Raw genomic sequence first — 107,158 nt, forward strand, 5'->3', positions numbered from 1 at the left:
TCTTGTCGTCTAACAGCAGGTTCTTTTTCTTTTCTCGTGGGGTAACATCAGAGAGGTAGGTTTTAAAAGAAAGACCAGCCTCTTGGGCAGGTCTGCTCTCTGAGCTGATGAGGTGAAGCTTTGGTGAGGCCTGTGGTTCCTTTGTTGCCTCTAGCCCGGGGCAGAACTTCCCTGAGTGTCTGGATCTTTCACTGAACAAGGCACCCCCTCTCCCTCGCCGCCCCACTCATAGCTGTAAGCCCCACAGAGGAGGAGGGTGGCTCTTGTGCACACCAGGTGTCAGGGATTAAGAAGCCAGACACAGGTTGTTAGGAAATCATTTTAATGCTACGAAAATGTTTTTGCCAACTGCCTGGAGAAGCTGGAGGGCCTGGCCCACATTCCACAAGACCTGGGGTCCCCTGAGCAGCCACAGCTCCCCCAACCCCCATTTCTGGTCAGCATGGGAATGTTTGGTTCTTAGATTTTATCTAATGGTACCCCACACTTCCCACTGTTCAGGAACCCACAGTGCCACTGCCAGAGGTGTATCCTCCATCTCTCAGTGTTCTGCTGCCTCCCATAGGGAAGGCTAGGGTGCGGGCCATCCCCCTTGTAGAACACGTGCCATGTGTCAGGTCTTACGGTGGTTTTCATACGCATAATCTCCTTCCACTTTAAACCAATAATCCTGTGATGTTCAGGTATTGTCTCCATTTCACTGATGTGAGAAATGGGGCTCAGAGAGGTGAACTGACTTGCCAAGATCACTTAACTATTAAATGACAAAGATGAGATTTGAACCCAGGCAGTCTGGCTCCAGAGCCCCTTTGTACTTAAAATAGGAACCCAGTCAAACGCAAGGACAGCTGCATGTTTTGTTGCTTAAGTGTCTCTGGAAAGAAGGAAATGTGCAGTACAAAGACACTTTCTGAGCAACTTCCCTGTTAGGTTTTGGTCTGGAAAGCAGTGGCTTTATGGGGTGGGGTGGAGAATAATGCAGGAAGTGTGGCTGCTGCAGCTAAGGTCATTTCCATGGATGATGGTCTTAACAAGTTACGAGAAATTTCATGGAATTCTGATGCTCCTTTTTCTCCATAGTGCTTTCCTGTAGAAAAGATCTGAGGGTGGGTGTGAGGGGAAGAGAGAGTGGTTTGGATTTGGCCAACGGTTTAGCCAAGAGCAAGGTCATGAGAATGACTTGGCCTGCCTCTCTCGGGCGTTCTGGTTGGTTCTAAACTAATGGCATCTCTCCTGGGAGGAAGCCCCGTAGGAGCACCGGCAGGCTCTCAGGCCTGGAAACACAGCATAGGCAGGTCTCAAGAAGGAATTTCCCCAGCCAGTATGCCAAAGAAAAGGCTCTGCTTTTGTGAGCGCCACTCAAGCCACACTGGCAGAAAAATGGCGGCCAGTGCTGCTTATACTTCAGAGCTCGACTGGGGGCTTGGGGCCCAGCTCACAGCCTTGTGGAGCGGCCAAGGGTGTTTAACTGGGCACCATGTATTCACACCCTTAGTTTGGAAACAGGGATCCTGATACTTAGAAATCATGTGACATGTTCCCCCCAGTCTTCCAGGGCACTTGGCAGAGAACCTAGCACTCTGACCCAGAGCAGTGTGGGACCTGCACCAATTCAGAGGGCAAGGTCAGGTTTGCATTCCTGTGGAAAAGTGACATAATCACTTTGTTTGAACATTGGTTTCAAATTCCAGCTGAGGGCAGTATGGGAACCTGGGTCCCTGCCTGGAATTGAAGCACCCTGACATCTGTCTTCACAAAGGTAGAAGAGAGTACAAACTTGATGTTTGTATGCAGGGACTCAGAACAGTCCACTACCCAGTCCTCATGCACAGTTTGTAGTCTGGCTGTTGGGAGACTTGTATCACAGCACCAAAAGGTTTTTATAAATCCGTGTAGAATAGAACCTGTGAGAAGTCCTTTGATTAAGAAGTACCCCAGAGGGCAGTTCCACACCCCTGCATTCTCCATTTCCATCCGTAGACGAAGAGAGCTTGCTAGCAATGCCCCAGCCCGGTAGGGCTCTTGGAGTCCTGAGGCGGCAAGGTGAGGAAGTTATTAAGTGGCAATGTCCAGGTGGATGAACAAGGGGGTTGCCAACCAGGGCTCTTGGCTGCCAGGCAGTTTCTAAAGTGGAAATCTCCCCCACTGCCAGTTTCCTTAGCTTGTCTCTCTTCCTTCCCGCCTAACCTCTCACCAGCCATAAACCAAGCAAAAGGGGAAGAGGGGGAGGAAGCCAAAGATAACCCTGCAAAGCTTGTTTGCACAGCTGGAGTCTACGGCCACATGTGCTAGCGTCTCCACTGGCTGAGTATCTACTTTCTCCTTTCAGGATATGTTTGGGATGATGAGACAGCTTCCTGGTCCCAGACCCTAGTCTTTCTCAAGCCTCTGTCCTGGGGCTAGTGGCAGAATCCTGAAAGGGCTGCCCTTTGAAAGGCAGGCAGTCCTGGCCCTGAGAGAGGTAGCGGGGGCTCCAAGACCTTGAGCTTCATGCTGAAGGCTGGAGGCCCCTTTCTAGACTTTGGCATAAAAGTCTTTTTCTTCCTTAAACTGGGGATAAGAAAACATTCCCACCATGGATATTTGGAACCACACTGAGGCCCTTGTATTCAAGTTGACTTCAACTGGCCAGTGCTTCAGTCAGCCATCCACCAAAGTCCAGTCCAACAGCTGACTTGGACTTGCTTTTTTTTTTTATAGAACTTGTAAGTCAGTTGACCTTGAGTTTTTCCCTTTGGATTTGGCCAGTGGTTTTGTGAGAGAAAAAGGGGGGGAAGCTGCATTGGGGTCTGGGTGGGGACTTGATAATATGCGTAAATCTAGTAACCACATTGTTTTTTCATGTGAAACCTTCATAAGAGTGTATATCAATCATACCTTAATAAAGAAAAAAAAAAGAAAAAGGGGGGAAGCCAAGAGCAAGGCCATGAGAATGACTTGGCCTGTGTCTCTCAAGAATGACTACCTACAGAGAGGTACTACCCCTGGTGAAAAAAACAGAGGACCTCTTTTTTACACAATACAGTGTCAACACTGGCAGGATGAAGAAACAGGCCCAAAGGGGAAAGGTGATCTACAGGCCTCCCAGGGAACTGGAACAGAGCCAGGGGTCCTCGCTTCTTCCTACCCAGAGTAGGAAAGTATTTGGTCCCCACGAAAATAAATACTAAAAATACTGCTAAGTTTCCACGGTCCGTAATGGGTAGCCTCATTCCCAGTGATTGTGCCCAGGAGGCTGTACGTTTTATAATTACAGTCTAAATAGCTTAAAAAATTGAAAAGCCAAATGTTCCGTTCAGAATGCAGTCCCGTTAGGTGACAGGCTCCACTGCATCGTCTTAACTTAATCAGCGTTTATCAGTTGCATAAAGGATGTTGTAGTGCGATGTTTTATAAAGCAGGTAAACGGAAGGGATGGCAGCCTCAGGGAACACGTGGTGGTTTAGGGCTGTATCCAGCTCGTCAACGTACTCCACCTGCAGGGCAATATTCAGTGCCTGAGACAAGGCTGTGATCTGGATGTGGTCACATTCCATGGCCATGGGCTCCACTTCCTGCAAAGACCACGACGAAAAAACAAAGCCAGTTTAGGAAGGAGGCCTGCAAGAAAACAGGTGAGAATTCCAACCCTAAGCCAAAGCCTCTGTGGTCCTGGGTCAAAGCCTCTGTGGGGGTAAATAATCTTCATAACAACCCATGAGGTAGGTACTGACATCCCCATTTTACAGAGGAAACAGGCTCAGGGAAGAAGTGACATTTAGGAATCAACCAGAATTGCAAAGCTTGCATCTAGGTCTTCCTGATTCCAGACCCTCTAGTTGATTAAGGAATTTTTCCATTTGGGCTTTCTAGTCACAGATTCCTTAGCTCCCTTTCAGGTAAATACCATTATCTCATAAACAACACATCTTGGGGCAAATGGGGCTCTAGAGCTCGTACTCTGCCACTCTGTGGACAGTACAGTACCACGCCCTCATTTTCACATGGGAACTCTGAGGTCCACTGCAGGAAAGTGACTCCCAGAGCCATACAGTTTGGGCAGCTCAGGCAAGCTCTGTTCCCAGCTTGCTAGTCCCATGCTTTTTGAATTACAAATGGAGACAGTAGTAAAGGCCCCTGGCTAGGAATGCTGCTGCAGGTCTCCCAAGGGGAGCAGGATGAGGGCAGAGCTGGGGGCTGGGGACTGGTCACCAAAGCCTGAGACCCCCCCAGGGCCTACATGAGTGCAGAAGTCCTTGATGTCCATCTCCTCATCGATGAAGTGTCGGAAGAAGTCTGCGTGGTTCTTGATGAAGGCGGAGGTGAGCAGGCGCAAGAACTGCACGATACAGTCCGAGGAACTCTGGTCATTGAACACTTTCAGCAGGCTGGACACGGAGCCATCCTCCTCCACCAGCTGGACCACACTGTAAAACTGCACCCCACGGGCTGTCAGCTGGGGAGGCGCAGGCAGAGTCCGCCACCCGCCTGCCCTCCACAGGACTACCTCCACATGCACATTCATGTTAATTCCTCAAGTGGAGGTCCCCAAATCAGATCTCCCCAGAGCTAAGTAATGCTTCAAATCCTTCACAGTGACCACCTTAGCCTGGCGTTCTGTCCAGGGAGCAGTAGTTAGCATCTCCCTCCACTGGAAACAGCCCTCCAACCCCAGCCCCTGTGCTAATGAGATCGGGGCAGTGGGGTGGAGAGGGAACCGGGTGAAGGAGGCCAGGGGCGGCTTGCAGCCTGAGGTACTGCCTCACAGGTGCTTCCTCCCAGAGGGAGGGTGGGGCCCTGGGCTCCCTGTCTGCCCAGAGGCAGGAAGCAGCCCTCAGTCCTTCCCCCACTGGGAGGAGCCAGAGGGGCACAGGCACAGAGCCCCTGGCTGTGAGGGGGCTCTGACCAGTGCCACTCCTGGTGCTCTGCCAGCCTGGAAGGACCTGTCCCTCAGACGTTGTGCCCACGTTAACTCACAGCATTAAAGAAGTTTCGGAACTTGTGCTCTTCAAAGCCGGCAGCCAGAAGGTCATTTGGGGTCTGCAGGACATGTTCTTTGAACCTAAAGGGGGGCAGACTGATGCTTATGGGAAATGCTGACAGGGAGCGCTGCTGTGCTGATCAGTGCCATCCCACTCTGAGCCGCTGCCCCCCATCCGAGAAGGCGGATGTCATCAACAAGTGAAGGACTCTTCTACCTTCAATTAGGACAGGAGTACTAACACCCCAGAAACAAACTGCCACCACCAATCAGGCCTCCTGCCCCCTGACCATTAAACCTTTGCCAGCACTGCCCGACCTTCAAGACCTGGTCAATGGCCCTTGCTTTGTCAGTGTTGGATCTTCCCTCTCCCACTGGAGGCCCCCTAATGGCACGGCCCCATTCTGGCACCCAACCTGATACTCTTGGGGGGCACGGTGGGGACCCCACCCAGCCCGTGGTCTCAGGACACAGTTTAGCAGCAAAGACAAGGTACAGACCAAGTGGTCCATGGAGGGCAAGAACGACCAAGTGGAGGGGCTCTAGGGGACCAGCTGGCTGAGATAGAACTGCAGCCTGTCCCCTGGGAAGGGAGACCAGACTCCATTGAGGACCCAGAAAGGCCTGAGGAGGCTTAGGTGCTTTGTAGCAGGAGAGGGGTTGGTGAGGAGAGGGGTGGTGTGTGAGTGGAAACAGGCCTCCTAAAGCAGCTTCTTTGAGGGGTACTGTGAGGACCCTCCATCCCTCTGTCCCTGCAAGGCTGTGATGTTCAGTCTGCTCCCGGCTCTCCTGCCCAGTCACCACTTCCCCTCCTGGTCTCCCACCCATGAACCTTCACCACAGTCCCACATTCATTATTCTCTAATGACTGCTGACCGCCCTGTGCCAGGCCCTGAGGACACAGAGATGAGTGACATACAGGCCCAGTCAAGTCAGGGGCAAACACCCAGGCCAGGACTCGGGCACGAGGCAGCATCGGTACTGCAGTGCAGACTCTCTGGGCTGCACTTCGGCTTCAGTGTAACCTCAGACAAGTCATTGATCCTTTCCAAGCATCACCTTACTCAACTGTAAATGGGGGTAACACCCAACTGGACAGCCCCGCTCAGATGGCTACAGACATTTTGGATTTAGCATTACTCAAACAGAGCTCCCCATCTTCCCTGGCTTCCCTTTGCAGCAAGTGGCTTCTCTGTCCTGGTAATGCTCCAGGGCCACATATCTGGCAGTCATTCTTGACTCCCCTCCACTTGCACCATACACCATGCCTGAGCCATGAGCAAATCCTCTCAGCACCACCTCCACGGGAATCTGACTTCTCTCTACCTGTTCATGTCACCATTCTCTCCCCCTGGGGCTGTCCCTGAGCATGTCCTGTGCTGATCCTGCCTGGTCTATCCTGCACACAGCAGCCAGCAGTTCAGACCCCATGCTCTGCTCAAACCCTCTGCAGCTCCATCTAATTCAGGCTGAATTTTAAGGTCCTTATAAAGGCCCATGAGGCCCTACTTGACCTGCCTGGCTTGCCTCTCATCTCTACTTAAACTGCAATCCCTCTAGCCCTGGTCAGTCCAGTCGCCTCCCCTGCCTGATTTCTTCTCACAACATTTAGCAGCATGTGGCACATTTAAATGCTGTTTGTATGTACTGTCCATCTCCTCCTGTCAGACTCAGTTCCACAGGTAGGGAGTGTTGTCTCTCTCATTCACTGCTGCATCCCCAGGGATGACAACAGGTTCTGCCTGTGATGCCCAGTTAGGTGATGACTACAGGAAGGAAGGTGCCCCAGAGGCAGGTAGGGGTGAGGAGGTCTGACATAGAGACACTGGGGCTGGGCTTTGCTAGCATCACCTTGCTGAGTCCTCATTGACAACCCCCTGACCTCTGCGAAATTATCCACCTCCCACAGATGTGGAAACAGGCTCAGAGAGGTTGAGTCACTTGCACAAGATCACATAGTAAGTAAGCAAGAGAATGAGGTCTGACCTCAGAGCCAGGACTGTGGGGAGGAGGAGGATGGGAGTGACTTGAGATAGTTGACTGTCAGTCAAAAGGGGCGCTCTGCCAGTTTGTCATTTAGGAAACGAGATAAATGGTTCATTCAGAATAAGAACAGGTGACTTATTTCTATCCCCCCATGAGGGAATCTGTATTTTGAATCGGAGATGATGGCTTAATCTAGTTCTCAACCAGGGTTGACTTTTTCCCCAGGAGGAAATATTTGGCAATGTCTGGAGACATTTTAATTGCCAGTGCTCCTGGCATCTAGTAGGTGGAGGTGAAGAGTGCTAGTAAACACCCCACCATGCACAGGACAGCCTACAAGAATGAGCTCGCCCCAAATGTCAGGAATGCCACTGTGAGGAAGCCCACCTTGGCAAAGGAGGCTCCATGGTCAGCCCCAAGTGCTCTGCGACTGCCCCTCAGCCTCTGCACTGTTCCCACAGTGTGGCTGGGTGGGCAGCTCTGACAGGCCCGTGGCCTTCATCAAGTCTCCTAAGGGCTCTGAGACCCCCAAGGTCAAGAAGCAGGGCTCTTAGCTCCTTGCTACTCAAAGTGTGGTCGGTCAGAGGCCCAAGCGGCAGTGATAGCATCTCCTGGGAACTTGTGAGAGACACGCTCAAAATTAAGGTCAGCTGAAATTGTTCAGAACATTTGTTTTCTTCTTGGAGTGAGTCTCCATAATGTCCTCAATGTGACCTTCCTGGCCAACTCAGACCAGAGGGCTGGAAGCAACTGTAAGGTCACGGGCTGCCGGCACCAGCCACAGCAGGCAGTGAGGCATCCCCCCAACATCAACACCACTACCAGGCAGCCCTCCAGCTCACTCCCTGGGCCAGGCAGTCTGCCCAGGAAAAGCCCTTGGGGAGATTGAGGGCCAAAGGACCAGATAACACAGCCTCAGAGTCTCTGGCTCTGGTCTCCAGCCCTACTTACTTGAGGATCTCTCTGTTCTTTCCCAGCAGAGATTCCAAATAAGAGTAGCCCAAGGCCCGGTAGAAACAGTTCCCGTCCCCCTTGGTCTTGCGGATGGCGGTGAACCTTTTGCTGAGCTCCTGGGGGGCAGAGAAGGAAAGCTGGACATCCGCGAGGACAACACCCCTCATGTTGTCCTGTGAGGGCTGTGGCCCCACCACTCCCAGATGACACCCGCCCACTCCTCACAGACTGTCTGCCCCTGCACAGCCTCCCAAACTCCCATTCGTCCCACAAATATAGGACCATGCTGACTGCATCCTTGTGGCGGGCACTGAACGGTGAGCCAAGTGCTAAGCAGGCGCCACTGTCAGGCAATCTGCAGTCTATGAGGCAAGATGGAGAGTCAGAGATGACAAGAGGAGGACAAGGGGAAGCACCAGGGGTGCCTGGGAGCAGTGGCCTCTACACCGGACTTCAGAGACCCAGGAAGGCTTTTGGAGGAAGGGTGCTGAGAGGAGCAGGCATGGTGTAGGTGGCAGGGTGGCAGGCGAGAGCAGAGGCCGTGGCGGGTGGGGTGGGACTAGGCACTGGGCCAGGAGTCTGCAGAGTCGGCAGGAAGGGCCTCCTTAGACATAACTGAGCAGTCCAGCCAGTCCTTCAAATGTTTCGCCAAAGGTGTGGCCCTCCCCATGCCACCTCACTCCAGTTCTGTCTGTTCGTTCTGAGATGGCCTGGGGTGGGGTCCCCTTGCTGCCTCATGGGCCCACAGGCAGCGTTTTGAGAGCAGAGCATGATTTCAAGGGGTCAGGGAGTTCCCTGCTCCCACCATGGCGATGAGAAGGCTCAGAGCTGGTGGGGTCCACCTGAGGCAGGCAGGCGGGGAAGGGCAAGCTCCCTGGAAAACCCGTCCTGTCTCCCTAGAGGGCCCCAGGGGACAGAGAGTCTGCTGCCCAGTGCTTGCTCCTGCCTGTTGCCCCGAGAGGTGGGGAGTGCCCCAGCTCCTCCCATTGCCCTGTTCTCAGATCTGTCCCCACACCCTTCTCTGTAGCCTGGCTGGAATGGGCTTCCCCACTGAGAGATGTCCTAGCAGAGAGGCTGCCAATACAGCCTATGAGATCAGGCTGCCTGGCCCATATCCCAGCTCAACTTCACACTAGCTATAGGATGTGGGCCTGCCATTTAATTACTGAGCCTCAGTGTCCTCAGTTGTAGAATGTGGATTACCTCGCAATGTTGTACTGAGGTCTCTGAGTAAATAAAACACTGAGGATGTGCTTAGCTTTTTAAAAAATTGCTATTTCTTGTGCAACTAAAGGATTTCTCACTAAGGCAAATGCCCAACATCAAAATATTCTGGGAGCCCTTTAATTTGCTTTGGAACCTGATCCAAATACTAAGTCTCATTGCCTTCAAAGTGCTCTTCTTTGCCTTCTCTGCTCCCAACTCCAGCCTACTTAATCTAGGATCCCCTCCTCCAACCTTCTACCTCACCTGGATTTTCCTCTGGTAAATCTTGTTTTCAGGATGGTCCCGAAGAATTGATAGAATGTCACATTTTTCTGATATTAGATTAAAAGATGTTTCACTCTGAAAGAGAAAAAGAAGGAAAGATGTAACAATTTCAAGCACAACTGACTCACCTCGCAGAAAGCCTCTGAACTGCTACAAGACATAGTCAATGTTACCTTCCCACCTAAGCATGTGTGAGGACATCTCCAGTGTGCTGGGCGCCATGTTCCCTGGACAGGTAGGTGGTCAGGGTCAGCCCGGTCCTGCAGGCGGGTCATCTTGTAACCTCCAAACTGATCATTTCATAGAATATAATACCTCAAACCTCATGAGTCTTAATCATGGCGTATATCATGTCCTTTTGTCTCCTTCCAGTCTCAGCCATTCTCATTCATTCCTTCATGTATTCACTCCACAGTTCTTGAATATCTAGCCTGCACCAAGCACGATGTTACATGCTAGAAATTCAGAGGTCAGAACACCTGGCCAGATGCACAGTCTACTGGTAAAAGTTCGTATTTCTGTCCATCTCTGAATCTAGGTCACTTCCAACCCAAAGAGGTAATAAGACTCCTGGACTAGAGTCAGGGCCTCTGGAGGACTGAGAGGAACTCATCTGGCAGAGGGCAGGTAATGGCAGAGGGACGCACCAGGGTCAGGGAAAGAGCAGAGGTGGCTCTGTTCTAGTAGCTGACTCCCCGGCCTCCCCTCTGCCTTACGCTTCTCCCGCCCAGACTCAGGGCTCAGACAAGAGGGAGAGGCACCCCTGCCTCCAACCTACCCCAGCAATGGCTCTGATTTCAGCATGAAAATAACCTAAGAGGCATTGGTGTTAAAGCCACTTGTAGTTTATGGTTTAAAATAAATGGCCCTGGCACCAGCACACAACCCAAGGAGGCACTTCTTACTCCATCGTACACAGCTGACAGGTTGACCTTAATTGAGATCTGTGTAAGTGGGAATCCAGTTTTCCAGTAGTTCATCGCCATCATGTTTTCAAAGTTGTCACTGGAGCTCATCACTTTCACTTTATGCCTCTGACAACGAGGGCCCTTCCCAGGTGGCCTCTCAGCCTCCTCACTGACTAGACAATGACCTCAACCCAGTACCACAGTGCTTACACGGGAGCCTCTGATGTTACAAACCCCTTTCCACCTGGAGAAAGGTATCTGGATTGCTGTTGATGAGATTACTCTAAAGCTCACCACCAAAAGCAAAAGAGCTGGGCCGCAGGATCATATAATGAAGTATAAGTGACTTCTATGCTTACCCCTGTCTTCACTGTCCAAACTTCTGTCTGGCAATGAGCTTCTTTAGCTCCAGTTCCTGTACCCAGCATCTAGGACTAAACAGCACTGGGACTGGGAAGGAGCATTTCTGGGGGACCTGGATGCCCCACCCATCAAAGTCTCCAAAGCCACACAGGCTTCCCTTGGCACAGAACAGCTTGTCTGACTATCTGAGACCTTCCATTTACCTGATTCCCCAGGTCCCATCACAGGGCCTGGAACAGAGCAGAGGATGAGCTGTTTGTTAAATGACTGAATAAAAGCCACTTCTACCACGAAGCCTTCCTGGTTGCCCTATCCCATCTGAGTCAGGCTTGGGCTATCCCTTAAACTCACGCTTTATTTTATCCCTTTCTGATGGCCGCAAGCATGCCCTCCCCTGGATTTAGGGAATCATGGCACCTTTCCAGAGGAAAGCCTAGGAGTGGAAAAGGTTGAATTGGTTGTCCCAAAAAAGAACAGGAGGAAAAGTGTTTCTAAAAGAGGGAAGAGAGCATGCAAATGCTTGTGCATGGAGGAAGGGACTCTAGGTTGTTTCTGGAAGCTTCCATTCTATGCCCACACTTCTTTGCAAAATTAAGTCAGCCTGAGGTTCCTTCCTTCCTCGCTTCTGCTCTGGCACCAGAGTGGCACACTGGCAGAGCAGTGGGGAAACCATCAGGAAGAACCAAACAGCTGTCTGGGACAGATGCTGTGGGCTGCTTTCCCACCAGCCATTACCCAGTTCTTCCTTACTGAAGGGATCCCTGTTTACTCTGTGCAATGCAATAGAAAATGCATGGGCTTAGTCATGGCAACCATAACGTCCTCCTCAAGGACTTTCCAAGCCTCCCTCGCGGCTATTGGCAGCTAAGTGACTGGGGTTAACTGGGCCCATGAAAAGTCTGCTGGGGGCTTTGGGGAAGGCTTTTGGTTTCAGATAAAAGGAACAGAGAGGGCATGTCCTTCCTATTCTTTCCTCCTCCTTCCTTCCTTTAATGCAGATGCAATGTCTACCTTATAGTAGCCATCCTGTGACCATGAAGTTGAAAGTCAACACATGGAAGATAGTTTAATTATCTGCTACTATCTTAAGCCCAAGATGTGTGAAATAACAACAGATGCCATTTTTGTGCACCTACTATGTGCCAAGCTCTGGGACCGAGGCTTGCATAACTCCATTATCTCATTTAATCCCCACTTACAATTATTACACCCAGTCAACTTGTGTTGGTCGCTTGTGCCTGGAAATGATTTAAGGCAGATCTGACTCTGAAGCTCACAGAAACTCTACCAAGTCAAACTGCGAGGCAGATAAAGCTCAGAGTCCAGGAGCTCTCAAGGGACCAATGCTGCAAGACCTCCAAGGAGCCCTGTGTGCAGGGCAGCCTGGGGCCTTCTCACCATCAGGCCAGGTTGCACCCTTCTGGCCCTGCAGCTCCTTCTCGGGCAGACAGCACAGCTCTCGTGCTCCCTAACAGCACCCACCAGTCTGACACTCATCACAGGTGAATGAGAGACAATTTATAGGTGATATCCAGACATGGTGTTAAAAGACATTGGCAACATCTGGAGGGAAACTTATTCTTTTCAATCTCCTTCAAAACTTCCAATTGCACCAAGGAAAAGGCTGGCTGCTAGGGACACTCTAATTCCTTCCTGCTTTGCTAGTCTCTTTTCTGCAGAGTGAGCAAACCTGTGACTCAGAACTTAAAAGTATTCCGTTTTCATTTGCATTTTTTTAACTTAAGTGGCTCTATTCATTGGCATATTTATAGAAAGTTTACATGTTTTAATCTTTTCAACACAGAAGATATACATTATTGAGATAATAAACAACAATTGCTGGTGTACAGTTAATTTTGTACTCAAAACTGGGTGCTAACAAAGCAAATACCCATGGGATCCGGTAAGTTTCAGAATTACAAATGGCAAGATGCCAAGCAATTAATAGTTAACAGAAAGTGCACCCGCTCCAGAACACCCTTCTCACTCACTCACATACGTATTTCATTCCAAAATCCCGTTATTTGCTTCAGTCACAGAACGTCTTATCGTTACAGATGGGCAACTAAAAACAGCAGCTTGGGGCTTTTAAACAATGGATAAAGAAGTAGTACAGTTGTGTTAACACCCCTTGTGTTTGAACTGCCCCAAACAAAACCAACAAAATGTGGGCAGGGGGAGAGGACAAGGGCCTAAATCGGTGATGCTAGTTAGCAGATTCTGAGACAATATGGATGGAGTGGAAAGGAGTTAAAGGAATTAATCTTAAATATGCAGAGGTAAGTACTTCAGATGTAGAAAACCGCCATCAACAGTCAAAATGAGAATATTAACAGTGGGTCAGGGAGGGAAAATGCACCTTATGCCAGGGAAGCATCTAAGTTTTCCACTTGCCATTGTAGTAAAACTTGGCATTTTTTATGAGTTGACTTAGGCTATTTAACACAGTCATTTCCCCTTCATCCCTGAGCCCCATTTACATCCCTCCATCTCCCTGACCCCATAGCTACTCTCTATGCTATGTCTTTTGACATAGCTGCCTGTTTATTTTTAATCATGGTGAAATATATGTATGAAATATGCCTCTGTAGCCAGTTTTAAGTGTGCGGTTCAGTGGCATTAGGTACATTGTTGTGTAGCCATTGCCACCATCCATGCCAGGGCTTTTTCATCATCCCCAACGGAAACTTTTCAGTAAACACTAACTCCCCGTTCCCCACCCCCCAGCCCCTGACAACCCCCTTCAACTTTTGTGTTTATGTATCTGCCTACCCTAGGGACCTCATATCAGTGGAATGTATTTGTCTTGTTAAAAATACAGAGCTGTTTTATGTATGCATGTGTTTTAAATGTGCATATGTATTATTCTGTAAATATCATGGGTTTTTTCCCTTCACTTATTACTATTTGAGATCTATCCCTCCTGACAAATGTCTCCTGGGTCAGGCTTCCTCCACGCCCAGGAGACAGAGCCTTGGTTAGCTCTAGTGCTTCCTAGTGGTCCCTGGTGCCTTTGCGGGAGTCCCTGGTGAGCAAGTGGGTTTCTCCCTTGGCGCCTTCAAGTCCCTGTCTGGCATGCCTCTACCCAAGTCAGCCCGAGGTGGTCCCCACCCCTCTGCCCACCAGCGTGTTCCTGGTCACACTCCTGGGCAAAACTAGTACCTCAAACTCCAGGGAGCCTGAGCACAGTCTCAATTTACTGGCCCACAAAGCAGGTACAATGCTCCGGGTTTGCCCTTGGCTGAATAATTAGTGGTTTGTATTATAAAACCACGGCTGAAAATTTCCAGGATGTTATGGAGAAAGAACAGATGGGCCACACCTAACAATGTCCTGCCAGACCTAATCAGGCCACCAGAAAGGATTTTTAGCCTTTAATTGCTAGTTTGCAAATAGATGCAACTAATTTAGTCAGGTAGATAACACCTCTGCTTAGAAACAGCTTAGAAACATATTTCAAAGAGAGAAAACGATATTTCTTCAATCACTGGCTCTCCCCCAGCAACCCTGGGAACCAGCCCCATGCACCCGAACGCGGGCCTGGTGTTCAGACTGGTTTGAGTCCTCGCGGGGGGCCTGGACTCCATGTGTCTTCCTTGGCTGTTTCCTCCTATAGCTTCGGATCGGCTCAGGAAGCACCTACTATGGTGCTGGTGAACCTGCACCTGATCACCACCCCTGATCCACATTCTCTTCTCCAAATGCAGGGATAGTCCAATTCCTCACTTTTGACTTGGCTCCAGAGACTTTCTACACATCTACAACCTGCCCGTGTCGCCCCCAGGAGTTCCTCCAGCCTGAGACCACCAAAAAGACAGGTTCCCCCAACCCCTCCACCGATATCCCAGTCCACGGATCCTGCCATATGAGTCCGAGGCCCTGGAAGCTGCTGGTGAAAACTCTCCAAGCAGAGCCAGCGAGAGGCCCCGCGCCAGGGTGACGCAGAGCTCCGCCCCCGTGCTGCCCCGCTCCGCACGGGAACCCCATGTGCCCTCCCTGTGTGAGGATTCCAGGCACTCCCAGGAGAGCTGGTGTGGTGGGGGAGACCCGGAGCTGCAGGATGGGGAGGGGCAAGCCGGGAGTGGGCTCTGGCAGCTCGGTCCCACAGGCTCTTCAGGCCTGTCCCCTGACCCGATATGTGACCCCAGCCAAGATAGCTACCCCTCCTAGAAGAGGTACAACTCCGGGTTTGAACTCAGCCTCCCTGGGCTCTCATGGAAGTGACAGGATAGGAGACTGAAGCTCCACAAGGACAGGGCCCTAGGTCACTTAGGCTCACGGGTGTACGCCATGTGCTGGAACAGCGTCTGGTGCCCAGCAGGGGCTCGGGAATCGTTCGTTGAGTGAAGGAAGCTGCTTTAGCTGGGCAGTCGCTGTACACCAGGTGCTGTGTGTATTATCTCACCTAAGCCTCTCGATATCTCTCTTCTATAAATGGAAACTGAGGCACACAGCAGCAGGCCATTTGCCTGAGTTCTCACCAAGAGGCAGCCTCAGGCAGGCACCTGGACCCTGGTCAGCCAGCACAGCAAAGGTGTTCCATGGACCGGCGCCTTTCTGCACCCTCTCAGCACCTGGCCCTCCCATGTGCCCTACTTCACTTCTTGTCCGCTCCTCAACAGCCAGGCCTCAGGCTCAGGACTCTGCCTACAAAGCCTCCACTGGCATAGCCTTTGATGCACCTGTTCACATCCCCCTCTGGGCCCCAGGGGACAGTGACAGGCTGCTGGACGCTGCTCCACTGGCAGGCTGACCCCGGGCTGAGTCACCTCGTTAACCAGGCCCAGCCCCCAGAAGCCACAACTCACCGCATGGCCTGACCTCATGCTACCGACTCCTTCACAGTAGAGGCCGAAGCCTCCAGGCTCACCTGCCAGCAGGGCAGGGCTCAGAACCTGGCCAACCCCGCCTCAGCAGGACCCTGTCACTTCCAGAGGCTCCCCGGGCTTCCCTGGGCCTGCCTGCCTGGGGCTGGGCTCTCCACAGTGGGATGTTGCAGGGGCTGGAAGGAAATGCCCTTTTAAATGTCTATGTTATGGTATAATGGATAATATGCAAAGATATGGAATGAGCAAAAATTTTTATTGATGAGTGAGCAAAACTGTTTGGAGGCCAAAGATTTAGGAGATACCTAGTGTCCTGAGCTGGTTCCCTATTGCACTATAACAAGTGCACACAAACTCAGTCACATGTAACACAATTTACTTACCTGGTGTTTCTGGAAGCTCCTGGGGGAGAACCATTTCCTTACCTTGCTCAGTTCTAGAAGCTTGCTGCACTCCTTGGCTCATGATCCCTTCCTGCCCTGATCACGTGCCTTCCTCACTCTGACCCTCCTGCCTCTCTCCCCTTCATAAGGACCCTGTGATGACATCCCTGGGCCCTCCTGGGTAATTCAGGGTACTCTCCCCATCTCAAGGCCTGAACTTCATCATACCCTCCAAGTCCCTGTTGGCACGTGAGGTACCCTATTCACAGGTTCTGAGAAATAGGATGTGGACGTCGGCAGGCTGTTACTCGGCCTGCCACCCACATGCTCCTCCTTTGCTGTTCAGCGCGGGCAATAGAGAAGACCCTGCATCTGGGCCACCACTCGCTTGGGTCACAGTTATCAGCTGGCCCTGCAGAGACCCTGAACTCAGGTCTGGCCCCCTCTAGTTTGATGCCTGGACTCAGACAACATCCTTCTTATGGACTCTCAGATCTTTGTCTCCCACTCATACCTCTCCCTGGAGCTCCAGCCTCAAACAGCCACCAGCCACCAGGATGCCTGCCCATCACCCCAAATGACTGTGCTTCTAGGTGCTCTCTTGTTCCACCCCTGCCTCCTCTCCAGGTGTGCCCAGCTCCCCAAAAGGCTCTCTATCCGGTCAGAGCTCACATCAGACCCAGGGGTCCTCTTCCATTCCTCTTTCCCCATCTGCTCTGCTCCTGGGTCTGGCCTGAGTGGCCACCCTCTGCCCCCAGGGGAGCTGCAACAGCACCTGCCCCACTGACCTCCTGGCTTCACTCCAGCCCCCCACCCCCACCACCCTTCCACAGCAGCCAGCGCAGGCTGCTTACCAGGTAAACCAGGAGAGGGCATTGGCAGAATAAACCCAAACTCCACAGTACAGCATGTGAAGCCTTTCACAGCACATTCTGACCCCACCTACCTTTGTAGACTCACCTCACATCCATACAGTTCCCTACATCCATCCACACGGGTTGCTCACTTTTCATGGAATATCCCTCTCTTCACTGTGTTTCCAGGCCTTTAAGCACACTGTCTCATCCTGCCTGTAATGCAGTCTTCCCAAATTCTTCTTGAACAATCCTATACATCCTTTAAAACCCATTCAAAAGACTCTCTCATGAAGCCTTCCCTGACACTCCCTGCACTCCCAGAATGGACCAGCTTCCTGCTGTGCTCTGAAAGCCCTTGGTCAAATCTTTCATGGAAAGACCAGTAGCTCAGGAATTGCTTGTGTCCAGCTCTCAGCTCTGTCTTGACCAGCAGGCAGTGGGCTTCTAAGAGAGGGCAGGCCCCTTGTCTTTCTTAGAGCCCAGCACAGGACTGACGAGGTTGCCTACACTTATTTGACAAAAGAACAGAGCACAGAAGGGCTCTGTGGTCTTCCTGTACACATTCATTCACCAAATGTTAAGTGCATTTCGAGTGAGCATGACAGCCTATAGGCCCTGTAGTCACTACCTACAGTTCCTGCCAGTGGCAGCCCCAGGCCTGGTCCTTGTCTTGGCCCCTGCCTTCGTAAAGGGCTCTTTGTCTTCTACCTGGGACCCTTCCATAAGCTTAGCCCAATGAAACGGGAAAGGAAAGAAGACATTGCATTTTTCAAGGACATTCTCCTCTGCACACAACACACACACCTCCTTCCACACCACACAGGCCAGGCTCAGTACAGTGCCTGACAAACAACAGATGCTCAATATAAATGCTGGGTGACTGGAAGAGAACAGACCCTGCACAGCCTCTCCCCAGCCCCGGCCCCATGATTCCCAGGCAGACATCCGATTTAGGAGGTGAACCACCTCCTTCTCCCTAAGACACCCAAGCTGCTCCTGACTCGGTGAGGATGTGGTGCCTTTGATCCATCTGCCCTCTAACTTCTGGTGTCGGGAGTCCAGAAGGTGCAGTCAGAGGCCTCACCATGCAGCACAAAAGCGAAAAGTTCAGGTCCCAGCCTCCACCGCCCCTGCCGTGCTCTCAGCTACCCAGAGGTGGCCAGAAGGCACAGCAGTCTCCAGCTTCCGAGTGACTACACCCATCATTACCCCAGCTTCTGCCACACCCTGGTGGGTGATGCACAAACACCTGGGCCGCCTTCCAGGAGCAGCTGAACCAGGCAAACCCTTGGGTGCTGGGTAGAAGCAGGAAGTTGATGCTTCTAGATGCCCCAGAGGCTCCCTGCCACAGCCCAGCAGCAGGCTGGTTTGTCCAGGGAAGCCTCAGCTTACATGACCTCGCTGCCCACGCCACACAAGAATGTGCCAGACCATGACCAGGTGTGACCCATGCCCCAGCCCAGCAGCATCCTGCAGGGCGACCCATTTCCCTGCCAGACATGTGAAGGAGGTGGCCAAGCACAAAGAACCCTGCGCCTGTGCACACCAACTTTCAGGAACTCTGTCATCACAGGAAAAGCCATGGCCAACTACCTGGACCAAGTGCCCCACACGTATCACCTCACAGGGTCCTCAAAGCAGCCTACTGTACAGATGTGCAAAACAGTGCTGGGGGAGGGGAAAGGGGCCAAAAAAAGCCTCTTGGCTTTCCAAGGGTGGTGAGATCTGAACTCAGGGCTGTGTGACCCCAAGCCACCCTAAGGCCACCAGCCCTTACACTGTACAGCCTCCACTGTACAGTGGAGCAGGGGACTCAGGGTTGAGGGGTTTTAGGCAGTCATCACACCTAGTCCCCTGTAGATTGCCTGCCCCACTTCCCCCACAACCTATAAGGTGGACCGATGTGACACAAAGAGCACTGGACTGGGAATCCAGAGGCTTGGGTTCAAGTCCCAGGCCCATCACATCAGTCCCAGCCCCTTCACAGTCTGACCTTCAGCTTCCCCACGTGCCCAAGACCCAGGTTTGGCTGCCCAGAGTGTCTCTAGAACCCTTCTGCTCAGACACAACTCTGTATCAGAGGTTCCCCTAGATTTTGCTTTGCCTGGACCCCTAATTCATGTGCCTCACAACTTGAGGCAGCCTGCCCATGTGGGTCCTAGCTCCAAACACCCTCTGTTGATGTGCTAGACAGAATATCCAGCGACCTGGCCACTTGTGCAGCCCCTGGGTCCACTCCTGGGGCTTGGGAGGGGGGTATCTGATGGCTGAGCCCTTGGGTGGGTGGGGCTATGAGCTGTCCTCTGGGGGACTACTTAATAAAGGGCTACCCTGAGCCCTGGAGTCTTCTTGTCCCCTCTCTTGTCAAGGGCGCCTACCTTGCGTGGGGAATGCACCCTCGGGGACACGTGAGAAAACGCGTCAGGGAGGATACCTGGGTGCCAGCTCTGTCTCCTGTGCTGGGCGTCCACGGAGGACGGTGGGTCTCATCTCAGGCGTTATAGGGCCTCCCCAGGAGGGAAGGGACCCACAGCATCCGTCCTGACCCAGTATTCCCAGGGGTCCGAATGCCGTGGGTCCCGCGCTTTGGAATGAGCCTCGCCCCTGACCCCCACTATCGCGAGTGCACATGCGCCCTGGCGGCGATCCTGCCTACCGCGCCCCACTTCCCGCTCCCCCTTCCCTGCTTCCCTCCAGGAACACTGACCATAGTGACCGGAGCCGTGGGGCCAGGTCCCGCCCCAGCAAGGAGCGATCTGGTGCGGGAGGGCGCCGCGGGAGCTTCTGGCTGGCTCCGCCGTTGGGTCGGGAGGCGGGGGCCTCGATGGCGTGGGGGCCGGCGGAGAATACACCCGACCGCTCCGCAGACCTGGGGTTAAACCTCTGCTGTGTCCCAGCAAGACACACGCCCCGCGATTGACGTCTGAGTTGGGCAATCAAAAGCCGGGTCACAGGACGTCACAGAAAGTGGGTGGGACTTCACGCACATTTAGCCAATGTTTTAGGGGCCATTTGACAGTGTGCCGCCCCCTTTTAAAGACACAGAAAGCTTTTAACTAGCAAAGGAGTTAGCCCAACCCAGGAAGACCTGTCTGTCTTCATTTGTAAAGGCTGAAGGGCTTTTGACCAAAACTGCAAATTGAAGTCTTCTGAAAGATTAGCTGCCTCTCATTAATACCTAAACAGGGTTACATAAATAGTTTGCTCAAGATCCAAGGAAAGGTGCTTAGGGAGCACATGTCCTGTAACATTGTTACCTGCCTGCCCTTGTGTAGCTTTTAAATACTATTTTACCTCCTTCCAACTCATGAATCAGTAGGTTGCCCAGCACCCAATTAATGTTTGTTGAATGAATGAATTTCCAGGTGGAGACTCTGTGCCTCTGGAATTGTGTGGCGCGCGCGCGCGCGCACACACACACACACACACACACACACACACATATATGTATAAAGAACCAGGTTTGGTGATTCACCCTGCATACAAGCTCATTACTACTGAACATCAAACAGAGGAATATGTATCATTCAAAGATTTATTCATCAGCCCTTGAACCCTCGGAGATGATTTGTTGGGGTGGGGGAGGGAGATTTTGTGGGGAAGAGAATCCAGCGCATTGTTTTTGCTCTTTTGACAAGTATCAACATTTTCGGAGAAGCATTATCAACCAATTCCCGGCCCCAAGCACCAGGCTATAGGTTCTTCAGCAGACACACATCTGTGGTCTTCCAAATTCGTATAATTTACTAGGTGAGGATTTGGGGGTCAATCAAGGGTCAAGGACCAACAACAGTAGAAGTTTTATTGAGCACTAACTGGGCATGGGGGACTGCTCTAAACCCTCAACTTATGTTATCTTAATTTTCTCACAACTCATTTATGGGGGTATATTATTATTTTCCCCATTATCCCTAGTTTACAGATGAGGAAACCAAGGCAGAGGAAAATTAAGGTACTTGCCCAAATTCACACAGCATACATTGGGACTCCAGGCAAACTGACACTAGTACTGGTTTTGAATTCCTTCTGCTGAAGAACCATTCACATGATTGTCAGGGCCTTGTGCTCGCTAATGCTTTTGGAAAGTTTCTCCTCCTTGTTTTTTACAGCCAAAGAAGCCAGAGAGGTGACAGGAGCATCCCAGTGGTGCTCAGCTAGGAAGTGACCCAGCTGGGCTGGATCCTGGACTTTGACTCCCCCTGTAGTGCCCATGCCAGGCTGTGTTAGGCTTCACTGGGTGGGGGAATGACTGAGCCAGTGATGGCTCCACGGGGTGCCTGAGGAATCTTTGCCAAGGAAAAGAGGAAAGGGCCTGTGGGGGCATTGCCTGCGGCCTGGTCTTTGGCTTAGCCCTAGTCAGGCCCGTATCTGAGGCGTTCGGGGCCTCAAGGAGGAGGGCCCTGAGTGAGCTGACTGACGCTACTAGGAGCCCTCATGTTGGCCCACCCTGAGCCATTGACCCCTCTCCTCCCCTTTCTAGACCACGACAGCCCCAAACTGAGCTGCCACTGGTGAGTGGCAGGAGCACTAGGCTGAAGTGTGCAAGGAACCTGGGCCCTAGTGATGACTCTCTCACTCACTGCTCTGTGGCCTCAGGTGATTTCCAGGCCCTTTCTGGGCCTCTCCTCACTCAGTGAGAGGGTTGGACAATCTGGGTGATTAAAAAAAAAAAAAAAAAAAAAAGATATGTAAAAAATATTTTTAATAGTGAAGTTTTTAAACAAAACAGTCTTACCCAGAATCTCAGTACATGTGTAATGAAATCTTTCCTTAACTTGCAGCTCGAATGAGCAGGGAAAATGAAATGCAGTATCTTTAGTCTATAAGTAGTCAGGCTTCTTCCGGACTTGCTAAAGCTGGTTAGAAGAGAAAAAGTGTTTACAGGAGTTCCACTGGGTCCAAATTGAAAATGTGAGCAGCCCTTTCAGGGGCCGCCCCGTGGCTGGGTGTAAACATGTTCTGTCTGGAATAAATTGGCTCTCCTCTTGCTGTGCTACTTCCACCTGGGGCCGGGGGATCCGGGAGGGGTCGGGGGAAGGCTGCTATGGCCTCACAGGTTCAGAGAGGAGGGTCTTGACCTCCAACACAGGAGTCGGCACCGGCCGGGGTGCTGGACACCCCAACATCCGGGGCTGGGCTCCGTGGCCCACGTGACTCGCGGTCACACCCAGAGAGGCCTCCCAGGGTTCCCTGCCTTACTCTACAGCACTGGTCCCAGCCCACCTTGCTCACTCCCTCTCCCTCACGTCCCCACTTCCCCAGGATGTGACTTCAGAGGATGGCTTCAACCTTCCCCATGCTCTTCTGCCTTTGATCCTCTGCTCCTCCTAGAAGGCCCATTTCACAGACTCCACTTGTCACATTCCACCTGTCCTTCAAATTCTAGCTGCTCCTCTTTGAAGCCTTCCCAGATTGCCAGGCTGGTCATGAATGCCTCTGAATTTCCACCACACCCAATCTCTCCTTCTATGGTGCTGATCCCTTGCAACTGTGACTTGGAGGGGGTGGTAGGACAAGAAATGGCAAGTGTGGCATTGTGTATACTTCTGTCAGGATTCCCATGGCATCATTCCTGGGGCAAGTCAGAACTTTCTGAGCCTCTGCTTCCCTGTAAGGTGGGGGCATTCATACCAAACTCAAAGGGTAGGCAGAGGACAAAGGGAGAGGTTCATGTGAAGTACATGGCACTGTACTTGGGATCTGGTAAGCGCTCAGAATATCTGGGCTGTGCATGATAGTTAATGGGGCCTGAGTCTTGCTCATCCTTGTGGGACTAAACCTAAAGGGGACAGGTAAGGATTAGCATGCGGCAGGGAGGAGCCCCAAGGAGATTTGTGCCTGCATGCTTGAAAGGAGGTTCATCTGCCATCTCCCCAGCTCAGTGACATGAAGTCATGGCAGGGGGACCTCAGGCAGCCACACCATGCCTGGCAGAAACTTTCGGTGCAGGCCCATTTCCCGGCACTCTTTACATTGTGATATTTTGTGCATTTAGCAACACTTCTACCCTTCGCAAGCTGCAGGCAGGGTGCTCTGCAGGAGGACCAGGACCCCAGGGTTGTAAAGTGCTTCACCTCCACACAGGATGGCCACATCGTCCAGACTGCTCCCACCCCCTCACATCAGAGCATGCAATCTTGAGCTGGAGAACGTGCTGAGATACAAACCTGTGTGTTGTTTCACAGCTGGGGAAGATCAGAAAGAATGAGAGCTAGAATAAGCCTCCTTCTTCATGACACCACTACCAGGGAGCAGTGCATGGGCCAGCCCCAGAGCCAGCGGGCTGCCCTGGCTCCCACCCCCAGGGACAAGGTTGAGAAGGATGCTTTTATTTTTGAGAAAAGGTCTTTCCAGGAAGAACAATGGAACTTGGGGGATGAGAGAACGGGAGGTAGGTCTCACTGAATAGGGAGAACATTTTGGAATCAGATAAGGAGTGGAAGTAGGTGTCCCAGAACAGGGGGCACCCCTAGGCCTCCTCCTCGCTCTCATGTCACCTGCTGGGCCCTGAGAGGAAAGACCTGTACTGTCCAAGGAAACACAGGTCATTGGCCGTGCTAGTGAGGATTCCTTCGGATCTTCCCTTTATGGCCGTGTATGTTTGGGTGAGGGCTGCAACAGGACCAAAGACAGTTCATTCATCATTCAACAAAGATGTACTGAACATCTACTGTGTAATGGCACGAACCCTGCATGTCGTGCACAGAATGACAAACATCAGCCTCCATTGTATCAGGGAAGTCACCTCCAGGGACTCGGCACTGAACCAGCAGCCCAGGACCACACAGCCCCAGTGGGATGGGGACAGAGCCCCCTAAATGGTTGAGATGCAACACAGTGAGAGTTCAATTTACTAGGGGAAACCAGAAGGAAGGCACTATTCCTTGTATCCTCAGAGAGAGCCCTGGAGAGTGTCACGTGACAGGCTGCTCTGGCTTTTCAAATGTGAGACAGGAAAATCTGGAGGAGAAATAATTTTACAAGGTCCAGTTATGTTATACCACATCAATGCTCACTTTTCAGTTTAAACATGACCCACAGCCCCTGAAGGGTAATAGCTGGGCCAATTTTCCCATCAACTACCCATCTGTGGGCTCCCCCAGGCCCAGGTTTTGACAGCAAGTGCTTGTACCCCACACAGTCTCGGGGGCTAGGCAGGAAGCACTCTCTGGCTGCCATGGAGGAGAAAGCTTTGGGTGTGTTTATAGAAAGTGGAGGCTGGTGGTGGTGGGCTGGGGGAGGGCCTGGGCTTGGCAGAGCCCCTGCCGCAGAGCCCTGTCCCGACCTCCCTGAGGTGGGCAGAGCACCAGGCTCTGAAGGCGGGTGGAAGGTGTCCTGAGTGCCCTCCACTGAGTGCCCCTGGCCCCCCACCTCCTGTGCTCCTGCCCTGTATGATTCCCTCTCCTCAAGCATGGGCTGCACCTACCAACTTGCCCATGATGACCAGAGTGCAAGAAAAGCAATAGACAGTTGCTTCTGAGGTTAGGTTCCCAAAGACTGTAGCTGCCCTCTTCTTTTCTCTCTGACTTGCCACCTTGCCAGCTGCCTTGTGGAGAGGTCTGTAGGGCAAGGCACTGAGGGGGACCATCAGCCAACAGCCAGCAAAGACCTGAGGCCTTGGGTCCGACAGCCTGGGAGGGACGTCCTCTGCCAACAGCCACATGAGGGAACTTGGAAGCTGATTCTCCTCCAGTTGAGCCTTCAGATGAAACCATGGCCCTGGCCAACAGCTGAATTGAGGCCTTGTGGAGAGACCCTGAGCCTGAGGGTCTGTGCCACCTAAGCCATGCCCAGATGCCTGGCCCCAGGAATAATGAGGTAATAAATGTTCATTTGTGTAAGTTAAGTTTTGGGGTGATTTGTTACTCAGCATTCAATGACTAATATGCCTCAGTCTGCTCCTTTGCAAAATGGGGATAATGATATTCACATGTCTGGGTAATGGTGTGGATGAACCCAGCTCTGAGGGTGACTTCCTCAAGCCCCCACTGGAGAGAGACTGGGTGTTCCACAGCACCGTTCCTCACCACTGCTTTAGGCACACAAGTCAATGTCTAATTGCAAATTATGGCAAGTGCTGGTAAGGAAGAGAGCAAGGTGCTGTGGGCGCAGGTAACCAAGGGCCCTGGCCTTTTCTGGGGGAGAGGGAAGGCTTCTCAGAGGAGGTGAATCTTGAGGAGGTTTCACCTGTCCTCCTCGCCCCTGTCCCCACCCTGTTGGTCTCTGTTTCAGTGCTGTTTGATTTCCTGCCTGTGCATTTATCACAGTTCATGACTATCTGTGTACCTGCCTTGGGTAAGCTCCAGGTGCACGGAGTACCTGGCATGTGCTTGGCACATGGTAGGTGCTCAAGAAAAATGCACTGATGAATGAATAGGTATAAGCAAAGACTCAGGGACAAAGTATAAGAGGTCTAGGGGACAGCATTGGTAAAGATCTTAGGAGAGAAGCTGGCTGTTGTGGCTGGAGCACGAGAGAGAAGGGAGATGGTTCAGATGGGGCTGAGGAGCTAGACCAGGTCAGGTCATGCAGGCTTTGTAGGCCCTGGGAAGGGGTTTGTCTTCAGGGCAATAGGGAGCTTTAGAAGGGGCAGAAGGGAGGGTGGACATGATCAGATGTGTCTGAGTGACTGCTGTGGCTGCTGTGAGAAGGATGGGTTTCAGAGGGCAAGAGTGGAAATCAGGCCCCACAGGAGGTGGCTGTAGTCATCCAGGCCGGAGAAGAGAGTACTGGGCACCAGGGTGGGCACAGAGATGGGGGAAGTGGACAGTGTTCAGGAGCAGAAGTTAATATGGACAGGACCTGGTGACCTCAATTAGACTGAGCAAGTTCAGTGAGTGAATGAATCCCCCACATACCATATCCCAGGACATGAAAAATGGGTAGTTCTGGGCTCTGTGATCTCTAGAAACTCTAGGCCCCTGGAGAGAAAAGCACAGAAAAGCTTGGTCTTGGAGGGGCTGATAAAAGCATCTTGAAGCTCGAGCCTGTGTTTACAGATAATGGACCCTGTGTGGGCTAAGTGCTGGCTCCTCGCACAGGTCCCTGGGGGACACCGGGCTCTGCCAGGCAGACATGAAGTGCAGCATATATGCTGGATTATATGTGGTCCTCAGACATTCTTACAGGGAGAAAATGATTTTTTTGTACAAGAACAAAGTATTATGAAATAAAATGTGAATTCACTCATATAAAATTTTCAGATGAGACACAAAAGTGCACAGATACTCAGTTTCCATCAAGCCCGAGCATCAGGGCCCTGGAAGTCTGAGTTCACTCTCCTCTGCCATCAGAACCATTGGCCAAAAATTCTAGAAGCTTTGATTAGGAAAAGTGCCTAGCTTTGAGGTCAGCTAGACTTGAACTTTGTCACCTCTTTGCTGTGTGACCTTGAGGGGGTTGCTGTACGTCTCTGAGGCAAACTATTACTTTCTGTGGCCTTTGAAAACCCTGCCTCTCCAAGGAGGACTTTGAGCGGTTGTTCCTCTCAGATTGGCTCTCCGACTCACAAGTCTCATCTTTTATCACTTGCTGAAGGAGAATTGAAATTTGTTTATATTTTAGGTAGCAGCATTTTGCCAAGAATAATTTCTTATGTGAAAGCACAGGAAATAGAAAAATAGAAATCAACCATTGCAGGAGTGATTAACCATGGGCAGTGTCCCACACGGTATCCTTTGCAGGATTTATAATTTACTATAATTTCAAATTGCATAAAGGTTATGGATCAACTTTTGAAATCTTTTTGACTGATAGGCTGACAAAAGGAAAAAACAGACCCCCACCCCCATCAACCAATGTTATAGGTGTGGTGAAATCCGATTTTTAGTCAGATCTTCCTCAATCCAGCCTCTGGAGTTGGTGATAATCTATCCAGCTGTTTGTGAGTAAAATAGTAACAGACAGAAATTTAAATACATAAATATGTATATATGTATGTACATATGAATGTGTGTGTGTGCACATACAAATAGACATGCACACATACACGCAGGGCCATCCTGTCTTTCTGTGCCCTTCCATCCCACCCATCCCACCTCTACTTGTTAAGGGCCCTGTGAGCCTGCGTGGGCCCTTAGCAAGTTCATGGGCCACTCCACCCAGAGCAAGGCTCTGTGGGCTCCCAAGAGGTGGGCGCCTGCCTCCCTCATTCCTTGGCAGCACCCTAGGGTGAGTGTCTACAGCATTCCCGTGACTGATGACACTGGGTAGAGGAGGAAAAAGAGCTCTTCTCCTAATAACACCCCTAGAGAACTCATAAACCCCTGCCTGGTTTTCTAGGGCTCACCCAGGAGGCTGCTGGGGAGACTGGGAGGTGGCATGGCCCTGGGCAACCATCAGCACCTGTGCACGGGACAAAGATGACCCTGAGGCCAAATGGGAGCCCAGATTCCTCTGCCCCCCAAATATCCCTCACTTTTCATTCCTACATGTCCCTTACAGTTTTCACTTAGAGATTTACTCCTTTGCTGAAAGCTTTTCATCCATCCATCCATTCACTCATTCATCATTTACTCTAAGGATATAAGGATGTACTGGCTGGTTGGCTGGCTGGAGGCATTGCAGAAGCCCTGGGTATTGGGAGCTGTGCCATCCTCAGGACTCCTATCTCCAGATGAGGGTGAAGCCAGCCTTCCTCAGAACAAATTAGACCAGTGTTTTACTGTGCCCACAGATGCCCCAGGGATCTTGCTAAAATGCAGGCTCTGCCTTCTCACATGCTCCCAGGTGATGTCAGGACGCAGGTCCTCAGACCACACTTCGAGTAGCAGGGATGTGAGTAGCATACTCTCCCGATTCCCCCTGGGGACTGTTACACAGATTTGAACTTGAGCCATTGACTTCCACCTCTAGTTGATGATTCACGCCTGTGCTCCCTTCAGCCTGTAGTCGCATCTCTGAAAGGACACAGTCAGTGGGCCTGTCCTCTGAGCTGTGCAACCCTGGGCAAGGCTTTCACTTCTGAGCCTGTTTCGTCATCTGTAAACGGGAAGTAGTCACTTTCCAAGGTTGGTGTGAGGCCTGCACACAGCAAGTGTCCAGGGCACATTACTACTTGTTCTGATAGTTATTTTTGCTACCAAAACGTTTCCAGTTCCAGTGATATTGTTCCATTTGGACCCAATGGACCTGAGTTCATGTCCCAGCTCAACCACTGAGGAGCTGTGCAACCTTGGAACAAGCCACATAACCACCCTGAGCTGCAACTTCCCCTCTGTATTACAGAGCTGGAAAACTGATGCTTACTGGCTCATGGGTGGTGGGGATGACTCAGTGGGTTACAGTGACCTGTAAGCAGCATTCTCCCACCCCACTGGGGAGTCCTCACCATGGGGAGCCATCAGGAGCCTCACTCTCTTGATTCACTCATACATGCCTGCTCATCCACACTGAACGCCTGCTCAGCGCCAGGTCGTCCTGGCTAAGCGTGGAGAGTCAGGAGCCAAGGAGATGTAGCTCTGGCCCTCACATCTTCCCCTCCACAGTGCTGGAGGGCAGCTGGGGGCCCAGGTCTCCCTTTCTCTGGACTCTGAATGCGGAGCTCACGTGATACCAAACCATGCCGACAGGCAGCCAGGGACCATTGAGCTTCAGCACCAAAATGCACAGAAACAGTGCAGTGTCTTCTGGAGATGCCTAGTAAGGGCCATGGGGAACAGGCCAGGGCCAGGTGGCTTGGGTCTGAAGGAGTTTGCCACGTTCCCATAGTCTGGCTGGCACTCGTGGCCTCATAGAACAAGCCCTGGAGTGGCCAGAGCAAGCGGGCAGGACATCGGCCCCCAGGCTGAGAGCTGGGAGTGAAGGCTGAAGTGCCCAGCGCCTTTTCGGCCAGAGCCACAGCAAGGATGTTTCCTTCCAGGTATTCCCTGTCATCCTCAGCTGACCAACTTCCTTACCTGGAGAATGGAGCGCATATGGACACCCACATTTTAATGCTAGAGGCCAGTGGGGATCCATCCAGAGAGCAGAGCCACATTCAAGAAGCCAGAGCTGTGAACTCAGAGAGAAGACCCCATGCAGCGGGGCAAGAACCCTGTGTTCAGAGACTTGAAGGCAGTCCTGTGGGTGAAGGACTTGACATTAACCTTCTTCCTGGGGACACTGAAGGTTAGGGTCAATGAGATGCCAAGAAGGATTGGTTTCCAGTTAATTTTTTCCAATTTTTGAATAAAGCCTTTTATTTTCTGTTCATAAAAGTGAACTGTGCTTATCACAGAAACTGAAAAACTACAGAAAAGTATAAAGGAGAAAATTAAAAATTAGAATCTTACCATTCAAAGCTAACCACTGCCAACATGGCAGAACAGTGTTCCTAACCGCTTCCTACATCACAGCGTCCCTCGGAGACACAATTCAAGCCCACCAGGTGGACTGGCTCCCACATGCTAGTGACTCTTGTTGGAGAGAGCATGGAATTTGAAGTGTACAGGTGTATCTGACAGCTATTGCTGTGATGCTGTGTAACAACCCACCTCAAACTTTACTGGCTTACAATTATGAGCATTTATGTCCCACTCAGGTGTCTATGAGTTGGCTGAGGATTGAGTGGTTTCAGTGGATCCAATCTTCAGGATGGGTCCATATCTGCTCCACATGGCTCCCATCCCCCGGGACCAGGGGGCTCCCAGAAGCACATTTTCTTCATGGCAGAGCTCGTGGGTGCTCAGTTCAACTGCACAATCATGTTTTAAGCCTCTGCTTGTGTCATAATCCACTAACATCCTACTGGCCAAAGCAAGTCACATGGCCAACCAAGAGGTGGAGGTGAATACTCGGCCCCCCAAGAGCCTCTAGCAAGTGTGGATGTAGATACCACCACAGGGGGGTGGAGACTTGGGACCCCTAATTCAATCTGCCATACTAGGGGGGCCTAATACCTCCCTCATCTCCCAGGGTCAGGATCCTCCCACTTAGAAACACTGCTTCATATAATTTTTACTGAATGAGGTTTATATTCTACTTTTTAAAAATCCATTTTTTCTGCCTAACTTTACATCCTAGAGATATTTTCTTTACATTAAATATTTTTTAAAACGTGTAATTTAACAGCTGCAAAATTATAAAATCATAAGATTTGGGCATTGAACTCTTCCTCTGAGATATTTATTTCCAATTTGGCCTCTGTAAATAACAATGTGGTGAACATCTTTGTTGTCATCTATAATGGACATCTCTGACTTTGCTCACTCAGCACCAGGTCCCACCTCACTGTGCTGACAGTAGCCTGATGTCCCTTTGAGGGAATACCTGTCCCCTTCTTTCAGTCCACGTAGTTCATGTGGCATCCACCATGGGCTCCAGGGTAATGACCTCTAGCCATGAAATTATTCCACCTCATTTACACTCAAAAATCTGAGCCAGACCCAGCTAATCAGAGTATGGAATTCGCTAGTTACAGAGATTCAGGATGGATGCACCAGGCCTGGTCAGTGAGGGACTTGTTTAAAGCCAGGCATGTGACCAAAGGTGATCCAATCAGAGTGAACCCTGGGACTGGTCCACGACTTCCTGGAAAAAGATATTCTCTCTTTGCCTCTGACTTCAACTTCTGAGGATGCAGGGCTGAGGTTGCTGTCAGTCATCTTGTTTACACTGAGCCTGAGAATGGGGCCGAGATGTAGAATAGCAAAGCCTAGAGACCAAGGACTGGATTCTGTTGACACTGAGCTCCTTAACAAGCTGTACCTAAGCTAAAATCCTTGGTCTTACACATTTATAAGCCTCTTCTTGGTTTAAGCCATGTTGAGTTGGGCTTTCTGTCAGTTTAAGCCAAATAGCTCTTGTTTTACTAACGCAAATGTATTGACCTAGAATTACCACACCAAAGGACGGAGCATTTTTCAGCCTCACGACCTCTTATAAAATTGACTTTCAGAGAGTTTACGTCAAACATTTTCACAGTGTTGGAGAGCCTGTCTTACAAGGATTAGTGTATTCATTTAAATTTTTTTGATGAGCAGAAAGTATGTGGTTTAGTTTTATTTTTAGTGAGATGAAATATTTTTCATGTTGATAGGCTATTTTTATTTATTTTGCAATTTGCTGAATACAAACAATTGATGTCAGTTTTTTTTACTTTGTAGGAGTTCTTTAAATATTTTTTAAAATGGTCCTTTTTTCAAATTTCTTGCTATTTTCCCACAGTTGATTGTCTTCTGATATTTTGATGTGTGCGGAGGTAGATGCATTTTTAAGTTTTATGCAAATTATTTTCAGGTGTCACTTCTATTGCTTTCATGCTTCTGAGTTTCTTCTCAACTAAAGACCAGGTAAATGTGGACCAGATTTTCTTCTTTTTGACATTAGGTACCCTGTATTTCTTACCCTGCCACTGGAGAGTCATCTACATTGGAGCTATTTGGGAACCTGTTCAAAATCCAGATTTCTGGGTCCCACCCCAGAATCAGAATCTGAGGATAATCTGTAGGTATCTCCATGCTTAGCAAATGGCATAGGTGGTTTTAGTGAACGTAACACTTGGAACACCACCCCCCAAAGGAATTGGAATATACTACAGCGTATGGTGTGAAAAAAGGATGTAATTTGATTTCCCCACCAAATAGCCAATTTTCTTAGCAGCAGCCATTTGCTAATTATCCAACTCTCCCAGTAGGGTTTGTAGGAAGAATTTTCTCACACTTGAAGTTGTTTAAGATGGAATTTTTTGGTAGGTAAGGAGCTCTTCGTCTCTGCTCCCCTTTGTTTAATACTATTCTGAAGATTTGACGCGCTAACTTAGCCTCCTTTATTATATTTAGCTTCCCTAATGAATTCAGCAGCCGAGGCCTACTGCACACTATCCCCCACCTTTCCTCCCTCTGTGCCTCTGATCCTCCTCTCCCAACAGCACCTGGAATATATAACAGATCTCCGTGTTTGTTGACTGAATAACAGCCTATTTCCTGAAACTCCCCTTGGAAAGTTAATTTGCGGACTCACCACCATTTGCAGCTCCTCAGTTGCTCTTAACTTTGACCTAAATCACCTAAACTTTCTTACCTTTTTTCTAAATCAGTTAACATCAGCTGATCTCCAGAGGTGAATTCTTTTCAGGGCTGCAGTAGTTGATTTTACACCAATGACACAATAAAACTAAACCAGTGCCTTCCATGCAGACAAAGCTTTTCCAACCTTGATGTAAGAACATCGGACTGGAGCACGGGTCTCTCTCTCAGACATTCTCTTTCCCAGTTTTACAGGCAGGAAAACCAGTCCGGAGAGATGCTTGGGTTTGCGAAGTTCTCCCTAAGAGTAATATTCATTCCAGGAAGCTTTGGGACCCTCAGGGTGAGCAGAACGCACTGACTTCTGGGGCACAGAAGGTATTCAGCTTCTGGAAACCAGTGGTGAGATGCCCCTTACATTCAGTACGTCCAGCTGGCTGTGGTCCCCAGTCTGCTATGGGCAAAGTGAGCCCCCACGCTCCTACGGCTCTGGGTGGTTCTCTGCAGGAGCTCCTGTCATTCCCAAGAGCTAGGCATCTATGCAAAGCTCCTTGGCCTCAGATGAACCCGCTGACGACAGGGAGAAATGCAGCCCTGGCTCCTGGGTGCAGGTCTCTAACCTGCGACTTCCCACTGGCTGCTACCACCAACTCAGGAAACTCCCCTTTTCTCCCCATCAGCCCCACTGGGGCATCCCCTGATATGGGGAACAGTAGCCCCTCAGGCTCAACTGGCTCCAGAACCTTGTCTGCCCTCTCACTGCCCCCAGGCTGGCTCCCACCCACGTGGGGTTGCTGGTGGTGGTAAAAGGAAGCCACACAGGTAAGGAAATGGTCGTGATGCTGGAAGGACCCGAGAGGCCATGGGCTGGATCAGTGCAGGCTGGAGCACTCTGAATTCTGGGCGCTGGGAAAGGGGGTCCTGGGGATCAAGTCTTGACTCTTTGAGCATTTCCTGAAGGGTCTGGGCTATCTTCTGAGGCCCTGGTCCTTGAGGCTGTCCCCTGACCATCACACTCTGGGTTCTGTGAGCATTGAGATAAATCTCATAGTCTCCATTTTGTCCAACATAAATTCCTGGGAGAGAAAAATAAATCTCTCTCACTTGACATCACTTCTCAGGGACCAAAGCACCATCAAAGGTTACCTACATCTCCTTCAGCTCTCACAAGAGCCCTACAAAGGATGTGGTATCAATGACAATTGGAAAATGAGCAAACTGAGGGTCAGAGAGGTTAAGTGACTTGCCTAAAGCCACACAGTCCAGTGGGGGCAGAGGTGGATGACTCAGAGTCAAGATCCTCCTGTGACTTCCTGAATGGGGTTGCCTCCCTCTTCACACTGCTTCCTTCAAGAAGCCCACCCTGACTGGCCCCAGTCACCCTCTCAGACAGTCATTTCTTAAGGACCAGGTGACCTTTTTTCTGCCCTGATCCCAGTTCTTTACCCAGCCCAGTACTGAGCACATCTGGGTGACTCAATAAGTCTTGACTGAGTGATTGTTGAGGGAGACCCTTGGGACCTCATGGCATCACCATGTAATTTCTTCCCCTTTCTTAGGAAAATGATGAAATTGATACATTGTGGCTCTTTAGACAAATGTGCCCTTATTGAAAATTATTCATATCAACATGAATGTGAATAACAGTTATGCCCCAGGGATGCCAAAAACGTGAATGGTGGCCCTGGAGCTGGGCCACAGAGCAGCCCTGACACAGAAATTCTTCTAAGAAGTCCTCAATTGGCACACAGGCATGTTCACTATTGACTGTTGCTATGGACAGTGCTGGAGAAGGGACCTGCCCTCAGTGTTCCGGAACACAAGAGTCCCAAGTTTGAACATCTCCACTGAGCCTGCCCGGATAGGAAAACAAGTTATGACCTAGGATGAAGCCAGCACTGAAGGTGGGAGACAGGAGAGGGCGGAAGGGACGAGTCCTTGATGGTCATACCATGCCTGAAACCCACCCACCCAGAACTTCCGCTCATGACGCAAGACGTGTCCTGCTGGAAGAGTCAGTCTCACAGAAGAACAAAGTTGGAGGACCCATACTTTCTAATTTCAAAATTTACTACAAAGCTACAGTAATCAAGACAGTGTGGTACTGGCATATAAGAATGAGCACATAGATCCGTAGAATAGAAATGATGGGCCAGAATTAAACCTTCACTTCATGGTCAATTGATTTGGGGCCATAAAGGGTGAGGAAACAATTCAATGAGGAAAGAATCGTTTTTTCAACAAACAGCATTGGGACAACTGAATATCCTTATATGAAAGAATGAAACTGGATCCCTATGTCATACCATATATAAAAATTAACTAAAAATGGATCATAAACCTTATTATTAGGGCAAAAACTATAAACTTCCTACAATAAAATTTAAGTGTAAATTTTCATGATCTTGGATTAAGCAATAGTTTTCTAAGATATGATGCCTACAGCACAAGTCACCAAAGGAAAAAAAAGCTAAATTGGATTTCATCATAATTAAAAGCTTATGTTCTTCTTCAAAGGAAACCATGAAGAAACTGAAAAGACAACACATAGAATTGAAGAAAATATTTGCCAATCATGTATTTGGTAAAGAACTTATATCCAGAATATATAAAGAAATCTTATAACTCAACAATAAAAAAGACAAATAATCCAATTAAAAAATGGGCACATGATCCAAATAGACTTCTCCAAAAAAGATTTACAGGTGGTCAATAAACACATGAAAAGGTGCTCAACATTATTAGTCACCGGGGGAACCACCATGAGATACCACTTCACACTCACAAGGATGACTATTTTTTTCAAAAGATAAACAATACCAAATGTTGACAAGGCTATGGAGAAATTGGAATCCTCATACCTTGATCATGGGACTGTACAGTTGTGTAACCACTTTGGAAGACAGTTTGGAAGTTCCTCAAAATGTTAAACCCAGTTACCATGTGATTTGGCAATTCCATTCCTAGATCTATAACCAAGATAACTGAAAACACATGTCCACACAAAGAAGTGTACATGAATGTTCATAGCAGCATTATTCATAACAGCCCCAAAATGCAAACAACTCAAACGTCCATCAACTGATGGATAAACAAAAGGCAGTATATCCACACAGTGGAATAGTACACAGCCCTAAAAAAGAATGAAATAGAGGTTGATTCTACAACATAAATGAATCTTGAAAACATTATGCTAAGTGAAAGAAACCAGATGCAAAATCTATCTTTCTAGGGTGATGAAAATATTCTGGAATTGTAGTAGTGACGGTTACACAGTTCTGACTATACTGAAACCAATGAAGTATAGGCTTTAAAAAGAATAAATATTATGGTATGTGAATTATAACTCAATAAAACTATTCAGACAGATGCCAGTCTGATCACATGCTCTCTGTTACTGTTGGACCAGCACTATGAATGATGGGCCTTTGGTCCTGGTGCGGGCAGTGTGAAAGGGAGGCTCAGCGGTCTTGACCAAGAGTCTGAAGTTCAAATTGAGGACCCTGCACGGAGGTTCCCTCGGTCACTGAAATGCCCGTACCCAGTGTGCACATACATTTGGACATGTGTGACTGCCTGTGTGTATCTTGGTGTGTGTGTTTGCAGGTGTGTCTGTGTATGTTTCACGTGTATTGTTAGGTGTGCAGAGAACACATGACTGTATGAGTGTGTACCCTGTGTGTGTGAGATACACCTTTATATATAAAGACCAGGTAGGGCAAGAGTTCCTTTACACTTGTCTCTTACCCTGTACCTAATGGATTCTCATTGCAGGTTTGTTGAGAGACTAATAGACCTACTGCACCAGGAGCCCATGCAGCCATGAAGGGAGAGGCAAGGGGGCAGGGGCAACACGACAGCACCAGGAGCTGAGGCCCAGGACAGGCCTAGGTTGGAGACTGGCCCGTGGCAGTGGGGAATCCTCACCTGAAGCAGGTCGAGCTTGCAGAAGAGGCCCAGGCTCTCAGGCACACTGTGGCCAGGGAAGCAGCACTGCTGGGCCATGTGGTTGATGGCGATCTGCATGTAGCTGAGCAGCTGATTCTACAAGAGAAGGAGGAGGCTCAGGCTATCTCCCAGTACTCCTACGACCCGTCCTCAGCTCCTTCAAGCCAGAAGAGTGTCCTGGAGCCAGGAGCCACCTGCTCATCCTGGGTGTGCCCCACTCCTCAGGGCTTAGGTGGGGTCACCCACCGCAGGGCCTGAGCATCCTTCCCTCAAAAGAGTGCCACTGGACTGACTAACTTCCTGGAGGGTCATCCCGGCTGGGACGTCTGTGGTGCGCACCGGGGCAGGGGCTGGGATGGGGTGTGGAGCACCCCAGGGCTCCTCACTCTGGGCAGCGCCGGAGTACTGGACTGGAGGCCTCCGGGTTTGTGGCCAGCGGCAGCAGCTTTGCTGCCCACCTTACAGAGAAAGACCCAGAGGGGCTCTATTAACAGTGGCAAATCCACTCCCACCCCAAGCCCCTTGGTTGGAGGTCAGTAACCTAACCTTCATGACCCCAACCCTCACGTCTTCCAAACTAGGGTCCCATGGGTCCCGCAAAGGCACTACAGCTGCTGAAAGCCTCTGCCCGGTGGAGTGTGTCCAGCACAGTCCTGTGCCCCAAGCCCTGCTCCCGGTGTCCTCCCCACAGCCCTGAGGCTGGAAGAACACAGGCTCTGGCTACAGTGAGGACTCAGGACCCGGGGGCCAGGAGGGTAGCTAGTCCATATTCCCAAGGCTAGAAAAGAACAGTTACGGAGCTTAAGCCTGGAAATGCTGGTCTCTGGCCATGGCTTTGGCCATGACTTACTCTTTCTGAACATCACTTCTCTCATCTGTGAAATAGGTGTGGGTAAGCATCAACCAATATTTAGGAGTACCTATTCCAGGTTAGGCCCTGGGCTAAACACTGCCTGGCAATGATCAGAGACATAAGAATCACTGAAGATGGTGTGTAATAACCACTCACTTACATGTCATTATTTTATAATTAACCCAAGCATTTCAGAAGGATTGAGTAAGCGCCCAGCTATGCCAGGCCCTGGGCCTGGGTTGGGGGATCTCTGCTCTAGTTCTTGGTAAAGCCCAGTCCTTACCTACTCCTGGCCTGTTTTCCCATCTGTAAAATAATGTCTGCGCCATCTCAGAGAAGCCCTTAGAAGGCTAACGGTCACCCAAGAGAGGTAAGTGACTGAGTGGTGTGTGTGTGTGTTTGAGGATGACGGTTATTGAGGAGACAGCAGGCCCCTGTCCTGCTCCAGCTCCCAGGGCCAGCAGAGTGGACTCACATCCTAGCTGCCCATGTCTTTCAGGTAAGTGACACCATGTTCCAACTGCCACCACTGCTCCCGCTTGCGGTGACGCCTCCTCTGCTGCTGACACAGCCGGATCTTGAGGCTCTGCAGTGAGAGGGGCCAGGTCACCTGGGTGCAGCAACCCCTCCTGGGGCATCTGCCCTGGGCCTTGTCACAGGAGCTCACTGCCCAGGGTGGTCTGAGTGGGGATGGGATGGGGGAGGGGAAAGTTCTGGGTGTTTGAGGCCATTCAAGGCTCCAGAAGATGCAGGAAAAGGCATGTCCAGGGTTTGAACACGACCAGCCCCTGGAGCTGCTTTTCCTCCCCATAACCAGAGCCAACAGTCTGTGCCCTTCAGGCCACAGGGGCTGCTGGGAACACCAGGGAGCAGGGCTGTGAAAGGCCTGCCATGGCCCAGGGCTGTGCTGGGCATGCTCCCCCAGCTCGGCCCTGGGGGCTGTGCTTGGAGGACCTAGGACATACACAAGGGTCCTCCCTTCTCTGAGTCCTAGTTTCTTTGCCTTGAAAATGGGAAGAACTGCATGACTTGGACCAAGGTGCAAATTTTAAGGGGACATCAGAAAATTCAGTAATTAAGTAATGTTTTAATGCAGTGTCCCTAAAATAATCAAAGTTAATGCAAAAAAATCCATACTGAGCAAAATATTAAGGATAGGTTCTGTCCCTGCACTTGCCCACTCACCTCCTAACCTACCCTAGTGTCAGCCCTAGTAATTAAAACACCAACCTCGAGGTGCTGGGGTGAGATTTAAATGAGATAAAGCATGTGTAAATGCTTCTCAGGGGTCCCATCCCATACAGGATCCCTTCTCTAGGTAAAAAAAGGTACAGAATGGTGTAGGTTTTCAGCACTGCCACTAGAGGGCAGAGACCCGCTACAAACGTCAAGCAATGTTGCTACGCAAGAGTCAACTGACAGGTCCGCCGCCCTCTACGTGTACCCTTCCCCTCCGTGTCCCCAGACCCCAGCTGCAGCAAGCAAATTCATCATTCCATGCCTTTTGCCGGGGCAGTTGCTTCTGTCTGGAATGCCCATCTGTCCTGGTGAAAGTTCTATTCATTACAAGATTAACCAAAAAGGAAAGAAAGGTGACTTTCTGGGGCAGTAACTTTGAAACAGTTTATGTTCCTTGTCTTACAACAGACGACCACTTAAGTTGCACTGCCCTCATTGGACAGCTGAGAAACTGAAGTTCAGAGCTGGTACAAACTTGCCCAGGGTCATGCAGCCAGTCAGAGGCTGAGCTGAAATTTGAACCCTGGTCTATCTGAATCCAGGGCTTTTCTAGCATAAAGAGCACTTTTTAAGCATAAGCTGAGCCTCAGGAAAAACCCCAAGTCAGCCAGCTGAAGGGGAGAGAAAGGGATATAGGACAAGGCTATGGAGTGACAGCCCCACCCACACTGCTCAGCAGCCCACCACGGCTCCAGGTCTTCCCCGGGGTGCAGAGGGAAGAGGCCTTCAATGCCTCCAGTTCTGCGGGTCAAGGGGAGAGGGCCAGGCTTCAGGCAGCTGTTTCCAGGGTAAGAGCCCTATGGCCCTCCGCTAGAGACTCCAGGCTCTGATGGACGGCCTTGTTCGTCTTGGAGGAGACCTCTAGATGCTTCTGGATGTCCCGGCTGCCTGTGAAGGGCTTCCCACAGTGTTCCGCCATGGCCTCCACCAGGGCCTCCTCTGACCCCTCCCCTTCGCTGGTGCCTGTGGAGACAGTGCCATGGCAGGATGGGTGGGCACAGCGGGCCCCCTGTAGTGGGTGGTGCCAATAAGGTGCATGGGGCTTCTGCTGTTGCGCCAACATTCAGGCTGGGGCCCCAAAGCTGAGAGGCACGGACGGTCCTTCAGAGCTTACTCCAAACAGCAGGACGGGCCAGCCCCATCCCCTGCCTCTTGTGTCTTCAAGAGAATCATCAACATTTGAAAGGCTGCCCAGCAGCTAAGGACAGGATTCTAGGTGCAGGCTGCCCAGTGAGGCCAGGAGACTGCCCCTAAGGACAAATTGCTGATTATGAGAGCCGACAAAAAGCAGCCAGGAACTGTTGCTGCCCTGAGTGACAGGGTCCCCGGCTTTGGTGCTCACTCATTCTGGATGGGTTGGACAGGGCTGAATTACTGAATTAGGATGGCCCCAAACTGGGAGGCTGCCGGAAGCAGTACTGGTTGCTGGGTCCTGGCACTCGAGCACACTGGACCTCACATCCCCAAACCAGGGCTGTGGCTCCAGCCCACGTTTATCCTCTTCCCTCCACCCACAGTGCTGTTTCCCTTTGCTGAATTCATTTGAGCTCCATGAGAGGCCACCTCCTCTGTGAAGCGTTCCCTGAACTCCAGGGCAGAGCTTGAGGCCCCCACGGCTCTATAGTACTTACTGCAGTGGCTATAAAGTCAGACCAGAGTCTGAGACTCAGACCCCCCACTTTCTGGCTGGGCAACCTTGGGCACGTTCCCTAACCTCTCTGAGCCTGGGCAACACAGTTCTCAGAGGCTTGTAAGAAGGGATAAAACAGCTTTACTGAAGTGCTTATCATGGAGTAAATATTTAATAAATGGCAATATTTATTTTTACTATCAAAGATGAGATCATAATGATAATGATAATAAAAATATGTGTGTGTCTCCTTCTCCTTCTCCTGAGACATTTCCAGCACTTATAACGGTGGACTCTGGTACAAATCATGATAAAACAAAACAAAACACAAAACCCATTTCAGATGTCTGTGTAACTTTAGTTGAAAATAGCAAAAAAAAAAAAAAAAAAAGCAAGGTCACGGCAAATGAAATAATTGTAATGATAGCCAACATTTACTATAAATGTTAGTTCCATGCAGGTGTGAGAGCACTAGCTCAACCGCAGGCACGGTGCTACATTCTTATAAAGGGTGAGTTTGTTCCATCCACACAACTGTTGTTGTTCCATTATACAGATAACTGTACATGATACGCTATTCAGATGGACGCCAGGACCATGCGAAACTGTCACGGGCCCCACTGGCAGAGCCGGGCTCACTGGCAGCCTGGCTCAGCACCTGTGACCCCCCTAACCCCTGTGGCATCGTCTCTGTGGATATCCATTCTGCAAATGGGCTCGAGCCTCCATGAGGTCACAGCCATGCCCGGGGACTGTGAGGGGACAGGCTTTCTGAGGAGGCTCCTTAAGTACCTTTGGGGATTTTCTCAAGGATCTTCATCAGATAGTCTTCAAAAAGCTGTGTTTCTGCACCTCTCTCTTCAGCTTCCTCTGCCTGTAGAGACAGTCAATGGTGGCAAGAGCCAGACACGAGAACATGGTCTGGAGGCCTCCAGGTCATGACCCCCTGAGGCTGCTCTCCGAAGATCTCCTGCCCAGACCCGCCCTGGGCCGGCCACTCACTGCCACCTGTGGGCCACTGAATTCAGCCTTTCCACCCCCATTTTCCTGATGAGCAAACTGAGTCTCAGACTGGTCAGAGGGGTGATGTCATCAGGCCACGAGAAAGGGGCTCAGGAGAGAGCTGGGTCTTTCCGGCATGGGGGTCTGTGAAGCCTCTGCTGGAGGCTGAGCAGGTGACGGCTGGCCTGAGCCCCTACCAGCTGGTGACCTGGCCAGGTGCTTCACCTCTCTGTGCCGGGGTAGCCTGGCTGCAAGGAGGGTAATGAGAAACCCTCCCCACAGGTTGGCTGGGACCATGCCTGGGGCGCCCAGCACACTGGGAGCACTCATTCTGAGGTTGGGGGCCTCAGGAGCCCCCAGAAGGGAGATGGCCATGTGCTGATGACCAGCCACGCTCAGCTCTCAGGGCAAACCCCCTAAGCAAGCTGGATCTCCAAGGGGTTGCCTGCTCTGGACACAGTCAAGATCCATAGTCAAGGGCAGAGGGCAGAGCAGGGACTGCCCTGGCCAGCTGGCTGAGCCGACAGAGGCTATGTGGGTCTCTCTGAGTGACCACCTAGTGACCCAGGACAAGCTACTCTGCCTCTTGGGCCCCAGTTCCCCATCCCTACAGTCCCGAAAAATACCTGGAAAAAATTGTCTTTCTCCACACATACCATGTGGCGCCCTGGGAGCCACAGCGCTAAAAGCCTTTCTGGGGCCAGGAATCCCTCATAGAATCTGGTGGACGGGTTGGACCTTTTCTCCATCAAATTGCTCGGACACACCCTTTCACACCTCGCTCAGGCTTTCGTGGGCAGCCTGAAACTGAAGGGCCATTCACAGGGCAGGACCCAGGCCTCCCCCAGAGCCAGGTGGCAACTGCAGAGGGGGTTTTAGAGGGGCTGAGCTGGCAGACACTTGGGGATAGCCACCCACGGCCCTGCCTTCATGGTGGGAGACGAAGCCCATGGAGGGCCTGAGACTAGCCCAAGGTCTCAGGTCAGAGGGTGGGAGCCAAGCCCCCTGCCTCCCCACCACTCTGTCCTCCTGATCACTCCTCTCCTCATCCTTTCCCTGGCCTCGCCTCCTCAGGCCTTTTTGCTCAGTCCCAGCTACTTAGCCCGGTAGGGGCGGCACTGGGGCAGGGGGAACCGCAAGGCCTGGGACAGCTCATACTTGGCCTGGAGCTGGCGGACGTCCTGGGACAGCACCTGCAGCCCCAGTCCTTGGTGCCAGGACTGCTCGGGCCAGGCCCCTGGCTCATGTCCTCAGCCCCCAGCATTGCCCCTCCCTACCGTGCTGGAGGCCGAGGGCCGAGGGGGCCGGGCAGGAAGAAGATGGGTGGCCACAGCCGTCTCCCCAGGTCCCTCCGACCGTCCGGAAGCCAGGTTACATTCCCACTTCATAGGAAAGGAAAGAGAGGCTCGGGGGGCCTGTGACCAACTCAGGGACTACAGCACGACTGGATGTGGGCCTGGGGGTCACTAAATCCACAGTCTGGGGTCTTGGAGCTGGGAGCCCAGCTGCGAAGGGGCCACATCTGCCTTTCTGTGGCCACTCTGCTGCCCTTGCCACCCCATAACTGGGATGGCCCCACCACCACCAGGTCCCGAGGGCACTGGGGCTTCCCAAGATGCCTGGGGGCTTCCAACAGGGGCAGCTCCCAGCAACATTCAGGAATGAGGCCTCAGGCCGGAGGGGCGGCTGGTTCAGAACGCGGCCCAGTTGAGGGGAGGCACCTTTGTCATCTGTGTCTTCCCACCCATCCCTCCACCATGCATTCATTTAATCAGCGTCACATGCTTTGGGTGTACACAGAGCTTATCGAGCTGGAGTGAGAGCGAGACAGACACTTGCAATAAGGCCGTGGTCAAGCTGGAAGGGTGGCCTAGTTAGCCGGGAGTTTCAACACAGCCCTGCAAAGAGTTCACCTCTGTCTGGTCCCCAGTTACGGCCAAAAAGAAAGTCTCCCTATGCATGCCATTTACTGGCCAGCTGCCAGGCCAGCCCCAGCATATGGGGGGAGCAGGAGAGAAGGGGAGCAGCTCGTGGTCAGCCTCTCTCCCTGCACGGAGATCAGACGTGGGCACATGAGCATTTGGAGGAGGACGGGGCCCAGCTGACTCACTCACACCTCCAGGAGCACAAAGCTACAGCCCAGCTGGGACATCACCACACCGGCTTCTGTCCTCATGAAGCCCATTGCAGGATCCACCTGTGCGTGGAGGGCCAGACCCCTGGGTCCTATGCCCTCCCCACCCCCACCTCCCTGGTTCAGTTCCCAAGAAGAAGGGCTGGAGAGGTGCTGGTGACCCCAGGGGACACTTGAGCTATTTTTGTCCTTTCTTTCAAGGCCGGTCGTCTGCAGGCAAGGTGTTGGGGGTGGGGGTGTCATTCTTGATGCCCCACTTTGTAGGCTGCCCAAATCCCACCGGCCTGTCCTAGGCTTCTCCCGTTTACCTCTTCTCCAGCCAGGGCACTCAGCAACCTGTGGAGGCTCAGCCCTGCCCAGGGCTCAGGAGAAGGCCTGGCCCAGGGCAGGGGTAGGGGTGAGCAAGCCGGAGAGCCTTGGGACCTGTGCCTGCCTTGTGGCTGGGCCTGTTACCTGTTATTGGAGCTGCCTGGCCTGTGCCCCTGTGGGGAGGGGGACCTGGTACACCCCACATGTTGTCCAACTAGCTGTCTGGACCTTCCCCAGTGAAAGCCCCTGGTCAATTGGAGCCAGGGCCTCTGCAGAGGACAGCTTGGGATGTCACATCCTCAGGATGGTTTCACTGGGAAGGATGCTGGGGTAGGAAGGGACCACAGTGAGGGCACAGGTGGGGACTGGGGCCTATGCAGGGACAGAAAGAGGGTTGGGACTGAGGGTGGGGTGTGAGGTCGTGCAGGGGCTGGGCTATGCCTGGGCAGGGCAGTTTCTGGAGCAAAGGCTGGAGCTGGGGCCATGGCTGGGTTGGGGGCTTGGCAGGGCAGGGTCTAGATCAAAGATGGGCTGGTGCAAGGCTGGGCCAGAGGGGCTGGGCTCACTGTGATTCGAGGATGAGTCCTGAATCTCCTAGTCCCTTATAGTCACCCACCAGCAGGCAATGGATTCAGTCCCTGCCGGCTCAAGAGTCCCTGAGCAGGTGCAAGACAGCTGTCTCTGTGTGCCACATCATCTTCTAGAGCCCATCAGACATTCATTGAGCACTGAACGAGAAGTGAAGGAGAGTGGGGACTGCTTCTGGCCTTGGGTTCAGACTAGGGAGGGAGGGCGGTGGTCCCTGCACAGGGGAGTCGTGTAGAGGGAAAGAGCCCCAGGGTTTAGGGTTGCCGGAAGTGGGGGTGGGGCAGGAAGGGGTGCTGGAGGAGGTCCCCCAGAGTCAACAATGTCTGAAGTGGTTTTGAGGATAAGAATAAGCAGAAGCGGTAGGGCAGTAGGGTGGGAAGAACATTCCTGGCCAAAGGAACAGCAGGGACAAAGGTTCAGAGGTGCAGAGCAGAATGCACGGCCTGTGAGAGCTGTGGGCAGATCCTTCAAAGCATGAAGCATACTTAGAACCTTGCTGACAGATGTTGGCCACCTGTGTGACAAATGTTAATGTGTTCAAAGGTGAAGGTCAGAATGGGAGGGGTTTGGGATGTGGGTGGCGAAGCTGTCAAGCAGGAGCCAGAGTGTTCTGGCCCAGCTTTCTGGGTGTCTGCAACAGAGGCTGATCAGGCTTTTCTGGGCAAAGAGGCCATCAATGGAAGACTTTAAGTGAGGGTGTAGAATGAGAGGAAGGTAAGCCAGGTCAAGTAGTTTGGGCTTTATCCGGCAGGTGGGCGCGGCTGAAGGTGTGACGGGCTCAGACCTGCATTCTGGGTGTGCTCACACGCTCAGTGGAGGTGAGGCCTGCACCTGCAGTGACTAACATTTGTCACACAGGTGGCCAACATCTGTCAGCAAGGTTCTAAGTATGCTCCATGCAGGCGTTCATGTAATGTGGCATGCCTATGAGGTCAAAGCTGTTTCACAGAGGGGGAAACTGAGGCCCAGAGAGTAACTTCCCAAGGTCTCACTGTTGGGAAATTCTGAACTGAGCTGTTAATCCAGGAAGCTGGGACCCTAGAAACATCTGGGAGGTTGAATTGCTGGGACTGGGAAACTGATGCATTGGGAGTCCCACAAGCCAGGGGAGGCTGCCCTTTGGGAGACTGTTAGAGCCCCTGGGTGTCTGGCCTTCATTCGTGAAGGGCAGATGCCTGAGCCTCCCGTGGCTGAAAGTAAATGCAGGAGATGCCTCGCCAGACCCTTCTCTCTTTCCAGGCTCAAAAACCCAAGCGCCTCATTGCCCAGTAGCCTAGGGCCCTAAACCACTTGACCCAGTACAACCACAGGCAGGGGGATTGCGGGCAGTGTGGGACTATTTGCTTCCCAGTGAGGATTTTATTTTTGGCCTGAAGCGTCCCACACTCAGACACAGCTGGGAGACCCATGGGCCGGGAACATTTCTCCCTGGCAGGTCCTAAAGAGCAGCTGCTGTAATTACCAGGGATTGACACCTGTTACGGATTTACTGGCACTGGCCCCTTGCCTGGCATCTCCCATTTAACTCAAAATCATCCTCCAAGGGCGTGGAAGCACTGCTGCATTTTCCAGATGAGAAAATTGAGGGTCCGTGAGGCATGGCAACTAGCCAGGGCACACGGCTAGTAACTGGTAGCAGGGCTGGCTACGTAATTTGTGAGGCCCAGTGAAATATGCAAGTGCTGGGCTTTTTCTTCAAAACATTAAGGATTTCAAGGCAGCAATGGCAGAACATAAAATCAAGTATGTGCTACTGCATAGGTCCTGGCAGGGATGTGGACCCACGTCGAAGGATTTGAAGGATTGCGGAACCTGTTACTTAACACCGCCCGCTCCCTTCCAAGCTCCACCCCCTCACCTGCCTCGGGGCCTCTTCGCTGCTGCTGCTCAGGTTCTTTCTCTTCTCCCTTCCACTAGCCGATCCCAGCCCTGCAAACTGCAGACTCCGCCCTTCTCTATTACAGCCTGGGAGGAACTTCAGCAGAGAGAACACCAAGGCCGAGAGAGGCAGGCCCTGCCGAGGTTTCCCAGCCGGTGAGGACCCAGGTCCCGGACCTCCCGGACCGCCTCGGTCTCGGGGGCTTTGGGAGAGAGAAACCCAAGGCTCTGTCCCAGACCGCTGGGGACCTCGGGAGCGCGGTCCCTGCTTCAGGGGCAGAGCCACAATTAAACCGCGGATAGAAGCCCTTTTTAAAATCCTTAACAAGGACCCCTGGGGCTAGAATTTGACCCCAGAGCTTGAGTCTCACAGCTCCGCTGAAGGGAGGACGAGCTCAGGCTTCCAGCCCAGAATTCTAACCCGCACTTCCCTGCGGCCCCGAATGCCCCCAGAAGGGACAAGGCCAATCCTTCCCCAACCACAGGTGACGCTCAGGATGTAGAGTGAGGCTGTGAAGCCCGACAGGGCTCTCAGCTGTGTGACCTTAGAAGAAGTACATAAGCTCTCTGAGCCTCAGTTTCCTGAAATGTAAAGTGGGGATAATAACAGACCTAGGATTTACATGAGATAACCCAAGTAGAACACTTAGCGTCATCTCATTTTTGACTCAGATCCTCTGTGTGCGTGTGTGTATGTGCGTGTATAGGAGAAAGTCTAGAAGAATATGAGCTTGTTAGGCCTCATGTTAGGGGCAGGAGCTCAGCCGAAATGTGTCTACAATCCTAACTGAGCACAGGCCGCATACATGCAGCATCCACTTGGCCTTAGTTTTGTTTCCTGCTCCCTCAGATCACAGTGGCAGGACCACCCTAGAATGGGACATTTTTCTGAGATGTTGTCGCTGGTTGGCCAGTTGGGCTGGTTGGCAGGGCGGCTTCAGTGCAGGGGTGGGGAGTGTGAAGCCTGGGCGTGGGCACGGGAGTGCCGGGTGGATGCAGGTGCCAGAGAGATAAGCACGGCCTAGTGATTCTGCCTGAATTTCTCTAAGACCTGGCACTGCCTAGCTCCCCACCTCCCACACACTGAAATAGACTCTCAGGCCCATCCCCACACCCTCCCACCCGCCCTGAGTGTGAGAGGAGGCAAAACCCGGAGCAGCTCAGGGCCCGGGATGCTGAGCTGTGGCTGCTCCTCTGAGGCCCAGCTGGGCTCCTGCCCTCATCCTTACCCTGCACCAGGGAAAGTTCCAGGTTCCCCAGGCAGGTCCTGGGACTCTCTGAGGCCATCTAGGGCAGCTCTCCTAAGGCAGAGGTATTGGTCATGGCCTCAGGGTCCCCGCAGTAGGGGCTGGGCCTTCCAACACCTATGGTGGTGACTGCTTGGCTCTCCCAAGCCCTGCCCACAGCATCCTGGAGGAGCCGCCCCCTGAGAAGAGGTGTGGGGAGGGGCTACGGGATCACAGAGACCTAGGGCTGAGCGCAGCCAGGAACATCACTCACTGTTTCCTCTCTGTCCGCAGGATGGAACTCCATGGCGATGTGGGGGAGCACTGAGGGCAGGGAACAGAATGGGTTCAGGGGCCCAGCAGGCCTGGGGTCATATCACGCCTCATCCGTGCTCCAGGGTGATATTGGCCATGTCACCTTCCTGCTCTAAGCTTCAGTCATGAGGTCATCCAGCAAAGACTAGTCTGTTGGAATGGTGGCCCAGAGCAGAGGAGGAGCTGGAGAAATAAATACCCTGACCTGTCTCTTGTCCCTTCCACCTGGACTTCCAATGGTGAGACCCAGTGAAAAGCCAAAGGGCAAGGACGCTTGGGCAATGCTCCGTCAGCCTGCTGGGCTCCGAGCTGGGCACAGAGGAGCAGGGAGCTGACAGCTAACGGTGCAGCCAGCAGAGTCTGGAAAAGGAAACTGGAATTTCTTAATCTCCCTGGGGCTCTTCCCCTTTGATGATACTTGCAGAGGATATTCTCTGCCAGGCTGAATGGGACTGGCCGGGGCAGAGTGGCAGGTGCCGCGCACAGGCCCGCAATCCTCCATTAAGAGGCTCTGTTAAGATTCCAACTGGAGGAGCAATGTGGAGGCCAAGCAGGTGGGGCGGGATGGCCCCAGGGGTCTCTCGCCACTCACGGCGTTGCTGCACTTGGCTCGGCAGGTTCCCCGGACCTTTGCATCCACAGCCTCTCCCAAGATTGCTGCCAGTTCCCAGAGCCCATGTTCTCCTGCCCCCACCAATTCCCCTGCTCTTCCCACTCAGACTGGCCCCTGCCCCAGGTAGACTCACTTCTACAACAGCCACCACCCAGAGGCCAGGCAGACCTTCCCGGGAACTGCGGCGGTGGGAGGCTCACCTGTGTGCGGGCCTGGTTGTCCAGAAGGCCCACCCCCCCTGCCTCCTTGCTAGGCCTGGATTCTTCACTCATGGTTGTGCAGAGCTGCTACCCGTCCTCTGAAGGCCCAGAATGACGTGGGAGTCATGTCCACCCCAAACTTTATCCAAGTATTTCCCAACAAGACAGCTGTCTCTTTCTTGGCCCCTCTCTCTCCCTTCTTTTTCTCTCTCCCCATGTCTCCTTCCCACTCCCTCCTTCCCTGGCCCCACCCCACGCCATATGCTTTGCACTAGGCCATAGAAATAAGCTCTTATTAATTCTGAACTGCTTACAAACCTCCCCTGCTGCTGTTTGCCATGTGAGGACATGAGAAGATAGCTGTCTGCAGTCCAGGAAGCGGGCCCTTAGTAGACACTGATCTGCTGGCCCCTCGATCTGGCTTCTCCCAGCCTCTGGAACACTGGGACCTGCGGCAACCCCCTCAAACAGGCAGATGATGGTGGCGCTTTAAGGAACGGCAGCGCATCCTAGGAACCGAGGTCGCTGACCAGGAAGCAGAGCTACCCACCAACCCGAATAATCATCTTGGATTGACATATAAGTACGAAATAAAGGTCAGGCTTTTGTAGGACAAAATCAAACACCTCCCCACTGCCTCCACACCCCCTTCCAGTCCAAGCCCTAGTGTGACTCACAAAGCTCTCCCCGAGCCAGAGCCTGCCAACTCCTCCAGCCTCTAGTTTGCCTTCCCCCGCACCCTGCGCTCTGGCCATGCCCATCTCCTATGTTGGCCCAGGGGCCACAGGCTTCAATGCCACAGGCCTTGGCTCGGGCTGTACCCTCTGCCTGGGATGCCCTGCACCCTCCTGCGCACCTAGACAGCCTCCATCTACCAAGACCCAGGGTGGCCTGAGCCTCCTTTCTTGGAAGACCTTCCTGACCCCCACCATGCCTCCCACCCTTCCTCCCTGACTCCAACCCACCTCCCAACTCCTTCCTGACCCACCCCGCCCTGCTCCTCCTCCCTTATCCCCATCGGCCTCCCTCTCGGTGAGGCTGTGCTCCCCATAGGTAAGGGCTGTCATCCCAGCAGCTGACCTGCTTCTGCCTCTCAGTAGGGCTCATGGCATTTAATCTGTACCTTGAACATAAAAATACAGCTGACCCTTGAAAAATGCAGTGGTTTGGGGTGTAGACCCCGGCACAGTAAAAAAATCTGTGTATAACTTTTGACTCCTCAGAAACTTTACTACTGGCCTACTGCTGACTGGAAGCCTTGCCAATAACATGAACCACTAAACACTTATTTTGTATGTTAGTTTTTATTACATCCTGCGTTCTTTAAGTAGGCTAGAGAAAAGAAAATGTTTTTTCAAATTGTTGCAAATCTCCAAAAGTTTCTTCAACATGTTTTTTGAAAAAAATCTGCTTGTAACTGGGCCTGTGACATTCAAACCCATGTCATTCGGGAGTTAGCTATAGCTACATTTACTGAGCAGTTACCTCAGGCAGCCACCGGCCTGGCCATTCTGGGAGTTACTCATGTGAGCCTTTTGCCTGCCCCACCAGGGAGGAGCTTTGAGGACTCCTGACTTACAAGCGAGAAGGGGCCAAGCCCCATGGAGAGGGGCTAAGTCGTCCAGCACCCGCCAGGAGAAAGGACAAGACCCACAGCGTGAGAGCAAGGGTGGTCCAGGGCCCCGAGGGTCCAGGGGCTGCCCTGCAGACAGGCGGAGTGGGGATGGGGTGCTGAGAGGGAAGGGAGGCTGCTTAAAGGGTGTGGGCTGACTGCAGGGGCCTCAGGGCCCCAACAGAGACACCCTGGCAGGTACCAGATACCTAGGTTGGAAGCCAGGCCACTGGGCATCACAGCCCAGAGATCACCTACGGGTCTCACCAGTCCCTCTCCCGAGATGTGGGGCACAGCAGACACTTGATCCTGTTGTAGCTAAATATAGGCCCAGAGGCCCTGAGAGAAGGGCAAGGCCTGAGGGGCCAGCTGGCAGGTCGGGAAGGGGCGCACAACAGGCCCCACATCGATAAGAAAATTCAGGTGGCCACCCAGGAGCCCGGGGCTGGCAGTGCCGTGTAGTGGCAGGCGTCCACCCCAGAGGATGGCCCTGGCTGTTGGCAGGCGTGGGCGTGTGCCCAGGTCACACACTCTGCAGGGTCCAGGCCAGGAGCTATGACAGTGCAGTTTGGAGTGGATGCTGGCTGGCTTCAGCGGCACCAGGAAAGGTACGTAGTAATAGCAGAAGGGAAAGAACAGAGACAGAAAGAAAATTTTAACATCTGAACCCTGTACTGAGTGACTTAGAAATAGATCTTAAGGTCTCGGCGTCTCTGTGTCTCTGTCCCTCAGGACTGTGTTAGACACCACATGTCCTGGCCTGCCACCCCGTGGTGTCATCACCTTAGGCCAGGGGTCCCTGAGGACTTCCTGAAGGGTCAGCCTCATGGGGGCACACACAAGCCCGAGGGTGTGCAGGGGTGTCAGAGAGCCGTCTTTGTCATGAAGACTAGCAGCCAACATGTACGTTAACTGAATCCTGGCCAACAGCCCGTTATTTTGAAATTAAGTGCGATGGGAGGCTGAATCCCAGGATTCAAAGATTATTCCAAAGTCATCTATCCCATTTTTTATATCTAGTTTTGAAAATATGTAGGTAGCTTGATTTGAACTCCAACTGATTTACCATTAGAATTTTGAATCCCAGAGAACAGAGATGCCTGCGTGCAGCAGCCGCTCCTTCCTTTTGGGGAACTCTCAGAGTCTGGAAGGGCCTAGATTCCTAACAGCTTCACAGTGCAGCCCCTTCCTCCATGTAGGGTTCCCAGGAGGGGAAAGATTTATGCACAGAGTCATACAGAACTTTCCAGAAAGGCCAAAACCAGCTCCTCCAGGGGGTAGGACCACACTTTTTTCAGTATGTCAAGTGCTTCTCACCCCACATATGTGCATCCAGAAAGACATGGAGAGCTGTATTTTTAGAAAACAAGAGACTTCAATAGTTACTTAATATTTTTATAAGACTAGTTCATTTGACAACTGTCCTGCCAACTGGAGAGTGAAATTTACCTGTTTTCTTCTCGTAAAGAGTGTAAGCTGTGGGTACCACGTGCATGTGAGCTCAGCCCCACGAGAGCATGTGTGTGTGTCTGAATGGCCTGCTGCCAGCAAGGAGCCTGGCCCCAGGGCTGAGACCCACCTAGGACCCCCTTCCCCGCTTCATGGAGAAACCCCAGCCTTTAGAATGGTAACCGAGGCTGTTCCTTCTGCTTTGTTGGAACCGCAGCCACACTTGCCTCTTCCTATGACCTTCAGGGCTGGTCTCTGAGCTCCATTCAGTGAGCCATCCCTGCAACATTCGCAGTGCACTGGAAATCCACACGCCTGGCCCTCCTGACAACAGCTGTTTCGGAAATCCAGAGCCACCCACAGCGCACCAGGGAGGGGTCCGCCCCCTCCCCACCGCTCAGCGCAGATCCTGTTCTTCTCCCACAGACCCTCTTCCCGCCCCCTGCCGCTCCGCCAGCCAGGCTTCCTCCACTGTGGCACCATGGACATCTGGACCCTCAATTTTACACTGGGAAGTCCTGTACTATGGGATGTTTAGAAGCCTCCCTGGGCTCTGCCTACTAGGCGCCAGGAGAAACCACCCGGCCACCCAGTTGTGACTGCCAAAACTGTCTCCAGGAATTGCCAAATGTCCCATGGGGGAAAATTGTCCCCAGTTAAGAACCACTATTCCCAACCAACGACCATTCCCTACGTCTTTATCAGGAAGTGTAAGCTAATAACCTCTAGCATCTGTAAGTCTTTTCTCTATATGTGTGTGTGTGTGTGTGTGTGTGTGTGTGTATACACAACTCAGTCCTTGCTATGTTCCTATGAGGTACAGGTACTATCATTTTCCCTCTGTTTTATAGATCAGAAAACCAAGACTCAGAGAGGCCCAGTAAGTTGTCTAAGGTCACACAGCTAGCAAATGGTGGCACTGGGCTCTTACCCACTGGGATCCACAGGGACATCTGGAGCAGGCAGCTTACAAGAAATTCTGTGCTGGGCTCTGCCCCAGCCCGACCTCCTGGAGTGGGAACAACAAGGCACAATGACTCAGACACCCACAGTGCCTTGCTTAAAGCCCCCGGCTGCTCAGTGGGGCTTGGGGTCTGTCGCAAGCCACATCCTCCCCTCTCCCAGGCACCTCTGGGAGTCTCCAGTGGGGACAGGTGTCTGACCCGTGCCCTGGAGGAAGTTCTGGCTCTGGGCCTGCCCCCTCCATGTGCTGGGCTCACTCGGGTTTCAGGGGCCAAGGCGTGATGTGATTACCAACCACTCTGATCACACTGTAGCTTGGGAGGGAAGTACAGAACAGCACGAAAGGGATTCTGGAAGCTGTGGGGTCTGCAGTCTCTCTGAGCCTCTCTCACCCTCCAGCTCAGGGTCCCTTCCCGCAGAGAAAGGGTGCTGGAGCACATGGGTTCTGAAGACCTTCCCACACTGACATTCTTCATTCTTCTGCTCTTTCAGTTCAGTGTGGGACAGAGCCTGTGTGAGCAGGGGCGTCACCGTGCCTGAGCTCAGGCAAGTCCCAGGGGGGCCTGGGTGCCTCCATCTGCTGCTCTCCTCATGGGAGGGCCATGCGAGTGACAGGCTGGTAAATCAGGGCACCTACCCATCCTCCCCAACCCGCAGGATGTCAGGAACCCTGAGCCACCCTGTCTCCTGTCCATTACACCCAGAACCCCAGCCCTCCTCATCAGAGCCAGGCCAGGGCCTTCCCCAGAGTGCCAGGGTTGGCGACACCCAGCCATGCCACATCCCTGGCTGCTTCGGATCCCTGGAGGGGCAAGGCTGAGGAGAGAGCTGAAGCCTGAGAGCGGGTAGCTGCCACCCCTGCGGAGTTGCCAAATGGGTGACAGCAGTGTATCTGGAGCAGCCATTTCAATCCCTGTGCGCTTTGCCTCAAGAGGGTGGGTCGGGGACTGCACTTGAGAGGCCTCTGCCTTCCCCTCTGCATCACAGACATGGAGAGAAGGGCCCCACGACCTGGCCCTGCTCTATCCAGACAGTGAGGGGCCAGCAGGAGCTGCTGCATCCAGCAAGACATGAAGCATACAACCTGGCCAGTGGGTAATCCCTGGGGAGGAGGGTGGGCCTGCCCTGTGCTGGTCTTGTTTGGAGAGGCCTTGCCCCCTGCCAAAGGGCAATAGGAAGCTCCCAGCTCTGCTCAGAACATGTTATGGAAAACCTGCTGCCAGCAGCTAATTTGGGTTTTGCTTTGTTGCTGAGTTCCTGAGGGTGACTCAAGCATGGTGAGGTCGTGCCCTGAAGGGGAACAAAGGACCTGGCCAGTGGACAGAGCCAGCAGCCTCCAGCCCAGAGGCTGAGTCCGCCTAAGCCCCTGGAGAAGCCTTCCCGTCCTGCACAGCCCCCAGCAGGGGCACGTGGGAACTTGCAGGGATGAGGGTCCCCTGAGTGCTGGGCCCTGGCTGGGCTGTTTGAGCCCCGGGATCTCATGGGATCCCCCACAGCTGTGAGAGGGAGGCGTTGTCACTCTCCTACTCTCAGAAGATGACACACACCCAGCAAGGTGTGGAACTATAGTCAGGGTCCCCTAGCAAGCGAGGAATGGGCTGGGATTACCAACACCAGTGCCCGTGCTGGAGACAGGACAGGGGACAAGAGCTGGGATTTCATGTTGGTAGCATCTCCCAACAAGGAGGATATCATCTGCCCAGGGCTGGCCAAGCATGCCCCAAGCTTGTCCCCACCAGGCCCAGCACCACCCGCTTTGGGACACCCAGCAGGGACAAGAGAAAGAGAGTAGAGCTTACACACCGCGGGCACTGGGGCTGCAGGCTTCCTGCTCCGGGTGGGTAGCTAGCCCAGGGCTGAAACCCGGGGCTGGACAAAGACCCGTTTACTCTGCCAGGTGAGGCTGGTTGGCAGTTTGTATGAGGGGCTGTGGGTGTAGAGCAGGGAGCTGTGAGGCCCTGTGATTTCTCTGTGTCCTGCTGGTCTGTCTGTCTGGTCTGTTGAGTCTGAAGGGTTAGTCGTGGCCCAGGAAGGCCCCATCTGGCTGCAAAGAGCCCAGTGTCCCACAATTGAGAGCACCTCAGATCAGCTCCTTTTGATGGGAACCCTTATGAGATCCTATTGTCCCCCTTTTACATGCATGTGGGGGCTGGGGGAGAACAGGGCCGGCATCAGCCAGCCTTTCTCCCATCCACAGAGGCCCTGCTGGGCTGTGAAGCCCCATCCCATGGTGTCACCCTCATATCTAGGTGTCAACAGGGCGTGAAGCTGACCTGCCCTTCTCTCCTGTCTGAGGGGTGAGGTTGAGCCCTCACATTGCTCTCTACAATGGAAAGACTATGCGTCTTCTCTTCCTGGAGTCTGCCTTGGCCCCCTGAGCTGGGAGGCTGAGAGGGTTCCAGATTGCTCCTGAAGAAGGGCACGGTCATTGGGCCACACCCCAGGAGGCATGGTGCCTGTTTAAAGAGGGGGATGGAGGTCGGACTTTCTGCCTTCTCCTGGCTCCTCTCCTTCCCTTTCCATCAATGCACCACCCTCCCTCCCAGGACCTGGGGCCTTTGCAGCCCTCCCCGTCCCCCAGCCTTCGGCCCTGTGCCCACGCCCCTCCACCACCGCAGTCAGGACGCTGTCCAGGGTGAGGGTCAGAGTCTTGTCTGTTCCCCCTTTTCTCCTGAATCCCTCCCACGGCCCCTTGGCTGGCCCTTCCTCCCCACACTTCTCTCTCCCCCTCGGAAGAGGTATTACTGTCCTAACAACAATGTGCTAGTATCCAGCATCCTCTCTGGGCCCTACTAGGTCGGGGCTCTCTGAACTGCTTCCCAGCACACGCAGAGCCCCCTTTATTCACAGGCATTTAGAGGAAAATAAACATGGAGGGAAGCCTGGAAGGGAGAGGCCTGTGTGTGTGTGTGTGTGTGTGTGTGTGTGTGTGTGTGTGTGTGTGTGTGTGGCCAAGAGCCAGGCTGAGTTGGCAGACCTCACTCCCCAGTTCAGACCCAGGAGCTGCATGGCTTGAGAGTGAGCACATACACTTAATGGTTATTTAATGAGTACCTACTATGTGCCAGGTACTGTTGTAGACACTGACATACAGCAATGAAAAGAAAGACTATATTAGATGGGAGAGATGAGCAATAAACAAACGACAAAACACATATATACTAGGTAAGGGGGTGTAAGTGCTACAGAGAAAAATAAAGCAGCATAAGGGAGGGGTGGTTCCAGAGAGTGAAGGAGTGGAGGTTCTATTCATGATGGGAGAGCATACCCTGCCTGGTGCCATGTGTGAGCCCTGGGGACTTTCTCCCGGAGGTCATATCCTTCTTCCTACCTTGCTGTGGGTTGGCCGGTTGTTCAGTTTCTGCCTCAGCATTTATCCCCCATTTACCTCTTTCTGTCCCCATAAAAACCTCCCTGGAAGACTGTTCCATAGAACCGCCTCTGGGACCTTCTGCAAAGCTGGGGACCCTGGGAAGGCTCTAGAGATCACTGAAGCAGGCTTCTCAGATGCTCAATGTAATTTGTCATCAGGAGTATGCAAGTTAAAACTGCAACGAGGCACCACGAATGCCCATCAGAATGGATGTGAGATAAGACGAAGCAGCTCAAGTGCTCATACACGGCTGATGGGAACTGGTACTTTGGTTGGACGGATATACATTAGTAAATTATTTGTAAACTGCTTGGCAGTTTTACTAAAGCCAGACATGGGGTTATCCTCTGAGCCAGAGATTCCCATCTCAAAGGTGCATGCCCAACAGAAATGGGTACATTTATTCACCAAAAGGTGTGTACTAGAATGTTCATAGCTACACTCTTCATAATTGCCCCAACCTGGGGACTCCCCAGATGTCCACCAACAGCAGAATGGATAAATTGAGATATAGTTGCAGTGTGAAACATTGCACAATAGTGAGAAGAAACAATCCATAACCACATGCAACAATATGGACAAATCTCACCGTATACGTCAAGTGAAAGTAGACACAGGAATGATTCCATTCATAGGAAGTTCAGAACAGCCTGTGTGGCCAGAGGTCGGGAGAGTGGCCACCCTTCCCAGGAGGTGGGGGCGGGGAGCAAAAGGGAGCATTGGGGGAGTTGCTAACTTTCTCTCTTTGATGTAAATGCTGCAATTTTTAGTTTGTGAAAATCGACTGAGCTGTACACTTACAGTAAGGGCACTTCTCTGTGGGAATATTATACTTTCATAAAAAGTTTAAAAAAAAATCAGTGCTAGTTGGGCCCCTCTGGGGTAGAGGCAGGCATAAGTGAGTCTTATAGGCTTCTAATGAAGAACGGTCAGAGTTGGCCCTTCCTGTTCGTTTTGGAGGCGAGCAACCTGTGTGATGTCTGCAGTGGGGCTGACCTGTCTCTGTCCTGGGCTCGGTGGACCTTCACTGCAGCATCAAGCATCTCAGCCAATTTGTATTACAGCCTCGTGGGGTTCTTCCTCTGTCCCAACATCTGGCTGCTCTGTTACCTGGGGGATAGAGCTGTGGCTGAGAGCATCAGCAGGCCTGGTGCAGATCTGAACCATCACTTATAAATTGTGGGATTGTGGGCAAACTCCCCAACCTCTCTGAGCCTCAGTTTCCTCATCTGTGAAATGGGAAGCAGTGGATCATGGCACTTACTGGGAAGATGGAGCGAGTGCAGCAGGATGATGTTGTCATTTATTAGTCAAAGTGTGCAGGGCCAGCCCCTCCCCTGTCTATTCCTAGTGCACTTTCTGTTCCCTGTGATTCTTCACCCACGATCTGGGCTCTTGATTTACAAACGCTGAATGCAGACATAGGCAACAAGATCTGGGGAGGGAGTTTCTCCAGCTCTCTCGACTACGAGAGGTCTGTGTGGATTGGGAGGGAGAGGCAGGCAGAAGGCCACTGAGAAGCGGCCCTGTGCCTGCCATGGCTGCCCCTCCCAGGCCAGATCTGGGGAGGGGGTCTGCATAGAGAGCAGAAGGGCCTGTGCTCCACCCACAGCTGGAGCCCATGGAAGAGGCAGGACCCTAGGGATGCACCCCCCAGATTCCCTGGAACATCTTACTGCAAAGGAAAGTCCCCAAATGGTAAAGGGAGTTGGACAGCCCCCCTCAGCCCTTTTCTTGCACCCCCACCATGGCACAGGAGTCTGGCGGTGGGTGGGTATGAGCTAGACTTGAGGGGCCACCAGCCACAGTAGCCAGGGGGAGACTGTCCCAGCTGGGGTGATGCATGATTCGGCAAGTGCCAGAATAGCTGGGGGACAGCCAAGACTGATCATGTCCTCCCATCCTCAGTACAGGGAAGACCTCCAGAACCTTGACCTGACCTCAGGGGACCCTGTCTTCACTGAAATTTATTTCCAGGTGGAATATCCCAAGTGAGTCTGAAGGCATCCTCAATGCTTTCTGAGTATGAGTTGATAAGAAATCATGCTATGGGGTCACAGATCCAAATCCTCCAAAGGGCATGGGCCTTTGAGATTGGAATTATTTCCATTTAGAGGACTAGACCAAGTAACGTTGCCAGCCCTTCAAACCCGCAGCCTGAGGGAGTGAAAGCATCCGGCAGCGTGCCAGGAGCATCCTGGATGCTCTACGCAGGTGGCAGTGTGTGTCGCCTTTGCCCCCGGAGGCTGGCATTTTGTGCCCTTCGCTCTCTTCCAGAACAGGGGCTATTCTCCCCTGGCCCTGATATACAGGTTCCTCCTTTCTCTCTCTTCTCTCTTCTACTTCCTTTTATCCCCCCTTTTCTCTCTTTGATTATTACAGTTTCTCTCTCCCTTTGTTGTCCCTGTTTTTCCCAGTTTTCTTTCCCTCTTTCCTCTCTTCCCTGCATTTCTGCTTTATCCTCTCTCTCTCTTCTTTCACTCTCTTCTTTTCCCTTCTTTCTCTCCACCATCTCTGTCCATTTCCCTCTTCTTACCTCCTTCTCCTTCCCCTGTTCTTCTGTCCCACACTTTATCCCTTGTTCTTGTCCCTGTGTCTCTCCATTCTCTTTCCCTGGCTCTCTGTCTGTTACACTCTGCGTCTTTTTCCTCTCTCACTGCCTCCTAGGGAGTTCCAGAAACATACCCATATATGGCCTCCATGTCAAGGATCACAAGTGATGACGTCACGTGAGGGCCAAGGCTCCGAGATGCTGTCTGGAGTGAAGTCCGCGATCAATGCCTCCTGGAAGAACTGAAGACGGGCTCACAGCTTCCTCAGTGCATTCTTCAAACAGGAAATCTGAGATTCATAACATCTTATAGTTTGGCTTGCCATCATTGGTCATGCGGTGGGCCTGAAATAAACTCCCTGCTTCAAAGGAGAGAGTTTCAGAACTGTCTGGCAGAGCAGCCAGAAGCTAAAGGCCAGGGCAGAAAGAAAACTCGGGGAGCATGTTCTGAATTAAGACACTCAAGAAAACCGTTTTCATTCCCCCTGGGTTGTACCCTTGTTTCACAGCCTAACAGGTAATGCATGCTTTCAACTTTCTTGCATGGGCCTTGAGAGATGGTTTGGCTGGTGGGGACTTGCCACCGCTGTCCTTATTGGTAACTTCTTACAGTCCAACTGCTTTCTTGGATCTCCAGCTCTCTCCTGTTCTCTCGACTTACAAAGCAAGCCAGTGATTTTCATTTTGGATTGGGGAACATAGAATCAGCTGTTTGCATGCACTTCTCCATTCTTCTGGAGGACTGTAGCTCAGAATATCACTCTGCTGTGCACTTCTAAAAATGGAAATGCAAAAGTTGTTATCAATGATGCTATTGTTGGTTCCATAGGCCTTAGGCAATATCTGTGTCAGACAAATGACTTTCAGAAATGCTTGTAGGTCGGGGGAATAGAGAGATATTTTCATGCATGGGGCCATCAATTTCATGTGACATTTCGGGAGTGCCTATGTGTACATGGTATTGTCGGGGGGGCCAAAGCCACCAAAGGACTATGGGCTGGGCCTGCAACTATATGGGGTTTAAAAGAGGAAGTAGAATCTATAAACAAAAGCAGTAATAATGTAAAGAATGAGAAATGTTAGGTGAGATTTAACAAAGGCTTATGGGAATGCAAGAGATTCAAGAATACTGTGTGTGTGTGTGTGTGTGTGTGTGTGTGGACATGAGGACATATTCTAGGTGGAGATGGCTTTTGAATGGATGGATGGGATGTCATCAGGCAGAGGCAGGGAGAGGGACCTCCAGGTGGAAGGGCAGCTTGGGGAAAGACAAGTCAGGTGGGTCTGGGTGTCAGTGGGAAGTACAGGGTGGCAAAGGGTCACGAAGGTGAGAAGTGAGGGTGGAGCTGGGCGGGGGTGGGGAGGAGCTGGAGGGCGATGCCACTCCCGCCGGGCCACGCAGAAAGACAGAACATTTTGGAGCAGAAGGTGGGCAGGCAGGATCTGCCTTCCGGCAGCCCCTTGGGAAGCCAGAGAAACGGACTGGAATGAGGAGGTAGGTAAATGGTGGAGACCGGAGGCAGGCAGAGACCAAGCCCAGCACACAGGACAGACGAGCTCTGCTCCCCAAAGGGGAAGCTCATGAGTGGGCAGGGGGTCGGGGGAGCGCACAGGGGTCCAGGCAGAGCCACCTGGGGCCAGCACACTAGGCACAGCCCCTGACCTCTGCCATCAGGGCCTGGGGCGGAGCACAGGGGGGCGGCTGGTGCAGATGCTCCACTCACTACCAAAACAGTTGGATGGGTCCCGACAGCTGGGCACAGACCTGTTTACAGCACGCCTCCCGGAGGAGCTGGCATCCACCTCCACCTGGCACTGTTCTAGTTTGCAGCATGCATTCTTGCACAAACAAGCCAGGCCAAGAGTGCCTTGTGGGGAGGCACCCTCTTCCTTCTCCCTCTGGCGGGGGCCCCGTATAATCCACTCCTGCTGGCCTTATAATTAACAATACAGCAATCAGCATCCAGAGCACTCCCTGAGTACACGTATAGGCCAGGCACTGGGCTCTGTGCTCGTGGCAATTTCTCTTGTTGACTATTCTCAAGGGCATCATGAGTTAGAGGTGATCATTATTCCCGTTTTCCAGTTGTGGAAACTAAGGTTCAAAGAGGTTAAGGGTCTTGCCAAAAGCCAGACAGCTAAGAGATATTGGAGTTGGGGATGAAATCTGGGCCTCTTGGCATATTGGCCTCCAGTGCCCACATTTAAAGCCACAGCCCTCCCAAGGCCAGTCAGGGGCCCAACGCAGCAGTAAACAGAGCTCTCCCTGGCACAGCCGAAGCATCATAAGGTGCCCGTATATTGTGGACAGGCTGGATCCAGGAATGTCTTCCCAAAGGAGGCACAAAAATATCTCTGGACCCGCCCAATGTCCTTCCATTTCTGCGCTGCAGCCGTCAGGCTGCCCGGAGGAGGCGGCAGTCACAGGGCTGGTTTGTATTGCTACTTCCCATCCTTAGCACCTTCTCTGGACTAATTCATGACCAGGAATATAAATGAAGCCATTATGAGCTTTGTGGTTGAGGGAAATGCAGCAGAGAGGGGACAGGGATGTAAAAGTAAATGGACTCCTAGCCTGCCTGGACTTTTTTGAAAAAGGGACAGAGAAGAGAGGGGTGGAAAGGAAGAGAAAAAGAGGAAAAGCAGAGAGAGGAAGAGAAGAAGATTTAAATAAAGGCAGGAGAGTGGGGAAAACCAGAGAGGAGAAAGATCCCAGCTGATTTTGGTGCGATCTCAACGAAAAGACATCCAGCCAGTGACTGGGCCCGGGCAAGAGAGGGCTCTGCGAGGGTGAGGTGAGCCCTCCCTGGTCCTTCCCACTCTGCAGCCTGAAGCGAGAGCTTCCAGGACACCCCCTGCCACCCAGGGCCCAAGTTCTCCTGGTGCCCGGAACAGGGCTGGGCCAGGATGCACTTGGGCTGCAGAGGGGCAGGGCAGCAGCTGCTAGAGGCTCAGACCTGGACTGGCAAGCCCTGCCCCTCCTCACCCCCACCCCAGGCTGTTGGCACAGATGGCAGAGCCTGGCATTTGCTGAGCCCTGGGCAGAAACTGGGTCAGAGGCCTGGAATCCTGCGTCCAAACCTGTATGTGGCTGGGCCCTGCTGAAGGGTCTGGCTGCAGCAGAAGGACAGGGAGAAGGGCCAGGAGGGTATGGGAGGGGCTGGAGGGGGCTAGTTGTGCTGCGGCCAGCCTGGGCCTGAGAGAAGGGCCAGCCCACTACAGGGCCAGAGGCCAGAGAAGTGCCCTCCGCTTGGGAGGCTGAGGTGAAGGTGACCCACCAGCCTGGAGACTCAATAGCTTGGGGCCCAAAGAAATAAAATGGAAACTTGCTCTTCTCTCATGCACGACACAGCCTCAGATTGAGGGCCTTCGGGCCTGTGTGGAGTTTATATTTCTTCTTAGAAAACAAAATATTTTTCACCAAAATACAGGAAAGAAATTTTTTCCCCTTGTTTTTCCTACTTACCTCTCTCCCTCTCAGCTTCTTTCTCTCTTCCTCCTTTGAGAGGCTTCCTCAATGTACACCAGTAAATAAATGAACTACCAAGACTTGCCATCAGGGTCTCAGACCACTTGGGAGCGATTCACCCAAGATTCAGGACAGCAAGGGGCACTGGCCCCCATTTCAAATGGAGCCTCAGTCTCCCCCCACCAATCCTCCATACAGTGGGCACAGAGTGTCTGGCAGTGTGGAGCAGAGCCAGCTTTGGACAGGCTCAGACCCAGTCATCACCTCCTACCAGGGTGAACTTGGGCCAGTCATGCCCGCTCTCTGAGCCCACGCTTCCCCTCCGTACGACAGAGAGAAGAGCCTGGACTGGGGGCCTGGCTGAGGCCTGTAGCCCTGAGCAGATCCCTTTGGCATCCTCCAGCAATCCTGGCCCAACCTTGGACGTTTAACATGGCAGTGCCTGAGGGAAGCTGGCAGCTCACAACCAGCATCATCAAGGGTATGGAATTAGGGGACTGGGAGGGGCCTTTTAGAATCTTTAGTCTGGACAAAAGTCTCCAACTCCCAGCAGGTGTGAGGCCCTGGGCCCCAGCAGCCAGAGGCTCCTCAGCACTGCCCCATTGCGAAGGCCCACCCGGGAGCTTTGACCTGGGCGCCTCCTGGGTGGCCAAGCAAGGTGGCCTGGATTCCACTCTTCCTCCCCATCAAGGCTGGCTCACCCCTTGGCCAGAGAAGAAACTTCCAGAGCAAGTAACCCCTGACCACTGTCCTTAATATTCATTGTTGGAGGGTCCACTGAAAAGAGGAGCAGGCAGGCCTGTCTCAACCCAGGCTGCCACTCACAGTGCAGGCCTCAGTCTCCCCATTTGCACAATGGGAAGAGTCTTGCCCCTCCAGGGATTGAGGAGGTCAAATAGCATAGGGCACGAAGTGGTCAGGAAACTGTACAGAGATGCACAAGCGTCAGCTGTTTTTATGGTTGAGACTTTAAAGCAATAGGACCCAGAAGGAGGAAAGAACGCTTTAATGGCTTAGAGCCCTCAAGTCTGGAAGCAATTCCTCAGACATCCTAGAATCCTTCTGGACCCTAGGGGAATGGCAGATTAGAAAGACAAGTTTCAATATAAATGTATTAGGCATTGCAAGGAGTGGGGTTGAGGGCTCTGGGGGTCAAGGAACAGCCCTGGTCATTTCCCCACCTCCTCATGTGGCCCGAGGTGGGCCCAACAGCCAGGTTTCAGGACTGCCTCCGGCTAAGTCTCAGGCAACCTTAGGGAAAACCGGAAACTTTTACTGTGTGTATATTATACGTATGCATATATGGTATATATGTACATATGCATACATACTATATGCATACCTAAGTAGTCTTTTTGAATACATACATACAGTTGACCCTTGAACAATGTGAGGGGTAGGATTGCCGACCCCCTGAGCAGTCAAATATCTGCATTTGGCTCCCCCAAAACTTACCTACTAATAGCCTACTGCTGACCAGAATCCTTACCAATAACATAAAAACTCAACACATATTTTGTATGTTATATGTATTAGATACTGTATTCTTGCAATAAAGTAAGCTAGAGGGAAAAAATGTTTTTCCAAATTGTCACAGATCTCCAAATAATTTTCCAATATCCATGTGTAAGTGGGGCTCCTGCAGTCCAAACCCGTGGTGTTCAAGGGTCAGCTGTATAATCTTCGTGTGACCTGGGCTGTTCCTCAAAGCTAACAGAACAACTGTAGGCTGCTGTTGGTTACATGGGATGAGTCAGAAGATGTAGCCTCTAGTCTCTTCCTTGTCGGTTTCTCCCTTGTGGCCTCAGTTTCCTCATTTGTAGAATGGGCACAACAATACCCTTATCACAGATTTATTGTGCAGCTCAAACTAACAACCTATTGGACAGCATAAATGAGCTGCATGGGAAGGAACTGTGCTTGTGGTTCTCCAACTATCTCTTGTGATGATCGGAGGTGACAGGTAGGTCTGAACTGCAGCACTTTGTGCAAGAGCTAAATTGGACGGACCACACTTGCCCTCATGCTGGAAAGATGCATGCGGACCCTAACAGAAATACGTATATGGCACTTACTGTGCACCTGGCCTTGTTAAATGAACTAAGTGCTCACTAAACAGCCACTATGGTCATAAATGCAAACCCAGGATTAAGAGGAGTGGGGTCGGGAAGGTTGTAGGTCCTTCCGAACCTCCTGGGACAGCAGGTCACGTGAGCAGGAAGGGAGGCGGGGGCAAAAGGGGCCTGGGGACCAGAGGGTTTGGAATTCGTGGGCAGAACCCATCCTGAGCCCTGGGTGGTTTCAGGAGGGGTGGAGATCTCCCCACCTCCCAAGCTCTGGCCCCACTACTGACCCATGAGCCTGCTGAGTGGGGCTCTGCAGGGTGCCAGGAGGGTGGTCCGGGACAGCCTGGGCATCTGACAGACCACAGCTGTCAAGAGAAGGCTGGCTCTCTGTTGCTAAGCTGTCACTCTGTTCTACAGAGGAGAGTGGAGGAGAATCTGAGTCCCTCAGACTGAGCCTCTTTGGAAACTGCCAACTAGATCAAGTCCCAAGTGACATCATCTCAGCAGGAAGGTGTCACAGCAGAGAATCACAGCATCTTGGGAGCCACAGATTAACATTAGCAGGTTTTCATGGGCCGCTGACTATGGGCCGAGTGCCATTCTCCACATTTGTACAGATGGACAGAGGAAGGCCCAAAGGGGAGTGACGTGCTCCCCCTCACACAGTCAGCAGGTGGCAGAGGCAGGGTTGAACCCAGGCAGTCAGACACCAGCAGCTATGCCATCCACCACGTGCAGTAAAATTCTTGATAATAGCTGTGTTTCCAAGGTCTGACCCTATCATTCATTCCCCTGTCCATCCAGCATTTATTAAACAGCAGGTACTGTATACCTGACCTTGGGTTATATTCTGGGATTACAACATGAATGTGGCACTGTCTGACTCTTTGGAAGCTTCCAGATTCTACAGGGAGACAGGCCCATAGCAGGTAGTTGGAGCAATGGAAGGTGAGGGGTGCCCTTGGAGGCAGCTCAGGAGACACCTCAGCCATCCAATCAGGGAGGCTGCCTGGTTGAGGAGTTGATTGAACTGCGTCTGGAAGGATGATAATAGGGTAGGGAAGGCAAGTGGGTGACTGGGGATATTGGCTCCATTCACAGCCTGAGGATGGGCAGTGGCTTGTCCTGGCTCACACTCCTGACCCAAGGCCCTGGCTGAGAGGGAGCTTGGTGTGCTGGAGGATGGCTGCCAGACCTCCTTACCCCCTGCCCTCCCAGCATGTGTTCCCACCCACCGCCAGCCACCACCACCAGTTATCCAATAAGACATTTGAGAAGCTTGTCCCCCAAATGGCCATGGAGACCCCACGCCATCTAGGGGAGCCAGCTGTCAGCAAGGCTGGATTTGTGGGGAAGGGAAGGAACTGGGGGAAAGAAGCCCCACTTCTCAAATGCTATTATCTCATCCTCACCACAACCCTGCAAGAGCCATGCCTCTATAGCCTTTTCAGGGGTGTAGATACTGGGGCCCCACCTGGGACACTGCCTAGGGGCGGGGCAGGCACCATTCCGAGGACTCTATGTGAGCTCACTCAAGAAACCCCAGCACAGTCCCCATTTAGCAGAAGCCACCTAGGAGAGGTGGAGACCCCTGTAGCCAGTGTTTGGGGTGCTGCAAAGAGGGAAAGAGAGGAGCTCCTAGAAGCCCCAGGAGTGGCCCTGAAGGGCCCTGTCCAAGCTGGCCTTGGACCGGCTGCCCTTGAGCACCATTCCCTCTGCAGGCCTCTGGCTTGCCTGGGCAAGGCCCCCTGGACTCCTGCTTTCCCTGGGAAAGGCCTATTTCCGATCCTAATCAGCCTCCCAGGGGCCCCTTGGGGCTGGTGGCCTCTCTCCAGGACTCAGGCCCAGCAGATGTCCCAGCCCCCAGGCAGAGGCCTCAGAAATCAAGCTGGGCAGCATGAAGATGAGGGGAAACCGAGGCTGACAGATGGACAGGGATGCCACCCAGGACCCCTGCCCCTCCCCTGCCGTGACTCTGGTACTCCTATTCTGACAGATTTGTAGATGAAGAAATTGAGACCCCAAGAAGTCGCACACCTACTACCTGGCAAAGCTTGACTTGAACCTGGTCACACGTCCCTGCAGGCTGCTTCCTAACTGTCCCCTCATGCTAAGGCTGAGCAGCCCCAGCCACCCCCCCCAGAGATCCCACCACCACCCCGGTGTCTCCGGCAGGTGTTCCCCGCATGGGCCCAGTGATGGGGAGCTCCCTCCTAAAGCAGCCCAGCTAAGTTCGGGGGTACCTCCCAAAGCACACACTGACTCTCACCGTCAGAGCTAAGGCCCAGCGCCAAACCTGGGCACTCTGAGCCCATTAAATTCCACCAGAATCCCTTGATAATAGCGCTCACCAGTGCCCCATTTGCACACAAGGAAACTGAAGATGGGTTACTTACCCAAGACCCTCAGAGACTGAGGATCTCAGTGGGAAAAGCATGAGTGACCCAGTGTGGTGGCCCCCTTCCCAAGGCAGAGGGCCTCCCCCTGCAGGCCCCTCCAAGGCCATCCCCCACCTTGCCCGTCTGTGTGCATCTTCTTCTGGGTGGGCCAAGAGCCTGATGTGGTGCCCACTTCACAATGTAGGCTGGGTGGCCAGAGCTGATGAGGATGGCAAAGCTCCCCCTGTCCGCTCAGGGCCTACGTGTGTGCTGGTTATATGGATTGGTGTTCCTGGAATTCCCAAAAAGGGCAGGAGATTTGAAATAAGAAAACTGGGCTCCGGATTCCAAATTTCCAGCTGTCTGTTCTTATACAAACCTTTCCCTTCCTCTGCCTGAACTTTAACTACGTCATCTGTAGAATGGGAGCAATCACATGGGGCACCAAGTTCTTTAGGAAGGAGCAGAAGTACAGAAGAATTAATAAGCTAATTCAATGAAAAATGTCGTTACCTCTAGGGCTGTGGTCAGGGCAATGCAGTGAGATAACTGACAAATGGAAAAGCCACTGGCCACTGTCTCACCCGTGGCAGAGGGCCTGGAGAATCTGGAATTGGGTGCTGGAGATTGGCGGTCCAGGTGACTATGACCTGGCTGCCTTGGCCTCCCATAGGCACAGCAGCTGGACACTGTCCTGATGCCTCTGGTCAGCCCATACCCGGCTGTGGGGCCAATAGCTGCCTGAGGTGAGGGGTAGGGGTCCCCATCAAATGCTGGCTTTACCCCTTACAAGTTGCCCGCTCACTGTCCCAGCACATGCATTGCTTCTATAACATGATGATGTGGATTGTCTCATTCTTATTTTTACTGATAAAGGAACAAAGTCTGGGAAAAGGAAGTGACTGAACCAAGGTCACATAGCTAGTAAGTTGCAAACTGAAACCAGACCTAGGGTTTCTGACATCTAGATCTGAGCTTCCACTCCCACTTGGTTCCCTATTCCCCTGTGACCAATGCTAAGCTCTTTATATGTGGTGGACCCATTGAGGTGGCCATAAGGGACCCCCAAGGACAGAGAGTTTGGGGTTCAACAGCACGAGGGTAAACCAAACATCTCATCAAGTTGTAGAAGCTTAGAACTAGAAAAGCCGTTGGAAAACTAGCCCAAACCATCCTTTTGCAATGGGGACACTGAGGCCCAGAGAGAAATAGGAATTTGGCTAAGGTCACACAGCTCTCTAGCATCAACATGAAGATGATAACCCAGGTCTCTGACTCAGCCCAGTGTTCCCCCCACCTTGCCCCCTGGCCTGGACCAGACATACCCAGAAGAGGGCACCATGATGCTAGGCCAGGCACTGGGCACCAGCACTTCTGGTCAGTGTGATGCCATGCACACTGGGCCCTGCCTTATGCCAGGCGGGGGACAAAGCCAGACCCCAGCCCTGGAGAAGCTGAGGGGGATCATCTCTCACTGGGCACAGCCCCCTCCTCCCTCATCCCCCTGAAGGCTGACCTGGGCTCCCCCTGCCCTCACCCCAAGCCTGGCAGGGACCTCAGACACAGGGAAGCAGGCAGTTGCTATGGTGTTGAGAATTGAAAAGGAGTTCTCAGACAGGAAAGCAGGGAGGAGGGTGGGAAGCCAGTCCTGGGCCAGCTGGGCTGGCACCCACTTGGCATGCAGTGCCCCTGCCAGGGCAGGAGAGACAGAGGACAGGCTCTAGGCCATCTTGCCATTTAACAGATGGGAAAACCAAGGGTTTGAGAGAGGAAGAGAGGCACTCATGGTGAGTTAGGACATGAACTTAAGTCTCTCAATTCTCAAATTGATGCTGATGCTAATACAAAAAACATAATACCCCAAAACATCAGGCGCAGAATGATTTTGAGGTCATGATGCCCCTTTTCCTCCCCTAGTGTGGAACACAGAGCAGCCACCTGACATAGTGATCTAGAACAGTGGCTCTCAGCCCTGGCTGCTCACTAGAATTGCCAGGGAAGCCTTGAACGTTACAGTGCCTGGGCCGCAGCCCTGGAGGCTTTGAGTCCATGGTTGGGGTGGACCAGAGCCTTGGTATGTTTTCGAGAATATTGAGAACTATGCATTAAGATCGTTTGACTGCATGTAACAGAAAATCCAGCTAACACTGACTTCAACCAGGAGGATCTTCAGTCCCTACCTAACAAGTAGGTCATGGTGGATGGACCCAGCAACAGTTCACAACTCAGCAATAGAATGAAGGAGCAAGATCTATCATTCACTCTCAAACTCAGTGTGTCCGTACTGCCCCCTCATGGTTACAACACGGCTCCAGACATCAAGTCCCCCAAGCACAAAGCTGGGGTGTGGGCGAGGAGTACTTTTCTTCATGGTCCTCTCTTTTATTAGGAAAAGGGAAGTCCTTCCCAGAAGAATTTCCTTTATATCTTCCTGGACAGAACTAGGCTGCATGTCTACCCCTAACCTTGTCGCTGGCCAAGAGAGTAAGATCATCCCAGTTGGCTTGAAACAATCAATGCTCATCCACAGGACAGAGCACACTGTTGCCTGAACAAAGCCAGGTTCTGCTGTCAGAGAAGACAGGGGAAATGGCTGTTGGGTGGGCAATCAAGAGGGTCTGCCATGCCCTACCATAGTGGAGACATTCAACCAAACCTTAACCAGGCATTCTCCTCTCATAAGGCACTGGCCTAGGGGAGAGGGCCCAGGGTCAAGTGCACATATAAACTACTGACCACAGGCCAGAGGGAAAAGTTTCAACAGCTGAACACTTCTCAGAAGAAACCAGAGAGGCTTCCCAGAAGAGGAGGCACTTGCTGTGGTGCTGAGAACTGAAAAGGAGTTCTTAGAATGTAGGAAGGAGGGAGCCTTGCCCAGCGCAGCCCAAGCAAAGGCACTGGGGTGGGAACCACAGACAGGTTGAGGCAAAGTGTGTTCTCACCTTACCTGGAGGGTCAGATGTGTTGAAGAAGCAGGTGGAAGAAATGGGGGTGAGGATTAGATTTCGAAGGGTTGCAAGGCTGCATGGCCAGCACTGGCTTTATTCTGTTAGGCAGAGGAGGGACTTGGTGAGATCCAGTGTGTGGTGCATCAGGGCTGGGAGACCACTAGGAAGGCCACGGTGAGGCCAGGCAGGAGGGTCAAGGCCTGAATCAGGCAGACTTGGTGGAGAGAAATAGGCAGAGGGGACCCAGGCCGACTGGCAACACACTGAACCATTGCTCCCCAGTGCCCTGCTGCTGCTGATCCTCTGCCTTCAGATCGGCAGCCTCCTAAAGCTGTGTTTGGAAAGCCCAATTTAATAATAACAACTCTCATTAGCTAGTTCTTCAGAGAGCAAGTGTTCTATAGGGCAGTTACAGGAATTAGACAAAAGATTATCTATCAAGAGTTCAGCCCGTGTCAGCTCCCACCCTTTCCCCCAGCCCTCTGCCCCTGATGAGTGTCCCACTTCTATGTGTGCATTATGGCTGGTCATTCTCCTAAGCGGTGGTTCCCAGACACCTGTGGAGCTCTTCAAAGAAGTGTGATACCTGGGCCCCACTCCCAGAGATTCTGCCTTATTGGCCTGAGGTGGGATCTGAACACCCTTGTTTTCTGGAACCAATTTTATATTGAAAGGGAGGTAAATATTTGCTGAACAAGGGATTTGACATACTGTTAAGCAGATGTGGTATTGCAGTATAATGTACTCACAGAGAAGTGTACAAATCAAACTCACACAGCTCCAGGGATTCTTGCAAAGAGAACTAATCAACCGTGTAACCACTTAGATCAAGAAATACAGGATGACCAGTTCCCCAGGAGTCTCCCTCAATGTCTCCTCCCAGTTAGTAACCCCCAAAGGTAACCACTCTGCTGAGTTCTATTACTGCAGTTAGTTGGCCTGTTCTTGAACTTTATATATAAGTTGAGTCATCTTTTATGTATATTCTTTATTATCTGACTTCTTTTGCTCACTGTGGTTTGTGAGATTCACCTTGTTCTGTGCAGTAACTGTCTATTTCATTGGTGCATCCCATCCATCATGTGAATATACCACAATGTCATAATCCATTCAAATGTTGAGTAGTCTCTAGTTGGTTTTATTATGAATAGCGCTGCTGTGAACATTTTTTTTTTTTTTAAATAATTATTTTTTATTGAAGGGTAGTTGACGCACAGTATTACATTACATTAGTTTCAAGTGTACAACACAGTGGTAGAACATTTATATACATAATTCTAGGTTCCAGCTATCACCCTACCAAGCTGTTACAATATCTTGACTATATTCCTTATGCTATACATTACATCCCGGTTACTTATTTATTTTACCATTGGAAGTCTGTCCTTTTTTTTTTTTTTTTTTTTTTTGTGAGGGCATCTCTCATATTTATTGATCAAATGGTTGTTAACGACAATAAAATTCTGTATAGGGGAGTTAATGCTCAATGCACAATCATTAATCCACCCCAAGCCTAATTTTCGTCAGTCTCCAATCTTCTGAGGCATAACAAACAAGTTCTTACATGTAGAACAAATTCTTACATAATGAATAAGTTACATAGTGAACAGTACAAGGGCAGTCATCACAGAAACTTTCGGTTTTGCTCATGCATTATGAACTATAAACAGTCAGTTCAAATATGAATATTCATTTGGTTTTTATACTTGATTTATATGTGGATACCACATTTCTCTCTTTATTATTATTATTTTTAATAAAATGCTGAAGTGGTAGGTAGATACAAGATAAAGGTAGAAAACATAGTTTAGTGTTGTAAGAGAGCAAATGTAGATGATCAGGTGTGTGCCTGTAGACTATGTGTTAATCCAAGCTAGACAAGGGCAATAAAACATCCACGGATGCAGAAGATTTCTCTCAGAACAGGGGGGGTGAGGTTCTAAGCCTCACCTCTGTTGATCCCCAATTTCTCACCTGATGGCCCCCCTGCGACTGTGCCTGTCTTAGGTTGTTCCTCCCTTGAGGAATCTTACCCGTCTCTGGCTAACCAGTCATCTTCCGGGGCCATACAGGGAAATGTGAAGTTGGTAAGTGAGAGGGAAGCCTTATTGTTTGAAAAGGTTAGCTTTTTACTTCTTTGCATATTTATGCCCTGTGGCTTCTATGCCCAGCATTTGTCTTGAGGTATCTTTACCACTTGGAGGAGTTATGATACTCGGTAAATTTGATATGAGGCACGAATTCTATTTAAGGGTTGTAATTAGGAAGGAAGAAGAAAAGCTATAGAAGTAGCAGACGGAAGAAAACATGGGAATATTGATTATTTCTTTGACATATCTTCTTGTAGAGTTACTTCAGCATATATAGGTTTTAAGCTACTACTTAATTTGCACACACACATTAACATAATAGGAGTATAGTTACATAACCAAAGCATATCTGTAATTACCAGCCATCTCCAGTGAAACCAAGAAAACCATTAAGGCACCTTAGGCATTTGTGAAAACTTATCTATGATATGGTGGATATTGTCCAACTGAACTTGAACAGTCTGAGAGAAATCAGACAAATTAAAACAACATATTCCTGGGGACTGTTCACATGCCATATGTTCTTTTAACAGTAAATAGTCTGTAGTTGTAAGACTTTGGAGTGCTACAATTTGCACTTCTCCAAATTCTTGGTTGAGTTCCAACAGTATAGATCCAGTCAAATTTGTTGTTTTACTGTATGCACAGGCCAGCTTAGATAGCTCCTTCCTCATTCCCATGGCAAGTCCAGGAACTGGTGGGATGAGTGCGTCTACAGCTGTAGCAGTGCGTGGATCTTTGTTGGGGTTTTTTGATGATCATCTTCTGGCATGAGTCTTCCAGAGAGTGCAGATGTTGGAAGTTCTTTTTCATATCGTATCTTAGTTCATTTTCGGGGTAGCCCAATTAGGCTTTGATCCTCTGTATAAACACAAACAGACCCTTTGCCTACACTTTTATATGCCCTTTATACCCTTGTGTAGAACTCGTTGGAGGTTACCACACAGGAACTGCCCTTTTTTTTTTTTTTTTTGCTTTCTTTTTGGTATCACTAATTTACACTTACATGATGAATATTATGTTTACTAGGCTCTCCCCTATACCAGGTCTCCCCTATAAACCCCTTTACATTCACTGTCCATCAGCATAGCAAAATGTTGTAGAATCACTACTTGCCTTCTCTGTGTTGTACAGCCCTCCCTTTTCTCCTACCCCCCCATGTATGTTAATCTTAATACCCCCCTACTTCTCCCCCCCTTATCCCTCCCTACCCACCCATCCTCCCCAGTCCCTTTCCCTTTGGTACCTGTTAGTCCATTCTTGAGTTCTGTGATTCTGCTGCTGTTTTGTTCCTTCAGTTTTTCCTTTGTTCTTATATTCCACAGATAAGTGAAATCATTTGGTATTTCTCTTTCTCCGCTTGGCTTGTTTCACTGAGCATAATACCCTCCAGCTCCATCCATGTTGCTGCAAATGATTGGATTTGCCCTTTTCTTATGGCTGAGTAGTATTCCATTGTGTATATGTACTACATCTTCTTTATCCATTCATCTATTGATGGACATTTAGGTTGCTTCCAATTCTTGGCTATTGTAAATAGTGCTGCAATAAACATAGGGGTGCATCTGTCTTTCTCAAACTTGATTGCTGCGTTCTTAGGGTAAATTCCTAGGAGTGCAATTCCTGGGTCAAATGGTAAGTCTGTTTTGAGCATTTTGATATACCTCCATACTGCTTTCCACAATGGTTGAACTAGTTTACATTCCCACCAGCAGTGTAGGAGGGTTCCCCTTTCTCCACAGCCTCGCCAACATTTGTTGTTGTTTGTCTTTTGGATGGCAGCCATCCTCACTGGTGTGAGGTGATACCTCATTGTAGTTTTAATTTGCATTTCTCTGATAATTAGCGATGTGGAGCATCTTTTCATGTGTCTGTTGGCCATCTGTATTTCTTTTTTGGAGAACTGTCTGTTCAGTTCCTCTGCCCATTTTTTAATTGGGTTATTTGTTTTTTGTTTGTTGAGGCGTGTGAGCTCCTTATATATTCTGGACGTCAAGCCTTTATCGGATGTGTCATTTTCAAATATATTCTCCCATACTGTAGGGATCCTTCTTGTTCTATTGATGGTGTCTTTTGCTGTACAGAAGCTTTTCAGCTTAATATAGTCCCACTTACTCATTTTTGCTGTTGTTTTCCTTGCCCGGGGAGATATGTTCAAGAAGAGGTCACTCATGTTTATGTCTAAGAGGTTTTCGCCTATGTTTTCTTCCAAGAGTTTAATGGTTTCATGGCTTACATTCAGGTCTTTGATCCATTTTGAGTTTACTTTTGTATATGGGGTTAGACAATGGTCCAGTTTCATTCTCCTACATGTAGCTGTCCAGTTTTGCCAGCACCACCTGTTGAAGAGACTGTCATTTCGCCATTGTATGTCCATGGCTCCTTTATCAAATATTAATTGACCATATATGTCTGGGTTAATGTCTGGATTCTCTAGTCTGTTCCATTGGTCTGTGGCTCTGCTCTTGTGCCAGTACCAAATTGTCCTGATTACTATGGCTTTATAGTAGAGCTTGAAGTTGGGGAGTGAGATCCCCCCTACTTTATTCTTCTTTCTCAGGATTGCTTTGGCTATTCGGGGTCTTTTGTGTTTCCATATGAATTTTTGAATTATTTGTTCCAGTTCATTGAAGAATGTTGCTGGTAGTTTCATAGGGATTGCATCAAATCTGTATATTGCTTTGGGCAGGATGGCCATTTTGACGATATTAATTCTTCCTAGCCACGAGCATGGGATGAGTTTCCATCTGTTAGTGTCCCCTTTAATTTCTCTTAAGAGTGACTTGTAGTTTTCAGAGTATAAGTCTTTCACTTCTTTGGTTAGGTTTATTCCTAGGTATTTTATTTTTTTTGATGCAATTGTGAATGGAGTTGTTTTCCTGATTTCTCTTTCTGTTGGTTCATTGTTAGTATATAGGAAAGCTACAGATTTCTGTGTGTTGATTTTGTATCCTGCAACTTTGCTGTATTCCGATATCAGTTCTAGTAGTTTTGGGGTGGAGTCTTTAGGGTTTTTTATGTACAGTATCATGTCATCTGCAAATAGTGACAGTTTAACTTCTTCTTTACCAATCTGGATTCCTTGTATTTCTTTATTTTGTCTGATTGCCGTGGCTAGGACCTCCAGTACTATGTTAAATAACAGTGGAGAGAGTGGGCATCCCTGTCTAGTTCCCAATCTCAGAGGAAATGCTTTCAGCTTCTCGCTGTTCAATATAATGTTGGCTGTGGGTTTATCATAGATGGCCTTTATTATGTTGAGGTACTTGCCCTCTATTCCCATTTTGCTGAGAGTTTTTAACATGAATGGATGTTGAACTTTGTCAAATGCTTTTTCAGCATCTATGGAGATGATCATGTGGTTTTTGTCTTTCTTTTTGTTGATGTGGTGGATGATGTTGATGGACTTTCGAAAGTTGTACCATCCTTGCATCCCTGGGATGAATCCCACTTGGTCATGGTGTATGATCCTTTTGATGTATTTTTGAATTCGGTTTGGTAATATTTTGTTGAGTATTTTTGCATCTACGTTCATCAGGGATATTGGTCTGTAGTTTTCTTTTTTGTAGGGGTCTTTGCCTGGTTTTGGTATTAGGGTGATGTCAGCTTCATAGAATGAGTTTGGGAGTATCCCCTCCTCCTCTATTTTTTGGAAAACTTTAAGGAGAATGGGTATTATGTCTTCCCTGTATGTCTGATAAAATTCCGAGGTAAATCCATCTGGCCCGGGGGTTTTGTTCTTTGGTAGTTTTTTGATTACTGCTTCAATTTCGTTGCTGGTAATTGGTCTGTTTAGATTTTCTGTTTCTTCCTGGGTCAATCTTGGAAGGTTATATTTTTCTAGGAAGTTGTCCATTTCTCCTAGGTTTCCCAGCTTGTTAGCATATAGGTTTTCATAGTATTCTCCAATAATTCTTTGCATTTCCGTGGGGTCCGTCGTGATTTTTCCTTTCTCGTTTCTGATACTGTTGATTTGTGTTGACTCTCTTTTCTTCTTAATAAGTCTGCCTAGAGGCTTATCTATTTTGTTTATTTTCTCGAAGAACCAGCTCTTGGTTTCATTGATTTTTGCTATTGTTTTATTCTTCTCAATTTTATTTATTTCTTCTCTGATCTTTATTATGTCCCTCCTTCTGCTGACCTTAGGCCTCATCTGTTCTTCTTTTTCCAATTTCGATAATTGTGACATTAGACCATTCATTTGGGATTGCTCTTCCTTTTTTAAATATGCTTGGATTGCTATATACTTTCCTCTTAAGACTGCTTTTGCTGTGTCCCACAGAAGTTGGGGCTTAGTGTTGTTGTTGTCATTTGTTTCCATATATTGCTGGATCTCCATTTTGATTTGGTCATTGATCCATTGATTATTTAGGAGCGTGTTGTTAAGCCTCCATGTGTTTGTGAGCCTCTTTGCTTTCTTTGTACAGTTTATTTCTAGTTTTATGCCTTTGTGGTCTGAAAAGTTGGTTGGTAGGATTTCAATCTTTTGGAATTTTCTGAGGCTCTTTTTGTGGCCTAGTATGTGGTCTATTCTGGAGAATGTTCCATGTGCACTTGAGAAGAATGTATATCCCGCTGCTTTTGGATGTAGAGTTCTATAGATGTCTATTAGGTCCATATGCTCTACTGTGTTGTTCAGTGCTTCCGTGTCCTTACTTATTTTCTGCCCAGTGGATCTATCCTTTGGGGTGAGTGGTGTGTTGAAGTCTCCTAGAATGAATGCATTGCAGTCTATATCCCCCTTTAGTTCTATTAGTATTTGTTTCACATATGCTGGTGCTCCTGTGTTGGGTGCATATATATTTAGAATGGTTATATCCTCTTGTTTGACTGAGCCCTTTATCATTATGTAGTGTCCTTCTTTATCTCTTGTTACTTTCTTTGTTTTGAAGTCTATTTTGTCTGATATTAGTACTGCAACCCCTGCTTTCTTCTCACTGTTGTTTGCTTGAAATATGTTTTTCCATCCCTTGACTTTTAGTCTGTACATGTCTTTGGGTTTGAGGTGAGTTTCTTGTAAGCAGCATATAGATGGGTCTTGCTTTTTTATCCATTCTGTTACTCTGTGTCTTTTGATTGGTGCATTCAACCCATTAACATTTAGGGTGACTATTGAAAGATATGTACTTATTGCCATTGCAGGCTTTAAATTCGTGGTTACCAAAGGTTCAAGGTTAGCCTCTTTAGTATCTTACTGCTTAACTTAGCTCGCTTATTGAGCTTTTATATACACTGTCTGGAGATTCTTTTCTTCTCTCCCTTTTTGTTCCTCCTCCTCGATTCTTCATATGTTGGGTGTTTTGTGCTGTGCTCTTTCTAGGAGTGCTCCCATCTAGAGCAGTCCCTGTAAGATGTTCTGTAGAGGTGGTTTGTGGAAAGCAAGTTCCCTCAGCTTTTGTTTGTCTGGGAATTGTTTAATCCCACCGTCATATTTGAATGATAGTCGTGCTGGATACAGTATCCTTGGTTCAAGGCCCTTCTGTTTCATTGTATTAAATATATCATGCCATTCTCTTCTGGCCTGTAGGGTTTCTGTTGAGAAATCTGACGTTAGCCTGATGGGTTTCCCTTTATAGGTGACCTTTTTCTCTCTAGCTGCCTTTAACACTCTTTCCTTGTCCTTGATCTTTGCCATTTTAATTATTATGTGTCTTGGTGTTGCCCTTCTTGGATCCTTTCTGTTGGGGGTTCTGTGTATTTCCGTGGTCTGTTCGATTACTTCCTCCCCCAGTGTGGGGAAGTTTTCAGCAATTATTTCTTCTAAGATACTTTCCATCTCTTTTCCTCTCTCTTCTTCTTCTGGGACCCCTATAATACGGATATTGTTCCTTTTGGATTGGTCACACAGTTCTCTTAATATTGTTTCATTCCTGGAGATCCTTTTGTCTCTCTCTATGTCAGCTTCTATGCGTTCCTGTTCTCTGATTTCAATTCCATCAATGGCCTCTTGCATTCTATCCATTCTGCTTATAAACCCTTCCAGAGTTTGTTTCATTTCTGCGATCTCCTTTCTGGCATCTGTGATCTCCTTCCGGACTTCATCCCATTTCTCTTGCGTATTTCTCTGCATCTCTGTCAGCATGTTTATGATTCTTATTTTGAATTCTTTTTCAGGAAGACTGGTTAGGTCTGTCTCCTTCTCTGGTGTTGTCTCTGCGATCTTTGTCCGCCTGTAGCTTTGCCTTTTCATGGTGATAGGAATAGTCTGCAGAACTGGGACGAGTGACGGCTGGAAGGACTTCCTTTCTTGTTGGTTTGTGGCCCTCCTCTCCTGGGAGAACAGCGACCTCTAGTGGCTTGTGCTGCGCAGCTGCGCGCAGACAGGGTTTCTGCTTCCTGCCCGGCTGCTATGGAGTTAATCTCCGCTGTTGCTGTGGGCGTGGCCTGGCTCGGGCAGCTGCTCCAAAATGGTGGAGTCGCGTTGGAGCAGGAGCGGCTGGGAGGCTATTTATCTCCGTAAGGGGCCTGCCTGCTCCCTGCCGCCCAGGGGTTAGGGTGCCCAGAGATCCCGGATTCCCTACCTCTGGATTAAGTGACCCGCCCTGCCCCTTTAAGACTTCCAAAAAGCACCCGCCAAAACAAAACAACGCCCACCAAAAAAAAAAGAAAAAAAAATTTTTTTAATTAAAAAAAAAAAAGTTTTTAATAAAAAAAAAAAAAAAAAAGGTGGTCGTTCGTTTTTCTTTATTCTGCGGTGCCAGCCTCAGGCCTCTGCTCACCGGTCTTTCTGCCCTGTTTCCCTAGTATTGGGGTCCCTATCCCTTTAAGACTTCCAAAAAGCGCTCGCCAAAACAAAACAGCAAAAAAGCAAAAAAAAAAAAAATGGTCGCGCGCTTTTCTTATGTCCTCTGTCGCCCAGCCTCCAGTGCCTGCTCACTGTTCTTGCTGCCCTGTTTTCCTAGTATCCAGGGCCCTGCACTCTGGCCCGGATGGCTGGGGCTGGGTGCTCGGCAGCCCTGGGCTCCGTCTCCCTCCCGCTCTGCCTGCTCTTCTCCCGCCGGGAGCTGGGGGGAGGGGCGCTCGGCTCCCGCGGGGCCGGGGCTTGTATCTTACCCCCTTCACGAGGCACTGGGTTCTCTCAGGTGCGGATGTGGTCTGGATATTGTCCTGTGTCCTCTGGTCTTTATTCTAGGAAGGGTTGTCTTTGTTATATTTTCATAGATATATGTTGTTTTGGGAGGAGATTTCCGCTGCTCTACTCACGCCGCCATCTTCTGCCCCTTGCTGTGAACATTTTTGAACTTGTCTTTTGGTGAACACGTGTACACAATTCTCTTGGGCATAAAGATAGGAGTGAAATTTTAGGATCACACGATATGTGTATGTTCAGCTTTAACAAATACCCACAGTTTTCCAAAATGGTGTTACCACTTGATCCTCCTACCAATACCCGTGAGCATTCCAGTTGCTCCACATCCTTCCCAACGCTTGCTATTTCCCATCTTTTTCACTTGAGTCATTCTTATGTGTGTACAGTGGGTCTTAATTTCAACTTTCCCTACTTAAGAAATTAAGCACCCTTACATTTGGTTATTGACCATTTGGATGTCTTCTTTTTTGAAGTGACTGGCCTCGCCTTTTGGGTATCAGTTCACTAGAGCCACAAGAATGCTGCATAATAAAGAACCCCAAATAAGGACTTAGGCTCATGCTCTGGGTCTGCAGGTTGACTGCAGACAGGCTGGTCGAGGCCACCCCAGGTTGGACTAGTCAGCCTCTGCAGAACCTACTGGGTAGGGCTTCTCTGTGCAGGATGGATTCCAGGTGGGCTCACTCTGGGGCCCAACTATAGAGCAGTGGCTCCTGGGGGGGCCTTTCTCCTGGCAAAGACGGAAGAGCAAACCCCACTGCACTAGCACGTGTGCAGCAGCTGCTTCATCACACCCACCAACGTTCATGGGCCAGGACAGGTCACACGGCTGAGCCCAATCTCAATGTGTAAGGTGGGGGACCCTGCCTGAGGGGAAAGGGGATAAATATTTGCTGAAAAAAACCAAATTGTAGCACTGGTATTTTGGGTATTTTTTAAAAAGACCTCATGTCATTCTAATGCTCAGCCAGGGCTAAGAACCACTAACCTACAGGCACATTGCATGTCAGCCAGTCAAAATGAAAATCAGGCTTAGTTGATGTTACTTCATTAACTAAAAGCAGTTAATTCAACAGAAGTCTATTTCTCCTTGAGGCTTTTTTTTTTTTTTTTGAGAGGAGAGTTCCTGGAATTAACATAGCAAATTATTCTGATGATTGATTTTTAACCAGATGATGCCCTCTAAACTAGTGGGTCTGTGCCTGATTCATCTCTAGCACAGTGCAGCGAAATGGAGAAATGCTGGGACAGGATGTTGTTGGATAATGGGAGGAAGGAATGGGTGCATTATTGTGTAAGCTCCATGAAGGCAGAGGTCTTTGTCTATTGGGATCATTGTTGTGTCAGCCTTGCGTAGAAGAGTATCTGACACACAGTATGTGCTCAATAAGTAAATCACTCAGTGACTGGTGCACGCATTCATGTATAGGTAGGCTGTCTGGAATGGAAAAATAATGGCAGATGAGTAGATGGTTGGATGCATGAATGGAGAGAGGTATGGGTGGATGGATGGGAGGATAGACAGACAAATGGAAGGATGTGTGGACAAATGATAAGAGGATAGATAATGGAGGAGTGGGTGATTTGATAGATGAGTGGGTGAGTAGGATCCCAGATGGTTAGATGGATGGATGGTTAGGTGGATGGATAAATGGACAGATAAGAGGGTGGAGGGACAAATGCATGCATGGGTAGACAAATGGATGCATGGGAGGATGAAGAAATGAGTGGGTGGATGGGTGGAAGGATGTTTAGGTATGTGGGTAGGTTGGTGAATAGATGAGTGGGTGGGTGGGCATGTAAATGAATGGGTGGTTGGGTGGATCATATGTCAAAGTGAATGCATTAAAATGATTGTATGATTGTCAGAAAGCACAATCTTCCTGTGGGTAAACATAGCTATCTTGCAAAACTATTAGTGATCAGCATGTTTTGCTCCTCCCAGGGTTTTCTGACTTGCTGCTTCCTCCTCCCCACAGAGTGTCTCTTTGGGAGGCCAGCGTGAGAAGTGGGAGAGGATGGCCACCGAGATCAGTGCTCGGGGCAGGCAGTGTGCCATCGGGCATGAGGAGTACAGCCTGTATAGCAGCCTGAGTGAGGAAGAGCTGGTCCAGATGGCCATCGAGCAGAGCCTGGCTGACAAGACTCGGGGCCCAACCTCTGCTGAGGCTGCTGTATCCACGTGTGCCACCCGCCAGCCTGCCCATTTCTACCCATGGACCAGGTGAGCAAGGAGAGGCCAATGGGGGCATCCCTAAGATGCAGATCCTAAACGCTGCTAATCCAGGACCAAATCATCCTGGTCTCGAGGATGCATTTTAACTCCTGAATGACTCACATCTGTTATCTAAACTTCCTGAGCTCTGAAGGTGCCAAATACTATGGTAGGTGCTTTACACAACTGGCCTCATTTAAGCCTCTTTTAAGGATGTTCCAGGAGGTTCTGTTATATCCCCATTTCACAGATGAGGGGACTGAAGCTCAGGGCTGAGTAAGGAGCGCAAGGTGACACAAGTAGATGGTATTGCAGAGATTGGAACTACCTGGTTCCAAACCCATGACTTGGCCTCGCTCTGGACTTTATGTTCGAATGCAGTGGAACTGATGTTCTGAGTCTGGCCAGAGCTTCCAACCCTGTCTATCTATGCAATCTTCCTGGAAAAACATGTCTGACAAGCAATGGCATCTGCCCAGCAAAGCCACCCTGTCATATTGTCCTGGGCCCCCAGCCTGAGAATGACCTCACCATCCCAGGCGCAGGACCCGCTAGAGCAGCACCATGTCACACCAGCAGAGATATGATGTGAGCCACAGCTGCGATTCCACACGTACTATATTGAATGGCCCAATAGCTGCAGTAAAAAGTAAAGAAAAACAGGCGGAAGTAATTCATGTCTAAAATATCATTTCCACATGTCATCAATATAAAAATTATGAATGAGATTTTTACATTCTTTCTTTTCATGCCAAGTCTTTGGAATCCAGCGTGCCTGTTGCCCTCACAGCACACCTCAATTCAGACTAGCCATGGGCTGGGAACTAGGGAGTCATCAAGCTTTGAATCTTAAAATGCCTTTAGAAAAGAAATATGTAAATTTTAAAAATAGTTTGCTTGCCACTGAGTCCAAACCAACTGTGCATTTGGGGGTGGCTGGCAGGGGTGTGGGAATTTCTGTAATAACTGTATTGGTGTTGCTGTGGGGCATGAGCCTCAAATCTCACTGTCTTTAGCAGCCAACTGATGCCCTGTGTGACCTTGGGCAAGTCACTTCACCTCTCTGAACCTCAGCTTCTTTCTCTAATAACAATAATAGGAACAACAGCAGTAACAATAAGCAGACTTTTTCCAGCGTCCAACCCCAGTGGATGGGGATGAAGGTGGGTGACGGTGCATCTCAGCCTGGTCCCCTGATGAGACCTACCAGTGACTTTGCCCTTTTGCTGAAGCCAGACACTGAGGAGCCCCTTCTAAAGGGGGAGGCAGACAGCCTCCTTGGGCAGCTGGAAGTGGTATGAAGGCTCAAGGTTGCTGAGCTGCCCTGAGGACGCCCCACTGTGGGACCCAATCTGAAAAACAGAAGCCCGGGCCTAAGTCAGACCACAGGTTCCTCTTTCTCAGAGGGGATTCGATACAGGGAAGAGAGTCCTCCCCAAGTGGGCCTGCAGCACAAGCCAGAGGTCCCCTGTCCTCTGTCTCCTGGGGGCATCTGTAGCCCTCTCCCCAGCCTGGGAGCTCCAGCTGGGAGTCCAGGGGACACTTAAAAACATTAGAACTGAGTGAGCCCTAGGGGTTGGGACCCTGACCTCCTCCTTCCTCTAGTGGGTAGCGAAGCACAGACACGAGGAAGTAGTGCACAAGAACTTCTCCACCTCCTGAGAAGAAAAGCCCTCATAGAGGAAGTGAAATGACTTTTCCAAGGTCATGTGACCCTCACCCAAGCTCCAGGTATAAGTAATGAAGGGAGGGGATTCCACCTGCATCTTCTCTCTCTTGATATGACTGGAGACCTCCTGGGTTGGGTCCTGCCCTTGTTTCTGAAAGGAGGCTGGGCTTGGGTTCTGCTCGGAAGCCAATCCCTTAATAACATTTTTAATGACTTTCTCCTCCTCCTCCTCCAATGTGCACTGAGCACCTCCCATGTGCCCAGGACACAGCCATTTACTTATCTTCACAAAAGCCCCTCGAGGCGGATGTTTCTGTGCCTGGTTTACACACACGTGCACAGCAGGGCCAGGAAACGGACCAAAGTCTGTCCCGCTCAGAAGTTCAGATGCTTAACCAGCTTTGCTGATTCTGCAAAGACTCTCTGTTTCCTGTCCCTCCTCCACTTGATGTGGGGTTTGGGTCTCATTACATCCGCCTCCCACCTCCTGAGGTTTAGGGTCCCCGAAGACAAGAGACAGTCTTGTGCCCACACACCCAGACACGGCTTCTGAGTAAGTAGGGGTCCTGATACTGTCCTTGCTCATTTGTATTCCCAACTATCATAGTTTCCACCCAAAGAGACCAAGAGCAGGTTTAGGAACAGAACATCACCCATGTCCCCAGGGGCTCTACATGGCCGGCTCCTCCTCCTTCTTCAGGTCTCAGATTAAATGTCACCTCCTCGGATCCTGTCCATCCGCTTCCGGGTCAAGTAGGGGGGCTCTCTTACTCCTCTCAGCGGGGATCCTTCACGCCCTGACTGCAGCTCACGGTTCCTCTGTATTTGTTTCTTCTATGAACCCGAAATCCTCAGGGCAGGGGCCTCTCCAGCCTTGCTGTGAAGTCTTGCCTCCAGCACACAGTATCTGACCCACAGCAAGCATCTCTATGAGCAAATGAGCGGGTGAATAAAGGAATGAATGAAGAGGCAGTGGAGTAGGGTAGGAAGGGAAGTGGGTTTGAAGGTCTGAATCCTTCCTCTGTCACTTACTGGCTGTGTGACCTTAGGCAAGTTACTTAACCTTTCTGAGCATCATTATCCCTAAAATGGCAATAACAGAAACTTGCCTAGCCCACCTTGCAGTGTTTATAAGAAAAAGAAATAAGGTCAGGTAGGTGTCAGCACCTTCCCCACATCCTGCAGCTTGAATCGACCTTCCCCTACTTCCTCTGTGAGTATCCCACATGCCCACCCCGACTGTCTCTGTTTCATGGATGAGATTTCATGTCACCCTAGGAAGGTATTATCTGGCCTCCTGGGAGGGTCTCCAACTGTACTGTGTGACCTCTCTGGGAATAGAGAACAGATATTGCTCACTTTTATTTCCTCAGTGCCTGGTTGTTGTAGATGCCTAACGAATCTTTTTTAGGCAAATAAATGCACTTTGAAACAAATAAGGTTCTCTAGGAATGTAATTTATTGTTATCATCTTGGGACCCAAATGGCAACTGTAAACATAAAGGTCAACTGAGTCTTTGGGATCCAAGAAATGAAAGCCAGATCAGCATCCCAGAAAAAATACAGTGTTTCCTCTTAAAACCATTTTCCAATTTGTTTCTCTCCCACCACAATGTAAGGGACAAAGTCTGCCACATACATAAAAAGTATCTGCCAAGCCTTGAGTCACTGAGAGCTCCCTGAAACGTGGCCCAACTTGCTGTCTCGTGGAGAAGTAGGGTTCAAACAGGGAGCCCAAGGTTACCTGGGGGACAGGCCAGAATGGGTCCAGGAAGCTGGGTCTTCACTGTCTTTAAACTTCTGCATTTTATTTAAGGTTACATTTCTAAGAAGACAAAGGAGGAAAACACGAAGCAGGAACTTGCTTGGGCTGATTAGGCACAGCGGCAAACAATTCAGATCAAGCTACGCATACTTACCACCACTTACAATGTGTTAGCTGCCTTCCCGGCACCCAGATAGGAATCAAGTCCAGTCCTGTCCTCCCCAAACTCAGTCTAATGAGGGTAAATGCCTAGAGGTACATAATGACCCAACAGGAAGGGTGCAGCAAAGAGGCTTACCTCAGTTTCCGAGGGACACAGAAAGGGTTAATTCACATAATCAAGGAGGTGGGCTTTGCAGGATGAATAGGAGTTCACCAAGCAGGCTAGAGGAAGCAAATGCCCTCTTTGGAAAAGGCTTGATTTCCTACTCGGCAAAATGGAGACAATTATGCCTCTTTTAAAAAGTAGACTAGAGGCTGAAATGAGATGTTTTGTGCCATGTGCCTGTCACAAGTCTTGGCACACAGCAAGCATTCAATGGATCTCAGCTGTGGATGGGAAGGCAGAAGTTGCTGCAGCTTGGAATTCATGTTCTCCTCTACATGTGATTCTGCTCTGGCAGACAGAAAGGATGGATTGGTCAGTGGGTAAGGAGACACAAAATTCTCCCGGCTGGAAGGCTAATACCGGAGACCCGCAGGAATGGGGGTGTAGGTGGCTGTGCTATGTAAGGTCTTTCTCTTTCCACCCAAGAGGAAAAGAGCCTGGTGCTCCAGGAATCCGAGGTCTTGGCAGGCAACCACACTAGACCAAGACTACCACAGGGGACGTTTCCCTTCAAAGGCATTTGTTTGCTTGTTTAGTTTCAGTCATTTACATTTGTCAAGTGCTCACTGGGTGCCAGGCACCGTGCTCATGAAAGCTGTGCTAGATGTAGGGTTAGTGTGAGGATCTAGGCCCTGGCATGGTGGCAGGCATGGAGCAGACTTGTTAGCCCTCTCCCCTGCTACAATGCCTGCTCCAGCCCAATCAACATCCTTCCTGGGGCTGTCCTGGGCATTTTCTTAACTCAGACTGAGCAGTTAGGGGGCACTGTCATCCCTGCCCTGCCCCGCACTCCCAGGGAGCCTGACACGTGTCTGAAGTTGAGACACGCTGGATGCCAAGACAGTGTTGCAGGCAGCTGGGTGGTGGTGGCACTTCCCCCACCCCTACCTGCCTGCCCACACGAAGGCCAGGGGCCCTGCCTGGGCCTCTTCCAGGGCATGACCTGCACCCACATCCGACAAGGTCCCTCACCTCTGATGACTCATCTGGGGTGGTTTTCTCTGCTGGGAACTCCCCTGCTCTGGGCCAGAGAGGAACTGGGGCCTGGAGCCTCGAACAGAAAGAGCATGGAGTAAGGCCTGGCTTCCTGTCCAGCTAAGACTCACAGCTCAGTGGCTCCGAGCACTCACCCTGCCTCCCCCTAAAACCAGTTCATGCACCCAGTCTCCAGGCTCCCAGTACAAGTCCTCCTGATGGAACGCTAAAAACATTCCAACAGCCGTAAATGCCGGGAGGCCGCACATGGAGCAGTGATGAAGGTGGCTGGACCCCAGGCTCACGTGGTGACGGAAGTCCAGGTCTTTGTTGAGGCCACTGGGCTGGGAGTGCTGAGTGGGCCTGGCCCCAGGTGCCTTCCCTCCTGCCCAGTGCTTTCCCATTTTCCTGGCCAGGAGCAAGTGCAGAAAACAACAGGGACCAGTGGCTTTGCGGGCTGGGCCATGGCAGCAGAGCACAGCCCCTTCCCAGGATGTGGTCACTGAGGTCTATGTGACACCACTGAGTTTCCACGCAAGCTCTCAGCAAAGCCTCCACGATCTTGGGTTTCTGCCTGGTCCCACCTCCTTACTCTGAGAATGAGGGCACTGAGGCACAAAGGAGGAACAGGGACTCCTTCAAAGGCATGGGGCCTGTCAGGGTGGAGGCCGTATAGCTGGACAGGATGAAGAGGCAGGAGAAGACCCAGGCTCTGGAGGAGGAGCAGGGTGCTGGAGCTCCACAGGCAGACACGGGCTTGACCCTGCATGCTCATTCCAGCCGCGCTGTGCAGCGGCCTGCACAGGAGCCCACCTCTCAGGGCCTCAGTTTCCTCATCTATAAGGCAGGGACATGGGCACCACTCCAGAGCTACTGAAAGAGGGCTGACAAGTGAACACACCGAGGGGCTTGTCCTGGGGTCACTCAGCCTGTGGGTGCCCAGAAGGCAGGTCATGGTGAGAAGAAGGGAGGCAGGCATGTGGAAGGTGATGTCAGTGATGAGGATGACGGAGGGGGCTGGCCCAGGCGGGAGTCTGGCGTCCTTGTCTTGCCTCTGCCCACTCACCCCTTCCGGCGTGCCCTGGCCTCACTGAGGGCATCCACAGTATCTCCAGCTTCTGACTCATCCTGGAAGAGCATGGATCCTTCTCAGGGTCACAGTTCCAGCACCTCCAGGCCCCATGGAGTGCTGGTCACCAGCAGCAGCATCCTCCCCATCCCACAGGGCACCCCCCAGAGGGCCACGAGAGACCAGCTAGGCTTGCTGGGGTGCCTGACCTGCTGACGTGGGGCCAGCAGGGGCCACATGCCCTGGGGTCAAGCGGCCCAACCTAGCCAACTCATGGAGTGATCCCTGCACCTCCTTTCACCCCTCCCCTGCTCACAACAGCCCAATGAGGTGGGGAAACTGAGGCTCAGAGAGACAGAATAATGATCAAATCCACAGTGGACACAGGTCTCACGGCCCCTGTGCCTGGCCCTCTGCTAAGCATTTTACACCATTCCCTCACTCAGGCCTCACCAGCCCTCCAAGGTGGGGCTGCTCAGGAAACTAATGGCCAGAGGAGTTCACCCTGACCAAGGTCACACAGCAAGGACATGCCGGAGCTGGATTTGGACGCTTGTCAGTCTGACTCCACACCCTGGCCCCAATGCCCTGCCACAAGCATCCTTTTGCAGCAACCTCTACCCTGTTTGTCCCTGACCCTGGGACAACAGGACGCTCTAATGAGGACCCGGTGGAGAGGGTGGGGGCACAGACCTGGCTTGGCTTCCTAGCTTTGCTCCCCTGTCCCCCCTACCCCATGCCTCTCTTGCTCATCCCTATCGGGACCCCTCCTGACCAGCCCAGAGGCTGAGCCCCTTTCATCCTGGACCTGCTGCCGACCACATCTCACATCCTCCAAGGCAAAGAATGTCACCTTGCCTCATATCTGCCTCCCCCGTGGTTGGCTGGGGAGGGGGACCTCGGGGAGGGGGTGAGGTTAACCTCATTGTTGTCTTATATGGTCATTTAAATCTCCCAGGGCTTCCTCCAAGGGCCAAAAATAATCCGGAGACACAGCAGCTGTGTCCAGCACACAGAGAGGACCCGGCCATCTGCTTTGGTTCAGAGCCCTGTGTCTGTCTGTCAGTCTCTCCCCCTCACTCTCTCTCCATCCTCGTTCCTGCCTCCGGCCATGACCCGCTTCTCATATGCAGAGTACTTTTCCCTCTTTCACTCCTGCCCTGCACCCTCCAGGTCGACTGTGCCTCCCCAGAGCTCGCCGGCCTCAGCCCCCATGGGCCCGTTTCAAGAGGTCATGCAGAAATACAACCACAGGAAGACCGCCCAGCTGGCGTAAGTGACCCCCAGCCCAGCCCCCCAGACCATCCAAGCTTACTCTCCCGACTGGTGTTGGTGTGGGGAGGCAGGTGGGAAGCAGGTGGGGGAGCCCTCTGGAGGGACCTCCCAGGCACACCCCTCCCAGATGTGTCCCCTGAAACCCAGCTGCTCCTGCTGAGCTGGGCTTGGTGGGCACCGACTCCAGTCCTCAAGGAACTGCCAGCCAGGCTGTGCTTGTGGTGAACCCCTTCATGCCCCCAGAATGGGCCCCGCGCGCTTGAGTAGCCCCACCGGAGAAGGCCCTAGAACCCGAGACCTGAGGGGTGCAGAGCTGAAGCCGATGAGTCAGCCACACGTCTGTTTGCCTCAGTTTCCCTTGTGCCATCACCGAGGCTATATCTGAGCACATCCACAATGTCCACACACACAGGTTTTGTTTTGCTTTGTTGCCTTTTTTGCTAAGTGCCAGGGGCTAAAATCCAGAACTAATCTGAGCCATGGGAGGGGCTCTGTTTGCCTGGCACCATGGTGCTGGGCTAGGTGCATGCTGGGAAAATTGCTCTGTGCTGTGCCCTCTCTGCTCCCCTCTATCCAGACCAAAACAGCTAAAAGCAAAAACATCGCTGGAACCCCTATTTCCCTGTTCGGTTTTGCTGCAGAGAGGGGAGGAGGCACCTGACCAATGTTTTGTTTCTCCTTTCCAGCTCTTTTCAAACCCAGCCACCCCCCACTTCCTTGGTGCTGAGGGTAGGACTTTAGAATCTGGAAAAGGGACACCCATGTTCTGGTCTCGGCACTGCTGCCACTTGCTGGAGAGCCACGGTCCCTCTCGGAGCCTCCTTTCTCTGAGAGAAGGCTGGAGAGCGCAGAGGCCTCCTGGGTCCCGTGGAGCTCCTTTGTCTCTGATGGCCTGACTACCCCAGCAGCCTCCCCACCCTTGGGGCAGGGACTTGGCTGAGCTCACAGAGGAGCTGTCAGCATGCTCCTGAGAGCCCCAGGGTCCCTGCACCACAGCCGGACGAGACCCAAGCTGGGCAGCAGGGCCTGGGAGTGTTCTCACGACACTGCACACGCCCCAAGGGCCACGAGAGCAGCCAGCCTCCTCCCTTCCACTCCAGCGGGGGTGCCACAGGCCACCTTCCAGGGGAGACAGGATATGTACCCCACTGGGGCTGTCCCTGACGCCAGCAGGGGCTGCTCTGGCCACTTGTAGGAGGAATGTACCGAGGTGGCAGTGAAAGAGTTGATGGAGACTCCAGAGTGTGTCTTGTCAGTTACCCACCGTGGGCGCTGGGTCTGTAACTTAACCAGCATCTGTGCTCTGAGGCTATTAATAACCAGAGAGGCTGAGAGTCAGGAGGAAGTGCCACTCAACGCTGGAGGAAGCAGTTGTGAGGTAGAGGGGCTGGCCCTGCAGACCCACAGGGCCTAACCTGGCCCTTGACATGTAGGGTGCTGAAGACAAGCGCGCCTCCAGTCTCACCCTCCCCACCTGGGAAATGGGACTGTTTGTGCAGAATGTTTCCCAGGAGTGGGTCTGAGAGTCACAGTAGTTGTCCTCACTGATAGGGGGAAGGGAGCTCATCAAATGAATGACTGAGTGAACGAATGAATGAGCGAACCAACAAATTGGCTTTAGTGGACCAAGCGAAGATGTTATCATTCATATCAGTCCTGAAATCTTTTCAACATTCGGAAATTTTAAATTGTGCAGCCTTCAAATGTATTAATCCATCAAGTATTTAAGACTTTCCACAGCTGAAAGTTCTGGGAGTGAAGATAAGGGTCAGGAGCAAGGAGGGGAGTCAGGAAGACCCCCAAGAGACACTCGCTGTAGAATTCCCCTCTGAGACGTCTGTGCCTTCATAATAGAGCTGCTCCAAGTGCAAACGGCCCTGAAGGTGGAGGTGCCCAGAGCTGGTACTCAGGGAAGGCACTTCATTCTTGTTCAGATTCCCATGGGGTTATTATCCATCCCTTCGTAGGCTGGCACCGTATGCCTGAACCCTCTAGGTACAAATGGTCTTGGTGTAACATTAAACAGAGCCACTGAAAGCTGCAGGGACAGAAGGGTCCCTAGTTGCCTGTCAGCCACCTAGGAGATCTGTGTAAAAGGAACCCTTTGTTTCCATCTGTGGAAATGAACGAGCTTTCCATGTTTCACCCAGTTTCTAGCAGTTTGCCTACGTGGTACCCAGCTTGGCTATAAGGACTTGGAAATGCTCCAGGTCCAGGGAAGCTCATAGGAGGATTGACCACTGGCAAGACTTGACCCAGAGTCCCCAGTCTGTCTTCACAGCCATGTGTGCTCCACACGCTCAAAGGAGGCTGTGGTAAAGAATGTTTGGGGCAAGATATAAAGACAGCAGCCAAAGAAACAAGCAAAACTGTAATAGGCGAAAAGCTGTCTATTTGGAAATAGAAGGGATGAAGGTGTGAAGTAACTGTTAGGATTTTTAGGTTCTGAATTCTCCCTCCCTCCCTCCCTCCCTCCCTCCCTCCCTTCCTCCCTCCCTCCCTCCCTCCCTCCTTCCCTCCTTCCCTCCTTCCCTCCTTCCCTCCTTCCTTCCTTCCTTCCTTCCTTCCTTCCTTCCTTCCTTCCTTCCTTCCTTCCTTCCTTCCTTCCTTCCTTCCTTCCTTCCTTCCTTCCTTCCCTCCTTCCTTTCTCTCTTTCTCTCTTTGTCTCTCTTTGTCTCTCTTTGTCTCTCTTTCTTTCATGCAGCAAATATTTGTTGAGCACCTGTTGTGGACCAGCCACTGAGCAGGGCCCTGGGAATCAGATTATCAGGGGAAAGGAAAGAAAAGACACTGGCCTGTTTTCTTGGAGCTCACAGTCCACTGGGGAAGACAGGAGTCAAATAATCATTCAAAGACAAGCAAAGGCCAGTGGTTCTGTGAGGGCTTATCCCTGGAGGCAGGGGGAGGCTGAGCTGGGCAGGCAGGCTGAGGTGGGTGGGGCCGGGGGAGCCGTGAGGGGAGCTGGAGAGGCCAAGGTTGGGGCTGGGTCGCAGTAGCGGTCCCAGAGCCCCAACACCCACGTGGCTTAGGAAGGATCATTCTCCTTGTGGAGGAGGACACTGGCTGAGGGGGCGGAGCACCTGTCCCAGACCAGCAGGTGACAGGCAGGACTAGGTGATCCCACAGCTGGCACCGCTCCGGGCCCACCAGCAGGCCCTGCTTTTCCTCTGGGAGGGAGGCTGCCTGGCCCTGCCTCAGCCCTGCCTCGGTGCTGAGGAGTGACCTGCCCCCTGCTTCCGCAGGCCCGTGGACCCCGTGGTGAAGGCCATCAAGGAAGGCGATGATGAGGCCTTGAATGCCATGATCAAGGCAGGGAAGAACCTCGCGGAGCCCAACAAGGAAGGCTGGCTGCCACTGCACGAGGCGGCCTACTACGGCCAGCTGAGCTGTCTGAAGGCCCTGCAGCGAGGTGAGGTGGGCTCCGTGCAGCCAGGGACGGGATGGCACTCGGGGGCAAGGGCTCCTTCCTCCTGGAGCTCTGTGCTCTCTGCCCTTGCTGCGGGGGCAAGACAAGGCTGTCGCCCCATTGCAGAGCTAAAGCCACCACACTGACAGAGAGGAAGTGACTTGTCCCCACTCACCCCCAGCGCCACCCGCCTCACCATGCCCAGCTCCCCCGCTGCCACCTGTCCAGGCCTCCCAGGACAGGAGAGCCTAATTCCTAGAAAAGGAATGGAGGAGGGCTGACTTTTGGAAGAGCAACTGCCATCTTGTTCCAGAATGTTCCAAGGGCTGATTTGGTGTAGAAAATACTGCAGCTGTGCCTATGTCCTGCCAAGGCCATCCCCCACAGCTGTGGGAACCTGGGCAAAGCACGCCTCCTCTCTGAGCCTCAGCTTCTCCCGAGCCAGATGTGGATGGGTAACATCTGCATACCAGAGTTCCTTGCCCTCAAGCAACACGGCCCCCAGACAGCCCACCACACTCCAGGGCAGAAACAGCTGCATGAGGCCGAGCTTCCAGCAGTGGCTGGTGGAAACGTAAGGGAGGACAGGGTCATTCAGAGAAGGAGGGACCTAAACCAGGGAAGGCTTCCCAGAGGAGGTGGTATCTGAGCTGGGTTAATATGACCAGGAAGCTGGCATAGCCCTGTGAAAGCAACTGAGTCCAGGGACAAGAGGATGAAGGCAGTCCAGATGGCAAACTTAGGTGGACGCCACACATGTCTGTCCTTGGAACTGGGAGGAAATCAGGACCACTTCTGTGCTGGACGGAAGGCAGGTATCTTCCTCCATGAATTTCCCCACCTGTCCTTCCCAGCATACCCAGCAGCCATCGACCAGCGCACCCTGCAAGAGGAAACAGCCCTTTACCTGGCGACATGCAGGGGTCACCTAGACTGCCTGCAGTCCCTGCTCCAGGCTGGAGCCGAGCCTGACATCTCCAACAAGTCCCGAGAGACACCACTCTACAAAGGTGAGCACCCTGGGGTAAGCCTCCCCGAGCAAGGGTCCAGAAAGCCAGCTGGGCAATCGGGAGCATTGCTCCTGGAGTGAAAATCACACCATCTCCCCCACGAAGGGTCTACTTTAAGAGAGCAGCGTCAGTCAAATGCATGACTCACATAATTGAATCATTCATTCGTTCGCATATTCAGTCAGCACTTCCCAGGTCTTCCCATGGGCACAGCAGGCTGAGAAGCACTGAGGGCCCAGAGATAAGAAGACACCATCTATGCCCATGTGCTTTCCCAGCTCAGTGGGCATCAAACACAGACATCTTAGTTAGCTTAAGAGCTGGGCACAGGGCACCTGGGAGCATGGGGAAGGCGCCCTGATGTTGGGGGAGGGCATCCTCAGGAGACGTGCCTGAGAGAAGCCTGAACGGGAGGGATTTACCAGCCGGACAAGCAGGAGGGACAGCATAGGCAAAGGCAAATAGGTATGAGAGAAAACATGTACCTCTGGGATGTTTAAGAAAACTGAAAACTCCCGGCTTATTCAATACACCTTCAAAAGACACTGGCTACCCTAGCAAACGCCCAGAGCCAAAATCTGAATAATCCTAACAACTGGCATTTTCTGAGGGCTCCCTATGTGCCAAGCACTGTTGTTTAGTTTAACCCTCCTATCCATCTACATAGGAAGTGGGTACTACCTCTGAGCTATCTCCATGTTGCAGATGAGGACCTAAGGTCCAAAGACTAGAAATGAGGTACCCAGGATCACACAAACAGCACAGGGCAGGTCTGGGATTTAAACTCAGGGAGCCGGATGTCAGTGCCGTGCTCTGAACCACCACATTATAAAGCATCTAGTTCATGCCCACTTGCTTAAGCAATCAGCCTTGGGTCTTGCAAAAATGACAGGGATTTCACACTTTGAAAAACCACAGAAATCACCAATTTCCCACATGTTTGGTATGCAGCAGCTGGACCATTCCATGGGAAGCAGAATTCAGGTAGGCAGTAACTGGGCCCACAGCAGACTGGAAGTGCTGAGTGTCTCCCAGAGCACATGTCTGCCTGGGCACCAGCATCATGATCTGGAGCCTCAGGCCGTCCCAGAGAGAGCTCCCAGGGCCCTGCATGGTTCACAGCCCTGGGCCTGTGCATGGTCCTCCAATGTGCCAAGTGCCAGAGCCTCCCACCGACTCCTTCCCTCGGTGCTCCCACAGCGTCCTCTCAGAAAGGCTTTATTTTCTCTTTTTACAATTGAGGAAACCAAGGCTCCGAGAGGGGGGAGCTTTGGCTCGGGTCCTGTTGGAAATACTGCCCTGGCAGTGCACTTACTCCTTCTCACCATCCCCAACTGACTCAGAGAAGCATCAGGGGTGGTTAATTTGGACACTGCCCTGCTGAGACCCATGGGCTAGAGCAGGGGTGCTTTGGGGGTCTGGAGAAAGACGGGCTTGAAAGGGATGTTTGAACTGGTTGAGAAAGACTTAACGAGCTGTGCTCAGAAGATAAACTTCACCCCAATTTAACTGAGTGGCCTTTGAGAAGGGGTTTAGAGCAGGAATATGACACAGCACTCCTCCAGTGTGGAGGACCAAAGCAGGTAACATAGGAAAGGGAGATGAGTTAGGGGCATTCTGGAATGTTCCAGGGACAGAGACTGTGGACCTTAGTACCCAGCTTTGAATCCCAGTTCTGCCTCTTACTATCTGTGTGATCTTGGGCAAGTCACTTAACTTCTCTGTGCTTCATTTTCCTTATCTGTGAAAGGAGATAATAACACTACATCCTTTAAAGGTGGTTGGGAGAATTAAATTAGTTAATCATGTAAAGTGCTTGGAACAGAGTTCCTGGCACATAGCCAGTGCTCAGTACACATCAGCAAATATTATGGCTAATATTACTATTACTATTACCTTTAGTTGTATATCCTAGGATTAATGCAGGTACTTGAACTTATTATAGACCCAGTGGATATTTGTTGAACGAGTGGGTCAATGGACAAACAAGTGAATGAAGTCTTGGCTGGCCAGGTCCTGCCAGGGGTCTTGCTGACCGTCTTGCTTCTCCCTGGGCACAGCCTGTGAGCGCAAGAACGTGGATGCAGTGCGGATTCTCGTGCAGTACAAAGCGGACACCAACCATCGCTGCAACCGAGGCTGGACAGCTCTGCATGAGTCTGTTTCTCGCAATGACCTGGAGGTCATGGAGATCCTCGTGAGCACAGGCGCCAAGGTGGAATCCAAGAATGCTTATGGCATCACCCCCTTGTTTGTGGCTGCCCAGAGTGGGCAGCTGGATGCCCTGCGGTTCCTGGTCAAGCACGGTGAGTGCTGAGGGTCCCTGGGCCATGGAGCTCCCAAGGGGCACAGCTTGAAGGACCTTAGACATCAGCTGTAAGGGAAATCAAGTTTAGGTATTATCCTGTGGACACTTTGTTGGAGTGACAGTATCTTCTTGGAGTACTGTGTTTAGAAGGAGTCTGAGGCTGTGCCTAAGCTCAACAGGAAGCATGCTGAGAGTCGCTAGTGATGCCTGCAATCAGGCACACACCTGGGGGGTGGGCATGACAAAAGTGCCATGTACTTACTATCTCAAATCTAGCCCAACATCCTCATTTTGCAAATAAGGAATATGAGGCCCAGAAAGGGGAATAGACTTATTTATAGTCACGTAGCAAATTAGTGGTATAACTAGCTAAACTCTTAGCCTTCTGACACCCCAACCACTTCTCTTTCTACTATGTCACACTTCAGGGCCTGAAGGAACCTCAGACAACATTTAGGTCACCCCCTCATTTCACAGGTGATGAAACCAACACCCAGGATGGGAAAGTGGTTTGTCTGAGGTCTCACAGCAAATAAAAAAAAAACAAGATCTCACAGTAGAGCTGGGATTTGAACCCAGGTCTTTGCACTCTTTGCCTGTGAAAATTTTGGTTACTTTATTGGAGGTAATAAAATAATATTGCCTGCATTATGGTATCCCAGCAGACATTCTTTTGGCTAAAGAGCATTATATTCTGTTCTCCTCCAAGCACGCCTTTGATTTATTTTCTTTCTCCATGGGAAGTGAGCCTCCCTCTCTAACAACAGCAAGGCCTGAGATAAGCCAGACCCTGGGGCTGAGTTGGAATAATTTGTCAAGAACCTGCTGTGTGTTAGACGCTGTGCTAAGCATGAACACAGAATTGGCCAATAGGATTTTCTCCATAGCACCATGAGGAAGGTAATGTCCTCATCCCATTTTGTAGATGGAATGACTAAGGCTCAGAGAGGTGAAATGACTGGCCATAGTCAGAGATGGAGCCTGGATCCTGACCGTGTGCATCTGGCTCTAAACTGCAGAGCCTCTGCCCTCTGCCATGCTGCCCCAGGCTTCGAGAATTACCATTGTGGGACTTTGCCTGGATAAGCATCCACTCAGCACGTGCCTGAGCAGTTGGGAAAACAGACCCAAGGCCTTGCAGCCAGGGACAAATCTGGACCAACCAGCGTGAGAACAAAGGGCCACAGGCAGGGTCCTGGGAGCCCAGGCAAGGAGGCTGGGCAAAGGGCACGGTGCTCAGCGGGCGAGGGGGACTGTCTAACCCTGGACATCTGCCCAGCTCTCCCGCCGGCAGTCTGAGTCAGGGTCTTTTCCCTTGGCGGGCTGAGTCCACTTTCCAACCCAATTATTTTTCTTATGTGAGCAGGCGGCTTTGCTGGCGGGGTCCAGGCTTCCAGGGAGCCTGGCTTTGAAAGCTCGGCAGGTGCAGCTGCCCACCGACTCTCTCTCGGGGGTAGAGGGCAGAACCAGCCTCCGAGCCTGGGTCCCTCCGTCCTGGAGAACTGGCATCTGCTGTGCCAGTAAACTGTCTTATTCTGCTTGGGCTGCTGTAACAGAGAACCACACACTGGGTGGCTTATAGACAGTCTGCAGCAGACTATTTACTTACAGTATCTTATTTACTCCTCGAAGCAGTCCTGATGGGTAGGCACTATTTTTCCTGGTCAACATATGAGAAAACAGAGACCCCCTAAAGGCTTGTAAGCCATGAACAGAAACTTTAGCTGGTTCCTGTCTGTCACCAAAGCCTGTGCTCTTTCCACTAAACCAAAAACAAGTCATCAAAATGAAATATTCACCAGGATGCCTAAGATAAGCAGAATGCCAGAGAGAGAGGAGTCTGGTTAACAGGCGCTTCTGACTTCAGCCCTGACTGACACTGCACTGCTGTCTCACTGCCACTTCCTTCCAGGATAAGGAGGGACCGGGGAACCCACTGCACCTATTCTGCAGAGAAACCCATGAGTTCTCTCCATTACCATCTGGAGACGGAGAAGATGTAGGAGACTGGGCTGGAGGAAAACTGGCACCAGGCTTGATTCCTCCTCCTGTCAGCATGGTGTAGTGTTTCCTTCAGAGGAGCCAGGAAGTAATTCCTCTATGACTCCTTGAAATGGATGACAGAGAAGAACAAATCCCAGTGGATAAAGTGATTGAGGTTTTTCTTTCCTGGGAGCTCTGTGCTCTTCTAGAAGCATGAGGGCCTTCTCAGGGCAAGGCCCCGATCCTTTCCCAGGGAGCAAGGGTTAAGAGCATGGCCTGTGCCGTCAGACCATCTGGGTTCAAGTTTTGGCTCTTATGCACTGGGTGGTCTCGGACAAGTCGCAAAGGTCCTCAGTGACTCAGTGTCCATATCTGTAACACAGAGATGAGGGTAGAACGCTGCATAGGTTATGTTGTGGATTCGAGGAGATAGCACATGCAAAGCCCTGACTGACACAGCACTGCTGTCTCACTGCCACTTCCTTCCAGGATAAGGAGGGACAGGTGAACCTGTTGCACCTATTCTGCAAAGCATGGTGCCTGCCACGTAGTGGGCACTCAGTACGTGCCAGGTTCATCGCTTTTGGCAGCTTTTCGCTTCCAAGAGGCCTCTGCTTAGGCCCTCAGGCCCCAGGGTCTGGATGTTGCAGAAAGAAGCTGGGGGGTCCTCCAGGAGGACTCCTCCTTTCTGAGGGCTACTGTTAAATGACCCAGGGTGTCACAGCGGTTAGCACAGCCCAAGGTGGGTGTTACATCAAGGACAGTGACTGCCCTGGTCACTCACGGACCTGCCTCTCTTTGCCAGGTGCCGACATCAACACGCAGGCCAGTGACAGCGCGTCTGCCCTCTATGAGGCCTGCAAGAACGACCACGAGGAGGTGGTGGAGTTTCTGCTGTCGCAGGGCGCTGATGCCAACAAGACCAACAAGGATGGCATGCTCCCGCTGCACATCGCCTCCAAGAAGGGCAACTACAGGTCAGCCCGGGCCCCGCTGCTGCTCTGTGTGGCTGCCCCACCCCCACATGTGGTAGGGGAGCCCCAAACACCCTGCCCACAGGACTAGGAAGACCCAAGAGAGGTCTGAGTAGGAGGCACCTTTCAGGGGGACAAGGAAAGTGTTTAGCACTTGGCAAGCTAGGGCGAATGCCTACAGTAAGGAGGGCAAGCTCTTAAGTAGCTCCTAGCAGCACTTTCCCTTATAAACTTATTTAATCCTTTAGCAACTCTACTAACAATCCTTTTAACAAATCTACTGAGATAGATACTATTATCTCCATACTTTCAAATGAGGAAGCTAAGACACAGAGCGGTTGAGTGACTTGCCCAAGGTCACACAGCTTGAAGATGTCCAATGTCACATCTACAGGAATTCCACACAGGGGACCAGATATGAGTCTGGACTAACGGATATTTCTGTTGGGATGCAAAGATAACTTTCCAAGCATGCAGGGGTTACCTACCATAATACATATAGAACCTATGATAATATCTAGCCTTTATTGAGCACTTACTACATGCTGAGTGCTTGAGCAAGATGAGAGGAGCTTTAGTTCTCAAGGAGCAATCTGGTGGAAGGGAAGATGCGCACGTACACACACACACACCCATGAAATCATGACCCAGTGGAAGAGCATGACTGAAAGCTCTACCGCAGTGGGAGACACTAGCATAGGCTGGAAGCAGAGGGGTGCTGGAGCTGGCTTGTACCAGCTCAAGGAGCCAGTTGCTCACACTGGTAGCCTGAAACTGGCCAAGGCGAGAACTATTTACACCGCGGAATTTGGTGAATGCTGTAAATCAGCCCCGCCTCTCCCCTCCCCCTTCTCCAGGTACCCTGAAGGATGGCAGGGCTTGGTTATCTCCACTCACGCAGTGTCTTCCAAACTTTGACCATTTACAGATTTTAGATTTCTTCCTGATCTTAAAACTCTATAGTCTCATTGCTTAGTATTTTCCTTTGAAGACATTTTACTTAAAATGTTTTTGTTTTCAAGAGGAAATGTTAATCACACCATTAAATTGTTCAAATTACCAATTTATAATTAATAGGCAAACTTTCACCTAAAAATCCCATCTCATGTATCCCAGATGACACACTTTGGGAAACACAGGCAGAGAGAAGAGGGAGAAGTAGATTGTGTGTGTTGGGGACCGTCAGTTGTCTTCATTAAGGCAGAGGGAGCTGGGGTGAGACAGTCATCACAGAGAATGAAGTGGGGATGCACAGAGACAGAGCTGACCCTCCGGGCCCCAGGCCCCGCTCTGCAAGCCATCCACACAAGTGACCAACCAAAGACAGCTTCCCAAGCATGCCCGATACATGCCCACAGGTGACCCTGCCTTCCATGCATGGCACAGTGGGGTGCAAGGCAGACAGACCTGGGTTTGAATTCCTGCTGAGGCCATTGGGCACATTGCTTAACCTTTCTGGGCCTCATTTTTCTCTTCTGTAAAATGGGAGATAGTTACACCTGCCTCATGAGGCTGTTGTGGGGACTGGTGAAACAAATATGAGTGGATATAGAGTGGAAATAAAGCACCCAGCAGACTGCCTGGCACATAGTAGGTACTCAGTAGGTCTGTACTCTTTCTCTTATGTAGTGAGAGTACATCCCCTCATTTTTCAGTTAAGCCAGTGGAGGGAAGAAAACAACAAGTCTGGCAGTGGTGGTGGGCAGGATGGCATCTTTCTTTTCAGTCCCAGAGAGATCCAGCATCAGTCAAATATGTTTATGCTGAGCCTGGCCCCAGAGAAAGCTCCAAAGAGTGGGAGAGAGAGAAGGCACTGGCCCTCAGGAACCTCCTGGCCCATTAGCCCTGCACTTGCCTGGACAACAGTCACCCTGGGCTGTTTTTCAAATGGCACATCCCAGAACCGCTGAACCAGAACCTCCAGGAGAGAAGCAGCCCAGGCCTCTGTCTTGGAAAAGCGCCTCTTCATTCCTGCAGGGGAGTCATCAGTCTAATCCAGTCTGTGATTTTGCAGAGCAGGGAACCGAGGCCAGAAAGTGGCACAGCTGGGACTGTCCCTTAGCTTCCTTCGGTCACAGCGGGGTGCCTTCAAGGGGACCCAGATGTGGCCAGTCTGGCCCCAGCTGGCAGGAGAAGCTCAAGGGGCACTGGTGTGCCTGAAACTGATGAGGGAGCACGGCTGGTCCTCTCTGCAACCATAGATCTTAATAAATTTGTCTTTGCTGTTGAGCTTTCATTTCATTAGGAGTCTTTGCTAAACTGGAAATGAAACATAAGAAAAAGTGTGCCCTGGAGGTGATTAAGACTTTGGGTCCTCAGGGCTCCTTTGTCAGCCGTGCCTGGACGTCACACCCTCCGGTTAACGGTGCTGAAGAGGTGGCTCCATCTGGCAAATGCGGAGACCGGCTGTGTGCAAATACTTCGTGTTCCCCCATATCTCATGTGCTGGTTATTCACCTTCCATTCCCAGGCCCCGTTTCACTCTCTCCCAAGACTGAGGGGGGCCAGAACACATTTTGAGGACTACCCAACAAAGGGTTAAAATTGGGCTCCTGGTAGCTTCTGCCACCTGGTAGGACTCACGGCCTGGCAAGCCCCTGGCACTTCAGTCCTTGGGTACATGGCATTAATGGCTCTTTGCACACTGACCGCCCATAGGCAGCTCGGGGATGTGATGTGACAGTCCATAGGCGCTCCGCACCCAGCCGCCTGCCTGAAGCATGGAAAGCGGCGCCCAGCGGCCGGTCTCCGCATTTGCCAGATGGAGGAAATGGGCTGGGGGAAAGAAGTGATGATATCAGTAGGGCCACCAACATAGCCACTCCCCGGAGCTAGGGGAGTTGGGTTTCACAGAAGGGCCTGGCTGTTGGTGTTCTGGACATTTACATCCTGCCCTGGTTTTGTCATCCAGCTCCAGTCCAATCTTCCCTCTTCCCCACCCCATGCCTGGCCTGTTTTTCCCTCTGTGGAGCAGAAGCGCTAGACCCTGTCCAGTCCTGCACATTTTCTTTCAGATTGATGAGGTCCTACAGAAGTATACAAAGTATTTTACTGTGTTATTAAGATGATGCTACAGAACTGTAAGCAGTGTCCATTCACATTCCCACATTTCTGCCACTTGCCTTTGGTACTGCAGGGCACCACTGGGGACCAGCTGCAGCCTGCCAGAGATACTAGCCCCATCTGGCCAGCAGCCCCAGGGCAGTCCCTCTCGCTGTTCTTTCCCGTGCTTGGGCATGTTACGGCTGTTAGGCAGCATTTGTTGGTGATGGCTACGGTCCAGCATGAGGCCCCAGCCCTGCCTTTGACCAGCACCTCTGCAGAGTGAGGTCAGGCCTCCTGTGCCTGCACAAATAGAAATTAGGAGGCAATTAGCCCCCCTGTGTGTGTGACTTTCCTTTTGAGGTTTTAGAGGCAGATTTTAGGCAAACATAGCGTCACTAACAATAATAATGCTTTCCACTGAGATCCTAGCAGGAGGTCACTGGCGTAAGATTTCCAGGAAGCTAGGAAGCCAGAGTGCCAGGAGGCAGAGAGGCACGGGAACCAGGCTGGTGGCACCTGCTTGCCCTGCATGGCCACGTCCTTGGAGCTCACATGAGGCTGTGAGGTCACCTGTCAGCGAGGATTGGATAGATTAGGGTCTGGAACCACGTCAGTGGCAGGAGCTTGTTCTTGCAGGTGGCAAGGATGTAGGAGAAGAGAACGAAGACAAGGGGTCAAGAATCCTGGGGTGGAACCCCCAGAACTGCTTTACAGCCTTTGATTAGTCACTTCATCTCTCTGAGCCACATCTGCTAAAAGGAAGTCAACAGACCTGCTCTGGCTACCCCCCAGGGCAGCAGCGAAGGTAAAATGGGGCAGGCGAGTTAATGAGGTGTGAAGAATGCAAAACCCCATGACACATCAGCTGTCACCCTGACAGCTACACAAGGAGAAGGGCAGTGGTTAAGAGTGCGGCCTGGAGAATCAGACTCCCTCGGTTCAAATCCTGCCTCTGTCACTTACTGCCTATGTGTCCTTGCGCAAGTCACATACCCTCTCTGGGCTTCTGTTTCCTCATCTGTAAGTGAGGATAATACTAGTACCTACATTACAGGGATATTTGGAGGACCTAATAGATTTATGTAAGTTAAGTGCTGAGAGCAGAGTCTCATTCCGGAGGAACCTCCAGCCTCAGCAGCCACTGATTAACTGTCTCCAGGGCATGGGCAGGGCAGAGAGCCTAGGAGAGGCTAAGCCTTCAGAGAAAGAGGTGTTGAGACTCACAGGAGAGGAGAGGTGACAGCATGGTCACCAAGGGCTGACAGGGAACTGGGGCAGGAGTGGTTGAGGTCAGACACATTTGTTCTCTCCTGTCCCCAAAGGAGGACCTGGACGCTCCACCAGGGCCCCAAGGCAGCATGACAGTGATGCAGGACAGCTCAGCCCTGGTGTTGGAAGAGGCTACAAACCCTGGTTACCTTTTCTGATGTATAGCCTGGGCATGTCCTTAACTTTTCTGAGCCTTGATCTTTCTCATCTGCAAAATTAGAATGAGACATATTTTGTGGGTCGTTGTAAAGATTAAACCAAACAGTGTTCTTAAAGCCTTTAGATGTCTCGTGGCACATGGTGAGCCCTCCTTCCCCACGTCACCTAGGCAGGGCAGGGACTGGCTCCAACCTCACTACTAGGCCTCTCTGCCTCCTGCACGGAGTAACTTGGACACTTGTTAGGTACAGGGGTCTGCCAGTTGACTCCTTGAGATAACGGAGCTGAAGATGGGCAACACTCCTTAGGCTCCAATAAGTCAGCAGGAAATTCTTACCACCACCGTCTAGCCTGGCTGGGGTTTTTAAGAACTCAGACTTTAGGGGTCAAGGGTATCTGAGTTTACAAGCCCAACTCCACCCCTTACTGGCTATGGGACTTTGGGGAGGTGAGCCTCAGTTTCCTAATCTGTAAAGGGGACATAGCAGCAGACCCATCCTGCCCAAAGTAGTCACTGAGAGACTGGCCGGTTCCACAGCGTCCCCTGCTGGCGGGCCCGTGCCTCACCACGCAGCAGTTGTGAGCGGCCGGGCCTGGCCCCGGCGCCCCCTGCTGGCGGAGCTGGCTCCGACCTGCCGGCCGCCGGGTGACCCGCGCGTCCCGCCCCGCCCGCAGGATCGTGCAGATGCTGCTGCCGGTGACCAGCCGCACGCGCGTCCGCCGTAGCGGCATCAGCCCGCTGCACCTGGCGGCCGAGCGCAACAACGACGCGGTGCTCGAGGCGCTGCTGAGCGCGCGCTTCGACGTGAACGCGCCGCTGGCGCCTGAGCGCGCGCGCCTCTACGAGGACCGCCGCAGCTCCCCGCTCTACTTCGCGGTGGTCAACAACAACCTGTACGCCACCGAGCTGCTGCTGCTCGCCGGCGCCGACCCCAACCGCGACATCATCAGCCCCCTGCTCGTGGCCATCCGCCACGGCTGCCTGCGCACCATGCAGCTGCTGCTGGACCACGGCGCCAACATCGACGCCTACATCGTCACGCACCCCACCGCCTTCCCCGCCACCATCATGTTCGCCATGAAGTACGTGTCTTTGCTCAAGTACCTCATGGACCTCGGCTGCAACGGCGAGCCCTGCTTCTCGTGCCTGTACGGCAACGGCCCACACCCGCCCGCCCCGCCGCCCTCCAACAGGTTCAGCGACACACCCGCTTCCGGCAAGGCTCCCGGAGTGGTCCAGGTAGACGGGGGCGCGCCTGGGGGCGGGCGTGGCCGCGAGGCGGACTTGCCAGGCAGAGCGGACTAACGGTTCACGCGCCTAGGGGACAGCTAGCGGGGACTAGTGGTTCATGTACTTTAGAGGGAGTGTGGACCAGTAGTTGGACCCCTTTGGAGGCAGCGGAAACCAGTGGTTAGCATGCTTCAGAGGCAGCAGAACTTAGCCGTTCCCAGAACCGTTAAATCCTTTCTTTTTTTTTGGTCTGCTGTCTTGGGAAATACAAGGTTAGGGGAGTTGGAGCAGGGGATTGGTGGGGAACTCTGCAAAACTGAAGGGGCTCATCACCCACAGCAAACTTACACCTGGAATGTGAGATTGAATGACCAGAATGGGGATGGAGGTGAGAGTAGGCTGGCATAAGGTCCCGGGAGATGCAGAAGGGCCGTGACCCGGCACCTGTCCATGGTGATGACTCTAAATATCAGAACTAAAATAAAAGGAAGTGAGAAACACCCTTCTCTGGGAGAAAATTACAACGGCTGATGGCCATCATTAATGGGCTACCTACTGTGTGCAAAGAAGCTAATGTTTACATTACCTTAATTCTCATCAAAAAAATGTGAAGTTGTTGCCAGGTACCCATTTTCTAGGCAAGGAAGTTGAGGCTTAGTTTTGGCAACAAAGGCCTGTTGATGAAAGAGGGGGGTGGATTTGCAGGATTGGATCCTACACTGGGTGTGCCCCATGTCTGTCCTCGAACACGCTCTCCCCTTGCCCCCCAGGGTCCCACTGTAGGACGGGCCTTGCTGAGGCCGAGCCTCAGGTCCTCAGCGCCCCGGTGCTGGCGTGTGATCTCTTTCAGTTCTGCGAGATCCTGTCGGCCCCGGAGGTGAGCCGTTGGGCAGGGCCGATCATCGACGTGCTCCTGGACTATGTGGGCAATGTGCAGCTCTGCGCAAGGCTGAAGGAGCACATTGACAGCTTCGAGGACTGGGCTGTCATCAAGGAGAAGGCAGGTGAGGGCCGCTGCTGCTAGCAGGTCACCCTGCCTGACTCAGGCCCAGGACTCGGGGTGTGTGGCTGAACCTCTGTGCTGTGTGTCACATGCAGTGTCTCCATGACTGTTTTGTAAACAAGGACACTGACCCTCAGAGAGGTGGTGTCACCTGGGCCAAGGTCTCACCGCTAGTTAGTGGCAGAACTGGGATTCAAACCCACGTTTGACCAACCCCAGAGTCCCCCCACTAAATCCTTCCAGGATGTTCTAAGCAGTTCCAGCTTCCTGAGGGGTATCAGGACCCTTGGAAAAGTGACTCATGCTTATGGACCACTGAGAGGCCTCTGTTGTAGGATTTTTTATTTGCACAAATGCCTGGGGAGTACTTGAATTGAGGCCCTTGAGAAAGTTACTAGTGCAGCAACAGGAGGAGGGTGGCATCAACTTGCCCGCTCACTCAGGGCACAGCTCTAGATGCCCAACAAGCATTCATGGAATCCATGAGTAATTGGCTGCTGTCACCATGATCCTTGGCCACTAGAGGGTGGAGGGGTCCATGCTTAAATGTTGGCCCCACCTCTCACTGCCCCCTCCTCCTGCCCTCCCTCGAGAAGGGTAATAAGCCCTTAAGACTAAACCGAGTCCTCGGGAAAAGCATGAATCTGTCAGTCTGCTATAAACATTTATTAATGGGTGGAACAAATAGTTCTTAAACAATACCTGTTTTTTAGTTATTTTTAAGCCCTTCCTGCATCTACTCTCCATAGGCTTTTGCATTTAACACTGTGGTGTTGACATCGTTATCCCAGGAGGGAAAGCAGACAGAAGCTCTGAGAGGTGGCAGATAAGCCCAGAGACTCTGAAGCTAGCCAGGCCACCAGCCTAGCCCTGGTGGCCCTGTGTCCTCTGCCCGCCAGTGGCCTTTTGCTTTCCTCCCAACAAGCTCAGTCTTCACTCAGCAGAGAAGGAGGCTGAGCTTCCCTCCCAGAAAGGGTGGCTCTGTTCTAAGTGAGATCAAAGTGTCAGAAATACAGTGGTGGCACATTGGCACCCAGCTGGACAGCTCTGCAGCCATGTGGCCTGTCCACCCTCCTTCTCCATTCCCAATCTGCTCTGGGTGGCTGTGGCCTCTTTACTTGGCAAATACCTGCCCAACTGTCCAGCCCTTGCTCCTGTGGCACCATCGGGTAAGGAAGTCTTCCCCAAAGCCCCTGGGTGGGCATCTCTGCATCTCCAGCTGGGCATGGGGCCAGGCCCAGTGAAGGGCTCAGCATATGTTTGTTGAATTAATGAATGACATTCTTTGACCCAACAAACACCTTCCCTCTGCCAGACCCTGTGCACAGGGCTGAAATAAATTCCCCCAAGCGGGGGAGGCAGCCAGGTGGGATTCTGGGACCTGCTGGGAGCTGCATGGTCCTGGCTCCCTGCCTGTGGCCTCTGCACCACCTGGAGCCTAGAGCTTAATTCTATGCATGGCAGGCACTGTAGAGGTCAAACTCTGACCTCTTTGCTGAGGCTGTGTTGGGGTTCCAGGCTGTGTATGTAGAAGAAGGAGCACAATATGAGGGAGATGCCAACTCTAGTCCCAGGTGCAGTCTCACAAGTCCTCACCTGTGAAATGGGGGTAGCACCTGCCCTGTCTACTTCCTTAGGCTGTGCAGGTCAGTGAGGAGTGAGAAATGGGAAGGTGCTTTGCTAGATCTTTTCAGTGGGCAGAGACTGGGCTTATGGAGCATGGGGCAGACCAAGCTCTCCCTCTTACCCAGCCATCTCATTTGGGCACCTGCCATATGCCAGAGGTCATCGATGCAGACTCTTTGCTGGCTGCAAATGACAAATTAAGCCTCTTTCTTTCTGTCCTTTTTCCAGAACTTCCAAGACCTCTGGCTCACCTTTGCCGGCTGCGAGTTCGAAAGGCCGTTGGGAAATACCGTTTGAAACTCCTAGACACGTTGCCTCTCCCGGGCAGGATGATTCGATACCTGAAACACGAGAATACCCAGTAACCAAGGTCGTATGGAGGAGTGGCTGCTCAGACTATTTCACTAAGCCTCAGGACGGTGGTGTCCCCTAATCCAGGGGGACCTAGTGACAGAACGAGCTCCCTCTCAGCTGGGGCAGCTGCTGTGACCTCACCACGTCTCTGGCCAGAGCTCTGCGCAGAGCAGAGCACGGAATGTCAAGTAGGAGAAAAGCCATGTTTGTTTTCAAACTGATGAGTAGATCCCAGACCTCCTCTGCCCAGGAATGGCAGAAACCTCCATTCCTGGGGCCCGGAGAGGGGGCAGGGTGGAACTTGGGGTGTTCTGGGGAAGGCAGGGGCTGGCACGGAAGCCCTGTCCCCAGCTCTGGACTGCGGATGGTGAGTCCGCTTTTCCAGGACAACCTTGCTGCAGGCCTGTTCCTGTGCCCTTCCCCCTTCGCTCTGTGAAACTCTCCACTTGACTTTGAGCTTTTTTGCTGAAGGTGTGGTGCAGTGGTGGGCAGGGGGACCCTCGGTCACAGAGGGCTTCCTTAGGTTCAATAAAAATGGTGCATAGATGACACCTTGTCCAGCAAAGTCCCTCTCACCAGTCCCACCAGGGCCTGGGGTTCTCAGCGCTGTTCCTGGCAGGAGTGGGGTGGGGCAGGGGCTGAGTACAGGGCTCACAGGACCCTGGGTGTGTCACCTTTGGGCTTCTGAAAGACCCAGGAGAGGGTGTCCCTCACTCACCAGAAGAGACCCGACAGCCACGGAGAGGGGGCAGCATTCTGCTCTGTGGTCGGAGGAGTCAGGGTTGGTTTTCCTCCCCTTGTTCAAGGGAGCAGGAGAGTCATCACAAGCAGGGGTCTGTGTCTACAAGTCCCCTAACACCTGAGATTGTCTTACATGCACAAATTCCCTGGCTCTCTGTCTTCGCAATCTGCTCAGCCCTGTTTTGCTGCAGAAGTTGAGGTACCAGGTGGAAAAAAAAATCGAAATACTGGTTACCTGACAGTGCTGGAGTCGTGGCCGTCATCAGCCCTTGCGGAGGGAACAGATTGGAGAGGCACCGAGCCCTGTCCCCTCGGCAGCCTCCGTGGCCCCCGCGTGGCCCTGTGGAGTGAGCCAGCCCACTTCCAGAGGGACAGGTGTGGGAGCTGGGATTTTGGCACAGTGGCCGGGCTCTCCCCTGGTCTGAGTCCCGAGCCCTGACACCAGCAGGCCCTGCTTCCATGGAAGTTTCAGGCATTCATCAATGTTCCCTCCACAAGTGGGATTAAAGCCACGAGAGTTCCAGTCACTCTGTGGTGACACCAGAGCCGGCAACCTTGCCAAGAACCCCCGCCAGCCCCACCCCAGGATCTGGAATAGGGTCGAAGGTAGTTTCTGGCCTTTGGAAAGTGAGCAGCTGGGCTGGTGGGGAGCACTAGTACCAGGCCCAGCTCTGCCTTCGGCTCGCTTCTCAGGGGCCCCCAGGGTCCTCATTGCTGTGGCTCTTGGTGGCGTTGCCAGCTCCAAAACACTGGCTTCCTATGGAACCCGTAAGTCCCAGTGTCTTCCTGAAGAGGGAAATCTGCCACGCTTCACTTTCCAGCTACAGGTCAGAGGGGACTCAGCTGCATCTCGCCCACTCCCTTGGGGTACAAACAGGCCCAGGGAGGGGAGGGGACTTGCCTGGGCACACACAGCAACAGTGCTTGGCCAGGGGCCCATGCTGCCTCTCTGCAGTGATCCTGAAGAAATCTCACAGGAAACCCTGCGTCCTCGCAGTTGGGATGTTCAACCCGGGGGTGCAGGGGAAGCGGCCAAGGAGGGTTCCGTGCATGATCAGGGGAAAGCCCTGGGTGAAAAATACCTTTGCTGAGCTGGAAGCTGGAGGGAGAGTCTTCAGTCTCAGTCGGGGGTGGGGGTGGCTATTGATGGGACAAA

General features: G+C 51.5%; 2 protein-coding genes and 3 long non-coding RNA genes across 10 annotated transcripts; 3 read left to right on the forward strand and 2 right to left on the reverse strand.

Annotated features, from left to right (window-relative positions):
* Positions 1–305: 305 nt before the first annotated feature.
* OTUB2 (OTU deubiquitinase, ubiquitin aldehyde binding 2) lies at positions 306–47,695 on the reverse strand. 3 transcript variants are annotated; one of them, XM_057488187.1, is made up of 7 exons: positions 47,609–47,695; positions 35,601–35,717; positions 9,371–9,466; positions 7,898–8,016; positions 4,957–5,041; positions 4,220–4,414; positions 306–3,554 (listed from the first exon to the last, which is right to left on the reverse strand). In XM_057488187.1, the coding sequence occupies exons 1-7, from the start codon at positions 47,678–47,680 to the stop codon at positions 3,348–3,350; spliced, it is 891 nt and encodes a 296-aa protein (XP_057344170.1). In that variant the 5' UTR covers positions 47,681–47,695; the 3' UTR covers positions 306–3,347. The 3 variants fall into 3 exon arrangements, with proteins under 3 accessions (XP_057344170.1, XP_057344171.1, XP_036738177.1); XM_057488188.1 differs by lacking the exon at positions 47,609–47,695 and adding an exon at positions 46,755–46,802; XM_036882282.2 differs by lacking the exons at positions 35,601–35,717; positions 47,609–47,695 and adding an exon at positions 19,436–19,593.
* On the forward strand, positions 44,789–47,005 carry LOC130679465 (uncharacterized). Its single transcript, XR_008992409.1, has 2 exons — positions 44,789–45,410; positions 46,775–47,005. It is a non-coding gene; the product is annotated as an uncharacterized LOC130679465 (long non-coding RNA).
* A 1,992-nt stretch (positions 47,696–49,687) lies between the features above and the next one.
* LOC118910788 (uncharacterized) lies at positions 49,688–51,397 on the forward strand. Its single transcript, XR_005024160.2, has 2 exons — positions 49,688–49,828; positions 50,689–51,397. It is a non-coding gene; the product is annotated as an uncharacterized LOC118910788 (long non-coding RNA).
* Positions 51,398–57,924: 6,527 nt separating this feature from the next.
* On the forward strand, positions 57,925–105,810 carry ASB2 (ankyrin repeat and SOCS box containing 2). 4 transcript variants are annotated; one of them, XM_057488186.1, is made up of 11 exons: positions 58,944–59,051; positions 61,359–61,506; positions 79,577–79,821; positions 86,792–86,890; positions 90,136–90,302; positions 91,154–91,309; positions 93,370–93,615; positions 96,406–96,577; positions 101,723–102,287; positions 103,129–103,282; positions 105,136–105,810. In XM_057488186.1, the coding sequence occupies exons 3-11, from the start codon at positions 79,616–79,618 to the stop codon at positions 105,270–105,272; spliced, it is 1,902 nt and encodes a 633-aa protein (XP_057344169.1). In that variant the 5' UTR covers positions 58,944–59,051; positions 61,359–61,506; positions 79,577–79,615; the 3' UTR covers positions 105,273–105,810. The 4 variants fall into 4 exon arrangements, with proteins under 4 accessions (XP_036738032.1, XP_036738028.1, XP_036738031.1 ...); XM_036882137.2 differs by lacking the exons at positions 58,944–59,051; positions 61,359–61,506 and adding an exon at positions 57,925–58,073; XM_036882133.2 differs by lacking the exon at positions 61,359–61,506 and having other exon boundaries at positions 58,913–59,051.
* LOC130679464 (uncharacterized) lies at positions 83,352–88,419 on the reverse strand. The gene is made up of 4 exons (XR_008992408.1): positions 88,038–88,419; positions 85,451–85,677; positions 84,547–84,625; positions 83,352–83,862 (listed from the first exon to the last, which is right to left on the reverse strand). It is a non-coding gene; the product is annotated as an uncharacterized LOC130679464 (long non-coding RNA).
* Positions 105,811–107,158: the final 1,348 nt, after the last annotated feature.

Source organism: Manis pentadactyla, chromosome 11, assembly GCF_030020395.1.
Source record: "Manis pentadactyla isolate mManPen7 chromosome 11, mManPen7.hap1, whole genome shotgun sequence".
NCBI lineage: Eukaryota > Metazoa > Chordata > Mammalia > Pholidota > Manidae > Manis > Manis pentadactyla.

Bases quoted from the DNA above. Each gene is read 5' to 3' on its own strand.
- OTUB2 (XM_057488187.1), bottom strand. From the start codon at position 47,680: ATGAGTGAAGAATCCAGGCCTAGCAAGGAGGCAGGGGGGGTGGGCCTT. The intron at 5,042-7,897 runs GTAAGTAGGGCT...GCCCCCCTTTAG, and splicing joins AAGAACAGAGAGATCCTCAA to GTTCAAAGAACATGTCCTGC. The intron at 3,555-4,219 runs GTAGGCCCTGGG...TGGTCTTTGCAG, and splicing joins TCAAGGACTTCTGCACTCAT to GAAGTGGAGCCCATGGCCAT.
- ASB2 (XM_036882137.2), top strand. From the start codon at position 79,616: ATGGCCACCGAGATCAGTGCTCGGGGCAGGCAGTGTGCCATCGGGCAT. The intron at 86,891-90,135 runs GTAAGTGACCCC...CTGCTTCCGCAG, and splicing joins AGGAAGACCGCCCAGCTGGC to GCCCGTGGACCCCGTGGTGA. The intron at 91,310-93,369 runs GTGAGCACCCTG...CCCTGGGCACAG, and splicing joins AGAGACACCACTCTACAAAG to CCTGTGAGCGCAAGAACGTG.